Source organism: Achroia grisella, unplaced genomic scaffold (genome assembly GCF_030625045.1).
Source record: "Achroia grisella isolate CSIRO2021 unplaced genomic scaffold, CSIRO_AGI_Agris_v1 utg511, whole genome shotgun sequence".
In the NCBI taxonomy this organism is placed as follows: domain Eukaryota; kingdom Metazoa; phylum Arthropoda; class Insecta; order Lepidoptera; family Pyralidae; genus Achroia; species Achroia grisella.
The window spans coordinates 5147878-5281120 of record NW_026712905.1 but is presented as its reverse complement, the minus strand read 5'-3'; the positions used below and the strand labels follow the sequence as shown (position 1 = coordinate 5281120).

Below are 133243 nucleotides of genomic sequence, written 5' to 3'. Positions count from 1 at the left end.
TTCTTGCTTTCATGTCCTAACTATTCAATTCAATTCAATCACCATTAAATGTTGCTTGTACATAATACTTTAAATCGAGAATCATATGTTAATTTTATCTCGGTTAAATAAACTATACTAAATATATAGTCAAGCAGACGAAGACGCAGAGAAATCCTATTTGATAGAGAGATTTATAGCTGCAATCTAGACTATAATTATCAAGTGCAATATTGAGATCAGATCCAGCCGATGAACGCTATCTAGGTTATGAAGCACGTGCCATCCTGCCACGTGGATAATTGTCCATGGCAGATAAATGACTTGCAATTTTTTATTATTACAGTTCAACATTTAATTGGTGAATAAAACTGTTTTAATCGCTATCAATGTGTAATTAAGAAATTAATACTGAACTAAATATTTTACTGTTCTAGATGTGATTGTTTTACCACTTCATAATCTAACGGTAGAAAAATGAAATCCCCTAAAAGTTTATAAATGTGTATTGGTTGGGCATAAAAATGGCTTATTAGAAGGCCGTGGATTCAAAGCCGGCCCGTCAGGACTTGGGCGAAGTTGCAAATGCCAGGTGAGACCAGCAGCAACAAAACAGTTAAAAAAAATAATACGAGGCCTGTCTTCCATTGGGATAGATCTCGGTGCACATCAAATGAAGACAGGCCGCCTAATGTTGATTCTACAATGGTACACTAAATGCTCAACTCACACTTTTTGTTTTCTCTACATTTATTAACCTATTATATCCTATACATCATCAGTACATATGCACAGACATCACTTACGGGTACTTTTTATTTGGCTCTTTAGATTGCTAAAGAGGCAAATAAAAACGTACGTGGAACGACCTATATGTATAGCCTACGTATTGACGTAGGCTATACATATAGGTCGTTCCACGTACGTCCACCTGGAGGACGACACCGGTTGATATTAGTCACCGAGGTAGACTTTTTACAAAATTTACCTGTTTCCTTTATACTGTTTTGAAAAAAAAAGCATAACATCTTAGTCTCCGGAATGGCATGCAAGAGTGGTACCTCGTGCGACAAATTATTAATAGAAAAATAATAAACAACAATTTTATTTGTAAAGAATTGTCGGAAGTATCACTCTCTGCATATCCTATATATAATATATGATAAAAAAAAATATCTGTTACAAGTGGTGCGTGTTCTAAAAAAACTGGTATTTATGCACTTGTTATGTAATCGCCTATTATTCTGTTATACAGCCGCAACAGTACAAGTAGCTATACCTTATATTCAAAACAATAATGCATTGAATATGTTACGCCGTCTAGACAGATCACATTACAGCGAAGTATTGCATTTATATTTTGGATAGTCTTTTATATAATGAGATACATTATTACAATGCTCATAAATAAAAAAAGATATTCCATTTTTAAAAGAAAATAATAATTCTATTTTATCTATTAATAGGCCGTGGTAGAATCAAAATATGACTATTCAAAAGTGCTTGTAATGAGTTTATTTGAATAAAGATTATTTCTATTTCTATTTCTATTTCTATTTCTTGGGACCTCTTTCTCGCCTATTTCATTTACGACTTGCAAGTGTTGATTCGGTGTTTCGACGTAATGCAGTGAAATCACAGGGTATGAAAGCGTGGCATCATAGTCTGGATTATCCACGCATGAGAGGTATCATGGACGTCAAATGACGACGTGATATCTGTGATGTTGTTCATGTATATAGGCATGATGATCACTTACGGGCGGGTTACCAGCTTCTTTGCCATTTGATTACTTAAAAAGTACATAGTAATCGCTGGATTACATAATATTGTTCAAAATTGTTAATTTTGCAATTATAAATTGGGTGATTATTATTCCATCATTATTCACAGGATAACTAGTAAACAATTGAAGTAATTCGTAACACTGCTATAAAACCATAAAGAAATCAAATCAATCTCTCAATGCGTCTCCATTGAGAGACTGCTTTGTTAACCCAATAACCCATTATGTCAACGTGTTTGTTAGTAGAATAGGCATAATACTATTTTGTATAATTTCAGAGCATGCATTATTTATAACAACGTGCACGCACAAGGTCGATGCTATAAGTTTCATAATGCGCGCGTGCATATGAAACAAATATACAACGTGGCTGATCTGACCAGGAAATTTTATACTATAAAAACTAGCCATCCTGTACAAAATCATAAATATTTAAATAAAGTTCTTTCTTATATAATTGGAATAGCAAACAACATAAGAGCTCTCCTCATAATAAGTGGTAACTGTCAACTATATGCTTGAACAGCACTACTGACGTCGCATTATCTTATTTTAAACTACGGACATGCCGACATGCATTGCCAATCCAAAGGATTAAGACCTGATATTTTATTTCATTTACTTAAATTGAATTTTTATCAATTGTTTGTTGGACTGCATGGAATTATCTTGGTTATGGTATAATACTATTGGTTTTTGTATAAGTATTACCCGTTTTACTCTTACTACCACATTTATAAATTATAAATATTTCTTTATAAATTGTTACTAGAGATTCCAGAGATTCCACGAGATAGGCCAACATTGGTTTTCTGGAATCTTAATATAACTTTTGCTCTTAACGTCTTCTTTTTATGTAATTAGAATGGCAGTCAAGCTTATGGCCCACCTGACGTTCTATTGTATCCGTGACTACTTTTTGTACTGAAACTATTATCTTAGAATAACAAATCAAGAGGTCACGGCCATTACTTTTTGATATAAGCGACCAAAATATTATGATAAAGGTAAACATACGTTTTATTTATAGTAACAAAAGGCATCACTTTTGACCTTTATGAAAATGTGTTCGTGATATTTACGAGGAAAAAGGTCAGATGATAGTATGGACTATACTATCAGCTGTGCACATAATATTCATAATAGGTTACGTTGTCTTATGAAAGAACATTCAGACGGTTTAACATTAACTACTCGTACTATAGGTACTCGCGGTTCTACCCACATTAATTAGGGTAAAAATTGTTTATATGTTTGGAATACTTTATTGTACAGATTATGTATAAAAGGAGACAATAGACTTATAAAATAAATGGGTACAATGGCGGACTTGTTCCAAAAGAGGCACTTCTTCCAGTCAACCTTTGAGTGACTGAGAGGAATTGTGGAGTGATGGAAACAGAGACAATACGCGTTATAATATTATATATAATGTAGTATAAGTAAAGAATATATCTATTTATAAATTTAATAATTATACGTGTCATTAAAATATATGTATTTAGTACACATTACATATTAGTAACAATAATTTCGTATTAAAAAGAGTACAAAAAAAAGTGTAGATTTCCTTCCTGTTTTGAAGGTATACGCTGACGAGGCACGGGTAAGATCAGTTAGTCCATCGTTTCAAATGAACCACGATGTTTTACAGGGGTGACCACGAAGTGAACCTGATTATGGTACATTGGCAGCGGTGTGGTCACTGCTCCTAGTAAGGAGCGAGAGTAGTAACTAACAATCCCCTTCCCCCTGCGACCACGGCTAGAGAGCCTAGTCAAAACGTTTTTAGAGATACATTTTTACGATAAAATTATTGGAACTAAGATCACGTTAATTACCGATATTAATAATGTACGAGTATAATAAACTCAAAAGTCCTATTAGAGGAAATCTAACTATAACCATATTATAGAGTTGCGTTTTATTAGTCGATCAATAAAACGACATTCAGCAGTAGTGACATGAGGATAAAAATAAAAATATCGATTTTGTTATCAACCACGTGACCTATTCAATAATGTACCGCTTCGTCACACCACGTGGGCTTGTGGGACAAATATTACAGTCATCAAGTACAATATCGATGTATGCTAATATCTGTGGCAACGTGAGGCGTGATCGGACATGTGCACTTCCAAATATTTGCCACAACGTGACCTAGGGTTGTCACAAGTTAAAAATATATATATTAAAATTTATTTTCCATGTAAATCCACTACTGGACATTTATGTTAAGTCAAATCTATCGTCGGTTCGGAAAACGTCTTAAATAAAATATCATTTTAATATTACCTCCAAATAAGATATTTTATTCCTAAAGTTTGGTATATGTATTAAGTCGAATCTATTATGATTCAGAAAGAAAAGAAAACTAAAATATTTTTAAATAAAAAAGTATTATAATATTTGATATGTTTTATTTATTACGATACTCTAATTCTACCATGTATCATCATGTTGTTTTTGTTTTATTCACATACACAATTTATTGTATTATTAAAAAAATATATCTACTTTATTTTATGTGCACATAACCGCTCATATAATACATATTATAAATTTATTTTTAGTGTCGAGATCATAGTAATTATTGCCAATAAAGCGCTACAATCACGTTGTAGAGACTTGATAACTCCCAAGGTAGAGACTTTGTATTGTTGTAAAGAATTATGAATAATAACTCCATTAATTAAGCTATTGAATATTAATATAGTATGTATATATGTTTGTGTTATTTAATTTCAATTAATAATTCAAAAATATATATTTTTTGTTTTCGATTATTCAAAGCATAAAAACAAATTTAAATAATATTTATTAATTATTTCAATTTTATGCTTATATTAATACATGTATATATTAATTCTCTCTCGGGGTAGAGAGAATTAATAATAAGCAAGTGATTGTTAGTAATAATATATAATTTTAACTTATTTGTGGTAATAGCGAATTTCTTTTTAAAGAATGATTAGCGTACGTTTCGCCACCTGCAGACGCCAAATATGATATTATTCATCATCAGTCAGAAATCAGGTCAGTTAGTCCATCGTGGCAAATGTACCAGGAAGTAAGAACAGTAGATTATATAAAAAATAGAATAAACATTAGTCTGCATCTAAGACAATCACGTGGCTCTGGTAACTTGTCATCAACGCCTACGTCTGCGCGCGTGACGATGTGATCTGGTTGTTAACCTCGCATACTACACAGGCTACATAGATGTAGAAGCAATAAATTGCAACAGAGTGCAGTTGTGACGAGCGACTGGCCACATGCATAAAAACGTGCACCGACCAACGTGTCAGCCGTGACCTATCCCAACCTCGTCATTGTACACTAGGTCTGTACGGTATAAGTTGTACGATACGATAACTGCATCATAATAGATGCAAACTCGTAATAATTTAAACACAAAGACTTTTTCTTAATCTATTGTCGAAGAAAGGTGATATGTTTTTGGTGTGTAAATATACTAGGTGATACCCGCAATTTCGTTTACTTTTCATGAGATATAGATTCAAAATTATTCATTTGGGTAACATTTGATATCTTTGTCTTTTTGGTCCAACACATCACAGTTAAGAGAGGTAATAGATATCTTTGTCTTTTTGGTTTTGATAATAAATACTATTTTATTATCAAATACATGACATGGCTAGCTTATGGGATCAATCACACACATTGGATTGTTAGAACACAATAACAATCCAGGTCAGTCAGTTCATTATAACAATTTACATTGTGTAACATGATGGTTTTCAAGAATAATACGCTTTGTATAAACATCATGAAACGTAGGGATCAATCACACACATAGAATGGGCTTAGAACACATTATAAATTAAATTATAATTTTAGTATATTGTGTATATGAATATGAAAAATACAAAATTGTAATTAAAATCATGAAATGTGACACGAATAAAAATGACTAAAATTGGTGTGATGAAATTTTATAGAAAAATTATATATATATTTTTTTTTTTATTTATTTATGGAATGTCGGTAATGTAGACATAAACTTAGCTAGGCTTATAGCGTCTTGTAAATAAAATTATTAATATACATTTTACTTTATCTGTGAACATCAATTTTATTTGTATATTATTTATAATGTATATGTTTATAATATGTGTATATATTTTATATATTACCATAATTATTTATATTTCTTTTATTCTATCATACGCCACCCACCACCTTCTATCTTTTCTCCTCTACCCAAAGGATGTCTGGAAGAGATCGCTTTAGCGATAAGATCGCCTATTGTACCTATATACTCTGAATATTGTTTTTTATTATTTTTTGTTAAGGTGCAATAAAGAACAATAAATAAAAAATCAAAACATCTATTTACAATTTGTTTAACCTACTTCTATTCTTTCATTATAACTGGCCGCTTACGCAATATAGAGGCAAAGTTATGCCCAGATAGTGACGGAATAATAGAACAATGTGTCCGCATTCATTAATTTCCAGGATAAACTACAAGAGGCTAGTAGGGTAACAAGTACCGATGGCTATATCGGAAAATATCGGGAAAACTAGAAATGGAACCTATACCAGGGTTGCCAATCTTAACTCAATTAATATAAACCATATATTATCAACTAATATAACCTTGTTGATTTTGTATCAAAAGAGGAATTTTAACTAATCGGTTGTGATTTGATGTATATGTGGGATTAGCGCAGGTGAGATTTTCAGAAGAGTTTTTGAAAATTTAATAATTTATTTTTGTATTACATTCGTCTTTACATCGTCTTCCGTCTTTCTGTTCATTTAAAAATAAAACTATAATAAAAATGAAATGCGTAAATCCTCTTTCCACACATATATGAATATACTTATATTGGTACGATGCTATTATTTAAATGATTAATAAATTAACAAAATTATAGTAGACGCTTTGAAATTTTTCACAATATATTCCTACCGTCATGATTTTATAATATGTAAAGAAATAAAGAACAAAGTAATAAAGATTAGGTACTTCCTGTTTTCAATAATATATAGGTAACTGTTGCAAATAACAATGAAATAGATTAACCACTCTTGTTTGAATTGAAACACAGCTTACTGTTTTATTTGAAGGGTTTCAACGAGTTACAGGAGTGAAATTACACGCCACAGAGGCAGAACGGCGTAGTGGACCGTAATTGGCAATTAGAAATCTGCATCCCGCATGAGTGTTACCATGGGAACCTTGTTATACTGTCTGTTATATGATATGTATACGAGCAACGGTGGCGGTTTCCTATCAAACTTGGCGGTGGGCTTATTTTCAATATCAGTTATAAGTTTATAACAAAAGACAATAGATTCTATGTTCTAATACCTAGATCCGATGGTCGCGGGTTACCTATATCCCTCGCACGGCAAAAATATTTGCATTCATGACTATGCTTGTATCGGTCTGGATGTTTTCTATCTATATTATATATGTAAGACAAAAATATATCTATATATTTGTATCAATTACCTAGTACCCATAATACAAGCTTTAGCTAGCTTAACTTGGGTCCAGATGGCGCTGTGTACATTATTCTGATATTATTATTATATATCTTTGCAAATAACCTGTACCGGGAGTAATAAACCAACGGGCTGCTGAATATAAACTGAATATATTTTCATCAACTTTACCTATTTATAAATAACTAGCCGTTTCCCGCGATTTTGTCTAGTTTTCCTAAGATAAACCTAATATAAACATAGCCTATAGTTATCCGTCCTCGATACAATCCATCTTCACGGAAAATTTAATTAAAATTCATTCAGTCGTTGACAAATTAATAAACAGACACAAGCATTTATAATTTTAGTATGGATTTTAACTAATATTAGTAATACTAAATCTATCTTGTCGACTATACTTTTAGGGAATGTTTTTGCACATCAAAAACAACGTATGAATTGTAACATACATACGTAAGAACTTGTGGCGAGACAATATGACTCATACATACACATGACACGAGTCGCATATCCCTATCTATCTATAGTAGTGCAGTATATTTACACAACCTATTCACTAAACGTTATCAACGAGTCATCATGCATATAAGCCATAGACATAAGAAAAGGTAAAGGTAAATTTGCTACCTTACGTATTTTATTATTTTGGTACGATATTTAATATAATATAATATCTCAGAGGCGTTACATATGAATATGGATGGATATAATGCCAGAGGAAGACCGCAAAAGAGATGGATGGACAGTGTGAATAATGATATTACCATATCATTATTCACACTGTCCATCCATCTCTTTTGCGGTCGTAAATAGAAAGGGAGTAAATAACGAGATGACTGCGAACAGAGATGAATGGAAGAGAAAAACATATTACGCCGACCCCAAATAAATGGAATAAGGAAGAAGCAGATGATGATCTCAGGACAATTCACACACTGCCATCTAGCTAAACAGAACTTGTGTTATAGATACTGGACATCTGATATAACTACATAGATACATGTTTATGTAATTACATACTCGTAGATAATATACATAAAAATACCCAGATAATTCTTCAAGAAAGAGGTTATTCATCCTTAAAGAGCAACTCACATGTAATTCCTAGTGTAACGGAAGCGCTACGCCGTTTATTACAGTGTCAAAGAATTCAAATAAGTTACAAGGTCAATGGATTACGATTATGTAATAAGTTAATTTAACCATTATAAACAAACAAACATACAAAATATCAATTCTTTCTGCTTTATAATACATACGTGTTTGGGTACCCACTTATTAAAGATCTTCCCTGACTTCACACTACTATAGAGATTTCTATTTTACCATATCTTCTCAATTTTTTTAGATAAAAGATGGCCATTGATACTATATATAGCGCGGTGGTTAGCCTTACATACTCGTATGATGTGATGAAATGTCGCTACATAATTTATTGTTTATTGTTGTATGTACGTAGGTAGGTAGTGAATATGCCGGTGAAATAATTGTACTATTTATTGTAGGTACATTGGTAAGTTCATTGCTAATGTGCTACATGGCCTACTACCTAGAGTGACGCGTACACGACGCGGAAACGTAACGTGGAACTTACATATGTATATGTATTATGTGGAGAGGTACCAGTGGAAGAGACTCGAGTGTTGATATTACAAGTGTATCACAGATAGGTACAATGAATCTTCGCTACAAAGAAATTCGTCAAAATATAGTAAAATATAAAAAAATACTTCGATTATACCTATCTAATTCTCATTTGATCTGTATGTTTGTACTCTTTCTGTGTGCTAAATTTCATTCAAATATACGTTGTTTTCCTTCATGTATACAGATTACTTGCAGGTACCTGGGAATATAGAACGGAAACAAACTATGTAAGCTTGATATATGAATAAAGTAGGTGCTTGCATATGTAGTGTACGTATGTTAGGGCATAGGTATGATATGTATGTTTTATGAGTATGATTTACCTATAATATATGGTACCTATACCATATATTATACCATATATATGGTACCTATACCATATATTATAAGTACAAATATACGACAATATAGGTTCGGTGGTGTTAATAACTATGCCGACCTCGGTGGTATAGCGGTCTAGCACACCGCTTTACGTCCGATGGTCGCGGGTTCGATTCCTCGCACGGCACAAACATTTGTATTCATGAGTATGATTGTTTGTATCGGTCCATTCATGAGTATGATTGTTTGTATCGGTTTTCCATGTATAATATGTAATATGTAAAAAAAAATATCTATGTACTTGTATCACTTATCTAGTACCCATAACACAAGCTTTAGGTAGCTTAACGTGGGTCTAGATGGCGCTGTGTGAATTGTCCTGAGATAAAAAAAAATAACTCTTTAGTTTATATAAAGAAAATATAAATTTGAAAATTGCACATTCCTTGTCATCGTTAGAACAATAGAAAATAAAGACTGTAAATTTAGACTTCATCGTGAAATATAATTGTGATATAATATTTTACTTTCCTCTTTTATTGATGCCCTATCTACGAACCTAATTATAATTCAATATCTATTATTATATACATATTGGGTTTGCTTAATAGGTGGTCTAGCGGTTTAGCACACCGCCTTACTTCCGATGGTCGCGGGTTCGATTCCTCGTACAACATTTGTATTCATGAGTATGATTGTTTCGATCAGTCTGGGTGTTTATTATGTATAATATGTATATTAATTAAATTGAGTCTAGATGGTGCTGTATAAATTATCATGAGATTATTATTATATATACACATACCTATATATTCGAAAATATTAGGGTCGGCCAACACAACCAGATGGACTGTCAGGTTGTTTGCCACTAATACCAGTAGGTACACTAATAATACCTAAGTATCCGGATCCGGACTGATTTTCACGGGTTCGATGTCTCGCATGGTGCAAACATTTGGTTTCATGAGTGAGTGTTTGTATCGGTCTGGATAGTTTCTGTCTGTCCATATTATGTATGTATATATCAATATAAAAAAATATCTTAGTATTTATATCCGTTGTCTAACACCCACAGCACAAGGTCTACTTAGTTGCTGACCTTGGGACTAAGAATTGTCCCCCCATACAATTCACACAATTTTATTATTAAAATACTTTTAGACGAAACCTTTACGTACTCCGCGCAGAAATCAACGTAGTTACTTCTTGGTGAATTCACCAGTAACTGCCCTAACTTCATGCTCATTCTGTCACCTTTCACTGGTGATGCTGACCCACCAGCGAATACCGTCAGCGCAAGCGGGCGCACGTTTCCATAATCCTTCATCAAAAATATTACTTTTACCTTAAATTAATTGCAGTTGGTAACTCTATGTAAGGCAGACAGATAACGGGCAATTTGCCGTTTTCAACACGTGTTGGAGCATGCGAGGTGTGTCCTATGCTTCAGTGAGGTTGCCCATTTATTTCGCGATTATTTTACCAAGAATACGGTATAAATCTGTTTTTAATTGAAATCGATATTGTACTTTCATTACTATTACCAGTTAATATTATAATATGGAAATGAGTTTAGCGTTACCACTGTACCTGTAAATCTTATGGGGAAAAAAGCCTCTATTCATACTAGCTAAAAATGAAAAAATAACTATTTTTTATGTGTTTTACGTTTGAAATTGATGAACTCAAAATTACGGTGCGTTAAATAATTATTACATTTATTAATTACTAAATTACTAGCGAATACCAAGTGATCAAATAAGGTGATATATAATTACTTTAATAATGAAGGGCAAAAGTTAAATTTAAATCCCAGTTAATTAATAAATTCTTCCGTACGGCGACAAGTTATAAAACTATAATATGCCGTCGCTCCTTTTCATTTCCAGATTAAAGTTAAGCTACTGGGGCAATATTCACAACTACCCTTTTACCGTCACGTTGTCATCGCATGTCAATCCATCGTGGTATTAATTAAACTATACCCTTCTTTTATGAAGAGAAACACGTGCCTCGCAATTAGATATCAAAACTTTGTTATGAACGATGAATTAGTGTCACTTGTTAGTTGTGAATATAGTTTGAATTATAATTAGAAGTTTGGTGAGTGACGATGTAGCCATAACATCGACTTATTTCTTGTATTAGAACAATGGATTAATTTATTATTAAAATTCATTATTAACCAAATGAAAGAAATCGCCGAAAATATAGATCTAATACTAGTATTTTTCTACCAGTTTTATGAAGTAAAAGTTTTATGGCATACATACTAAACAAAATTGCGGTTTTTGTCAATGTATAATGAATCTCATTGTAGATAAAATGTGAGAACATTTCCATACGGAAATAATTCGAAACAAAGACACTAGTAGGCGTAAAACTATGCGAGGTCAATTAAAACATCATACCTGCCCATTTAACAATAACAACAATTTGTCACTTTCTTTTAAATAAAGTAAATAAATAAAGGCAAATTAAAGTTAAATAACTTAAATATATTTATTAGACGTTTCACGTGTTTGTTATCAAGGGGTAAATATTTACATCACGTATTGTAACACTATTTGCTTTATTTTAGGGTAATGAATAAATCGATATGACAACACGAGTCTGTCTCGTTTCGTAAACTCGCAGTGCGCGGCGGCGTTACGGGGTACAGTCTGCGCATTCGATTTTTAAACATATCTAACCATTCGATGACTGGTTTTTGTACAGTCGACACGCGTTAAAAGCAAAATAAACATAATTGTGATAGACGTTTGTTATATTGGTGTGTTCATTTGTTGATAACAACCTGTGTTTGTACAAAATGTGCGAAAAAAGAACAAGGAAAATTAAGAAGGGTAACTATTTGCTGTTTTATTATGTGTATTGGATGTTATGTCAAAGAAAATATCTGTTTCGTGCAAATACTGACCTATCCTAATCTGATAATGAAACATCCCTATGATCCAGAGCAATTTAGTCAGTAACATGTTCACAATTTTCATTTTCATTTAGAAATCATACCACTCTGCACGCACAGTTATCAATAACATAGTTAATATTAAATCCATACAAAAAGTTAATGATTTAATAAGAAAATTGTTAGTGTTTTAGTAAGAAGAAAAAGTTAAAATTACAATATTTTTGAAATTTCAAATAGACTAATCTCAGTAATGTTTTTCTTTTCTATGCCTAGACTTGGGTAAGTTTTACTATGTTGTAAGTTGTACATCATAATTATATTACTTATTATTATTAAGTATTGAATATCGTATACGGACTTTATATACCTACTATGCATTTCATTTATATCTACCCCGTCTATTGCATGTCAGAGATTATTAATGTGTAGAACTAGTGTATGTAGTATTATGTTGACTATGTTAAACCATCACTGTTAAACCACATTTAACCAATAAATTTTATTTCATTTCATTTCATCTCGAAATACAAAAGCCCCATCTGTAGCATGTAGGGTGTACGGGAATACCTTTTGTTTCGGGTATTTTTCAAAAGGTAGCATAAAAGCTTCATTATTTTAAATTCAGTGGAAAGCAATTTGCTTTGGGGTATTGAGTTCGTTTCTTCATTGGATCAATTGAGAAGTCTCGGTACGGAGTAATGGAAAGTGTTTGTTATACAAACTCAATTGATGGATTAATCTTACAATAATTTAGATAGTGCAAGCTTAGGTAAATATTCTATTTATTGACTACAAGTCCTTTTTGCGCCAAAATCGAAAGTAACAAATATTGAAATGGAGCCACTAAGATTATGTTATTATTATCCGTTATCTTTATTTATAAGCGTCTTGCAAATCTATTTTAAATATAACAGAGTATTGTTTTTTTTTTATTTGAAAATAATATGTGACAGAAAAGCACCTGTCAGTTCAGTAGTTATTTTGTCCTCTTCTGTTCTACTTGCATAAAACAGCTATTGAACGGTTTTGTCCCTTTCAATCGAGTTTATTAATAGTTTATTACCAACTACGCCTGATAATAAACAAGCAATGAACGGCACAACTTTATCTTAAACAATAATTCGCATCGCTCTATGTGCAGGAAAGTCGGTCGTAGGCGGAGAGTTCATCAACCCATGAATGCTTTACGTCATCTCCACTGTTTGCTCCAAGGAGAATCACACCATCATACTTACCACCGTAACTTAATATCAATGAAGATGACTTTAAGGACTACATTCAATTGTTTCATAGATTGATTTCAAGAAGTGGGTTTATGTTATAATAAATAATCCCTTGTAGACAAAATAGGTAATTAGGCATAGGTCTCTATTAATATTGCTAATCGAAAAAGAGCAAAACTAGTTATAGCTTTATTGTTTTAATTATTGAACTCCCTATAACAATAAAAGTGAAGCTTTTAAAAAATATAAAAATAAATTTTTTTCCTTAGTAACTTTAGATAAAAAAAAATACAATATTTCGGAACATTAATAATATTTGGAAATTCAATAATGTCAATAGCAAGATATGCTCACTACAAAAATATAAAATAATTTGATTTTAGTATTGACAATTGTGTGTCAAGAAAAGCATTATTGTGGGTATGATACCACATTCAAATATAGATCTACCATTACATTCATTTGATCTGTTTGTATACAAAAAGAACAGAATCCGGTTGGCCATGGACAACTAACGGATAACGAGTTTACAACAAATTCATAAAATTTAATTTTGGTCAAGGCTAGATTTATTACATGAAGACTGTACTATGTATATAACATTTTGTATATTATAATTTTTCAACTCTATGATGATAATTAATCTTATAGAATATATTAATTTATTTATATACGTACTCTTTATGCACTAGATATATTGCAGGAATCTAAATTAACAGAGTAGTACTCTGTTAATTTTGGGTACAAAGGAAAGTCTTGGCTTATGTACCTAATCTCTTCCAGATAACAAATTTACACTATAATATTCAACTGGAGTTCTACTATTCTAACTTTCGTTGCCGGGTGTTCAATAATTATTTTATTTTCAGTATGACTTCCATATACTTTTATTAAATACAACTTTTAATGTCACCTCCTAGTGAATTCATTAATTCACCACGATGGATAGGTCAGTCACACCTGACTTTGTACTCATCCTATCATTCTCCACCAGTGTCCTGCCGGCGTAGATATACAAACCTTTAGAGCAAGCGGATGGTGCCAATACCATTATCATCAATCAATCACTGTTACCAAATTTATTTAATTAATGCGGAGTCTAAATTCCGCATTAATTAAATTACATATACTATAATATACTAATAGACATTAATAATTAAAACCTTTTAATTCTTGTGACAAAAAAGGAACGTGCACCTTATGTCTACAGTGTTATTTACAAACATGACCGTGCGAACTTATTTGAGTTCAACATAGGAGACGGGACAAGCCTAACGGTGCCTACAGATTGTTATATTGATACACCTAGATCTATATACCATCACAGTCACGTGGGGTTTAGTTATGCAGATTTTTCCGCCCAGTTTTTCCGCAATTACGTAATGAAAATGGCGTAGCGGAAAAATGTGCCACGAAAATTAATAAAGGATACTCCTTACATCGCGGAAAATACTTTGCCAATACGGACAAATCTAAATACATGGATTAATATTCATGTATTTAGATTTAAACTTTAATATTTAAGTTTTTTTACATATAATATAAATAAGCATTATCCAGCACCACGGCTTCGTTTTAAGAATAATCTTGTATTATATAATTTGTAAAGTTTAAATGCATTATAGTTTTAAAATATATAATACACTTTTAGAGATAAACTACTATAAACCTTGAAGTAAACATAACAAAATCCCTTCACTTATCTTTTATCACGGCTGCTGTGAAAATGTTATATGTCGCCTTATACTAAGACCAGTTTATAATAAAAATCTTCCCAAAAACAACTTCAATAGAAATTTATACAAATAATAAAATATTTGTGTTTGTTTGTAACTTAAAATTCACAGTTTTCATTAAATGCATATGCGTAAGTACATGCATTTAATGAATAAAAAAAATCAATTCTTTCCATCCACTACCATTCGAAAGGACTAAACATATCATACCTCTTATCCTGTAATTTCAATGCCTAATCTGTACTCTACAACCAAAGTACAGCTTACAAAGCATATATAATTTATATAATAGAAGGATAGTGTAAATAGCTTTGTTAATTCATTTACAGTCTTACTCACGTTTAAATGCCTAGTGACTGATAGCATCACGCTGATGCACGTGGTATTACGTGATGTTCATATATACACGCGTCGGTTACATTTACAATCAGGTGGGCCGTCAGCTTAATTGACGGCCTCTAGGTAGTGTAGACATTTAGCACACCCCCTTATTTCCGATGGTCCTAGATTCGATTCCTTTTGTTGTTTTAGTTGCACGTTGCAAACAAACAAAATGTATATACGGATTTACAAAACTAAGTGTATTTAAGTTTTTTTATTAATGATAGTGACGGGGCATCAGTGGAGGATGATAAGTTGAACACAACCCCTTTCTTTATTTAAGTTTTTTTGGACAATTCACACAGCGCCATAATCAATGTATCTGTTGCTTAACATTAGTACCATTACAAAAATCCATTTAACTTGGGACTAGATGGCACTGTGTGAATTGTCCAGGATTATTATTATTATGCACGTTACATAACAATAATGCAATAATCTGTACTCAATTTTTTCCTCGGTGGCTCCCTCTCTATCTCTCACGTGGCGCAGACACGCGCTGATTTTGTTGGCAGCTTTTTGAACGCACGCTCTTATTTAACGTGACTACAATTACTGCATTCCATAACTATATATAAGTATATGAGATTCAGACAGAAAACAGACTCTACCGCCTAAATATAGCCTTAAATAGAAGTTCACCGACCGATCTCTTGTTTTTTTTTTTAATTGGAATATCATTCCAATTTAAATTTCGATATCAAATAAAGAGCTGACGACCGATCTGAGGGCAGAGGTGAAAACACACATGCGTTGCCATTTTGATTTCTGTACCTTGTAATTTCAATGCCTTATCCCATTCTTCATTCGAAACACATCTTTCAAAGAAGACGACTTTGTATAATAAATAAATGCAATTACAAATACCTATACCCAATTTATGATTACAATTAAAGTGGTTTATAATTTGGGACCATATTAATGTAAATTTCTAGGATGGATATTGATAATTATAATATGCTATAAAAATTGTTATTAAACACGATATACACATTGCGCAGGAGCATACGAATGGCGGTAGACATTTTAATTAAATTTATTTATGACTGACTTGATTACGTCTCACGATTACGTCATGAGCATCATCGCCTATCGTTATAGCATTTGCTCACAATACGAGTAAATGTGAAGTTTATGTAGCATACTAAAACAATACTTGTTGTACAGTAACATTAATAGAACCCCTACTACGACATTATGGTACAAGTAATTCTTTATTTTTTATTTATGACCATTATATGTCGTGGCATACTGTATGAATAAATAAAAAAGCTAATGTTATAAAGAGTAAGTTAGACTATTTTTACATGTTTTAGAATTTTTATTATTAATTCTGATATATATTGACAATTACTCGTGATTTTGTCTGCTTTTACCAAATAAAGGGTAACATCTAAATTGTTGTCAAACATTCCTTATGCCGTTTTAGGTAGGTAATAAATAGATAGCCACTTTAGAATAATTATAAAACACAACGCATAATATTGTTATAGATTTCATATTATTTTAAACACAGTCTATATCAACCTATAGTAACAAAGTTATTTATTCTATTAAAACATTGATTTCGTTGACCCGCACTCATTCAAACTAAAACATTTAAAATTTCAATACGGTAATGTATGGAATGGAACCATTTGTATAGAAAGAGCTATTCTAATAGGATTATATCATAATTTTTGACAAATTCTGAAAGATGTACAAATGAACATGTGATGAACTCATACAAAATACCGTTGCATAGTTTAGAAAAGTAAGCAGAGAAATATAAACCAAAACTGCCAATTTGCTTTGTATAATTTAAAGAGCAGATGTTAATATTCGTATTGTATCTTTCCAGGATCTCATCTGACACGTTTGCGAGAGGCCCGACGTGTAGAAAGGCTACATCGGCTACCACCTCCTCCGACCCATGATGAGAATACCACACCATGGGCACCAGCCCCTCCGTTGCCCGACAAAGCAGCCCACAACCGTGTCATTCTCGAGTTGGCATGGAGAACCATTGCGCTCATGCAAAAGAACAGATTAATACAACAAAAGATAATCGCATTACAGAGGGAAACGGCGGACTTCATCACAGCTGTTATGAGTAACCCTGAAAATCGCCGCCGCTATATCGAATACGTACGCGTGTATGGTATACCACAGGAGTTAAAATTACAAATTCAAAATGATAAAGACAGCAATGAACCTACAATAAAAACTGAACCTAAGGATTAAGAAAATGAATTTATGAATGGACTGATTGAAGTTTACTAGTGTTATGTTGATTTAACTGTTGTATTAATCAACCTACACGTACTTTTGTGTGTGCACGCTGCGTATTTGCTTACTTATATGTATTGTTGTTCAGTTACTTGCAGTGTGAATGACTTTAAGTGAGTTATATGAGATCAGATAATTAATGAATGCAAAAATAATTCTGTCAAAATATCAAAATTATGCAGCGGTATTTTTAAGTTAGGAATAAAATCGGAATATAGCCAAACAACTATGGCACGCGCACATATTACGGCGTCTCAAAAATATTGTTCTTATTTCTAATTTATTAATGAGAGTTTTTTTATTAATATTATTGCATCGTGGTATTAAATATTGTTAAAGTTGTTATTAAATTCTGTTTGGAAATATTTTTACTCGTCGAATTATAATTATTGCGCTTAGTATTTATTTAGACGTAACGTGGATTTATTACTAAAACTTCGATTCTAATATACTTCATGACATGTACGTAGAAACTAGAACTTCTACAAATCTATTTTAAATATTAAACTGTTGTGTCAATTACTATTCAAATTACGAAAAAATGTCATAACAGTTTAATAGGTAAAATGAACTTACTAGACGTTTCATGTTGTTATGAATAAAAGAGAAAAAATAATGAATGATCTCTTTTCTTTATAAAGTAGATATTATTATAATCATAAAGGTAAATATAACTTCCTCTTCGTGTCTTTTCGGGAGGCTTACGGTCTGTTTCACAAGTATTAGAATTCTTACAAATGACTTCTAACTCAGTTAAGTTAATAACTAAAACAAAATAACGTATCAGTAACCCGAAACATAATTCAAAATTTTATCTAAATATAATTTTATATATATAAAGTTAGGCATAATGTAGATAAAATTCTTAAATTCTGAAGATAGATAATGGAAACATATTTCCGATTAAGTATCACAATTAACTCTAAAGTTTTTATTTATCAAAGAATTTAATTATAATTTTTTTAAACTTCATTTACAATTAGTGCCGTGACACCATTTGTGAGTTTGTAAAATTGGGGCCTAAATTCTTTGAGAATTTTGTCATCAATTGTAAAACAGACCGTTAGAATTCTTTTATATTTGCCTGCCAGCAATAATGTTGAATGCTGTGTCTTAAACTAAAATGTTGTGGTAACTCTAGAATACCTGTTATCTTATATGTAAGCTATTCAGAGGTTGTAATGCATGAGGCTGTTATTGTTTTTAAGAATAATCGTGTCTTTTTTGTTGCAAAATTGTCTAAGTAGAAGGCATATTTTAAAGTTTGCGCTTGCAACATCACTCTCACTAACTGACTTCAAAACTAGCTATTTCTTATTAAATTGTATTTTCTGTCTGTTTCGGTGGTCGAAAGTATTTAAGCGAGAGTCGTTGCCATTTTTTTTATAATCTAACATCGTTTATTCAGTAAGTAGTTGTGATTTAAAAGGAGCATAGGAAGATAATTCAGTAAAACCTATTATGAATAAAGGAAAGGTTGAAAAAATAACTTCTAGATTCAAGATTCAACGTAAAATATTATTTAATACGTTTCACAATTATTTTTATTACAGCGGTTGTAATGTGCGATGAATCCCACATAAGTACTTAAGTCATATGAACCATTGCTATTACGATATTGGAAAGCAAGATTTTTGAGCTCCTTTGTACGAGGAAAAACATATTAAAATAAAATACGGGCGTTTTGTTTCGTTTTTACGATACAATAAACACTATTGCGAAAATTAAAAAAAATATATTGTTTGGCCAAATTTGTGATGGTCATGTAAAATTTTCGTTGTGCTGTAAAACTTCTTTAATTATTATGCTTATAATAAATAAGCTGGAATAGTTTATTCGCAAATGATGGGATTTCTGCGTTGGCCCAATATTACTTTTACTATTATAAAAGCATATTTTTTCTAAACAAAATCATACTTTGTGTGTATTATAAATGTACATAATCAAAACCGATCCTTTTACATATATTACATATATTTAACATGAATTTTAGTTACGGTAAGCGACACTGTTGAAATACTCTTAAATTATAAACTATGTGTGTTATGATTTATTAAATAAGTGACTGTCTTAATGTTATTGATCGACCTGCATGTGTGATATATGCATATATGATGTACATCAAGGAAAATAATTTGTACACTTGAGAAAATGTTATTGTGTTCGAATAAATTAGGCACGGCTTGTACCTACGTATGTTTAATTTTGATCTATATAATAGATAATAAATTCATAAATATGAAAGACATGCAATATTTTAAACCAATAGTTCACAATCACTAATTATTGTGTTTTTAGATAGTAAGTACATTTTAATTAATCTAACTTAACACATAATTAATTAAACTAATATTAAACTTATATATTTGTTTATTTTTTGTTATTTGGCATCCTGCTTCAACACACAAGTGAAAGACTACAAATATAATATGAAATCAGTTCAAAAAAAAATCGTCACCACTCTTATCCGACTGGTGTCCCGCCAGCATAAACCGCGTAAAGAGCGCAGACGGATGCACCATTACATTATCATTTATAAAAAAACATGCCCCTAGCATTAATTTTTGGATTTGTTATGGGTCTATTAAAATGACAAACTAATAATCTTTTAAGCCATGATGCTGTATGAATTCAAGTCCTTCAATACGAAAATCGTGAACTTTTTGAATGGCTAATTCTATACCGTGCAAACCACAACTAACATCAAAAATATGATGCACTAAATAATACCAATATTTGACGAATATGGGAAATAAGGGCAATAGCTGAAACAACATGGAGAAGGTCAGCGTTGGATGAGAAACTGATAAACCGAAGCAGTGAAATAGTAATAAACAAGAACAAAATTAAGCTCACTATCAGAATAAAGGCTATAAACAAAATAATAAAGACAGCTGGATACTTATTTCAAAATGGCTAGTGCTTGTTCCTAACGATAGACTTATCATTTTTAGGCTTATTAATAGTACATTATTTTTATTATAACATAGTTACATTCCATATTATAATTCGTAGTAATACTCAGTATCTACAAAGTTCGTTTAAACATTAGGTGCTAGTACTATCGGTCTGCCATCTAGTGTTGAATAGCTATACTTATTACTAAAATGATTAAGTAGGTATATATACATAGGGGGAAGCGGATTGCTAATAATATAGACTAATGTACCTAATGACCCATTGCTAGCAATGTACTATGTAAGGTTTACCTCCAAGCAGTTCCCTCTGGAAACCATCGAGAAAAATTCCAATTTAATTTGCACGATGAGCTAATCTACCCAAACAGACTGACAGGTCTCATGGTTATCTTATTAGCCTCCACTGATGGCCCAACAGAGTCGCCAGAGTCCAAATCGTTAATCCATTATCAAAATTTAAAAACTATTCCAAAAAGATACACTAGCTCATTAATAATATTATTACTATACATTTTATGTAATATTATCTGTTGTAATATTAAATACTATGTATATGTATCTGTGATAGTAACAAACATATATACATAGCATTTGTTACAAAAAGGTGAAATAAAGTCTATAGAAAATATTTTTAAGATTGTATCAAATGTTTACTCGCTATAAAAACAAAACTAACCAAAAGAAAAGTCGATTCTTGAGTTTATGAAGTCATCCAATAGGTAAATTAGCAAACACTGTTGTGAAAAAACGGTTTCCTGTTTTGACAGAAGAATTTGCAAAAAACGCTTTTTTTTCTTTTGTTTTGGCTTGGCACCTAGTGCATTTGCTGCAAAATATAGGAAGATATAGGTTAGTAAGTTGGTAATTCAGAATTCTTTCCGTCACTGTCATCAGCCCAGTCAGTGTCATGTGTCGACATATTTATTTCTGTCTGTCAACTGAAACTACTTTTCATATCTCTCTTTCGCTACAAATTTGAAATCAAAATTAAATTAAAATAGTATTTTCATCTTTTTCTACGAATTCCTTTTCAATAAATGTACTTTTAATAATCTTATCTTAGTTAAAAAAAATGAAAGCGCTAATACAACGAGTAATGAGCGCTAGTGTTACTGGTAAGTTAGTAACTTAGAACTGAAGTAATTCGAGGTATGTGTGATTGTTTTTTATTTAAAAAGTATATTTTCTATAGCATATAATATTACCAAAAATCTGTAATTGTTCTTTTTAAACAACCACACGACAAATAAAAATCTTATATTTAGAAAATAACATCTATTAGTCTAAGTGAAATAAGGAATTTACTATTATGAATCTCTTCTGTTTAATTTACTTTTTTCTAAATAAATTGAATATCTTCTATTCCGAACCAAGCAATAAATAATAATAAATTTATTTACTATAGTGCCTAAAAATAATTTGTGGATACTTTTTACCTTACTTTACATTAAGTTTAATTATAAAATAAAGTGTGCTCATTACTGTAATTGTAGATGGCATTGATGAGTCTGTTACATTGTTAGTACTCAAATCATTTATTAAATGTTCTATTTATGTAAAACATATTGAAAGGAAAATTATAACATATAGCTGTGTATCTTTCTACAATACTAATTTACATTAATTAAAAATGTTTTTTATGAAATATTTTCAGTAAATGGGCAAGTTATCAGCAGTATTGGACAGGGTATATGTGTATTAATTGGTATATCAAACAATGACACAATTAAAGATATAGAGTACATGTAAGTATATGCCTTATATATTTATTTTTAATCTAATTCATTTGGTAAACAATCTGACCTGATGGTAAACAGTAACCCCCACCTATATATATGAACAGCACTAGGAATGACATGTTATTGTGTGACACCCATGATTACCACTCATGCATTGCTATTCCAGCGGACTAAAATGTCATCCCAACTCAAATGAAACTTGAGTGAAAATAACTTTAATATTCTAAATAGTAGATTTAAATTTCAGCATAAGCAGAGGGATGACATTTTAGTCCGCTGGAATAGCAATGCATCTTACTTAACTAAAAAATAATAGAATTTATACAGATAATATTTTATTTACTTCTTATTGCCATATGCATTGACAAACAGTATGTATCCAACATGGTTTTGTATATGGATGATACTTTGGTACACCCACATGCACCAATGGTATATGCCAATACTGTCACTCAAATATTTCATATAAGAATGTCCACATATATCAGTGTCTCATCATTCATATGGTGAGGTGGAGACAACTAAATAATTTTATAAATCTGTATATGCTGGAGAGGCCATACTTAACATGTGTGGTGGACTCTATTTCTGTATTTGAGCCATTGTGTATGTAACCAGTAAAGCATGTGCATGTACATTAGTAAATATTTATATAAAAATATATTTGTGTTCCAGTATCCGCAAAATTCTAAGTATAAAAATATTTGATGATGAATCAAACAAGAGATGGAAGAAAAATGTTATGGACAAGCAATTTGAGGTGCTGTGTGTGAGTCAGTTTACCTTATACAATACTTGGAAGGTTGGTATTAAATATATATTTCATATAAAATAAGATATGAAACTTATAACAAAAGGAAACACAAAAGATGCCAATTTGTATGAAATTATCAGCATCAGTCTTCATCATCATACTTCAGCATCGAATAGCTTGTTCAAATACTGTTAAGTAAACAATATTAAAAAAAAATGTTTAGAAGGATAGGTATTTTGGTTTCAATTATAATTAATTAATTAGTTCTATTTGGTACTTATTTGGTAGTTTCACACATTTTACCTTAAAATGTAAAGTTCCAAGAATTGTTCAAGAAGCAACAAGAAATTTCTTGTTGATTCTTGTATGAGACATATTCCTCTATTATCTGGATATTCGTTATATGGGATAGTGATTAGATAATCACAAAGGATGGCCAAACAAAATCAAATGTATATATAGGTAGGTTTGTACATTTCTAATATCTTTAGGCATTCAGTTTCCTAATTAATTTTGACAACTATTAATTCTGTAAATCCAGTCCCCACTGTACTGTACTGTAATGACTTACAATAATTGACTTTGTCCAAAATCATCCACATGCCTCTGTAAGGGATTCGGTTTTAGACATGGCAGTGAAATTGTATGACCACGTGTCATACAAGAATTAATCATATATATCATAATAAGAAGAAACAATTTATCAGGAATTTAAACGCAAAGAAAGGTACTACGGACTTCATATTATGACATAACTGTTCATTGGTGTAGGTCATGAATTCCTTTTTTCAGTATGTTTGCCATTCTAGTAACAGTAGTGTAGTAGTAAATGTTAATTAATTTAAAATCTACATTACAGGGCACCAAACCAGATTTCCATAATGCTATGCCAGGAGAAAGATCGAAAGAATTCTATGAAAAGTTTCTACAAATGCTGAGAGATCAGTACATTCCCGATAAAGTTAAAGGTAATGTTTAGAATAAATGATGATGAAAGTTCTTAACAGCTAGCTTTTAGAAATAGTTGATAACAGCTAGTTGTGATGTGTTTATTTAGGGGACAGTGACTTAGTTGGAAGTCAGAGGCATTATCAAATGCCATCTTATATTTCGCTGGGCATTTACAAATGAACTGTCAAATATAAATAGACACAAAGTTATTTGAACAAGTGTAAGTCGTAAAACTAATATAATGCTAAGTACTAGGTAGTAACATCTAAATGATGACACTAATGTCTAAGATACCTGCTACATGCTTGACCTAGATTAGGCACTAATGCTTGGTCTTAAATCTCTATTTAAGTGACTGCCTGGATTATACTTACTGGCTAAGTAGGTAAACCCATAATTGTATCTTTATGTTATTATATGTAATAAGCAATATATTGTTATTACTTGCTGAGCTCTTTTTGTAAATTGCTAGCAACCTAACACCCAGAAAGTTATGTGGTAATTTAAACCTTATATTAAGCAGCATGGGCCAATAAAAGTTAGCAAAATCTTTGTGTAAGCTAAATGTTACTGAACATTTAGCTTAGATGTTTGTTATATTTTCACTCCTTATCAATTTTCTTATCATGTGGCATAAAAAATTCTGTGGCTCACTGGACAAAGTTCTCTAGAGAAAAGAGATCGAAAACATTGTGGAAGACCTTTTTTTTTACCATAAATCATTTGTCTTCTATGTTCGTTATGGCAAGTCATTACCGCCGCACATGAGCATACAGAAGGATTGCCTTTCACACACTGCACAGGGAACTGGTGAATTAAAATATTTAAATGAAGATATGAAAACTCACTCTGTTTAGTTAACAAAGGCTTAAATTGAACTAAAGTGTTTTACCACTAAAAACCATACCGTAACCCTTGAGCTATTGTTGAAGACCACGAGTCCGGCACGCCTTCCTTTAAGTTCCTATAAAATTTGGTTTATGTATAGGACTTGGAAAAAGAGAATTATTTAGGTTACTGTTTATTGTCATTAGCAAGAAGTCTCAGCTTGTTTTAATAATTACTTGTTTCATAGTCACAGTATTCTTTATTATTGGAAGAAATCGCTATTTAGCGATAAGGTCACCATTGTTGCATTTGACGGCCTTGGTGGTCTAATGGTTCAGCACACCGCTTTACTTTTGATGGTTGCGGGTTCGATTCCTCACTCGGTGCAAACATTTGTATTAATTTTCTTTCTGTGAGAACAATAGAGCTCTTTTTCATTTCATATATTATATAAATTTTTAATATAATTTTTGTAGATGGAGAATTTGGTGCCTATATGCAGGTGGCTATACAGAATGATGGACCAGTGACCTTTGAAATCGAGTCACCAGTGGCATTACCAAATAAAATAAAGGAAAATGATACAAAAGGTGAAAATGGACTTGTACTTGAAAGTCAGTCCAGTAGAGAAATAGGAGAAAATGTATAAGTTAAATACGAATGACAATAATTGTTGTATAGAAGTGTACAGTACCAATGTAATTAAATTATAATTTATAATTTAACAGACTTTTGTGTTCTTGACTATTTGCTATTAAGAAACTATCGGAATGTGTCGGTAGATAATAAATATTCAAAAAGTGCCTAGAATTACGATAATTTTATATTTTATCCTATTGTAGGCTGTTAATGAAAATGAGGTAATATAAACTATTTGTTTTCGTAATTACGTAACTATTGTATTTCTTAGTATTGTTGGTAGAAATTATTTGTAATTGTCACTGGTTCTATCCAAGGACGAGTACCCGGTATGACATATAAATATTGCATATAATTAAGCCAAATATCAGACAGACTATAGTCTAGTCCTTATTACTAAAGTATTCTTTACAATGGGGACTATTGGCACCATTAGTCAAATAACATTTACCATTAACCAAAAAATGTTTGCGGTTCCCTAGGGATATGTATCCCGAGAGATATATTCCTTCGATAAGACTGTCGTCACAGATCACGGGCAAAGTAAGGAGTTACGAGCGTACCTGGCTTTCTGCTATGGCGTCTTGGTGCAGGAATCGATGATCGACGACGATGATGATCGATGAACTGATCACACACACAACACGCGCGGCGGAAATTAGTGTATATACACCTTGAATATTGCACACTATCTATATACACCTTGACAATTCAATAGTTTATTAAATCGTAGTGATTCAATTATTATAAAACGTAATTATGTGCGAGCGGCGTTTCTCAGACACGAGCGGGAAACGAAGAAGAAGCGCCATCTTTCTTTCCATCGATGGCGCGGGCGTACTCGGCTCCTTTCGGCCCTAGATCGTGAGTATGTCTGTCCTTGTCTATTACACGAGATGTGCATTTAAACTAGTTGTGGCGCAAACATTCTCCCGGCCTTAAAGGGTTGCCTTTAAAAAAAATATACATATATATACCACTGGGAAATGAATAGCAGTATGCGGAAGATATATATAAATAAAATGAGCGGTATATTAATGCGTATAAGATTAATCATAAGCGGGAAGTTATCTGAGGTTATGTGAATACGATATATGAATGAAAGTTATATATAACTAAGCTAAATCTAAATTTTACTTATATTAAATATATAACTATTGATGCGGCAATGGGCACAAACGAACTACCGGGCGAAGGTAGCTACCCTTTGAAGTCCTAACAGTGACCACTCGCGTAGTTCCGTCTTTGGAAGGATGTACCTTTTCAACGACAGCTAATGGCCATGAAAAGGGCGGTGCGTTATCTATTACTAAAATTACAACAGTACCCTCCTTAATGGGAACTGATGGAAGATTCCATTTAGCGCGTGTCTGCAATTGATGCAGATACTCCATTCGCCACCGGCGCCAGAAAGACTGTACAATGCTATCCAGAAGGGAATGGCGTTGATTTAAATCGTGCGTGTACGTAGCTTCTGGCGCAGGAATGGATGAAAGAGGGACAGTATTTAAAAAATGAGCCGGCGTAAGAGCAGACGGCTCAGCGGGGTCACTACTTCTAGCTGTGAGTGGACGCGAATTAATAAGTGCCTCAACCTGAGAAAGCACTGTTATAAGTTCCTCATAAGAGAGAATTTGTGATCCTATCACCTTAAATAAATTATTTTTAACTATTTTTACGATGCTTTCCCAACTTCCACCGAAGTGGGGAGCAGCGGGAGGAATAAATTTCATACTAATGCGATTTTCTGAAAGTTCTAATTCTAAATGCGGGCGATATTCATCAAGAAACTTATATAAATCGCGAAGATACTTGCGAGCACCCACGAAACATGTTCCATTGTCCGTATATAAACAGTTTATCGGGCCTCGGCGAGATAAGAATCGTTTAAGTGCGGATAAGAAACTAACCGTGCTTAAATCAGTAGCAACTTCAATATGAGTAGCACGGGTTGTCAGACAAGTGAAAATACATAGCCATGCTTTGCGGCCTTTAACCCCCGACCACGAATAGGTGTGTACTGTAAGGGACCGGCATAGTCACAGCCTACATGCGTAAATGCCTTATCAACTTGAGTGACGCGGTGGCTCGGTAGATCGGCCATGAGTGGAAACGTAGGGCGCGGTTTTATTTTAAAACAAGCGTTACATTTATGAATGCGATAACGTATTAAGCGGCGAGCGGACAGGATCCAGTACTTCTGCCTGAGTAAGGACATAAGTAACTCTGGTCCTGCATGAAGATGCTTCTTATGATTAACATGATCGCGGCGCGGTAAAAGTAGAGGATACTTAGTGCAGTAATCCTCAGCGGAACTTGACAAGCGACCACCGACGCGGATGACATCGTCCTTGTCTATAAATGGTCGGAGCTTGTTTAAAGCGGAAGAACAATATTTATTATTTTTATTATTAAACTCATGTGCAAAATATACTTCTTGCACGGCGCGGATTAACCTTATTTCAACAAAATCTAAGTCTTCACTCGTAATAACGGTATTACGAGGAAGGCGTTTAATAAATTTATATATATAAACAATAGTCCGTAATAATTTAGAATATACAGAAAAGCGTTGAGATAGCGCGTAAAGTACATATAGCGTCTGGCGTGATTACCTTGAACTTAAAAGAATCATTAGAGTTATCCCAAAATAGACCTAAGATCTTGTGCGGGGTGGAATTATCGAATGATTTGTCACTGAGGGTTTTGTGTGTATCCGGGATGTGAGCAAGCACGTCGCGGGAGCTGCTCGTCCACTTTACGAGATCAAACTGTGCCATTTTAAAAAGTGCAATAAGTTCGTTGCTAATGGTAATAGCCTGTTCATCTGTCATAACAGAAGATACGATATCATCCATATATAGTGCAGACGAAGCAACAGCGGCAGCAGCAGGGAATTTATCCCCTTCATCTTCAACTAGTTGTTGAACAACGCGGAGCGCGAGAAATGGACTCGACCTCAGTCCGAAGCATACACGATTAAATTCATATTCAGTCACAGGATCATCGGTGCTGAAGCGGTACAAAATTCGCTGAAACCTACGATCGGGTTCGCGTACAACTATTTGATGAAACATTTGAAAACAGTCGGCGGAAATACAAACTTTAAAAAGACGAAAGTTAATTAAAATACTAAATAAATCACCCTGTAGGTTGGTACCACTATGCGATATATCATTTAACGAACGACCAGATGTCGTTTTACAACTGGCATCTAAAACCACGCGCAATTTAGTGGTGACCTTATCCTCTCGTAGCACTCCGTGATGTGGAATGTAGTACGAGTACGAGGGTATAAGTGAATTGTCTTGATGCGATTTAACTGGACTTAAATAGCCCTTATCAATATATGCGCGAATTACTTCGTTATAAGAAAAACGAAAATGAGGTGACGCTTCCAACTTACGTTCTAGACATAAATAACGTCTATGTGCGGCAGCGAAAGAGTCGCCTAAGGAGAACACGTCCTCTCGAAACGGCAGGGATACGATATATCTACCACTATCATCACGAGTAGTGGTGGCGCGAAAATAATGTTCACACTCGAGATCATCTGCACTCTGAGCGGGCGGCGCGGATATCTCCTCCAATTCCCAAAAACTTTGGAAGAGAGTGTCCATACGATCATGAATCACGGAACAACATGACGTTGTATATGCGGTATTTAATAATGCGGAATTAGGCGATGCGGAATTAAAAGTGGGTACGGAACCCATGATTACAAACCCTAATACGGTTTGTATCGCAGGCGGAATATTACGATGCTTGCTATGCACAATACCCGGCAATAGCAAGTGCGGGAATATAGAACTACCTATAAGTACGTCTATATTACTAGGAATGGCAAACTCGCCGACTGCCAGCGGTAGGTTTTTAATGTGTGAAAATGCGGCGGTATTGACAGGAACGGAAGGCAAACTGTCCGTAATACGGTCAACAACAAGCGCGGAAATATTAAAGCGAACATTAAAATTAAAACGAGAAAATATATTAAATTCTACTGAACCCTTAACGTTTTTTTGTGAGCCACCAATACCCTTTACCATCGTAGATGAATATTTTAATTCATTTAATAAACCTAAGCGGTCACAACATTCATCAGTAATAAAATTACTTTGGGACGCACTGTCCAATAAACATCGAACTAAGTGTTGTTTACCTAATGCGTCATACACAATAACGCGTGCAGTTGCTAGTAGCACAGTTTTGTTACAGAGCGCGCAAAGTGACAGACCACTCTGCTTGGCCACGGCCTCGCCACTGTGTGACGGGAGCGGGGGTGAGGCCATGCTACTACGGGGCGCGGGCGCATCGCGCGCGGGCAGCGAGCCCCGATCCGTAACAAAATGTAGCAAAGAATGATGGCGCTTTTGACATGCACGACACGAAGATTTTGATCTACAAACACCTGACTTATGCTTGGTACTTAAACAATTTACGCATGAATTGTTAGCTTTAATATGTTTATAACGATCGAGAGGTGACAATTTTTCGAATGCACTACATTTATAAAAATGATCATGCATATTACTATTACAAAGTGAACATTTTATAGGTGTTACACTTGAAACATAAGACTGTGGGTCCGGGTACTTAGCAGGCGGGCGGTATTTATTAGTAGGCGGGCGGTATTTATTTGACTCTGTACTGGTGGCGGGCGCGGGTTGTGTATTTTCATATATGCGGCATTGTGTTTTTATAAAATTAATAAATCCGTCAAAAATCACGTGATTTTGTTATAGAAGAGTGTAATTCGAACGCGCGTAATGTTTCTGAATCGAATTTACGTTTTGCAATATATAATAAAATGAAATCAGATAATTGTTTTATACCTAAGCCCTTTAATGACATAGCGGCGGTGACATACTTATCTATAAATAATTGAAAACTTGCGGCGGAAGGCATTTTGCCTAATTTAAGATTTAAAATCTGGTCTAAGTAATTAGAACCGAGAACGTGAATATCTTGATACTTATCAAGCAGAGACTTAAATATAATTTCATAGTTTTCGGCGCAGGGTGTAATACCTGCAAATACCGATTGTACTTTGGGTGATAACTTACCCAGTAAATAATACAGTTTTTCTGAGTTTGTAAGTGAGGAGTTGTCATGGACAGTAGATTTGTAACTAGCGTAAAATAAATTCCAATCTTGATAATTGCCGCTGAAGGAGACTAATTCCAGGGGGGAGCCTGGGCCTAGATACAGGTGCATCTATCCCACACGAATTCCCACCCGTGGGCGCAGAAGAAAGATCAGAAAATGTCTGTTTAATTGAACAAAACAAATCTTCAAATGAGTCATATACATGAAAATTAGGTACGGCAGAAGGATTCTCATCAAGCATCCTACTATTATATTCATCAAGTACATCTTGAAACTTATTACGAACGTCATCGATGGTTATACATGAACTAAGAAACATACGTCTTTTTTCTTCCGATTCCGTAGCCGACTTCGACTTATCGTAAATACTTTGTATTCGTTGAAATAAAGCATTACGTTTAGCTTCTAACATAATAAGTTGACGACTAGGTGAAAAGGTAGGCGCATCTTTATCTTTACGTGACATATCTAATGATTTAACGCAATATAACTATAGGTAATTATACAGTGACCTGTCAATAGACAGCGTAAGCGGACAGTAACGAAAATAAAAATTATATGTAGGTATGTAGCGAGAACACGGTTAAGTGTTGCGTAGATTACTATATAAAATATAATGGAATCCATTTATATTTGTATATTATAGGTGTGCGGGATGTACAAGTATATTATGTATAATATAGTTATAGGATACAATTTTAAGACTATACTATAAATGCGGATATATGAATATTTATTATCTAAAGAGATAATACAGAGGAATGCGGGATATCATATGGTATTCTATAGCGGTATATAATAAATATGTTTATAAATAATAAACTATTACACATATAGGTGCTTGGTTGCGGTATAATATAAAGAAATAACAAGGCAATCCTATATGGCTACGCGGGTATGTCTGAGAAACAAATAAGTAATATAAGACTAAATAAGCGGATTTTATATTATCAATTTTGAAAGCGGTTTCTTAATAATAATATTAAACGAAGGACCTTGCGAATAAATAGCAAAAGGGGTACGTTATTAAATGTAACTCAATTTAAAAAATAGCAAAATATCCGGTTCGCAACGGGCCAAAAAATGTTAAAGCGGTTCCCTAGGGATATGTATCCCGAGAGATATATTCCTTCGATAAGACTGTCGTCACAGATCACGGGCAAAGTAAGGAGTTACGAGCGTACCTGGCTTTCTGCTATGGCGTCTTGGTGCAGGAATCGATGATCGACGACGATGATGATCGATGAACTGATCACACACACAACACGCGCGGCGGAAATTAGTGTATATACACCTTGAATATTGCACACTATCTATATACACCTTGACAATTCAATAGTTTATTAAATCGTAGTGATTCAATTATTATAAAACGTAATTATGTGCGAGCGGCGTTTCTCAGACACGAGCGGGAAACGAAGAAGAAGCGCCATCTTTCTTTCCATCGATGGCGCGGGCGTACTCGGCTCCTTTCGGCCCTAGATCGTGAGTATGTCTGTCCTTGTCTATTACACGAGATGTGCATTTAAACTAGTTGTGGCGCAAACAGCATATAGGCAATGTACTTTCATAAATTCGACGGCTATACAGCATAGGTGTTAGGAGTAGTCTGCGTCTCCATCTTAACAGCAACAAATAACATACACAATATTCATCTTTCAATTCTCAAATTACTTTAGGATAGTAGAAACTTGTCAGTTTTCATCCGTATCAATCAATTTAGTAGTTGACCATGAAAATAAAACATATGTCAAACTTTTACATTTGTTGTACTAACTATTAAAAAATACAATTAAAACACTAGTATGCCTTCACGCTCCATAAGTCCTGCCGTTTTAGAGGATCCTTAGCACTCATTTTCATCCGGGGTGACGCTGTAAATTTCAGCTATGGTCAACAGTTTTTTGTATTACAAATAAAAGACACCAAGGAAAATAAAAATATAAAAATTAATAAAAAAAACTTTATTTTGAAATAATGGGTTATTATCTATTAACAATTTGTTACAATTAGGCCTGTGATTATGCATTTTCATGTTAGAATATTAAAAACATTTTTACAAAGATGATATGCCTAGGTTAATACTAGACGAAAACTATCTAATCATAATAACATCACTATCCGTACTCTATAAAACACTATGTTCCGATACAATGTTAACAGATAATCTACCAAGATTCAATTCCATTTTTACAATTACGTCTAAACGAGTAGAAAATAAACTAAAAAAGAAATAAACTTGTATAAAAAGACAAAATAAATGCATTTCTATAAACCCTTTATTTTTAAACTATGATAATGAAATTCAACAAACGAGATTAAAGACTTATATAGTGTTGAATATAATTTTTAATTATAATATATTATAAAATTTATCATTAAATTAATTGTATCAATTAGCCCGTGCCGCCGCATGATTACTATTTCTATACCGTGAAATATATAGACATATAATCACGTTCATATAACGCTTAGACAACCGTACTTCGAACCTATATGAATTTCACATCATCACCAATCAAGGCACTATCATTTTGGTATATTGCTGATACGTTTCCTCACTCCTAATTCTCAATATTCATGCGTTAACATATTCGTAAAAGTGTGAAAGAGTACAATTTTTCAAGTTCTTAAAAATTAAAGCTAGCATACACGAAGGACTTTTGTCATCGTGACAATTTTGACACGCAGTTTATAGCAAAACAACAATTTCTATAAATAATTTGATAAACTAATTTCCGATTGTGTATAACATGTACTTATGGCGTGCTTGTCTAATGAATAAACGAAAATATATACACATAGAAATGACAGTAGTGCCGAAATTGTCATGGCGTAAAAAGTGTTCGTGTATGGTAGCTCTTAAGTCTTACTATGCAGACCTTTGAAATATTTATAGCAAAAAAAATGGATTCTAATCCATTAATTAATATCAAAGATCCACAAGAATGATCGACTTAGATAATAACTATCGAAATATTACTATTACAAAAATATCTATAATAATAATCTATTCTAAATTATTCGAATAAACTGTTACTGGGATAGGCTAAGGAATTAATTAACAACATATACCCTTTTTTATAATGGACGTTGCTTACAGATGGTGCAATTTGCGTTACTATAATTTTAACATTGCTACTTTAATTTAGTTAACAAAATGGTAGTTGAAATAAATGCAGTCATAATAACACAAATAATACTTTATGGTGTTAAAATGTCATAGAGTACTATTGGTGTTTCGGCGATAGGATAGGCTGGTCATTCGCCGGTTCTTTCTTCAATTGTTGCTTATGGTCCGGTGAGGTGGCATGGTGGGAAGTCGAGAAAGAAGAGCGTTAGCCTACCAAAGACCTGAGGAGTATCCGCCAGGCGGCACGCGGTTGTGGTGGATGCTGCTGGAGCCATTTATTGATGTTACTGTGTTGATTTGGCCGTTCATCGACTTGTAGCCATCACCGGTGATCGGGTTGCCTTCTGGAATGTCATAATAATTGATTAGCACTTATTAATTAAGGTTTACATCGCCTAAATGAAGCATGAATGAAAACTATACTGTAGATGAGTTAAATGTAAAAAAATGATGGTTTCCTATCATACTAATTTCTATTAAAATACTAATTCTCGATGTGATTAGGTACTAAATAATGAGGAATATTTATTAAAATAATTCAGTAATAGAATATTAGTAAAGTCTGTATTGTTATCATAAGATTTTTTTGACTACGTGACACTATCCTAAGATGAAGAACCTAACAATCAAAAGAGTACTTCTAACTACTGTAGTATATAGGACATAACGTCTATCAATATATTGAAAGTATAGAATTGCGTGCCACAGTTACAGAAGATAATAATTAAACCTAAATAAACAAGAAATAAACAACAACACAAATTGAAATTACATTACAAACACCACAAGCATTTACAACAATGTTCCTTAACACCTATTAAATCTATCTCATACACTAATACGACAGTTACTCAACATTTTATAAAGCAGCAAATAATAAAATGGCAATGAGTGCTCAATTTAATAATTTGAAGGAATCGTCTTATGGTTCTTCAAATAGTAAGTGATAATATCCTACAATTAAATAGTTGCGAAAGACAAGCTTTTACATCTGATAAAAAATTCAATCAGAGCAACTAGTGCAATTAATTACAATAGCATTCCTTCGGTCTAAATTGAACACCCACCCATCTCTCTTCGGCGAACATAGTCTACATAGTACGTCTTAGGTCGAAAATCCTCTGCATGCCGATTTAGATCAAATAAGTACCCTGGGACGTATTTATGGAAAATAGGTGGGAAACCTGTTAAAGTATGTGGACCAGGAATAACTTGAGTGGGCAGCGGAGTCAGGTCCGGTATTGGACAATCGCGCTCATATTTAAATAGAGTCGGCGGTGGCTCAGTATGAGCTACGAGAAAAGGATCGATCGGTGCATCTAACGTTGGCACTGGGTCATATTTGTAATCAGGTTTTGGTCTATCACCAAGAGCTGAAGTCATGCCAACAAATGCGTAAGGAGGCAAAGGGTGATATGGTATTTTATGGTCTGAAGGTTCCAGGTAATGTTGAGCAGGAAATGGAGGCCAATGTCTATCGAGGACTGGCTGGGGAGAGAACGAATCGTCATCTATTATTGGATGGATGTATTCTGGATCATCAGTTTTGAGACCGAGTAGAGTGTAAGGATTTTTTGATATGTTGAGAGCTGGTTTCGAAGTTGAATGAACGTAATAGTTAGCAGGACGGGGTGGCCATTCTCGGGTGAAGTAACGGTGAGTGGGTTGTGGTTCGAGGGGATCGTCGAGGTACTCGAGGTTGGTGTTGGCACCTCGCAGGCCGGCGGCCGGGTGGCGACGTCGCGGCGGCGGCACCATAACTCCGTCCCCGGTTACTGGATTCCTCTTCGGTGGGGAGTACGTTGCTGACCATTTACAGAATACACGGTTTTCATTCGAACTTCTAACTAACAGAATAGTAGTTCCTATTTATCAACTTTGATAATCATAGTCTAACTTATGGAACATAATTGTAAGGTAGATTCATGTTTGGACATATTTTTATTATTATACGCTATTGTTATTAAGTCTTATAAAACTGGGTGAGAGTGTTAGTTAGATTAGTTATTTTATATTCATGCTTCAGTCTCAGTAAAGCACGTTGTTTTTACAATTTAATTTATCTTCGTGATATTTCAAGTAAAACTATAATAAATGTTAGTACACAATTGTTAGTTCTTATTAGTCTTCTTTATATGACAGGTGAAAGAAATGGATTTCAGATTTTCTTTGATAATAAGCAGTCTTCTTTGCGTGTTCAAGTGCCAAATTATGTTCGGGAAACGTAAGCGTCCAATTATAAAAGTTTATATGTTCCATGGAGATACAAAAATTGAATAAACATGTTTAATAACAATATCTATAGTTCATTTAGTAAGTACTGGACATAGACTAAAAGATTTGAACATATTTCAAATGTCTTTGGTCAAAACTCAAATCGCCGAAGCCAAAAGAAGAGAAAATAAAACTCTTTGGTCTCTGTTACATAAAAACCTAACGCTTACGTTTCCCCTAGCGTTAGCCGTGCTCGTTTCGTGCCTACATCTGAAATAAACTCACAGTGTTCCGCGAAGTCCCTCTCACCTCGACTGGGCGTCGACGAGGCGCTTCCATTGGTCAGATGCTTGGAGGGCGAATGGATAGGGCTGCCACCGTTCATCTGCGAATCCCCGAACTGGATGTTACTGCGTATGGTGTCCGTGATCATCGGAGTTACAGAATTATTCCCAGCCTGCAAGCAGTTGAAGCAGAAGTCTTCTTAAGCGGAGGCGTGCGTGTATATTAACAAAGCGTATGTGTTGACAAAAATCATTCATGAACTCAAAAGTCGCTGAAATACTTTTGGTGTGGTTTTGGATAATATACATTACGAACCTGGAAAACACACAGACAAGTACAAAAAGTCACACACACAAAATATTGTGCTATGCTGGGATCGAAGCGCCGCTATCGAAACGTGAGACAAGTCTGTTATGTTACGACTCCATATTTGTCAAAATATTCAAATTATTGTATAATGTGTCAAAATAAAAGCTTTGTGATTGTGCGTGATACAATTATAAACATTGGATGATTATTTCGTAATGATCAGCAGTGACATTTTATAAGCGCCAAGTAAGACTTCCGAGTGATAGCGCGCGCAAGCTTATTTATAATGAAATTTAAAAAACTCGTAAAATATATTGACACAATACAAACTGTGATTTAATGTACCTAATGATATGATATTTCCAATGACATCGACTTATTATTATGTAATAGACCTTAGAGACTTAGATATTTAATATTCTTATTGTATTGATCTTTAGGAGGGCAATATAATGGTTTAAATACAGGTTATAAATAGATCTTATTAATTATAACAATATTGACTTGGGGAATCTTTTATATTAATAATATATAGAAACTGAGTTCAATGGCATTATTATTATTAAAGATGACTGAATGAATAAAATCTAATTAGGTTCTAGTAAAAAAGGCCACCTTTTTTTACTAGAACCTACTAAACATATATAATAAATAAAATATATTTGAGAGTACCATATCTATACATATAAATAAAATTGAAGTGTCGGTTTGTAATATTGAAATAACCGTTTTTTACTACATGCATATGAATATAAATACGGTACATACACTAAAATAAAGAAAAATACAATTTTTGTCTGTCTGTCTGTCGGTCTGTTTGTTCCGGCTAATCTCTGAAATGGCTGGACCGATTTTGACGGGACTTTTTTTGAAAGTAGCTGATGTAACAGGGAGTAACTTAGGCCACTTTTATTTAGGAAGTACTACATAAATTAATAAATAAAATATATTGATATATTGAGAATACCATATTTTTAAATCCGTTTGCAACAATAAATAAATTTCGTCTTGGATGGCTTTAAGACCGAATTTATTTATTCTATGAGTATACAAATTTACATTGTTATTAATTATAAGCAGTATAGATATAATACATTGATGAAACATATTAAGTAGATATCAAATGATAAAATTTCAAAGTGAACCCGCCAAGTCTTCAGCGTACCTACCTTTTTTTTCAATGTTAAAATAGAAAATGTTAGGTACATTGTGCAAACATGTAGGTATCTGGGATGACCAAAATTTTGCCAGAAAAAAAATCTGCACAGGCTCATTTTTAATGGAATGTTGCACTCGCGCGCACTATGTTGGTTTACGCTGTTGGACGACCAGTAAAGAATGATAAGAGGAGCATGAGGGCAGGTCAATTACCCAATTGTGATAAATTCACCAGGGATTTATCATAATGGTATCCAAGACTTTCGTAAGTCTGTCGATCTTATTCTAAGTATAATAAACATCGAAGCGGGGAAGGGAATTAGTAACGTCAACTGATAACCCCATTGTTAGCAAAGTATCCATATCAGGTTGACCTCCACGTGGTTACCCCTGGAAAGCATCGTGATAAATTCACGATAAATTTTCCACGATGGGCTAACTGATCTGATCTCACGCTCATCTAATCATCTTCCACTGGTGGCCCGCCAGCGTAAACCGTTTGCGCAGGCGGGTGAACCATTCCATTATCAGTCATAAGTAGACATCGAAGCTTACCTGTCCGAAGAGCCTGGAGTGTGTGTCGCGGGGACGCGTGGGTGTGTCACGTACCACGCGGGGACGCACCGTGCCATTCTTCACGGGGCTACTGTCCGTCACGTCCGAGCTGAAGATCTCTGCGATGCAGCTCTTGGGGGCATTTGGCACCCTGAAAATTAAAAAAAATCAAAATTGAAGAATAACTACGCCACTTCCATTGAAACTCACATTATCAGGTTCAGTCCAGACGGGCCATACCGACGCCGTTCGATCGGCGTTTTACAAAGTGGTTGGAGCATACAGCATCGTACGTTATCATGCTTCAGCACGTTATAATTTCTCTGCCATACATACCTACATAAAGTTTAGTAACATATGTTTACATCACGTGGGTTAAAGACTGAACCTTTGACCCAACCATACCTTACTAGCTGCTGGACTGTACCTACATGTAAAGAAGAATAAGAGATACACAGATAACGTAAAACAAAGTTTACCTTTGGTAATGTAAATATACTCATAGGCATATTTTGAACCAAAAGAGAAAATTAACCTACCTAGATTAACATCCAATAATGATATGGCCGAATAAATTATTAGGTATAAATGTTAGGCACCTAATAATAATATATAAATATACACATATGGCTATTCCCCCATACTTATTTGATTAAGTAGATATTTCCAATCGGAAAAGCTTACAATCAGATACAATTTCACTTTATCAATAAGGTGGAATCGCGTTTGAAATATCAAACTACACTTCACAGTTTTCCAAATGATTCGTTGCTACCTACTATTGATTGTTGACCATTCTCCCCTACCGGAAATATGCATATAATGATGTCCATGCGTGTCCATTTATGCAGGGGCGATGTAATTCGTGTCTTATATATCGATTAATATTGTATAAATATTGAATTACTTAATGTAAGTTTCGTGTAATACGGACTTTGTATGGGGACAATAACCCCTGATTAAAACACACATTAGAATTCGGTGCTAGTTAAAACCACAAATACTTTAATTTTTTAAGGTTTGCCCGCATTTAGGAACCTATAACATATAGTCTTAATTTTTACTTTTATTTTGAATTCTCATCTCGAAATCATTCTGAACTGACGGCAGATTTGATATATCATAAGAGTCTGTGTATGAGATGATTAAAGATATTTCGAATTTGAAAAATTTTAACTATTATGCCGAAATACCTATCTGCCCGTACAAATCATTTTATGTTTTGAAGTAATGTATTAAAAGATAATTTAATTAAGATTAATTAATAATTTTCTACCATATGAAAACACTAACATCCGATTGCTGGACACGTGTCTCTTACCATAATCGCCTCTTACAACACCAAGGCATATCAAGTATTGGGTTACATGAACCCATTCAATAGATATCTACATACTTAAACTATGTAATGTACTTTATAACGTCATGATCAGTACAGTTACTATATCTACGGTACCTATACCTATTGCGGAATATAAAATAAATATCTTCCTTACAGATCACGAAATTAGTGTCAACAAACATTTACAAACTTTAAATTATTCCATCATTTTGACATCGTCACTTCATCTCATTATAGCCGACAAAGCCTAATAAGAGTATCTACGTATGGGAAAATTGTTAATAATTAAACCTTAGCAATGTCGCCCTTCCAATAGTTTCCCCTAGAAATCATCGTGGTTAACTCTTGGTGAATGCACTACAATGCGCCAACTGGGTTGATTTCATTCTTATATGTATTAGTTGCCTCCTGCATAAACCATTAGCGGATGCGGGCACAACATATTATAATTATTCACTAAAATAAATTATATTCCAATAATACTGAAAAGATGAATATTTAAAACCAGTTAGATATTTACTTATTAAAAACCAATTAGCTACTCTACAAGTAGGTACGCATCAGAATTGCTGTGAAGAATTTATAAATCCAATGAAGAAGAAACATCCGCAAAGATACAAAGTAGCCAATCCATTTGAGACAGATAAGTAATTACAAGTTGTCTGAGCTAACTCGATAATTCAGCGGCCTTCCAGATGATTCGATAATGATTTTAAAGCGCAAACATGTGGTTTCCAGGGTGTAGGTAGGCCAGTGCGGTAATTGCAATTACTGTAAACATGTCAACTAGTGCCAGTGCTACAATGCAATGGGTAATTTTATTAACACTTAGGACTGAATAAATAAAGACTAAAGTTGCATAATACATTGATTTGCTGGTATTAATGAGTAAATGGTGGCGTCAAGTATATACAACTAGGATTATCACTTAACCAATAATTTATGGGTAGCTACAATATACAGCGATTTTTATTGGTCGATAATTGATAATATAATGATGCATCCGTTTGCGCTAACGGTATAAACGCTGACGGGGTAACAGGGGAGGATGAAGTCAGGTCAGTTGACGCATCGTGTCGGATTCTACAGAAATTAAATACGACGGTCAGGGGGAATCGGTACCCTCTATAACGTAGTCTGTCCTTGTGTGGAATTCCGCTCATACCTATATAGTATTAAAATAAGGTAAAACGACTAACATGCATAATGTTAGTCGTCTAAAAACCAATCGAAATAAATTTATTAATTTTAAGAACTAGCTTGGGATTGGATCTTTATTGCGAAGGACATACACTGATCTACTCTATCACGTCTATACGTTTTAAATAGTAAGGCGATGACAAGAATCCCAAGTACATACACTGATCTACTCTATCACGTCTACATATACGTTTTAAATAGTAAGGCGATGACAAGATAAAGACTCAATTTGACACAGAAACTTCATTTATCTCTGTCTCTGTCTTGGCTACAAACGTAATATTTCTGGTATAGGACGAATGACGATATCGTCAGAATAATTGAAATGAAATATTATTTTACAGTCGTATAAACCTATATTTGCATTCACCACAATCAGTGTTGAACGTTTCACTAAAATAATTTAAAATACATGCCTTCTTAATTATGTATATGTGTACAACAATGCCATAACATTAGCTAGTAGTAGGTCCCAGCCGCAACCCAGATAAGTGAATCGATACAGCGGCACTGCGTCATCCGTCTCGGAAACAAGGAACAGCTGAGATTTTAACGAAATACCTTGTTTGATGTTAACTACCTATATATTACTAAATATTAGTAGGCGAATCATTAGTGCTTTATATCCAAGCACTAATAATTTGCCAACGCTATGTAGAGAATTGTAGAAAAAAGGGTTTAGAATTATACCTTTCAAAATAATCATGTTTTGTAATGAACATTGATTTTCTAAGAATTATATTCTGCCTAATCTCAATTATTGGAACAAATACAAGATTGAATGGCGAATTAAATTTAAATACATAAAATTTTTAAACTGATATGTACCTATATAATTTTTCATTATCTAATTTATTTAAAGCCAAACACCGTTTGGTGAATCCAAATGTACGTAACATATGTAGCGAGATGATATTGATACATATCAAAACGTAGAGAGAGATTAAATTTAATAGAATTCCGTCAGCTACAATTTTACATAGCAATCTTAATATTTGTCTGACAGATTGAATAATAGGAAACAATTACATGGTCATTCGAAATCAAATCTCTTATTTTACCCCTTGGGCGAAGCATCATGGCGTGGGCGCGAATCGAATTGCACTTAGATAAGGTTATGAAATAAAGTACATTTTCCTATAAACGAATATAATTACGTATATTTAAAACAAACCATTTGTTGGGCCGCTCCTATAATTAGTTACGGGAAGAAAGTGCGTGAGAGTAAATTGTTTAATTGTATTATCCATACCTAGCATTTGCTGCGTTCGCGCCACACGCAACACAACAAACATGGCGCCGACGGTGCATGTTGATACGAAAATAAACAGCTGTCAAACGATTGAGAAAACAGCCGGAAGACAATAAACACAACATTTTGAAAGGAAATCTTAGAGGAAGGAAGTTTTCGTTTTTAATTCTAAGTCAAGCATCTGGCGTCCATGCGGTCCATTCCCTTTGAAAGCGCACTGAAGAATAATTAAACCAATTAGTAATGTTGTTCGAGTAAATATATATCCATATAGGTAGGTATTAATTTGTAAAGAACTACTACTACTACTTTATTCATATCTTTAGTCACATTGCATGTGATATGTAATATAATTAAGAATTTACATAGAGGCGTGCAGAACATAAAATCGAAATGAAACAACAAATTAAGTTCATAGAGTGGAGGACTTTTAGTAATGGTGAATGTGATTGTGATCTCCATGTGGAAACGAAATCACGAATCGTGGTCAATTCATGATAAATTTCACGGTGTACTTACTGACTTGTTGTCTTCACCCCATCGTCTTCCAATGGTGAACCCTAGGGCAGGTGAGTGCATTATATGCATCCAATATAATAATAAAAAAATGTCAAATTATTCTCTTACGATACACAAAAAAACAGTACACATTTCTGCACAGAAAATTAGCAGTGCGGATAGGATATAAAGATTTTAGCGCTATCGATGCGCTGGTTTTGCACTACAAATGTCAAGTAATGGGAGCATGTTAATGATATCTACAGTAGGTAATAAGAGACTGCGTAACTTTATCACACATGGGTCGCCAAGAGAAAACTCATCACATTCGAAAGGCGGGTAACGATTATGCACTTTCCATGGCAGTTTCAACTTAATAGCATCAATGACTAACCGACGACAATTTAATGTTTTATATGACATACTATCTAATATATTTACAACCGAATAGCGGTATTCTTTTGTTTCATTAATGTATGTCCATAAAACAAGACAGACTATGTACACGTGTCCACAATTAGTATTAATGACAACAGAGATGAGCCGATGATTTTATCGAAGTAACTTTGTACCTGCAAAGTCGTTTGCGTATACCTCATTACCTCAGTCTGACTTATTATAGTTGTCAAACAAGTTTGTAAGCTGTTTTGGTTTGAAAGGCATATTGTCTATATTGATATGGTACTGAAATTGCTAGGATATGCGGGGTTGTAACCATAGTCCTCCTGAATAGTAACGCATGAGGAGGTTTTTGTTGTTTTTGCTGTTTATGTTCTATAACTATTAGTATTTTTATTTTTGAAGAGGAGTCCCTGGATTGGTTTAAATGTTATTCATCTTTGTAACGAACTGTAGAGCCGACAACCTGAAGCCTATAGATACACTTTTAATTTTGTTGACATATTTTAAAGAAATAATTTACAATTAGGTACAATGTAATTTATTTTAATAATAAAATGTAATGTGACTACGTTACATTTTTTGGTAAGACTTCACTTCTTCACACGTTTTCGTTTGTAATCTCTGTTATTTTTTAGACTAGCGCACACAAACGCACATACTAACGGACAATATTCTAAAAATCATTGTCTTGTTTTCAATAACGTCGATACTCTCTCAATAATTATATTTTCCATGTACCTACAGAAATCGGTTACATTTTTATTATATGTATATATTTGCGATTCTTATCCACTAATAGGTACATAGAGTGTAAATATTTCAACGTGAGTTATCTTAAACACATATAGGCACCATGTAAATGAAAATTTATGATCTATCCTGTTATCACTTCTGAACAGTTCCAAGATATCGGATCTAACTCGGCATGTGCCTTGAAACCACAGTAACAAGTTATAGTATCGATATTGCATTCATAAGTACCCAGCCCTTTTAGACAAATTACTTACATTTCTATCAGCGATAAAATTGCTGGTAGAAATTCTTAAATCTAAGAAATTTATATTTGTATTTGTTTATTCTGTATTTATACAATCTTTAGGCATATATTTATGTACTGTATCTATATGTATGTTGTATTAACTTTAATACTTTAGTTTTAGTTTTAATTACTTATTTTACTTTAGTATTTTCCTACAATTATTATTTGTACTACTGTGATCACTTCCTGTGTCACGCTGTTTTAGATTGACTGGAAGAGATCTCTTTTAGAGATAAGTCGCTAAGTCCTCCTTTGCTAACAAAATTTCTAATATGTGTTTGAAATCGTGTATTTAAAAGTGCAATAAAGAATATATACATTTATGCAATATATAAATCTGAAGTACCTTGATAAAATAATATTAATGTAATTTTGCCATCTTATATAATATAATATCTAACATGACCAGAATAACCGCATTTAATTCACCGCAAGCGTCTAAATAGCGGATATATCGTATGGAATGACACATAATAGCACCATTTCCTGTGAAGATATGTTTGAAGTAAAATGGCAATCTCCCATATGGAATGTTAGTAAATATTTTGTGTTATGTTATATTTACTTGACGCTAATTTATGTAAGATAGGTATTTAAATGTTATATTTTAGGAGACTTGATATTTAAATATAGTGAATAATTTACGAATACTACCTACGTGTGTATTTGTTACCCACAAAACATTGAATAATATAATAATAGACGCTTCTTTTATTTTTAAATTCACATTACTTTCAATATTTTATCAGAAAACCATTATTATCCAAACCGATTTAAACATTTCCAAGATAATATGAATAATTAAACAAGATCTATAAGTTTTTAGAAATTAAACAAGTGTTTCATATTTCATTTAATGTATCCGTAGGTAGTATATATACCTACGTGAAATAGGTATCAAATGTCGATTGTTCTATATAATGTTCCATATATTCAATACACCTAAATGGAAACTGTATCATAAACCAACATACTGGCATAAAACCCGAGGTTTTTAATTCAATGATATTTCCGCTTCTTTCAGCGACTTACTTTCATGTTGTAACGTAAATAATGGTAACATTACAAATGCAAAAGTATCTGACCATCTGTTTATTACCCTCTCACGACTAACTGCCTGAATATATTAATAAAATTTGTCATGAAGATAGATTACGACTTCGGACATAGACTATCTTTTATCTCAAAAAAAAGTGATCTAGCAAGTATCTTTATCTCAAAGTGAGTAAGTGAGTAAGTTGCGAGTAATTGATCATTACCAGATATGATATATAAACCTTGTAATGCGTTTTAATTAATTAATAGATGGATATCAGGCATTCACTTAACGCAAAAAAATCTTGTCTCATTGAGGGTATTGCGCCCGGTATGGAAATGACAAGATTATCAAGTCATTCCAATCAAGTTATAAAAGGCATGCGCTATAAATCTGCAACAATTTGTCCGCTATGACACTAAGAATGGAAAGTAAACTATGAATTATAATTAGGGGAGTGTTTAATAGGAATTTAAATAGATATATGTCATATATTTTCATTTACTAACTTTCAATGGCGTTTTCGTCCAAGAGATTATGTTTGCAAGGCGAAAAATAGGCTATGGCCTTCTCAATCCAAAATGCTACGTAGGTATATAACAAATGTATGGTATGGTAAAGGTTAACGGTGGCTTACCATCAGACGTATGCCAACTTGCCCTTTGCTTTGCTATTCCAGTTAAAAAAGAAAAAAACATGACGCGTGAATATATTTAAAGTACCTACAAACATTAATGCGTTAGCACACCATTTATCATTCCAGGTTATAGAAACGGACGCGTGAATAACAGCAATTTCATAATTAACAGATCTCTTCACAATGGCCTTTCGACTGCATACTGTAACACCACGTTTATAATCCGGCACCCAATAAAAACAACAAATTGGACGAAATTATACATTCTCTGTCCGGCTCTTAAATTACAAGCTTCTAATATCGTCATTTTTAGGGTTCCATGTCTATATAATACATAAAACCTTTACACGTTGTCATGTCAGGTTATAAGTTATAACGTAAGGATTTGCTTCTTTCAGTTGTTCCTTAAAACTACTGTAATTTACATGTACAATTCTGTGAAAAGTGGTAAAATATTACTAATAATTAAAATCATGACAGTTTACTTAAAGAAGTTTGTTACTCAAGGATTATTACTATACTACGCTTAATAAAAAAACACTGTTATATCCAAATTAACACTAACAGTGCATTAGAATACACAAAGCTACAATAAATTACATATTTACTAATCAAATCAAATATCTATCTATTACTAGGACATATCTTATCTCATAATCTCGGTAAACAACGTTCAAAACTATGTTCGTCACTTAACTCATACAAGCTAAAAGCTTTAATGTTTAATATTTTGTACTATTAAGTAGTACTAAGTTAACTACGGAACCTCATATATTCTTAGATGGTTCAACTTGACTTGCTGCGCAAAAACAAAGATACAATTCGAAAACTATATATTACAAAGTGATATACAAAGCAGCGAGACGCTCTCAACCGTAAATATACATTTGTTATGCTGTCTTTTGGCATGATAGGTCATTTCGTGACAACAATATATCATATTCTGCCGTTCTGCAATGTAGGTGAGTTTAAATTAGGCAAAAACAAATGATTGAAGACCACTTTCCACGGTACACTTTGTTTTTATCTTATTACATACATGATTTTACAATAATTGCATCTCTGATAATTTTGAGCTTTCTAAGAAACACTTTATATATATATATATATATATATATTGAAATACTTTGCTTATAAATTGCATTTGTATAAAAACATTTAAAGTATGTTATCCTGGTTTAGAAATAAATGTAGTGAGGTCAATTTTTATGCTTAAATTATGTAAGAATGTTATTAACAGTTCTTGACTGTAAGACATTAAAATTGATAGGTTTGCTATTTTCTATGAACCTTTTAAGATTTTTTTATGTGTGTTAAAGGTATGGTGCATCCATCCGTCTGCGCTAACAGTTTACGTTGGTTCTCTCTCTCTCTCCACTGGAGAATGATATGATGAGGATTATAGAGGATAAGATTAAGTCAAGTTAATCAGCCCAGCGTGGCCAATTTACAAGTAATTAACTGCGGTGGTTTCTGGGAGGGACCGTATCCAGGGAGGTCCAACTGATTCAACTGATTTAACAACTGACTAAGTACATTGCAATGGGGTTACTAGTTTCATTAATAACAATGCCCACTGTTTGAGAGTTACAGATGCGAGCTAAGTTGTATGGTTCGCAATTGCAATTGTTACGTAATTAGGGCCCTGATAACCAACATAAAGAACTGTGCCCCAAATACATACACAAACTTAATCGAAAAAAAGCCGAGAGACGACGGTAGTTTCGCGATCTGTCTCTAAAACATAGGATATATCTAAAGATATTGTAATAATAATACACTTCAGTGAAAATAAAACCAAACTATTTGCCAATTTCACAGACACACGAACGTACAACCCCTCTTTCATACAGACAGGCAGGTGTTAAGTAAAACCGCTGCCTGTATTCTATCCAGTCTTTGTTCCTGCAGATATTTCGCGCGTCATTCACATTTCGCACCTGGTTCAGACATTTGGTTACGAATCGCAATAAAGAGTTTTATGATATAAGCGATAAGTCTTAAAATCAAATAATACGGAAAATGTTTAGTCATTTCTTTCTTAAACAAAAGCTCTTTGTTTTAACATCAAGGCATTTGCTAATGACATATAGCTAGTAACAATGTACTTTACTGGTAAATAGTGGATAATTAATATTAGAAATTGTGGCTTAGAATTCAAAGTGAAATTATTATTGTCGTCTGGCTTAGTAACAATATAGCCAAACTAACGATTCTAGTGATTCCTTTTTTATTTAATAGAATTTAATAGACACCATGTCTTTGATTTTGTATCAATTCAAAAATAACCATAAATGATACGTTTGGAAAGAACATCGATGCTAATAGATTGTTCTGTTGCACAATTATTTTTCAAATCATCATATTATTAATTATTAATTTAAAATATATATGATATATACGCTATCGAATAAAAAAGGAATCACCAAATCTGACTACTACGCATGGTTATTCAAATTTATCCATCTAGATACATCGTGATTACCTTAATGTCCATTAGAATTTCTTTCTTTATGTTGTCAAAGTTTTTATTTCGTAAATTACAGTAAATTATAATAAATTGTACCTAAAATAACTATCTACGTACCTAACCTACACTCAGATTAGTAACATGCTACTGAAGTTCAATCACCCCTTTTACATTCCACCCCTAATATTTAGTTTGTCAGCATTTGTATTACCGAATTTCTGAGATTACCTTGAATATAATAGCACTTTGACATTAGTTTTTGTATAGATAAGTAGATAAATTAATTAAAACTTAAATGAATACAATTTTTAGAACTACAATTTAAGATTATAAATCCGAAACTGTGTATGTCTGTATTGTCTATCTGTCTGTTTGTTAATTTTTCAGTTTTTTACTATTGTATTAAAAATAGCAGCAGTTTTGAAACCTTTACTTATCATTATAATGATTCACGTTGGGAAATCTCATGAAGTTATTACGACTATATAAAAGGAAATAAAGTCGATTATACTTAAAAATAGACCTAATTAGCCGCTTGTGGACACCGTCAATTACTAATATGGATATTAAGTGGCTGTAATATGATAACTAAATATTGGGTGCAATTCTAAAATTAATTCTTTAATTATGAATCTAAAATAAACTATTTCCAAGAATGTAAGATAAAAAATGGATCACTCTAAGCACACTTTTTTTGTAATTACAATGAATACAAGCTTACATGACAATTGATGGTAAGTGGTAACCGTTAACAATATACATAAAAAGAACTAAGGACATCACGTTAATATGTGGCGCCTGTGATACCACACCTACGTTGCCATTTAGAAAACTGAGATATCATGCTTCTTATCCTGTAATTTCACAGCTTTTTCACACCTTACAACCAAAAATATCTTACAGGGACTGAGGTACCCGCAGACGACTCATCTACCAGTTTACCTAATAAATATCAGTTATATCTTGAACATATTCATAATTTTATAGAGGTGTTTTTAAATCGACCCCCATTACAGTGACACATCACAAAATAATCTCCAATGTCAATAATAATGCCCGCTTGTGAGCTTAAGTATTAGGTTCATTCGTAATATCGTATATCTAGATATACTTAGGTCTACCGACATCAGGCATGAAATGCGGTCATTAACCCGTCCGTCTGGGAGGCGTCTACGACCTTATACCATACACATAAAAATCATTCAAAATCAACATTGCTGTACATTGATTTCCTGACGCGGGTAATCGTTGTAAAAGGTTCTGAAGAAGTCGTAATGCACGTAAACATTTTCGATGCAATCGTTTTATTTCGATCTAATGATTCATAGGTGGGCGTCACTACCTAATGGGGATCAATCAATATGTTTACTCAGTGCAATATGCCGAGCAATTTTAGAAGCGTGTTTTTCGTATGATATGATAAATTCAATGTTACTGAGGTACTATATACTCATGTTATAACATAGACAGCAGCTTTACATGTACAGACAATACTACTATTACATGTTTATTACATTTATAAATCGTATCGTACGATATTAATTACATTATTGTAACAGTAACATTAATAAACACAACAGATTATATTAGATATGATTATTCTTGAAACATGGTACCATTACTATACAAACAAGAGCTTATCTTTTACTAATCTACGCATTGAATTAATACTTAAGTAGGTACCTACTCCATTTTGAATGCGAACTATATCTAAGAGTATTTGAATACCAAATACCTAGGTACTAAATGAAAAAGCATGCTTGGATAGCATTTTATGCATAGAACATATTATTCAACAATTCGTCTTTCTACTTATTTTCTTTTATTTACAAAACTGAAGCTCACATAGAGGAAAAAACACTTTAAGATTCTATCAGTCAACTAAAGGAGTCTGCTGATTAAATTATATTTATGTAATGAAAATTATTGTAATTTAATAGCATATGCTAATCGTCACTATATTAGTCCTAAACCTAAGTTATAATAATTGTGTATTATGCTTTATAATCATGATGATGTACATAGAATGGCATTTAAGAAGGGCAGAGTTTGTTATTATTTCTAGGTTTGAACTGACGACGTTAAATTTGACTCGTCATTATCAAAGATATAGGCTTTTTATTCCGTTACGCGAACTATGTCATGGAGAGAAAGTATAGATATATATATATATATATATATTTAAATTATATTTCCTAAATTAATTTCTTAAATAGTATAGTCACATTTCTAGCAAACTGTACATATATAGAATTTATTTTCCTCAACTTAACAATAAGCAAATCAATCAACGTCAATCATAAAACTAGGCCGAATGAGTCTATTAGTGGTATAATATAATAGTAGTCGATGCATGCAAGTCTTTTTTTTGCAATACCTACTGTCTGTTCCATTATTAAATTAAAACGGTATCTTATTTATGCATTGTAACAAATACGCCGACATAAAAGATTTTAGTAAGCTGTCGGACATAATGGTTTTTGCGTTTCTAACGACGTTTTCTTTTATAATTTCAGTAACTAACGTGCCGAAAGTATATTTATAAAATATTAGTTAATTAAGAGAATTAAGTAAAAATATATTTACGCCAGATCCCTTAGGGTGTAAGTATTGTAATATTAAATTAAACAAATAAGGTGTAAATATTGTTGGGTTTCATTATACAAAAAATAAATGGCACTTCAGAAGTAACCTCAATATTATGTTTACAACAATATTCTTTTATAAACTTGTAATTAATTTGGTATAAAATATGAGTACTAAAAATATTTATTAGCAAAAGAATAATAACTTAAGTATGCAGTAAGTAATTAAATATATTAAATGCGTAGCAGTATCTACACAACAATTATCTAAAAATAACATCATTTACATAATTATCTATTTATTTATCTTGTTTCCTTGTTCGATATAAGTTTTCGAGAAGAATAATTACACTGTGTACTATCTAAATCGTATACTAATTTACTTAGGTTCATAATCTAATTGTATCTATGGCAAAAAGTTTCCAATGCACAGAATAACAAATAACAGTACGGGAAATGTAAAACAAAACAAACTATATTAGGTTTTTTTATTAAAGTATTGTACTTAAATAAGTTTTATACTAAAGCCAGCATCTAAAACTGTATCCGCATCCATAACAGATTTGGATGGACAGGTAGGGTACAATATGAGTAGTGAAGGTGAATATTAATGTGTAATGGAAAGAGGCCTCTTAAAATTAAACCCTTATCAAAAGGATCTCCTCGAAGTTTCTCTTCATGTAACACGGTGAACCCGGAATCGCCGAACGTTAAGAAATCTCCCTTAAAAGTACGTCGATTTTTTCAAATCTTTAATGAAGTTATAAAAAAATTGTGTGTCTGTTGTCCATTAAAAAGAAACATTCATGCACATTAGTTATTTTATGTTTCCATTATTATATGCATTAAACTTATCCGATATTTATTTTAAAGAAACAAGTACTAAAACAAGTACAAATGAAGGCTCTCTCAATGCAAATAGCAGGCTATTTTTATTTTATCGACCTACATTAAGAACATAACGATTGTGTAGGATGTTAAATAATCACAAGCGATACGATCGAATAATCGATTTTATTCGATTGAGACTCGATTCTGACACTAATTGATTGCTGTTACATTAAACGGTCTTAATTAATTTATACGCTCATCTGTGCGTTCTGATCTTAGTGGTTCATAAAAAGAGACGGGAGTCGTAGTGTTGAAACTATAATTTAAAAGGCTTTCTATTGAATTAGCTCATGTCCAATTTAATTATACGATATTTTATCTAATGCTTCCGTTGACAAACCAAGCTCCTTGGTGTCGCAAAATCGATAGAATCGTGATAGGACAAGATTTATGACGTTATAAGTAACGTTTAAATTCGAAAGCGATAAAGAATGGATGATGTAGTGCCTCGATTAGTATATTAATTAACCCCATTTCTGTTTCTGAACTGATTAATTGATTTTTTAATTTCTGAGCAAACTTTAACATCTTGATTTATAGAGAAAGCTTGGTAGAGAAACATTTACTATTAGTTTTGTCACATTCCTATGATTCATCTGATAAGATTGATTCGTAATAACACTATCTTTAATAATGTTTTAACCGACTTCAATATAGAAGGTTCTCAATTCGATTAGTGCTTTATATACATAAAACAATTTATACTTTTTCAGTCGAATGTATTTATAATGATTAAAAACTGATTTCAAAACGCATGGCGTTTTATTATAATGAGAATTACGTATTTTATCGGTAGTAATAGTTTTATTTTTTCACATAACTTCTAAACTAATAAATTATGTAAATGTTTGAATAACATCTTTTTTCGATGCTAAAATTTACTCTATAATATTTTATGCCTGTTTATTATTTATGAATTCATCATTAATGCCCCACTTAACGACGTTCTACGACAAAACTTCCGGTAATTATTTTATACCTTATTCAATGAGAATATGGTAGCGCAATCAAGAACAGTGGTCATCGTACTGCTAAATTAAATCAACCTTTTAATTAAGCGATTCACTTAATTAAATCTTAAGTCACTTGATTCGTTTAAAAGATCTTATCTTTTAGTTACGCACCACTAAATTAGCTGGGACAGTTTATGACATGTTAAAATATTATTTGGATATTTGCGCGATTGTTACGTGTTTGCAGTAATAAAGCTCCAATTTATTTTTCTTATAATCTAGAACGGATTTCCTATGTATAATAATTGATTTAATGATAGTTTTAAGGAAATCACTACAATACTCTAAAACAGAGGTAGGTAATGCAGAGAAAGGGACAGGATATCGCAATTAAAAACTTTAAACGCCTTGTGAGAATATTCATAATTAACTTGCATTCTTATCAGATATGACATAATAAAAGCCATTCGATCTACTGGTGGTAGTGAAAAGATTTTTTTTTAATTTTTGTAAATTTTTATATTTTTCTAAAGTATAACCTTTTGTCATGTTATCATTGCCTTGCTTTTATCCTATTGTTTAGAATCGAAGCAGTATGCTTAAGTATTATATTTTGAAAACATATTATTCAATAATAGCCTACTTATATTGAAAATTATCAGCATACCAATTTAATTCCTACTTTTTGAACTTTCGCGAAAAAATTACGGAGATATAATTTATTACTGTAAATAATAAATTAAATTTCATGACACTTAATGATAAAAAACTATGGATTTTATTACAATATCTAAAAATCTTTTTAATATTTTCATCAATCATAACAGAAATAATATTAAGTACTTTTCATTATTTTTCTTTTATCTACCTCTCATTCGGTATGAAGTTTCATCCAAGAATACTGAATTTTGCATACCTTCATTCGTCAATACTGATGCATTCTTACGTGGTCACGATTTTACCGGCACGTAATTCGTATTTCTATGATTTGCACTATGATTCGCATTTATTTGTCGGTCTGTCTGTCATCGGGCCATCACCTATGGCCCCGCTTGTGGCGTGATTAACATGTTATAGGAATAGACATGTCAGCCTGTGAAATTGCGAATTGCATAGACTGACAGACACGTTCGCTATAATGTACTCATTAACCTGAAAGTTGCGTATTTACATGTCCATGTATATACTAGGTACATATGTAAAACATGTACAATAAATACATAAACATTTATTTTAAATTAAAGAATAAAAAAATATTTAAAAAGCATACATATACACCAAGTATTAAAAATAAAACTACAGAATTCTAATGCTGACAAACTAAGTAAAATATACGAGTATGTCATCTCTGCCGCTGGCTAACCAAAATCGTCAAATACATCGAAAATCTAATCCAGTAGGTATATGTTCCATTTTTACGTTAATTTAATATTGTATATTAAAAAAAATATTATGTCATAAATATACTATGTACAATAAATCAATTAATTAATAACATCTTATTAAACAACGCCTTATTGGTGAATGCAATCTTTATTAAGATAGCCTTTATGATATATCTTGCTATGTCTTTTGTAGAACAACAACTTTATTAGATGCTAATCGAAACACTAACGTGGGAACTAGTAGACAGGAGACAGCCACAGTTGGTAACAAATTGCTAACACGACACGTAATATAGCATCGTCTGGCGAATGAGTTATGTTCGACCTATGACATCAGTGCACTCAGTTTCTTGTCTTAATATTAAGAGGTAACAAAGTTCAGCGAACATAACATAAATTTGTTTGTTTTTTGTACATTGTGTAAATATTTTGACAGTCTCAGTAGTCTGGCGGTTTAGCACACTGCTTTAGTATGAAGGTTCGATACCTCCCCTATATATAATATATGTATATCTTATACATATATAAATTTCTCGTGTCACAGTTTTGTTCCCATACTCCTCGGAAACGGCTTGACCGATTCTCATGAAATTTTGTGAGCGTATTGAGTAGGTCTGAGAATTGGCCAACATCTATTTTTCATCCCCCTAAATTTTAGGGGTAGCCCACCCCTAATTTTTTTTTTTATTTTAAGGCAAAACGTTTGCCGTGACAGCTTGTTTACGTATATAAAGATATTGGTCTGTATTGGTATTTTTTTTATTATGTGTGTTTTCTATGTATTTAACATAGAAATTATACAAAACAAAAAAAAAATCCATTAATTGTCTATGTATATTCATAACACAAGCTCTACATAGCTTGGGACAAGATGGCGCTGTGTGAATTATCTAGGGTTAATAATATTATTATATAGTTGCAATAACGAGGTATACCTACTTTATATAAAATCGTCTGTACGAAATCAATCTCAGCCGTCCTATCTTGCTCAATAAGCTACGTTCTGGTTGAAGGGATATGACAATGAAATCACAGGTAGAGAAACATGACACCTTAGTTCTTCGAAATAGCAACGCTCTTACCAATACGCTGGTTTACAATTGGGTAATTATAATTAGAAAACTGAAGACTGTTTGTCTCCAACCTTGTTACTTGTGACGTAGATATTTACATCGGTAATGAATTAATAAAGAAGTAAGGAGAAAAGTTCTGCAAGAGTGAAACGGCGGGTAACACCTTATACGAACGGTTAAATTGTAGCGTTACATTGCACAAATTTACATATAATACTTTTACAGACAATCATAATGTCCATGCATTTATTCAGTTGCATGCCCATTAAAAATGCTGTTGAATTGTTTTTCTGAAACAAAATCTACTGTTAGTTGTGTATATACAATTCTAGGTTTACCTCCATACGGTTACCGCTGAAAATCAACGTAACCTCTAGTACCCTAGTAGCGTATATCGTTAGCGAAGGAGTGTGCACCATTTTCATCCATTAAAAAAATAGGTAGGTACCTAATAAGTATCCTCATAAGAAAAGTCTATTTTCGATCCCAATAGACAGTGATAGACAAGCGTCATTAACTTACTGACTTTCAAAAACTGTGAGAAAAGACGAGTGAGGTGAAAGTGCAAAATAGTTCTATGTCAGTTATAAATACCTTCTTTTAAAATGCAATCGGGTTCCAGTACCATCTTAATTTGTGCGACTGAGTAAAAATAGGGTTGCCAACATTATGAAACAATTGCATTACAAAGTTGAGAAAGAGATGGTGTTACTTGAAGTTTCACTGATGTAAACTGTAAAAAGTCGCGAGTACTTACATCGGTGTCACCCATTGCAACAATCAAACAGCTAAGCTGTTTTTTGTTAAAGGTTAAGATAAAGCATTGAAATTACCGGATAAAAAGCATGATGTCTTAGTCCTCTGATGGCAATGATAAAATCATCAATAAGATAAGATTACCACTTACTATCAGATGGGCCATCAGTTAGTCTGCTAATGAAATTACATAAAAAAGGTTGTAACAAAAAATCTATTTATTCTTTAAAATAGACTCGTTGTATTTGCAATATATGTACGAATATACTGATTAATATTCTTTGCTTTCTCTATTATACATAATAACAAGATGCTTCCGTATATTTAGTGGCAACCCTAACTAAAGGTACAATTCGTGGGCAGAATAATATTTACGAGTTCGATTGAGACCCACTACTGTGTTATCGCAAATTAAACGCCAGCTATTAATTTAGCCGCCAGCTACGTGGGAATATACCCTGTTACATATGCACCACTCCCACGCTAGTTTTCCTAAGAACTTTCTACGCACCGAAATGTTTTGGTTCACTGGCCATTCGTACATACCTGGAAAAGACAAAAAATACACATTAATATTATTGTCAGACCGTAAATACGTCAATTATACAATTATCTAAATGATATAAAGGTTGAATTGTCCTTCAATATTTACGCAAATATCATTCTACAAATAATTTAAGATGAATAAAATGTATTATGTCCCTATTACATTTACCCCTTTCTTAACAAAAACGTCAAACATCTAAAGAATTATATTTAATATATCCTAGTTATTGAACTGTTTTGTTGATTTATATGAAATATTCTCTTCTTTTGCCACAAAGTGACTATTTCAGTGTTTTGGTAACTTTCTCATTAAATAATATTGTGAGAAATTTCAATTTTTATGGGGTAATAATAATACAAGTAAGTACAAAGGTACTTATTATTACATAAAACAATGGATTATGGATGTAAATGTCAATCTTATCTTACTAATTACTATAAATGCGAAAGTTTGTGAGTATGGATAGATAGATGGATGGATGTTTATTATCCGTTTCACGCAAAAAGTACCTAACGGATTTTGATGAAACTTTACACTAATATAGCTTGTATGTCAGAATAACACGTAGGCTATAGATTTCATGCGGGCGAAACTGCGGGCATAGCTAGTAAATATATAAATGAATATCTACAATTATAAGTTGCCATAAACTGCATGTATTATAAACATGTCAAATCGCTATTGCAACTAAATAGATATATCCAGTTGCATACAATAACTAATTACCACCGTCACGGCCGCTCGCCGTCGTCTAATCAGCCCGTCGTGAGCAGTCACTGAGCAAGAAACAAGAAACGGTACCACACCGTCGCGCTCTGAAAGATATCCGGCGAAAACCGGGCAAAAACTGATGCCGATGACCGAAAACCACATCCAACTAGATGTGATGGCCGCATATAAAAACCGAAAGTTTGACATCACTAATGAACCAGTGAAACACTTGATTAAATAGCACTTTAGGTCCAGCAGTGGATATTGTTACAGATGGTCTGAATTAGGTCATTGTCTACTTTTCCAATGAAATATTATTTTAGCTAATATTAGTCAGACGGTTCTTTATTGAAAAATATAATACATATTTGTATTACCTATTCTAAGTTTAATGTTAAACCACAGATAACAATAGTTTATTTTTACATTCTCGGTATTTATTTTGAACATTGTGAAATCTATACTCTACAGAACAAAACAGGGTGGAACCCAATTACTCGCTAAGTAATCGCTTGTAAAAAAACTATAAGTATTCAGTAAATTCCGTTCTTGTGAGAATATTAGGAATTCCTATCATAATAGTGAATGACTATATAATTAGATAGATAATATAATTCGACTCAATAGTTAAGACTGTTTAGTATTACAGATCTGTCTGTCAGTGAAATCTCTTTAAAACAGAGATATTTGCGAGAGAGATATTTAATATAATCAAATTATTACAGATTAAGTAAATCTATCAAGTCAAAATTATTTTATAGATATCACAGAAATTTTCCTCGATGTACTTACTTTGTTTTCTAAAAGAATACATATATGGACTAAAATAATAAATATTTATCGCTCTTAAAATTTTCTTTTAGAAATTGTTCCAGTTAAGGTTGACACATCAGCCTATTCCCTCTTACCCATAACAGGCAAGAGAGTACACGAGATATCATTGCAGATAGACCAAATCTCACTATCGACCATTATAAAATGCAAAGGAAATCGTCGATTGTATGATACAAGACCCATTGTTTGAAAACAAGGTGGCATATTCAATCGAGGGTTTAGTCAGCAAAAAGCGTCTGCATTAAGCAACTGAGATTGTATCGAGACACATCTTATCATTCACACATCAAACAGGTTTACAGTAGAATATGCATTAAATTATATGGAATTATTTATTTATAGAATTGATAACGCTATCGGATAAAATTGCCTATAAACATACTATAAAAAGAGAATAAGTTTTTTATATTCATTAAAAATCATTGCAGACATGAATCTGATATTTTGCCAATGCTAGTTGCAGGGTAGTTGCTAGGGTAACAGAAATTATCGAAGTCTGAGAACCATAAACAATGACAATTTTTTTCCGTTGTTATAGATGTATATTATAATGTATACATATGTATGTGTTCTGATATAACAAAAGCTATATATCCAAAGATATACTATATGCTTAGAATGTACAGGACAATTTACATCCTTATCTTCAGACATTAATACCGTATTCAATGAAAGTTATTGATAATTTGAAAACTGAATACATATTACTATCGTACTTAATGTAATCATTTTAAACTTACTTGTGGTGTCTACTTTCCATTCCTTATTCCGGATTCTATAACCGTGGTGTAAAGTGGTTTAAAGAAATATTTGCATGACAATCTCTACCTAATAATACATGCAACATCTCATAGGTTTACAGTACATATATACTAATTTATGATTTAATTATTTCTGGCATTCAAAACTAAAAGAAATTAGGCACCTCATAATTTCATGTGATCTTATTTACAAAGAAATTTATATTAGTATCTAATATTTAAAAATAAAATTTGTAAAATTACTAATTATTGTTATTTTTAATACTGTAAAACAAAGATGCAAGTGTAATAAATGTCATAACAAAAATATAACCTAAATGTATTAAACGACGTGTCTGAACTGAAAACTTCAATAAAAACAAAACATTTTATTTAATCATTTTTAAAAAGAGAACTACGAAAGTACGTTTACATTTTTTTTTCTACACATTATTGTTACATCGATGATTATATTAAAACCATTACAAAATATATAATTTAAAATGGTTTTAAACGATCACAACCACGGATTTGCTTGAAGTACACACAGTTCTTACGTGTTTAAACGTTAAAATCAAAATCAATTGTAAAACTATTTATTTACAAATGTTCTGTGAATACACGTGGCATATAAAATGTTGACGTCTCGCACGATATGCATTAAACAGTGTGTGAGCCATTTCTACAGAAAACCAAAGAAAGACATCAATTCACGCAGTTCTTTTCCGTCTCCAAATAGGGAACTCATCTACCTTTAGCCGTAAAAGTAACGACAAACATTGTACTCGTAGGTACTAGTTACAAAAACAATTGGTATTAGTTAATATGAGTGGTATGAGTATCGTTACGATACTAGTTATTTTAGATACAAATAATGTGGGTTCAGTACCCACATTTTACATTGTGAATATTTGTCTGCTAAATAGTGGGTAAACGTTACGGCGACCATTTACATCATTGTTGGTTATTTCATCAAGTCATATAAGTACTTAACGAGTTTAATAAATTTCAATAGACCCTATTGAATAAAAATATAATTATAAAATAATAAGAAAACAACAGGTTGGTACAACTTATAGTATGAGAAAGAAGTATCGCGCCAAACTGCGAACGTCGGTAAGTGCAGTAACTATAGGGATTAGAAAATAACGTTACAGTCCTTCGTTACAAGCATCTACTAGTTACTCAGTACTCGGACATACAATTTGCAACAGGTTATCTAGCATGACTCCATTTTAATTTCAGACACGTACTGACATCGCATCCCGATATATACGAAACCAGAGCGAAATCATTAGCTCATGTCAAATAGAGAAAAACGATGAAAAAAGTCGCGGATGCGGCAAAGTCGTTGGCAAGATGGCAACACGAATTGCTACCCACTGTGAATAATTATAGGGTTGGCATCGCTTAAAACTTAAAACGCTCTTGTTCCACAGCTTTAAAGGGTTATAAAAAAGGGGAAATTTATCAGGTGACCAACTATTAGGGTTAATGTCCGACCGAAATTGGATTTTTCGGTCGATATTAAAACCCGTAACAGCAATTGGCCGTGTCGATTGAATTATGATTCAGCTGTAATTTTTGTTTTGTTGAAGTTATTATGCAATAAATGTACTCATATTATTTAAAAAGTAACCTATGTCTTTTCTCAGGTTCTCGACTATCTGTGTACCAATTTGGTTAAAGAGTTATGGAGAGAGAACACGACAGACAGACAGACAGTTTCTTTCGAGTTTATAATATTATTAAGGAATAAGTGTTAATCTCGACTTAAGCATTCCTACTGTCCGTCAAGGTATTAAAAACATTTTTAATATCTACAAAGAGGTGACCCTATTCATTCGCGCGGCGCCTCAAAGAGCACCCACCGCGTCGCGCCGCGTCGTGTTTGTGTAGGGTCGTCGCGTTGTCGCGCTGCGCTAGGAAGTGTCCAATTATACCCTCGTTACTATATGCTCTCAAAACCCACGTTGCCAACGTCTGAACATCCGTCTGCACACAATAAATCCGTCATCCGGTTCGATGCAATAACTGTAGTATCGCCCAATATAATGCGTCCTTGCAACTAATTTCATATTATAATGAAATATGATGTTATAATTGTGGGAAAAACTCAAAACTGTTTTTATCAGAAACTCTAACATTCTTTTTATTTCACATCTTAGTACTTATGAAAACCACTAAGTATAATAAGAAAATCTACATATAGTACCTAAATATATTCAATCAAACAATCCACACCATATGAGGAAAATAGAGAGAACCTAAATATTTGAATATTATTACCAATGATCTATGTATAATACAAAACGTCAAAGTATTAATGCTACTGTATTGAGTTAGTTCAAAAATATTCGATATCGAAATACCTTTCAATATACACATTATTTACAAAAATAAAATGAATATATAGTTATTAAAATTATTATATTATATTAATATATATATATATTAAATATAAAAATAATTCTGAAGCATGCTATACGAGTAATTATTAAATTTCATTACCAACTTACAGGCTATGTCTACCATATACACGAATATACATAACTTTTTAATATCATAATTTAATAATAAAATATTTGCGTTTAACTCATGACATTACTGAAATTCTAGTCGCTTCACGACACGCCTCGCCTGTAAACTGTCTAGATTAAACATGTATCTGCTTAGTACGAGTATATAGAACAATATTATATTGCGTAACAACACGCCTGTTTTGTCTCACACTAACCTATTTACGTAAAGACTTGTCACGCCGTACTAGATTTGTAACGCAACGCCTAGATACTTGGCTACAACTGAAAATTTATCACAATATCATGGCATTTTAACATCCGCACTGAAATAAAATTAAATGTCACTTTCAACTGATTAATGACTCCAAAAAAAGGAATATTTTTTGTTAGTGAGACAAACTTCTTAGCACTCCATGGATTCATCATGCTGTTGCTATGCCCAGGTTCGTCAATTAGTTATATTAATATAACCACAGATAACATAATATTATATAACTAACTACTATATAAAATATATATACATTTTTATATTACATACGTAGATTAAACTTAGACAATTTCGTTACGAATTATTCGTAATTGTGTTCTGTACTAGAAGTTGGCATTGAATTTTGTCTCTATTATGTCTGGGCACGCCTAATACCGATGCTCATGCAAAGGGTTTGCGGTTTTTACAGCATTTTTCAGCGGCGGTGATAACGGGGCCAGGCACGGGCCGCCTCGCGACCACGTTTTGTCAATAAGGGCCATCAAATCCGATCATGCTAACGGCTTATCAAATTCTCATGCTCAACTTAAATTAAATATTCCGAAGGCCAGTTTTTGTAGACTGTAGATAATACAAAATTGATTAACTGCCAGGCAATGAAGCTCACTTGCTAGTATTCGCGAAAACGTACGCTTATAATCTCTATATGACTTTATACGTCTCTGTAGGTACCTCTATCTTACCTATTCCAGCAAGCTAAATGAGCTTGATTTAGCTTGAGCTTGAGCTTGAGCTGGATACAGAGGCATTATATATTACATTAGCTTGTATTCACACATATTAATTTAAAAATGTAAAGCTGTAAAATTTGTATGAAAGAGCAATACGCAAGTTTCTTGCTCGCTCTTCTTGTGATGCGATAGCTTTCCAAAGGAGTGGTAGATTAAATAAATACGTATGACTATTCTAAAATGCTTATTTTTTAAGGTATAATGATTTTTCTATAATAATGTGATGTTTGTGATACCGTTTGGTGATGGTTCCTATTTGCCAATTGGTATCTGCTTATTTGCAATTGCAGTTACATAAAAAATAAAACTGAAATCACACATATACATCATATATAGATGGAAAATGTTAACATTTAATATAGACAACATTATGGAGTTGCAATATAAAAATTTAAAATTTTCTAAGACTATAGAAAACATTTTTCATTAAAAAACTTTTGAAATTCCATACGCCTACTATAATTATAGCGTAGGTTCTAATTGATGTTAACACCATAAAGTAATTTGCTTCTATAATATTGTTTATATAACACAAATAAAAAATGAGAAGTGTGAAGGAAAGTAACGAGAAAAAAATATCCACTTTTTAACCATATTTTCTTCGACTATGTAAAAACATTTTGAAAAATCACATGTTATTCTTAAATTGTATACATCTATTTAATAATAATCCTTGACAATTTAGACGACGTCATCTAGTCCCAAGCTAAGCATAGCTTGTGTTCTGGGAGGTACCCAGAACACAAGCTATGCTTAGCTTGGGACTAGATGACGTCGTCTGAATTGACTAGACAACTGATATAGAGACATAGATACTTTTTTTTTAAATACATACATAATATACATAGAAAGCACCCAGACCGGTACAAATAATCAAACTCATGAATGCAAATGTTCTTACTGTGCGAGGAATTGAACTCGGATGTGGAGGGATGTGCCAAACCGCTATACTACCGAGGCCATCATTATTTATTATAATATATAATAATAGCGTAGGTTTTAAATGTCATTATAACCATAAAATATTTTCTATTGTCATAACACTATACATAATGTACATACTTAATTATGTTTATATAACATGGGAAATAAAAAAAGAAAAGTGTTCAGAAAAATAAGATTACTCCCTGTGGCCACTTTTGCTTTCAAATTCCACAGGTTTTGTTACTTGTTATGCAAGGTGTTATGTTTATTATGGAAAGCAGTTGTAACTCGAAAATAGTGCAACAAAAAAAACGCAGTTATATCACGATTTTTGCTACAATCGAGCACGATTCACGACTCGATTATTCTATTTCGTAGTAGCTTTTCTCGTGGACGTCAAGTAAATATTATGCAACAAAATATAAATGTTTTTTTTATTATCACTGTGAATACAATGACCTATTACGTTACTTCTTTATTGTATCACTAAACATTGCAAAATTGACTTTAATAATGGTATATAACATCGTTCAATTTAGATAATAGGTACTTAATGTTCTACTCATATACCTAGACTAGAAATGTCAAACAATCTTATGACCTAAAAGTAGGACAGATAGTAAGCACTTAAAGATTCAATTTGCAGATATATGCAATTAAACATACACGAGTACATACATAAAGCTGGTTAAATGCAACATCCTGTATAATGTAAGTTTTATTGCTGTATTGCAAGTATGTATTAGTATATAATTTTAGTAACATCGTTACTGGAAGCATGTGGTTGGCAGATGGGAATCGCATGTGTCGAAAGCAAAGACATATCCTAATTTATACAAAGTAGTATAAATTAGTGAATGCGTGAACTGTTAGACGCGTGAAGTTAAAAGTAGTAGCTAAGTTTTCAGCAATTTCCAATTTTTTTGAGCGAATATTCGTTCAATTTTTGAAGAATATCTTTGTAGAACGTTCTACAAAGATATTCTTCAAAAATTGAATGAAATGGGTTAAGTCTTTATCAGGTTATGGGATCACCAAGGGAAATAGGTATTTATCATGAACATATTGAGAATTCTGAATTAAATCAATGCTCGTACCTCATTGTCATATAATTATGTTATTATACCAATACAAATTCTATAAGACGGAAGCTTACAATTTAACTGTTTTGATCTGTACATATGTATAACACGCGATACAGTTGCGAAAACCAAATTAAATTCGATGATTCTGCTTACGATAATGTTTTTGTACTTTATAACACGTTCGATTTTTTCGTGATTTAATATTTGATTGGTACATTATTATAATTTTTATATTCCATTTTAAGCTACCTTCAAGTATCTCCTATAGTATAGCAGTTCCCGAAGGTTGACTGATAGAGAATGCCTGTAGCATTAAATCCGCGTTCTGTACCATAATTAATTGGTCAATAAAATTTAAATAAATAAATTTTAGAGTGTTTTTTATTCCATAACACTATAGTATATAATGTGATTTGAAAATTACGCTAAATTAATTTTCTTGATATCTTGTACCGTAGGTAACAAAACTAAATGTATATAATTTGGGTTAACATAATTTATTACAGGTTACATGCACGTTTCTCTACGCCCCCTTGATCTTAACCACTTAGTTGTAATGTTTCGGAAATATTTATGATATTTTTATGGCCATTTAGTTTTAAAATATTTACAAATAAACGTCCGGAAATGTATTTAACAGTTACGAAACAAGACAAATACCCAGCGCCAACCGATCGGAAAAGTGATTGCGTTACGTCACGATCCATCAAATTAATAAATCAAGTAAATCTGATAAGCCCACATAGAAAGAAATTAATAACGCATAGTCGGAATTTAAAAACAAGACTACATATTATGCATAAACATAAATTATTTAAAATAAATTAAAAATTAAACTAATGTTATTTTGAAGTAGTCGTTGTTATTAAATTAATATAACCACCAGTTATATTAATTTAAGGACTCGTTTAATAATTTTTACTAATTAATTAATTTTATATTAATTGTCACAATTATAAAACATCCTTCCATAATTACCAACGAAATACAACATTTTAGAATGACAATATTCCTGACCTAACTCTATCACGAAACAGTTATGGCTCAACCAGATGCATCTGTAATATTATTTTATAAGGCCCACGGCAACCAAATTAAAATGTTAATGAGTCGGGCATCATGTCGACTGTTTATTTACAGTACCCACAGGTCACTATAATTAGATAACGTCTAAGATCGACGTCTATTTCTGATGGTGTTGACGACCCCGGTGCATGCGCGCATATGGCAGCATTATAACAACCCTACACGTTTACAAGTGATAAAAATACACGCCAGATAATGTTATTCATAACTTCCGTAACTACAAACCAGATTTGTTTGTTTAACAACTTTGCCTCTAATCGTTTTTCTATTAAAAATAGTTAGTAATAAAGTTTTGATAATATTGGAAAAGTAAATAAACAATTTGAACGTCGAGACTGTTGGATTTTGTATTATCTATTTATATATTGATCGCTGTTTTTTAAATATAAAATATATTTGTACGTACTCGTGTCTATGTCTTCTATCTTCTTATCAAATTTCATTAGGATTTGTCCAGACGTTTACTCATGAAAAGAACAATGAAGACGGGGCCATATACATTTATAATATTAGCAGAATCTATAGTACATGTTTCGGTGAACGATACATATCAATTGCAGAAACGTAAACGATTAATACAATTATCTTTCTAATATTAGAAAACATTTCGAACGTTTAACCGCGCATATCAATTAGTGAGTGAATGTTTGTTTTAGTCATTCAACATGACCATTTTACACTTATAAAGTACGTAATAAAATTATCTCGAACCATTTAATTGTCCATTACGGGGAATAAATCGTTTGATTTTATCTCCGCGTTGCTTACAAGCAACACGACCACCCATTTAAATGTAATAAAAAAAAGTAAAAAAATAACAAACTCGCATTTTTATCTGTTCCATCTGAAAGATCAGATTATATCTGCACCATTATTTAGACGAGTATTCTTTAAATAGTTACTTTCTCGATGCCAAACAAAACGTCGATTCATCAAACTAACAAAAAAGCTTTGGAATTAGACAGTAGAAAAACCCAAAAACGGCTGACAGGTAACCCGGCGCGACCCCACTAACAAACACTTTCACATCATTTACTGACAATAGTGCACAGAATTGGGCCGTTTCCTCACATCGATGGTCATTCACGAGTAGATACGATTCGTCGAGAGATGAATATTAATTTTATACCGTTAAAGCAAATTCACTACTCAATCATTCGTGGAGAGTTATGCAATACATCCATCATGGTTTCCAGTAATTCTTACACCGTGGTTATTGAGTGGATTCTGGTACCAATAAACAGGTGAAGACATTGTTAGATTTCACGCTCACCACGATCTGACCTTTCCACTATGCACTTTAATGTCACTATTTACATTCAACTCTACCTAATTCTATAGTTATGTACATTCATAATTAGAAGTGCAACGGTTATATTCTGTGTTGTTAATAAATTATTTATTTATTTATACAGTACACCGAGTAATAATAGTAAAAAAAACTATTTTACTATTTTTCAGATTATGTAAGAAAAACATTGTATAAAATTATAGAAATAATAATGGTACCTCCAATTTTTATTTGAATTTTAGTAATTATTTATTTTAATCGTATACTGAAAACTTCACACATATTAATGATTAGGGTTTTGTAAGATAATTGTTAATTATTTAGAATAAGTTTTATTAATTTGTATATCTGTGTAAGTTTAACAAAATACAAATAAAAAAGATAAACATACAACACAAATAATAAAAAACAAAAGTGTGTAGTGTAGTGTGTGTATGTAATCTATATAGGCATATATGTGTATATGTTGCAATACACATTAGTACCCGGATTATAAACCAACCTATTGTTTTGCACCTGCTAGAATTTTATCGCTTTTATTTATACTTAATTTGATAATAATGTTCTACACTTATGCTATTATTGCAATTACGATGTAGTAGAAAGCGAATTTTACATTTGTAGATGTTAGATTAAAACAATAATGCAAGCCGAGTGTACCTCTCTAACAGAGGCTGCAATTACGCCAATGGCCTGATTGAAGATAATAGATGTATGGCCACTTCGCTAATCAACGGTTACTACCAAACGCAATTTTCACACTTATTTCCACAAATTATCGGGGAAACAAGAGAAATGTGTTATCAATGTGGTCAGAAAACACCGTCAATACATACATAGATAAGATCACGTCTGTCTCTCGATGGGGTAGGCAGTGGTACGCCAAGTGCAAAAATCCATAGGAATAACTAACTGAAGCCGTCGATTAGTACTTCAAATGGTTTATGTTTTCTTTATTTTCAAGGTGATTTTTTTTTAATTGGGGCAATTTTATTTTACACAATCTTTTATCCTCTATTTCTCTCTCTTAGTATTTTATACATCTCCTAGTCTGTCTCGTACGATAAGATTCGATATATCTGAATACCATAATACACCCAAAAGGTTGAAAGGTAAGATAGCAGACAGTCACGAGTAATTTTCTTTTCCTTTAAATATTAGTATGAATGAAATATACAGAAAAAATATAGTGAATGCAAAATGTAATTACATTTAAATATAATTTATAACGAAGATTAAGTAATGTAAACGAAAACAGCACGGAGCACAAATTGGTTACAAGAAATTCTTACCTAATCAGAGTAACCGCATAAATGACTATTTCGAGATTCAACTTTGCGGTAAACACAATTCTATAAACAACAACTTGACTGCTACGACTAACTAAACTAATTGGCCAGCCTGCCCGATACTTCATTAAGAAGTTTAACGATACGTAACAAGAAGAAAGCGATTACACCAAAATGTAGTGAAAATTATAAATAAGTCTACAATCATGCACGAGCACGTGATTAATAGATAAACCAAATGTAACAAAATCGTTTTCGTTGAACTTTCCAAAGCTTGTATAGAATGTCGGTAACATTATTTACGTAATTATTTAATTTTAATTATCACCGAGATTGGAAATACTAATTTATACTGCCATTTACCTCTTCAGGTTACATTCCGCTAGATCCCTAAGGTTTAAAACAAAAGACCATATTGTTGCTGATCAACAAAAAATTGATTGCAACAAAATAGAAATTATTTTAAACAACGAATTCAGTCGCCGCGCGCCTAATAAAATATACTACTCAATTTTTTTTAAGAATATACTTTTAAAATAACAATTTAGAAAAGATTTTCTAAATGTAAAAAATGTAATATTTGAGTTATTTCAGTATTGCATTAGGTGTGCGATACGACATAATTAGGTTTGACCTGCGGCGCTGATAATGTAGCTGCTTATAGCAGCAAATTTTTTTTTAAATTTATTCAGTATTCAGTTTCAAACACACAATAATCAAATCTATTTTCATAATATTGCTATATATAGATATAAATGATAAAATTTCAATATATATACCATTTTTTGAAGCTTTGTAACAACAAATATTTCACACCTCTAAATTACAAAACAATTATTATAGTTAATTATTATTATAGTTTATAGAATAGTGGCTATAGAAATGTAACTAATGTACATTGATATTTTTTAAACTAATCAAAATCAGCAATCGTGTAACTTTCACAATCAATCAATCAATATCTTGCAAACATACCAACGTTTCAATAAAACGTCAATTTTCACACATGACGTTACCTCATTTGCATACAGTGGAACAGAGACATCCGAGTGAGCTGTCATCTATCTAAATGAAACCACTGTCGATAACACTTATCTGCTTTCTTTTCAACCGCATAATTTCAGTCTTACCTACTCACCTAACAAACTTTCAAATTAAATTGATCTTTCGCGAATGTTTCTAAAAGTGATTTCCCCGCGATCCATCATGTCATCGTTACTAATTGATGCTTGTAATCGCTTCCTATTACATCAAAATATCACTGATAATAATTCTTTCTGACCATTTTAACAATCTATTGAATTCGTGTATTTTTTATTTGTCGTTATGTATTCACAGACGATATTTTATTGTATTGTAAACTAGTTAGTAGCCCTGGCTTCGCATAAGAATGACTTCTACTTAAAGTATATAGACACTGTCAATATTTTTCAATATATTTTTTATCAAATTTTTTTTTACATTATCCATATATTTTTTTAAACTTTTAGTCATAAAAGAAGCAAATTATTTAATAAGTCATTTATTACTACTTTAATGCTCACAATACAAAAGACTAAACACCATGTGACATTTTCTACCATTGAATAATAGACAGTACAAACAATAATTAATATATATCAATATCACAATTTATTATACTATTATTAATTGACAATTACCAGTGAAATTTATAGACAGTGTTACGTTGACGACATTTTTATTGGCGAATTAATTCCTTCCTATTGTGCAATTCGCAAGGGTCCCTATTCCTTTCACCTCGTGATGCAACGTGATCAGTAGTGCATGAATCCTCCATGACAATTAGAACCTTTACTGAGAAATACTAGCATTGTATATTCCAGAAGAATACTTGTTGCATTCTAAATTCCTTTTACATATATTTTAAAATGTCGAACCACGACAATCTCTAATCGTCTGTATTTTTATGTAAGTATTATGTTATTTAGTATTAAATTTGCACAGATTTCCATTTGACTTTGTTTGTTTCTATATTCATTCTTTTATATGTAATTGTAATTCCATGATAACATGATGTAGCCGTGTCACATGATAACGTGATGTCAGTACTGTTCAGCTTTTTTGTCATACCAATTTATAAAAAGACATCATTGTATTTTGACCTATTTCTATAGGACATAACTTGTAAGTAAAGAATGAAACTATCGTCATACTAAAGTCTTGTATTTTTGTTTATTCTCATACTATTGCCATCCCTGACGTGTACACGTGTCACGTCCGCTGACCGTGTTCACGTGATAATGTATGCGACGACAATACAGACAGTTATTGTGTAGATTTATATGTATATGTATGTTTGCATTACCCAGAGAAAGTGCGAATACAACCTATAACATATAAAGCAGTTCTTTGTACTTGTCCCAGCACCCTAACTGATTGTTATTGTTATTTTTTATAGTGAATATACAAAATTACTTTAACCATACCCGTAATATCAAGATACCTGAATAACTAAATATAAGGATCGTTATAAATGAAACAATATAGGTACTGTACAAAACTAATTTGGTCTAGAAATATTAAAAATATTTATATATCAGTGTAGTTACTTGCAAAATTTATAATAATAAGTAATATAGAATTTATTTCAATAAAATACATATAGATGTCTATATAGAGATGTAAAATATAGTAAAAAGTTTGCTTAGGTTGTTTTCATTTCAATTTCAGCCAATAAGGCAGATTCTCAGCATATATATCAAAACAAGTAAAGACTAGATCATAATATATGTAAATCTATATTCGATTTATTATCTTACAATAATTATTATATTTCAATCATAAATAACAATTAAAATATAATTATCACTATTAGTACAACGTTAACTTTCATTAATTCTCAAACGCGGCCATTTCTGCTATCTATTAGAGAATCAATTTCTGGTATCCTAGGAAAGAAATTGATGTATTTACACGACATTAAGTCTCGCTGGTAAAACTGTCACAGGCCCATCAGGCCGGCGTTATCCGACGTTTATTTACCTTTCGCCAATAAATCGTTCAATTTTCTTATTAATCTAGTAACAATCAACGCTGCTTACATCGCGGGCGTGTCTCTGCACAACGATAACAATTTTAATTAACTTTTCGTTATTTATATCTTTATTAGAAGTCTGGTTAATGGTGCAACTTGATTGGCAAAAGATTAGACACAAGGGTTATCGACTTTCTGCATGATGTTATATATATTATAGTTGTATTATTTTGAGTTCCAATAAAGAAATATTATTATATTATTATTATTATTCTTTATTTTTTCTCAGCTATTGCTGGTTTTCTCCACACTTACGGGCCGAAACCAAGTAAGTGCAGAGTGTGTGTGCGCGTGTATGTATGTGTGAGTGTGTGTGTACTTATTGTGTGCCTGGTGTGACTGGTGTTATATCATTTTCATCGATTTCGAGAAATTTATTATTCGAGAAATTCGAGAAATATATTATTATTATTAGTAGTAAGCGAAATATATGTAAGTATTAATACCAAATTCACATCCAATTTTTGACTAATACCTATATGTTACAAGGCCGATACAATAAGTTTTACTGTTGAGGTCCATGTTGACTCTGACCCTACTAATTCCAACCCAAGTGATCATTTTTAACCAATTCAAAATACATCCATAAATGTTTTCCCTACAGGAAAATTATTCCTCTACAGGTATTATTCCAATGTACGTTAAACTAATTCTAAAAAGTTTAAATAGATTATATGCATATGATAATTGACTTACAAATTTAAGGAAGGATGCTTTATGAGTTTAGCTTTATTAGTCTAAATCAAGGATGTTGTGCACAAAACTGAACCAAATGTGGAACACTAACAACTGAAATAGGAACAGCTGCCAGCCCTAATGGCGACCGATCTCGATAAGGAGAGTAGTGAGCTTTCTTGGCGATATCAGTCGTCACGCTCGTTGTCAATGATCTGCTGACGAGATGGTTCACGACTAGTGTTGGTGCTTTATCATTGCCCTTAACAACTAACTATAGAAATGTAACGTACCTTGAAAAACAACCTAGAAAAGGAAAGAGCATTATGAATAGATACAATTTTAGAGAATTATTTATAATAATGTGAAAATGTGAAAAACTTGCATTGGTGGCGAATGTAAACAATTGTTACGAGGCGACATCTTTTTACCGGGAGCTCTTAATAATTTTGTACAATAGAATATTACAAAATGTGTAACAACCGTGAAAATTGTATGAGAAAAGTAACAAATAATGCTACAGTAAGCAACTACATATTACTATCTCAATCCTGCAATTTAGTGCGAATGTAAGAAATGTTACGATAGTCGTGTCGTCGTAGTATGCGCAAGCTCTAATTGGATGTCTCGTGCGATACGTCGATTGACATGAGATTACCACGTCGCCGGCTCTCGGTCCTTGCTCCGTTTTTAGATGTTTATTTTCAAACCTTCTGGAGATTTCGACGTATTTCTGTTAGTTAGGGTAGTGGTTAACATTCGCTGCCGGTACATTCTTGTGTGTTTATTTTTATCTATTAAATAATCTTTTGTATTGAAAAGCTTTACGCATACCATAGGCTTTTTAAGGCTCCACCTCCATCAAATTTTTATGTGTATATATTCCGTGTTTCAGCACCAATATGGATGAGTCTTTTTGGATAAGACAATATTCAGTCCAGTGTTGTCACCATACTAACTTTGTGACAATAAAACTTATTGTGTTAAAATAAAATTATTATTAAAGATTGTATAAACATACATACAATACAAACAATAAGACTATAAATACACGTAGGTTTATAAGAAAAACATCTAACGCTAAATTAGGACAATACAAACAATCTATTACGAATTGGTGCTCCCCATTTGTTTCGTCATTAGATTGACTGTGTAATTGGCATGTTCATTAGAAAATTGCCATATAGACGCTCACTATAGTTCCCATATTAAAAGCCAGCGCTTCGTATAATCGTCGGAAGTCGTCGAATTAAATACACGGTCTTGAGGTGTAATTACAGTGATCGAATCGAATCGTGAGATTGGATTTATGTATCGATGTCATGCGGCGCCTGACTGCGAGCCGGTCTCTTCGCGTTGAATACAGAGAAGTAGTATCGCGGTAAAATATATATTGCAGAAGTTAAAATCCTCGATATACTTATAGTATCCAGTTGACCGATACTATAGTATATGTAAATAGTGACAATGATTTCACAATGTAAGTCAGGTTTTTAGCTATGTATATATTCACAGACATTTTTAAATATAATAATAGTTATTGGATGTAAAATAAAAAAATATAGATAAATACAAGGACATTTCATTTTAAAATATAGGGTTTAATAGAAATATAAAAAATAAATATTCTCTATTACTATCTGTATTAAGAGTTGGTTTACTGATTGTCTCTTTTGCCATAGCCGCTTGTAGCAGAGAAGCCTTATTATCCATTTACGTGATAATTTTTAAATTGCACGTTGTAGTAAAGCTTATGGTATGAAACACTGGTGTTGACTTTTGAAGGATACTATGATCATTGGCGAGCAGTCTTCAATCTCTTTTCTATTATGATATAAAAGCGATCAGATTATATTTATTATTTCTAAAAGATATTAAAAATATATATTACGCTGTGCTATTCCAGTGCTTATACAAATTTAAAATTAAAATATATTATTTCAATGATTGTGATCAATGATATAATAGAAAATTTACACTTTTACTTTTATCTCATTGATCGAAAGCGATCAAATTTTAGTTATAAAATATATCCAAAATAAACACTGATTCGGCTTAAAAATTTAAACTATTACAAATGGAAGATCACGTACTCGTATATTTCAATTATTTGAATCTAAGCCTTTTTTTTTTCATAATATCTATAACAACGTTATTATTTATATTTAAATAATTATAGTAAATTGTAATTTTATTATACAAGTAAACATCCTCACAAACATAATTAGTGAAGAATATCGTTGTATATAGTACTAGCTACTCGCCCCGGCTTCGCACGCGTGTACATGTATTATATATATAAACCTTCCTCTTGAATCATTATCAATTTGAAAAAACCACTTCAAAATCCATTGCGTAGTTTGATATATTTAAGCATATATAGGGAAGGACAGACGGTGACAGCGACTTTGATGAAGATAGAGTTAATAAAAAGAGAGTCAAATTGATAGTCTTTTTAAAATCGGTTGAAACTACGATATATTTTCCATGGCAAGTGACTTTAATAAATATGTGTTTTTATAAAGTCCTATTATACTACAATCGGGTGTTGTTCAAAACTCTATAATAGTGAAGATATTAAATTATTCAATAGACTAAAACCGATAGGGGGACGAACAAAAGCCATAGATCAATGACAGACAGGTTGACGCACTGTTACGAAATACGTTACAAAATATCTGTTATATTCAACGATACTAATGTCATTGTCAATGAATACTTGGTACGTTGAACTTTGTGTTTTTAACCAGAGACCTATATATCAATCAATGCTGTTTGCCTTCATTTCGCCGGCTGTAAAGTTACGACAGAACGTTTAAATATTGGTATTTACTGAATCTTCAATTTTATATGCAACTTGTATATTTTCTAATTGTTTTCAAAAATATAGGATATTCTACCCGCGTCTTCTTCCTGCTTTATTGAAAATATGGCCTTCATGAAGACTAGTTTGGTATTTACAGGGTTGTAAATAATACGAAAAGAGCTACTTAGACCAATAACAATACCCCATTACTATTTAGTATCTAAGAATAAAATACATAGTCGCTGACATTAATATGTAAACAATCATTCAATTATTGACTTCTTTGAAGTTATAAATAATTCCCATTTGACAAAATCATATTGCCTATATTATTAAGGAATTGTTAAGAGTTGAATTAGTAATATCGGAAAGAATTTGACGTAGTATTATGTAGATAGGTAGTAGACGTCTATCATAATTTATAACCCAAACCCATGATAGGTATTTGTTAGGTTAGGTGCTTTGTTAGAGCTTAACTAATTTCTAACCAACAAAATGTGATTTATATACATGAACTAGATCGCAGTTCCCCGAATCGTACAACATGCGAGAACGTCCAAATACTGACCCAAATGTATACAGGACCCACTCAAAGCCTACATTTGATACTCATAATTAAAGGCAGCTATACTTAAAATGTTTAATACATATATATTTTTTATTTATTAGGTATGGTAAACAAGTTGGCGTCCTATCTGATGAGAAATGGTATCCATCATCTATATACATGAACAGCACTCCGGACATCACATTGTTGTCACCCGTAATATGTGAGACCCATGATACCACTCATGCATTGCTATTACAGAAGTCCATGCATCTTGGCATTGCTTTCCAAAGGTTCATGCCTCTTATACTGTAATTTCACTGCCTAATCTGACTCTACAAAAACAATTTAAAAAGCAAGCCAGCTTGGTAACTAGAATAAGTGAGTCACAATTCTCACCAAGTTAAAATAAATAATTTGCAAACAGTAACCACAACCGGTATTCAAACGCACCGATTAGACGATCATAAGAACCATTGCTGTCAAAAATCATGACAGTCCTATCAAATTAACGACGTCAACTTAATTATGGAAAGTAGTTGTGTCTGACAACATTAATCGTTATTTAACATTTAATTGCTGTGACAGTGTTGGCCGCTCAAACAGCAATGGGCGGCCGTAATCAACTGTCATTTGAATGTCATAATTTTAATTTACCGTCATGTTATACTATTCATTACTATGTTTTATTATAGGACCGGATTGCATCGAAATTAGTGACGACAATTCTTAATTGGAATTTCCGTTTCAGAAGCAAAAGAATCTGTCAATACTTTGAATTAAAATTTATATATTTTTTAACTAATATATTCATTGACATTCTGTAATATTGTTATAAGCAGCATCTAAAACACTACAATACTTTAACGTGGCTAAGAAATATTTTATTTTATTCATTAATTTTAAAGAACATTTTTGTATTATTCATTCATTACAATCCCGCTCTTATTCCATTTGGAATCAGCTTAATGTGTTTTTCTCTTCAACTCTATTCGAAATTATATCAGTATTCTTTTATTTTAGCCATGACTTCTTCCATAAGGTCCATAATCGATACTTAATACATTTACTTAAATAAAATAAAAATGTATTCGTGTACACAACACATAAAGAGAAAGGACGCTAAAGTATTGACCCAAATATTTAGCGGGACCCACTAAACTAATAAATGGTTCTATAAAAACGCCGTTATTTCGTGTAAAGGATGCAATTCATACGTGATAAATTTTATTAATAGCTTTTTATCGAGTTATTAATATTGAAAACACAAGTCTATTGTGTGCATGAAGTTTATATTCCCCGTAGGGCTTAGGTTATTTAACGGTCTCAATAAATCTATATTCAAACAATGCAAATAATTCTAAAGTGTTTCTTCCAGCTACGAAACGTGTGACGATTACGCGATTATGTAAGCTTTTCACGGTATCGTTTAAATATAAACAGATATTTACTACATAATATATATGTATCCACGTATGATTTCACCATGTGTATTTAAGAAATAAGGACATGTCAAATAAATAATAAACCCTTTACAATGACACACCATCTACGAATATTAATTTAATCACAAACTAAGCAGATTTCGTATATACTAGATAAATGATAAACATACTTAAATATATTTCTAAAAAAGTTTCAATACTACAATCACCTATACAACAAGATAAATACCTAATAAGTAGTTTTCACATAACTTAATTTCATAAAATTGTAGGTAATTGAAAACTTATTTTTTATTTCTCGATTGTAAAAGTCGAGAATATTTGTACAAAATTAATAAAGCAATACTAACTAACCGGTATACAACAAAAATAAATTAAAATTAGATAGAAAAAAGATTAAAGAGAAATTCTAAATAGAAAGTAGGGCTTTAGGACAAGGAATTTAGTTATTGCCTAGTCAAAATTCCAAAAAGTATGTATCAATATCTACATGAATAATATATGACTTTAAACCAAACACAATCGACTCATAGTGAATTTCATATCAGATGAACCGTCATATCTGTACCTTACATTTATTTATACATTCTAAATTATTCGAACACAGTGTGATAACATCTTCGTAGAGAATCAAATATCGATAATGATATCGTTTTTGAATCAATATGTAGGTGAAAACGGATGACAAATATTTTGATTATCTCGACGTCATTCGATTAAATGAGATTCGTAGATTATTGTTATACGTAATGTAACAATGACGAATAGTGCTATAGGTTTTATTCTAAACTCTACGAGTAGATATATCTAATAAATAATAAGAAGAAGAAGTTTAAAAACTACCTAAATTATGATTTACTACCTATATTAAACATAAGTAACAACAGATAAAAAAATATCCAGTTTTTATCCACAATTTTATGAATAGTAATATATTCTCTATAATATTTATAATATAATAGTAATATAATCTCAAAGTATGATATGAATCTAATAAAATTCATTCACTCCATATTTCGAACTGTGATTATGAATAAAAATATTGTTATAATACCATGAAGTGTTAATTCACATTATGCCAATTACATACACTAATTTATACTTATTTGTTGTCTGCTCTTTAATTTTAATTATACTAAATTTGATGAATTAAAAAAAATATTATTGTCTAATGTTTTGAAGAAAGATATAAGCTTATTTAATGATTTCAGAGTGAAATGAACTACACATAGTCAGGAGTACCAGTGTATATTATTATAATGGATATAACAGTCCCTCTTCCACACTATAATTTATACAACGCATTATGATTTCAGAAGCAAAGTCATATAACATGATCTGTCTGTCTGTTTGTATATTTATAGGGGTGCTCACCTACTCAATTTCTTTAGAGAAAGCTGGTTCAGTGTCCATCATAATTGACATTTGCTTTATGAAACGCCGATCGCTGCGTATGTCTGTGCAAGTCATTTTGCTCATCGGCGGTGGGCAAGGGGAGTGGATTTTAATTATGAGGTCTAGTGAACCTACTGTAACATACCATACAGAATGACATCAAAGCTGACAATCTTTATCGTTTACTTTGGTCTTCTATCCGCATCCAGTGGTGCCACAAAGAGACAAAGAAAACAATTGTGATGAAATAATCAATTAAGAGACAAATTTTAATTAGTTTATCTGTAGAGTAAAATCGATTCTTTTGTCCACATTTAGTACACATGCGATTTTTGTTGTACTATATATTTGGAATAAGTATTGTATAGAGACGTAAGTAACAATAACATCACATGAATTGCTAGTCTAAAATTGTAATAGGTTACTTACAAAATTTTGTTAATCTTAAATTGTACGAATCCGCAACTTCAACCATTCATCCACTGAGTATGCTTACCTGTAAAGAAAGGAATTATTCATTAGTTTCATAAAAATAAATACATATATCAAAAAATATCAGTATTAACAAAACAATTTTTTAATACAATTAATGACATGTTTTACCTTGGTTAAAGATGCCGACTGTAATTATAATTATATGTAATAATATAATTCACAGCTAAACTGTCATAACAACTACTTATGTCATTTCTAATACGCTTTAAAATTACAAAAAAAACTAGCTTCAATATTAACACAAAAAAAATTATGTATCTATTACTTATTATGTCTTCTAATCTATATTGTGTAATGGAGTTATTAGCAATTCTCATTTAAAACAGATTGACAATAGTTTCGCGAGTATGCCTAATCAATTTGACATTTGCAATTACAACCTAATTAGTGAGTAGTTTACCAGTATCAGACCGTTTTGTGTCGATTAATACCGTTTAACTTAATTATAACCAGAAAAATATTATTATTATCGCGTATAAGCTATATACGCAATTGCAACTGTACTATGGTTAGTATTAAAAAGAGAGCATTAGTTACATAGTAGACAATTATATTCTCTTTTTCATCTTGCATTAACATGATCTGATTAAAACAAATGATCCCAATTAGAAGCGTTGTAAAGCAAATTCAATTTGGATATGTTGCAAAGACAATGGCGATTGCCCACAAACAATGGACGGAAGAGACGCGTACTTTCATTGATTAATGCTCTACCTATATATGATTTAGATACGATATTTGCCACAGATAATCGCCTTCTTCCGCTTTGATTTTTATCAAACTTTGACGAGCACACTTCACAAACAATACACCTAAATTTGGGCTTCTCGCTTCTGCTCAACGAAGCGTATGTTTACAAAATACATCAACACATAAATACAAATTGCCTATTTTTATTTCATAACTGGCACGTTTTGAAAGCTCCCCCATTATGCAGTGGTATGGTAATTTATTTTCTAGAGGAGAATGTTCTAAATTCAAAGTTACAGCGTTATGTTCGTGGAATAAATGATAAAGCATAGACTTTTGGAATACTGAGCAACAATAAAAACCTAACATTACAATTATGCCTACAATATAATTGGGATCTTTTTAACATTATACGCTTTTGTGTAGGTAATTCAAATTCTTTAAATAGTAATTATGATAAAACAGTATAGTATGAAAAAGTATGGGTGATTAGTTTTCAGGGAATATATTTTGAATATAAAAATCAAGGGTTGTTTTATTAAAATACGTATTCACAAATTAAAATGAAACCATAATTTAAGGCAGCTTTTTATCAATTAGCCGTTGAGATGGGCTGGGGGAGTGGGCTACTGAATGTAACCCCCCGGTTGTCCATGCAAAGAATAAAAACAAAATTCATACCCCGTTTTCAAGAAGTGTCTTTCAAGACCATTCCATACAGCAATTCGCCGTAGCCTATTCAAACTAAAGGAACAATCATTTTAACAGTGAATGTAACATAATTTCGGGGTACACTTTAAAGAGAATCTCTCTAAATCCAGGTCAAAAGTTTGTACAAAGAAAGGCTACTAGACGACTGAGAACCATGCTCGTTAAACCATCATTAATAAAGTCATGAATGCCTTTTAATTATACACTTGTTTATTGTTCTTTTGTTACTGATTCGATACGTTTGAGAGTTGATTGATGACTAATTTGATGGGTGTTTTTAATGAAATTATTTAATAATTTAATGATACGGCGCTTCTAAATCGATGCGTAGTTTTTTTATAACATTCTAAGATAAAAACACTATCTTAAAATAAATTATCCCTATTACATTGAGGGTGATGCAACTCAAGTCAAGTTCAAAATGGAAAATTGAAAGCACTAAGTGGTACGGATCACCATTATACGGTCCACATATGCTTTGCACTTTACTATAAATATAATTACCAAACTTTTAAATTATATAACACTGTATATCTTCTTTCTAGTCATTAATGTAATAGTTTTACTGTAATAACAGTGCCGACATGTGATAATACAAAGGTTAACCCCAACAAAGCGTCTACAAGAAAATTATGCACTGTGGGCGGAAAATTACTTGTAAATACATAATATGTATTATACACACCTATTATATTACCAGGAAGGCGATAGAGGGACGAGTGAAGAAAGGGGTGGAGTGAGTTCATTCATACTCAAGACTCAATGGAGCCATAAAGCAAATTATAGGGTTGCAACAACCATGTACAACATTAGCACTACTTGCTTATGCAAAAATATTAAACACTCTAGAAACGCTACCATTCCATAAATATTTATATTCATCGAAACCTTTGCCAAGTTAAGATTGTTAAAAAACATCAAAACTCTCCAAAATTAAAGTACCTAGTTAACTTTATGATATCCTAACAGACTAATTTTATTACTCCAGTATTAATCCACTTACTTACTTTGAAAATTATTGCAAAGTTAACATGAATTGTCGGCCATGTTGCCAACCTTAAATATTATATATGTTTTTATTAATTGTTCTGCATGTGTATGTATGTATGTCTGAATGTATGCATACATATATTGCAATATAAAGTGTATACGTATATTTATAACAATAATGGTTGTCAATCAAAATAAAAAATAAAATTTACTTCCCTGTCTACTATCAAACATCTTAATTTAAATAATAATAAAAGCATGATTTTCTTATTCATAATAAAATCACTTGCCAAATTATAGCTTAATACCATGTCAGTTAGACACTATTTTTCATGTATAAACATGTAATTCAAAATAAAGTACTGTGCAACCATAACATCGATGAATTAACACATATTTACATGACGTCACAAGTATCAAAATAGAAATTCGTATCAACAAATTTATAAAAAAAATACATTTTCCAAACTTAGATTGTGTTTAATTATCATTAATAAAAGGGCAGGTAATATTAGTGAGCAGGCTATTAGTACGCAACCCTAATAAAGCCTTGGTCAAGACTAATAATTATGAAGTAAAATTATACCTAGTAACATTAAGATCTAATGATACTAAAACAATGTGGGCCTACCAACCGCATCGGGTAAGAGAAATCGCGATTCACATTAGGCGATCCCGTTGCACAACGAATGCAAAACTAATCTCACTCGACCATTCCAAGATTATTTCAATTGCGAACTACTCGTATAAACAGACTTGAAATGATCCTAGTTTGACCACAAAATTATGCCCTATAAAGCTACCCGGCATTGCAGTTATTGACTGGCGGAGTTATATTTACTCTATATTTTCCCCTTTTTACTCTATTTTTAGTTCACTTTCAAAGACAGAAGAATAATGATGTTGTTAGGTAACTTCAAATTATCAACAACATCAACAAATTATCTCATATTTTTCGTTGCTAGTTTGTTATATTTATGTCAATGCTTAAGCTAAACTTAGATACAGTACGTAGTAATAAAATATTTTTTCATTATGATATCAACTATTAAGAAACACTACATTTGTTTTGTTATATTGTACTGTTGCTTTTTAATCAAAACGGTTTGTTTTTTAATCATACATAGATTAAAATAATCATAGACTTATTCTGCCGTTATCTATAAATTTTATCATTTTTGTACAAATTTAAAAAATGTATATTTTTTCGCCTATACGAGATACGAGTGTAAACTCGCCCTGTTTTATTCAAGTTATTTAAATTTCCTGCATTATAGCTGGCAACACTAACCACAGCCCACGCCGACAGCTGCGGAGGCGTACAGGAATTATCCATCGGGCTTATTACGTGTTTTATTGCAATAATTTTCTATCATCGCTTCGTGTCATCAAGACCCTGACGATAACTGTAAAGCTTAGTTGCGGTTTTAATGGAAACGCTAGTGTTATGTACAAATAATAAAAGTAATACCTTATAAGCACATATCTATATAAATATTAAAGCAAGTTCGGTATATATACATATGTACCGAAATAGACTTTGAGATATTGCAGTAAATTATATGATACCTTAGCCCTCTCATAACTCTATTTAAATAATTTTGTTACTTTAATCCAAAATACGAAAGCAGTATAAAAAAAAATCAATAATTAATAAAAAAAATTTTTAGAAATCTGTCTTCTTTATGAATAAGGAAATATTTTTGTTCGATAACTATCTAGAACATATTATATAAAATCTAACTTTAATATTCAGATTACATAGTTCTAAATTAATAACATGCAACAATAAAACATTAATAGTATGCATATCATATAATTCAGATGACAGACTAATTAGAGGTAAGACCGTTAGCACTGTATATTTTACTAACAAGATTAATATTTGTAGATTGTTATCTAAGAATATCTCCCTAATTTATGATATATGAAGAAAAATAAACAGAAATGTATACCGTACTATTAATTCATAATTCCTGCATTAAAATTCAAAACACCGTACAAGCTGTGAAAAATTAGTAAGAAAACCGAACAGCGGCTGTCAATATTTGAAAGCGAGATTGAATAAATAAAGTCTCAATTGCCAATCAATGACAGAGCACAAACCAACAGACGGATTTGCCTACTCATTTCGAAATAACATCAAAATTTTTGTTGTAACTTTTTATTCGCATTTCCAAATACCTATATGAAGTGAAAGTATCGAATATCATTTCGCTGATGTAGCATATTTATATCATTCTAAGTGTATATTCATTAGCTCCACTTACTCTAAATTTACTATACAAGTGTACACTAACTGATTTCTTTGGCATCACCCATTCAGAATCATTAGTTCTATTATCCATGGGATTTTAGTGAACTGGCCGAAAATATTCGTTGCCTAGAGATTTTCTACCCCAACAGACGTACAAAACTATGAGCTCTAATCTCGCCGTTAAAACGAACTTTACTGTCAACTTGAATTACTGACTTACTCTCCGGTCATTAAACATTTTTATTCGATATAATAGAAGAATGTCTGACGATTGTCGAGTACCATTTTGCTTATTATTATAATTTCATGTTACTTGTATACAAATCAAGGATTAGAAAATTTATTTCGTCTCTATGAAGGTAATTGGTAGAAAGTGTTTAGCATTACAAGCCTGTTACATACTCTTAACGTTTTACTACATAATTTAACTAAATAAATAAAAACGCATCATATTCAATAATGTCACGGTTGATCGACTTATGAATTGTTTGTTAAACAGTGTTTTCTATAACGGTATTTATTTTATGAACAACTATGGTGCCGTAGCGATAATAATCGTTAATCAGTTTATTAGTTCTCACGTTTTCTTAATGGGTAGTCAATTGGGTTATATTTGATTATGAGTGCGTTATTAGAACCTAATAACGTTAACGACGATCAAAACTTGTTCGTTTATAACTGTTATTTATAACTTAATATGCAAGAACCGATCTGTATGTAGTAATATTAATAGTAACTAAGTGTATTGTAATAAACAGATAAATTACTTTAATAATTAAATTAAATGTCTTCATATAGAGAATACAAGTATGATATATTTATTCATTATGTTACAGAAAAACCTGATAAACTATTTTAAATATTACAGTGTTTTTTTCGTATAAAGAAAATAGTTGATTAGAAAAGGGCACACAGACTAAAAGACATTTTTATGAATAAAGAGGTGATGATTGTTTACTCAAAAACTTTGACTTCATAATTTTTTACTGAAAGTACTGAAACATGAACTAAAAAATGATAATATAGGTCTATAATATCGAATGCGCAATTGATCATAAACAATGGTTTATATTTATACCATCCCCGAAAGTTTTGCAACAATGATCGGCGGGCGCGGCACATCCTGGACCAATTTATTCTCTACGGCAACTCGAGTGCATCCAATAAATACGTCAATGTTTAATTAGAACAGACTGATATATCGAATACTTTTTATTTTCTATGTTAATGCTATTACAGCCTTAACATATAGGATTATTGCTATATGAACGTCACTATATTGAGATTACTTAACTATATGAATATATTACCAGCAGACCATAAAACTTTATATCTTAATGAAGACATTTCTGTCATCAAACGCGCAAAATTAAAAAAGTTGGATAAGTTTCTTACAAATTTTTAACTAAACAAACAACTCAAAAATTATTAATAAAACTAGTTAAGTCGCTGCGTCGTCGTTGTTAATTTATATAGGATAAATATATGTAGATAAATTTGTTATTTTTAAGTAAATTAATATTATATATATTGATATTAAATACATGTAAAACATACACATAAACATTGCATATATAAATAAATATGCAATTGTTATGTGCAATCTATAGTATAAACTCTACTTATTTTGGGTTTACATGGCGCTGTGTGATATAACCATAGGAAAAAATGTACATTCATAATTTACCGTTTCTCAAACAATAAAGTAAAATCCTCTTTTATAATAGAGAATAATAAATAAACTAATGAGTATGAAGACATACGACATTAATAACGAGCCCTTTCTGTTATGCGATACCGTAGCGGTGAAAGTCACTTTGCGTAAATCATTTTATTATTTACTTCATACTAGCGTCCCGCCCCGGTTGCGCATGAGTGGATTACAAATCTTTTAATTTCTCGGCTTGTACTATACTATAACTTACAGGTATTTAACATACAAACATTCCGTTCACTCTGTCTATTGCTGTCCGTTCCGTAGTTTAAAAGATATAATCTGACAACGGCGGCGACTTTGTTTTATACTATGTAAAGATGTAACTAAGTACCCATTATTGCGTTAAAGTAAGTTCTTATTGCTAGATATCTGTAATGCCAAAACTGCAACATACCATACCATCAGATTTTGCCATTCATCAGACATAATTATCATACCAAAAGCCACATATTAAACTGAACCACTTTCACCAAAAGATATTTTAAAACAAACATCTAAATTTTGTACTAAATAGATCAATATTAGTAAAGATTATTTTCAATTATCCACTTCATGTATTGAAAAAAATTGTTCAATTTCATGAGTATTCCGCCTGGGTTTTAAAAATCAAAATATCTTTATTCATGCAAGTCTATTACAGACTCTTATTTTATGTCAAATCAACCGTCAGCAGTTCGGTGTGCTTTCGAGCTTAGAAGAAATGAAAAGAAACTCGATTCTTATTCTTTTCAAATGATCTTGTACATGTTTACAAAAATACAGATTAAATATTACATTTAAATTTGGGAGAATAGAGTGACATCAGCATATCGGTGTATGTGAGTGTTCTAATTGATATAATTACAGACCTATAACCGGCACCGCCAGTGAATACTGTTACGTGTGACACACAGAGCGGTACTTTTTTTTGACGTCGTTTTAACAAAGCCTTTATGATTGTCAGTGGCTTACTCATAGTGATTCTAAGAAAAGACAAACAACCCAAGGAGAAAGTTGGGCAATTCAACAATTGTTAGCGATTAAACAATTATTGTAAACACAGTCGTATATTCAAAGATTGTGTTTGGCCTTAATTTAAGGTACAACAATTACGGGATCGTTTTAAAGAAAATTTGACGCGAGATTAATGGCTCTGCTCTAATGATTACAAACGTTCTTTTTGTGTGTTTTGAAAAGTAAACTGATGAATACTGTCGCCATTGCTTGTGCTATTCAGATTATTCTAGATCTCGTGGGAACTTTTTTTCTTTCTATGCTGTATATTTGTCTAATTTTATTAGAAACAAAAATGATGAGTGTCTAATAATCGCTTTTTTAAATTCTAGTTCCATAGCTATTAAATTTGTTTGCGAAATATTTAAGCAAAACAAAACAAGAAGGTAACACAACCTTAATTGAAGAGTTTAACTCTACAAGTATGCCTATCACGCGATTCTTTGGCAAATTTATACCGACTTAAAGAGTTGTTCAGCAATATTCAAATAGTTGTCATAAAATCGACGAATTTATATTTTTTATTTTTTGAAATGGCTAACTACGTTGCGAGGCAACTTATAGGACCTCAATAATACACATAACAAATGAAATACTGCACTGCCAGATTTACCAGCCAACATCGCTAATCCTGATGAACAAGGTGTTGCCTTTTGATGTATTGATTATAAATTTCTTACCCTTGACACCAAAAAATAGGAACACACGCACACTAAAAAAACAGCTTATTTACATAGCCGATCCGTAAAGTTGGGTTTTTAAAAGTCACGAAATATCAAATAATTTTAGACCATTTAAAAAGAAAGCATTAACTAGTATAGCATTAAGATCAAAAATTAATAATCAACGAACCCCTTTCAAACTATGAACAATTGACGATATCATAGTCTGAGATTAGAAATGTCCAGTTTCAGACTATAACTATATCGTCAATAGTTCATAACTTACAGCAACGCAATGACCTTCCTATGTTCCGTTTGTATAAAGATTATGTTATGAGAAATTGCTGATATATATTATATGATATCCACAGTCACCTCCTGTAAATCGTACTATTTGCCATTTATAATATATATGAAGTTATGACGTTATATGACAATATATGGAACAAGTATGAATTAAAAATATATAGCTTACCTACCATCTTACAGAATTCAGCGAGCCCACTGCTCTTTGTACGCTACGACGTTAAACACTTAATATCGAACGGGCCTTATATATGTGCTATTATTGAGTTACGATTGATTTGTCAAATGTTTAGTCACGGTTAATCATGCCCGTTAATCAAGTATGCTTTCTTCGTACCATAAACATCATATTGGATGTTCAACTTTCATTTGACGGGAAAACTTATAATATACCATTACTTATGTGTTTACGTTTCTTTGTCGAATCCATCAATCTAACTGTCACTGCCGATCTACGTGACAGATACGCACATAACTCAGCGGTGTAATATACTCGATTTATCTTTCAACAGATCATCTTTCTCGTGCTCAAGCGCACCTGTAAATTTAGACGTTGCATGCGCACGCGTCGGTCACGACCATTTGCCCGTTAGATCCCATTTATATGGCCACGATCACTTTCCCTGCCGCTTAATGCTTTTTGGATGCTTGAGAATTATATTTCGTTTATAAAACGTCCAGTTATTTTGACCACACTCAACGTTTTCAAGAAATATAACATTAATAATAGCCCAGGTCAATTCATATAGCACCATCTAGTCCAAAGATAAGCAGAGCTGTTTTATAGGGCTAAACAACTTATAGAAATTAATACAAAAATACATTTTGTTTTGTAAATACATACCTACTAATATATATATAGTCAACTACAAATATTAGACATAAAAAAATGTTTGGAATTCATTCGTGCCGTGAAACGAACCCGCTACAATCGGAAGTAAGCCAATGTGGTAAACTGCTAGACTGCCGACGCTATCTAAATAGTGCGCGAAGGTGTCAAAGAAAACTTTCAATATAATAAAATAAAATATACTACTATTCCAAAGCACTCTTGATACGCGTATCTTACGATATCTTTATTGTACTTCATAAATCATAGATGAAAGTGTTGATTTCTCAAAGAAAAAATGTATAACTACTATTAATCATAAATCTTACATGTGATAAATTTACGTGGGTCTTAAAGTAGATCGTAGATACTCAAGCAATGTAATAATAAAACACTACACTTAATAATAAAATACTTTGCCACAATTTCTAAAGCATTTTCAGTTGAGAAAAACAGTAAAATTTAGGTAGTACTTTAACTATTTAATAATAAGATAATAAGGATCATGGTTACTGTGATTACAATGTTTTTTTTTACAATAAATATAAGAACATGGGGACCACTTAACCATACTAGACAATCAGTTAGAAAATGTTGTAACAATTATTTTAGAATTCATCTCGTAGCAATCGTAGTAGCAGTGATCATAAAATTACTACGTATTTGTCTATTCTGTGAATATCTGAAAGAATTATTTGATACCTTTATTATTTCCAGATGCATAATAGAAATATGACTCTAATGCATCATAAATTTGATGTTTTTACAAAAATCCCACGATTCGTAGAGTGGCAGGAAATAACATATTCTTTTCAATGATACGTTTTATTTACCTATATTTTATTCGTTTTTAATATATACTATACCGATAAATGCTCACCTTTTTACCTTTCCCCGCTTACGACACAATAAATATTCATGAATACGTAACTATTACAAAGCGAACAAGTAATAACACGCGCACTCATTTCCATACAACAAACACATACAACGAATAAAGGCCGATACAAGTTACAATAATCAAGATTGACTGCTATGACAATAACAGTGTTAGATAACATCTAAATCATTCACAATAATTGCTTCTAAAATTGAAAAGCGTTTTGTAGCAAATTGAAACGCATTGTGCGTAAAATAAAACGATCACATTATAAAATAGAGAAAGGTGTACAATGCACATTAACCGACACAAACTTTTAAAAACTAAATATCTACATGTAAAAAATGTAAAAAAATGTCATATCATCGTCAGTTTAAGTAATCTTTCAAAGTTTTATACTGAAATCTAAGAAAGTACAAACAACATACTTGATTTGGAAATTTCACAAAATCGAATATTTTAATAACGTACAGTCTTATACGGATTCCCATATTGCATAGTTTATATTTATACAGATACTATGAAAGTGATTTCTGTTTTACATGGAATTATGTCATCACTATAAAAGGGTGTATGTATGCGTGTAGGTGAGTTAAAATGTTTTTTTTTTCGTTAAATGTCCGTCCGAAGCCGAGGCGGGCCGTTACTTTATAATATTATTTACATTTGAGATAAATAAACAGAAAACCAATAATTCAGTCAGGCGAATTAAAGGGGAAAACAAACAAAGCTGACCCTAAGTAATGGGCCAATTTTATACCTACCTACGTAATGTATACACACTAGCTGTCCCACTAAACAAACAATTTAGTGAAGCATCAAGATTAAAAGCGACACACCGCGCTCGTGTCAGCCTATTTGTAACATTTTGTTCACAATGGCTCATTAAACTGCCTCTACGGCCGGCAATGAGATCTAGTTTTACCTGCTTTCGCTGTACTTAACAGTAACACATTTCAAAGTTTTCAACAATATAAGAGACTGGTCACTACTAAATTGACAGAAACTTGGTCACCCGCTAAATTATCCTAATGTAACTCACGTTTGGTTGCTACGCCGCTGATCTCCAAAGAGATGCATTTCGGTTGTAGGCAGTAAAAATTCAGTAAGTAACATTACGGAGGTAAATAATCACAATAACACCTCTAGACCTCTACGGGTGTCATATGATGATATTATGTTTGTAATGATCTTCATGTACCTATATTGGCAATAGTTACCACTTACTGCCCAATAGCTGCAATCAGCTTGTTAACCAGGTCAGTTACAAAAATTGCTATTTTTACCAAATTTCTACCCTAAGTTGAAAGAGATACGGAACACATTCACGGAGATCATTTTAACTCTAGACGAAACTGTACACAAACCAGTAAATTAAGAAATAAAACTAATCCGCAGCGGTATCGGCCATCGACCACCTCTTAATAGAAACCACCCAGGGTTTCATCGAGCGCGGTAAATATTATCAATCAAATGATCCACATTACAGAGTACCGCTTACTTGTACCGGTTGCTTGCATAGTATTCATTAATATCTTATATTACTTCAACACAACTTTCAAAGAAAATAACTTTAAAATATGCATGTATCTAAATATAACAGGAATTAGATAATTAATTAATATTTTAATACTCAATTAAATAGACTTTAATAAATTTAATTTTTCAAGTAAAATATCAAGTTGTACAAAATATGTTATGAATATTTATCTGTAAAACTCGGGACCTACACTAGATATGTATAGTACTAGTTACAGCATTATTTTTGTTTCACTTTTAACTCTATTTATAATTACAGACAGTTATAACCGCATAAAGTTGTTTCTTAGAAGACTACATAAATAATTTTCAAACGTAATAATTTGCTGTTAACCTATTTCTTTGTGAATCTACTTAATCGTATTAAAATTTAAACCAGTTTCTTTTAAATTACGAATACTTTGTGAAAAATTCAATCATTGTCAGATAGTAACAGTAACTGTCGAGTATGGAATTATAACCGCCACACATACAAACAGGATTTAGCATGACAAGTAGTCAGGTTAAATCCTTTGTAATTTCAATCCAGTATCCGGTTTGAAGGTAGATATGGGTGTGAAATTATAGTCATTAAAAGTACTAATAATTTAAAGTTGCGACACATATCATATACAATATATACATATATATAGAATAGAATAGAATAGAAAATCATTTATTCCAATAAACTTAATTTAAGCACTTTTGAATAGTCAACATTTTTTTATATCTACCGCTTATTAGGAAAGCTGTCTCATCACAAGAAGAATAAGCAAGAAACTTGTGTGTTGCTCTTTTAAACAATCCTTGTAAGTTCACATTTTACAAGTCAAAACGTGTGAATACAAACTACCAACCAGCACTAATTTAGGCTCAAATATAAAAACACAATAAGATTAAATCAGTCGTAGTGATAAGAGCAGACCAGTCCCTACAAGCAGCACTCATTCACGAGTATGACGGATGAGCCAGCCATCACTGCGCTCGACCATATATATATGGTATATATATCTACAGATGTCACAGGATATTTTGTCATGATCGTGATCCCGTATCTGGTTAAAGGCGTTAAGATAGTTTAATTGCGGTAAATTATTCTCAAAATTCTTTTCTTATAGCCAACTTCTTTAATTTGACAGAAAGTGACTAAAATACTACTGTTAAAATAAATATATGTAACATTTTTTTTCTTTAACTAATATGGATGAAAATATATGAATACAAATGGAAAAATACTTAACCGATTATAAAAAATCATTCACCCATAAGACATAGTTACATAATTAAGAAGAAACAAATTATATTTTGTTTTGCAACAGGCTTATCAAAAATATCTTTAATTTCTAAATTTGTATTTGAAGTCTTCTTGACAATCCTTTAATTATTTAATTAATAAATATCATTAATTTACATTTTGTTACAAAAAAACTTGACAGAACAGGTGATAAAAACGATGAAAATAAAAATAATAATATTGAAACCAAGAAAACACACGCGTAATCTAAAGTCATAATAATGCATTACAAATAATTACATACAATGTATAGTTGTTAGTGCACAATTTGTACGCGTGCTGTATAACGGCTCGCGATAATCGCCAGGCGATAAAAAACGGCGGAGACGCATAACGGATCGCGATGCGCTACGGCCGTCAGCGCGAGCGCATCGCACCACCTCTAACAAACCCGCGATTGTCTTATCGAGGCTTGAGACAACAGCAAACTTCAATTAACCTCCTGATCGTTAAGTACTCGGTTAATGCAACTTATCGTATCGGGGACGGGGTGTGTTAAGTGACACGTCATCGTAAAGTCCACTTTAGTTAAGTAGTGAGCGATATGGCCTATTCTTAGTATATTACCTCGACACATTAATTCGCACTATATTAGAAAAACACACTGTACTAAATAATGACAACATAGTTTTTTAAATAAGTAGTTAACTTATACTAATAAATAGAGAGAAATTTTGATGATCATATGACCGTAAAGAAAATACGAGTTATTCGGAGAATGTGCATAATATTTTAATACATTAACAAACGAGAGCAATAAAAGAAAATTATGTAGCCGTGAGAATTGAAGCATAGCTTATTTCCTTATAATCACATACGAAAGAATTGTTCATTTATATTATTATGCACATACGTTCCATCGATGGATGCAGTAGGAACATTTCACTCTATAGAATTATATGTTAGAATATGTCCAGTAGCAAGGCAGCTTATTATACACATCGATACTAATGTTAAATACAAAAATATGTATGTCTTACTGTTTATTACCTTTTCGCAACTAAATGATTGAACGGATCATAATGAAAAATAATATGAAGATAAATTACCAAGAGGCCTAGACTCAAGAAAGCATAATAACAAAGTCACACAACAACAGAAAGTCAACAAGTAACAGCTATTTATCTTATAAAAACATATTTCTGTTGTCTTTTGGGAGCTATGTACTGGCTTGAAAGGAATTAACACCTCTGGAATGGCAATACATAAGGGCTACAGCCAACGTCATAGTGTATTTGTGTTAGTAAGTCCACGTATAGTGACGGTTACCACTTTCCGTCATGTGGGTCGTCAGCATAGTTACCATTCAAATAAAAAATATTTTTAGATTATTATTTTAATGAGCGTGGGTTTAAAAACTAAATAATTAGGTGATTAAGTTTATATTGTATCCAACTAGGATGGTAATTTAAATAATTGCGCAGTCCACTAGCTCATATTTTCCACAATTCCAGACAATGGCGATATCATTTATCATACGTGGCATGACACTTTTTTATGATTTGCAAAATATCACGATATCACAGTATTACGGTAAGAATGCCTGTTTATTTCCGGACAAATTTTGCAAAAGCACGCAATGGCCGACCTTGTAATTTTTTTGTTACAGGCAATATACGTAACTTAAATTGCTTATTTAATAATTACAGTATGACTGATTACTTAATATAAGACGATATAATATTTATTACTAATATAATCAAAATTGGACAAATCTTATTTAATATCCAAGTTTGATGACACTTTGATGAGATATTCTGAATGTAATTTTGTAATGTTTGTCATTTATCCATTGCCACAAGAGGTACAATTCTTTAAGCTGTTATTAATCCCATCAATAAATATACGACATGTAACGTAAAAGAATTCCCTAACAAAAACTAACTTATCTACCTTTTGGAGGAAAAAATAGATCACTGCAGCATATTGATTACAGCAACTATGACCGGTCACTATTATGACTAAGCGCATGATATTTACGCTCAACGTCAAATGCATACACTTATTCCTATCGTTCGATATCATACTATTTGCATGAAATATTAAAGCGACATTGGCATACTGACACGCATATTCAAAAATATAAACCAAAAATTCATAAATTGAAGTATATTCGTAGCTGTAACACTGTCTAGCTGTATTTAACTACACTCCCGTTACAAACTCTCGACCATAACGTACCGTACAATATCCATGTTGGCTTTGTCAAACTTTTTGCTGGATAACATAACATATCATGTTATACCTCGTTTACTCTACCATTTCGCTTTTTCTTGCCCACTCTTAGCTTTTATGTAAGGCACTTGGGAAAGTAGCGATCACATTATAGGTCGTAAATAATAAGGTAAGCTACTTCGACGCTGTCAATTATAATGGCTTTACCGGATTATACATACATAGTAAATTTCAGTTTTAAAAGGTACATGTCATCGTATCGGTTTAATCATCGATGGTTTATAATTTATCTCGCATGATTGTAAACTGTAGATAAATTGTGCACTGTATTGCTTACAATATAAAGTTTTAAATTTCGATACTCATTAATAGATGTAAAACCATCGAATTGTAACTGGCTATATACACAGCACAAGTTAATACCGACCGACAAAACAACATCAACAGATCGTACACAATTTTACGAGTGACAAAATCAAACACACTGTGGACTTGTCGTTACGTAAGAGCTCGTTCAAAATTTCACGGATCAGTGGAAGATGGCATACTGCGCCAACCAAACATAATGGGATAAACGCAAGCCAATGATGATTATAATAGTACAGTTCACAATATAACGGCAATTCATAATCTATTTAAAAACCCAAGACTATTCAGGACGTCCCAGGACACTACAAAAACTAAGGGATATCCTAAGAAAACAGGACGGATGCCAACTCTACTGTAAAACAAACTGTAATTTGTACTACTATCTGAGCTGAACTGATAGCCTGAAAACCGGCTTTAAAAATGACAAAGCTGCTATCCGACTTCACGGAAAGTGGAGCTGTTGTAGCCGTCATCAAGAGGTGTGAACTGATATGTTAGCATGTCAGTATAATCAGCCGGCACAAGGGCCAATTAGTGCACGGGAGTGGCAGTGCACAAGAGGTACCATTTACACATTATACGTTGTCAAGCTGATTTAATGAACCATTCAGGATTTCTATAAACCAAATAATATATTTTATGTTTAAATCGTTTATTTATATAGAACGTTTTAGCCACTAAGTGAGTAAGTGATTTTTTATTATTCCTTATACAATATCCTTACCAAATCTAAAAGCATTATATTATTTTTAAGTAGTCAGTAAAATTCTCCAGAATTATTAGTTTTACCAGTATTGAATTCATATTGTTTCTTTATTCGTCTCTCTAATAAGAAGAGAATATTAACCTACTATTAATACTATGTTCTTCAGCATTGGGTCCACTTAGGCATATGCCTCCCTAATCTGTACCCAGGCTGAACAGTTCCAAGCCTGTCGTTGCCATAGTATTCCTGCAGTAGTTACTGCACTGTTTGTTTTTTTATAACAATTACATTACAGTTTTCTGTAGACATCGTTATTGTTGTTATAATTTATGAATTCGCAACTTAAAACTCCAACGCAAAGAGAAACTTGTGCAAAACACATCATAATACCGTTAGATCAGTGAATGATAGTATTTTATTTATTGTAATTAACGATTACTTTTTCGTTTATAATTTATTGTACGTTTTATCGTTTTAATTAATTGCGACATAAAACGTCACCGTGAAGAATTAGTAAATTGTTGTTTTATGCAAGTTAATGAACATTTGAAAAGCCGATGTAAAGATTTCTATGGTTTTTGTTGTGTCGGATTATTGTTATGTTCGACAACTTTCGCGGCATTTAGTTGAGCGTCACTCGTCACTAAGTTAACATTAAGTGACTGACTTACTATTTACTTTTGGCATTCACAATTTCTCGTAAACACTAATGTTTGGTCAAATAATGTTTATGTTCGTAACATAAATAGTTTTATATGCAAATGTGTACGCATATATTTAAGAATATGTAGTATTATTAATTGTTTACACGCCTTGGCTTCCACTGGGTTCAAATACTCAAAATGATTAGAAAATAACGCAAGGTATTTTTTTTGTAAGTGGAATGTTAACCGAGCTGATGCTGACGCTCCACAAGCCTTGTCTATATACATGAACAGCACCACGGATATCACATTAGCATGTAACGCTTATAGCGTTGCCATTCCGGAAGGCTGTTATGCCTCCGTATCCTGTAATTTCACTGCCATATCTCACTCACCAACTGAAACGGTTTTGCGGCTGACTGAAATGTATGAAGTAGACGACTTTGTACAACGTCTACCTCTAGTATATTTCAGTGAAAATAGGCTATAGGAGAAAGACATACTGTGGTGTGATTAAATGTATTTTTTTTTAATTAGTTTATAACGCTTGCACCGATATTGAGAGGATACGAACAAAATTAAAAGATTGAAAATAAAACTAAGTACAAATGACAGTCTAATCGCTAATGCAATCTCTTCCAGAAAATATTTGGTATTTTATAGTGTTTCTTAGAGTCGTTACTTAAATTCAAAGAACATTGTAACTGGATGCAGGTTTTTTACTCCAAGGCGTACCAAATGACGTTACAATGTATGCTACTTAATGGTAGCAAAAACTCTCGATTGCAATGCACTAATCGATGTATCGATAAAAAGTGGTAACACACATTGCGACCACATAATTGACAACACCGCACCGTACCGTTTGACACATGTTCCTGTGCAATTAATTCCACATCAGCTAGTGTTGGCCCCGTGGTCAAAACTACATTATTATTAACTTCATTTTTAACATTTAAAGAATGGGATTCTGAGAGTCGCGAGTTCGAATAAAACATTATTGTATATCAAATTACATTTCAGACTGTCTCTCAGGTGATAGAAAAAGCCTCGATGTATTGAGAGATGGGACATTAGATCTATAGAGAACATTGAATTCAAAAATACCAAGAAATGCATGCTAAGTTCACCTCCACTTCGATTCTTGATAATGATTGAGATAAATGAGACCATATAATATAACAGTCATATTTATTTAATCTCACATGTGAATCAATGTTACTTTTGCAAAGTCTCTGAAGCATAATTGCCGCTAAGAAATGATAAACATATTGAGAAACTATTATAACTAATTTAATATATCTATAAATATAACATACTAAAAACAGGGCCCGTTTTTTACTTTGTAATCATCAAATATCATCTAGTAATAATATGTCATATACTAGCTTTTATATATCCTTAGATCAATGTATGCTTGTCCAATTTTATTTTCACAGTTTCCGGCTCTAAATTTAAGAACGTAATAAATCCCGAAACTTCAGTAATATTATAGCAATGTAATTAATAAATGTCACTTTCTGATTTAACGCTTAACCTACTCCCCTATATGAAAAACAATCCCTTTTATGATTTAAAAAACAATGAACGTTTGTTTAGCTCAGTGTTAATTTTCTTCGTGACTTATTTCGTAATTAGCGTGTACTGTACTACAGAAAATACTTCCTCTTATTAAATGCTCTGAAATATAATACGAACAAACAAACATAAAGAATGAGCAATTTTACAATGTTATTTATTTATTAACTTATAATAATGCATGGAGTCAACGTAATTTCCTTTCCTTTTAAATAAAAATTAACTTATGATAGCATTACAACATTATATAATTTTATGTCCAATCTTTGAATTCTAATAATAACAGTTTTATTATTCATTAATGAATCCCCTCTGTTTACTGTTTATTTTTATTTAACGTATCTAACGTTAAATAAAAATAATTAAAAATATTGAGAAAACGATTATCGCTGAGATATATTTTTTTTTAAGAAAAAGATTTTGTGCTGATTAGCTAGCAAGAATACAGATCTTTTGTTGCTGGAAATCTGCTAAGTTAAGAAAACAGTAAAAAAAAATTATACACTTTAATTAAAGTTCCTGCAAATCTCACAAGCGACTAACTATAAATATTACTAATCCTAATAACCTATTCTGCAAAGGGTAAAATGAAGGTCGGCGTCAAATTATGTGTAGTGAATTATACAGGACGTCGTAAAGGCATCGGTGTGCGTCTGTCTGTCCGTCTGGAGTAATCATACACTTCCTACGGATATGCTAATAGGGTTTGGTAGCACGCTAACCCTAGCCACCCCTAGCCTTCACCTGACAAGTGGATTCGGCCGTCCTCGTTTTAATTTTAGATTAGATATAACCATGCAGCATTTGGTCTAAGGCCAAGTTACAGTCTGTTATCGAGTAACCTGAATCACAAATTATCTAAAGTTTTACAAGTTAATTTTTTATGTAATTGGACCCACAGGATATCGATTCAGATATATATATCTGACTACCTATATATATGAGTCTATATGAGGTACCACTATTTATACAAAGTAATAATAATAATCTCAGGACAATTCACACAGCGCCATCTAGACCTAAGTTAAGCTAGGTAAAGCTTGTGTTATGAGTACTAGATAACTGATACAAATACATACAGATTATACATAGAAAACACCCTGACCGATACAAAAATTCATACTCATGAATACAAATGTTTGTGTCGTGCGAGGAATCGAACCCGCGACCATCGGTTGCAAAGCGGTGTGCTAGACCGCTAGACCACCGAGGTCATCAGAAAATGAAGTAGTTATTTAATCAAATTAAAAAATCAATTTACATATAATAAAAACCTATTAACACAATAATTTAAATTAATAAAATTGATAAGTATATATTTAAGAGATATTAATTGAATAATACATATATATATATTGAAACAATTTGTGTTAAGGATAATACTCATAAATGCACAATACGGAAAACTGGTTTTCAAAAATAGATGACATATCTGTAACAATACCAATATTGCCTATAAATTCAATAATTTAGATTTCTACGAATTTATATAAACCTCACTGATGTTTTATGTGAGCATCGCATTAATTTGGTGTTTGCTAAATAACATTATATTAAAACGGAATACATTAATGAAGAAGTTATTTTTAAAATATTCTTTAATTTTTATTTTATGAATATTAATTGTTCCGTCGTAAATTTATAATATGAATATCTATATATAAAGACATAATTAGTATACTACAGACGACTGAATGCAAATGATGTAATAATAACTATTTGTCAATCTAAGTAGTAAACTCTTAGTAAATCTGCACTAACATGTATCTTGATTTATCAAATGTAGTCTATTACATATCTCAGTAAGGAGAAAATGCAAAATCAACACAATATTATGCAAACTGATATTGTTTTTGGAAAAACAATCTTTCTCTTCAGGCTATTTGTGTTAACATAAAATTTTAATGTCAATCCTAATATGTACGAGAATATCGTACATATTACCAGGTATATCTTATTTTACCTGACAATCGATAATCGACACTACAGAACATCTGTATAAAAATCTGAGTAATTTGTATATTTTACGTTGCACCCTTAGACGGTCACGGCCTGGTTCCCCGTATTATGTTAAAATAAGTGTGTATTTAAAATTTATCTAGGGCACATTGCTAGCAGCCTGTTAAATATTCGTTTCGGGTGACGTTGCGTGCTTTTTGATTTTATTACGGCTCGTATTACCATTTCGCATGTTGGGCTCACAATTTTATCACCGTAACCATTTCTGTTGTCTGTTACGCTATAAATATTCGCATTATTTATGCAATTTTGAATGCTGGATTACAATTTCTATACATATTGCAAACAATCATATAAGTTAAGACATTTCAATATTTGGTATATTTTTATTTACTACGAAGGTAATTGAGCATACGACCTGCACAATAGTAAGAGACTGACGCAGCCAATTAATACAGTAACATGATAGACAGATATGTCTAATAATTACAGATTTTTTAATATCTTGTTTTAAAATAGTCAAAACATACGTTAGTACGAATATTTTCAAATAAAATTAATTAATATTCCATTAACGTATACTTTTAATCAAAAGTTACAATATTTATTAAGAGCACTCTATAACTTCTAGCTTTCAGCCCTCAACTGAAATCGTCAAAGAATATGCCGCGTGACCGCATTATCGATGGTAAAGTTCAACGTACTCCTTTCAAGTAACAAATTCCCTTTGCCAAATTTATAAAAAAAAACCATCATTATATACATCATTATGATATAAGTTAATTATATCGGAAATACATAAATTATATTATGAGATTAACTAAATAAATATGTAAAATTATTTATAAAGAGCTATTTAAAGTAGAACAAATAATAATCTGAATATATTTTCTAAAAATTAATTAAGCAGATTATGTTAATTATTTTTATGATATATGAAATAGATATATAGAGACATTCATTTTAACACAACTAGCGACACTAACAGATGCATTAATTAATTAATTTAATTTAACGGTTTATCTCCGCAGATGTGATTTACGCCTTGACCTTTCACAAAACAAAGACGTGTGATGTCTCCCGAGAACTGAAACAGCATCCGCAACTGAAAAGTTACAGCTTACCTGTTTTTTCCATGACCGATTTTGTAGAGCTCGACGTGCTTGAACTGGGCGTAGGTGGCCATTGTTGGTAGATTAGTTTTTTAAACACGAAGATTATAACACTCGAAAGCGGGCACTGCGCGGATCCGACGCGGCGGATGATCAGGTAGTGTCTACAGAACGACAACCGTCAGCTGACTGAGCGCGCGCGGGCCAGTACCCTCGCTTAAGTCGATGCTGCACCCTCCGCCCGCGCGAGAAAAGTAAACCGCGCATGCGCCAGTCGCTTCCGCTTCTCTCGTTGTTTTTTTTACAGCAACACCTGGGGTACGTTCCTGTGTCTAACACACGCTCCTGGCGTACCATATGGCAAATGTCAACATATGGGTGAAAACAGGTAACAAACTAAACGTCAGGATTAACTAAATTCGATATGCGCCGGTAGACGCTACCTAAGAAGCCAAACTGTCCATTGCTGTTCCTGCCAGCAGGATACACAAAACATTGTAGTTTTATTAGATCTCTAGTAGCCCGCCCCGTATGCGCCCGGGTGCTAAAAACTATGTGAGTTTTATATATATATTATATATACGCCTATGCGACTCTAGATTGTACTTTTCAAACAGTAAAATAATGTTTAATATAAGCCGATTAGTTTTTGAGTTTGTATATTACAAACATAGAAACAGTCCATTTTATAATATTAGTATATATTATTGCAACCATTAAAAACGTGAGAGGAATGCCATAATACTATGATAAAATACAATCTTATGTAAAATTATGATGTCGCCGGAGAAACAAGATAAGTGCCATCGCTGCAGCTAAGAATAAGCTAAGAATCGCCTACCATATCAATTGATGCACTTAGCTGTAAATAACAGGAATATTTATTGATATAAAAAACGTTGTTAGAACGTTCCTAAGATTCTTTCGACGTGGAAGCTTGCAATAATTATAATTGAACCTATGTACACAAAAACTTGACTAACAAACTGACGCACGCAATATTAACTACTTACCATTACAATATACCTATAATACAAAATATTATATAATATTAACGTTTAGAACCTAGACAGTCACTTTGCCACGCACGGCCTCTATTCCGTATTTTGGTAATAAATATTGTATTTCTAATGTAGCGTTTCTAGTTTCAATTATAGTTTTGAAATATCTAAACTTTTTTTTATGAAAAAGTAATTCAAAATAGAGAGAATATAAAAGAATTGTTCATAAAAATAGTTTTCCGGGAATGCGTTATTTAAATAACATTTCATATATTTCTTTATACTTTATTGCACCAATATAGAATAATAAAACTAAGTATATATACTAATACACTACTTTGTACCTATATATATAAATAATATACTACTTTGTTTTGTCTGTAGATTGCCTATTAATTTTATTGAACCTCTCGAATTTGAACTTGAATTGAATTAAAATCGTAAGGACTTTCTTTAGATTTTGTTCACTTTTTTAAAATAAACTATATAAGATGGACATCCATCCTCATAACACAATCTACCTTCAAATCTTATAATCCGTTCAGCCGTTTAGACAGAAACACCTTTGCATTTAAAATATTATAATACTATGGTTGATACTCCCTAATATCATTAATGGGTTTAAAAAAAAAAAATCTTACACACACCAATATAAAGTGCAATTTCTATATATTATTGAATCATAATTAACACTGACAACCGGTGTCATAGAAACTTGCAACGCATCGCTGCAATAATATTACAACAGCATAACGGCGTCGCTGAATTTAGCGCTGCGACACCGCACCGCACCGCTTTTATGTTTGTAGACCCATATAGTATGTCCACTCAAGCGATTAACCGTAAACATCCGCTAATGTTAGCCAGCAACCATCCATCTGCACAACGACTAATGTCAAACACGAGAGAGCTTCCCTATTTCAACACTAACCCATTACATAAAGCAGTTTCTAGAACGCCGAATTGCATTCCAATGTTGCTTGTCGACATTCAGCTTTATTTCGTTAAAAGTAAAAAATATTGGAATGGGATTTTTTTATTTAACTGGAACTGCTAACAAGGAGTCCAACTGGAAAGTGGCAGCCATCGTCTATAGGTATAAACAATAGTACCATTGACATGACACAATTTGCAATGCTCAAGAATAGCATAGGTTATAATATATATATATAATTATATATATATTATATCTTAGGTCTCAAAAATAGCAACATGTGGGGTATAATTAATTATGTTGCTATTCTTGGGACCTAAGATATCATGTCACTATGCCCTATAATTTCACTGCTATGACACCAAAATTCAAACTGCAATACAGCTTACAAAAAATACTACTTGGCTACATACAAAAATGAGGCAGAGGTATGCAAGTGACTCTACAAAGTTTCGCGCGGCATTTCTCTCTTGTATTTCGTTTTCCATTGGTCATTTGATATGGACATTTATTTCACCTCTCTGTATAGACTAGACAAGATTACTGGGTAAGCCGGTATCTAGGTCAGAAAAGTTCCAGGAACCAATGATAGATGTGCATTCTCATGGGGCAATTCATGACCAAATCGAATATTACCGATATGCAATTTAAATACCTATCTGAACTTTCCCATGAACAACGCCAAATTAAAACTCAAAATGTATTTTTATTATCATTGAGCGTAGAGTTCTGTAAAAAGAGGCATTAATTTGGAATGAGGAAAGAGCAAATTGCATTTACATATATCTGAAACGCCCTATCGTTATCTGTTACTTTCACTAGCTTTACACTTAACATTATGCCTGGTTTCACACGTTTGAAACCTTTCATGTTAACGTTGTGTCTGTAATTAATGTTGACGGTTGATCTTTGTCTATTGTGTGTTAGGTTTATAATACTAGATACTGCCATTCCTAATGCCACATATAAATTCAAAACGATAATAGGGGATAAGGCAGATTATTTTTATATAGCGATGATGTAGAAGCAAGTTCATAAATATAAATATATATGCCAGTTGATAGAGATCACTCTAGGCACGCAGAAGCATGTTCTAAGCTATTTTCAAATTTTGCAATGACCTATAAAATATAAACAAACAAACTCGGAAACGATATAACCAATTATTTGCACGTAATTTGGTCTAACTCAAAAAGTAGCATAATTTGTTATTTTGATAAGTACCTAGCTGAAGTAACCATACTTCAGTTCTCGAAATTTACTAAACATTATTAATATATGTATATAGTAAAATACCTATAAAAATACCTTATATAATAATTATCTTAATCATCATCATTGTTTTCATCTTGTCTTTACCCATTATTTGTGGTTAGCGCAGCATGTCGTCTTCTTCCACTTATCACGATCAACCGTCATATCTGAAGTTATAATAATTTCATTTTATAATTTTTTTTCGTTTGTCCTCTCCATTTACTTTCATATTAAGTATATAAGAAACATGCCTTACCTCCTAAATTAAGAAAATGTGTTATAAAATAAGATTGGTAAGATATTGACCACTTTAAAGGGTTACACACAACTATATTGTTACCCGCTGACAGTGTATCTCCATAAAATTGAATTTGTGTTCCCTATTACGACACCTTATCACTGCAATTTCTCCCAAGCAACCGAAGGACTAGTTAAATATATACTATGGAAATTTGTGCAACAAAGTTTACATGAAATATTATAAACAAAATCTTAAATAAATATCTATGAACACTTTTGTGTCTATAAAAGATTTTTTATTAGAAACTACTTTACGAAAGCATATTTTGTACAATGTCGTACCGCATAGGTACCTGTGTCTCACCTATTTTAACTACCAAACAAATATGGCTGCTAGGTAACACATATTATTTTGATTTCAAAACCAAATATAACGGTTTATAAAAGACATAGTTCTTAGCAAACAAAAAAATACAACCTAAATGAGAACCTTTTATAAGTAGACTAAAAAAGTTTGTAGTTTGCATTGACTAATGGAAGGTGAGCTGTGACTAGCTGTGATTTACCGATATTTGGTTTTTAAAATTTAGTTTCATCTTGCACTATTTTATAACTACATACGTACGGGCGAGGCGAGACCCTGTAACGGATACGTACTCAACTTGAAGAAGACTGTCGGATGTAGTAGAAAAAATTTTTGCGAAAGACAAAAACATGGTCAGTACATTAAATTCCCGTAAATAGTATCCTATTTTTGTTTCCTGTCACGTAACAATTTTATTTGCCTGCACCATTACACTATACGGGTAAATTAATGCAATAATTAACAAACATATAAATGGGTTGTCCATTAGTTATAATAAACATATCTAATAATAAAATTAATACTGTTGATTTTCGTATAGGTATTTATAATTACATAAATATATTGTATTAACCATTTTAGTGATGTTTCCAACAGGCAAAATAAGACACAAAATCTAAATATTTCACCTAGTTAATGACCTCGACAGTACGTTTAAAACACTGACTCATCATCAAATCAGGTCATATCAGTGCTGTACAGTACGAGTTTTTACTATTTTGACTACTAGAATATTTTGACTATTAGAAATTATTATGACTGAGATGCCGGATATCGGATAAGAAGCTCTTGGTCTAATTATATTTTCAAATCAGACTAACTGTGCTCGCGGTTATATCCATGTAAAATTTATAGCCTATGTGTTATTTTGATATATATGCAATATTATTATAAAGTTTCATTAAATTCCATTCAGTACTGTTTGCGTGAAAGAGTAACAAATATCCATCCATCCATCCATCTATACTCACAAACTGCCGTGTTTATTAGTAATTATATTAAGATAAGTACACTTCGCTTCTTGGTTCTGGTATTGCAATCCTTCATAGTCCCCGGTCAGATAAATGTATCCTTGATTGCCTATCATCGTTACTTATCTCCAGTAATCCTTACTAATCCTGACTAGACCGACAGTATTATAAATGTGAAAGTAGATCAGTTTTTTGCAGTATCAATGGGCCTAATCTTAGCAGAGCTTGTAGTATGAGTACATACATTACAGACATACCCATGTGTAACAGCTGTGACCTGAATTCGTACACGTTTTTTTTTGTCTACATGTTTGTACCTAAAACAATATAACATAAATGGAATAAAACAAAACCAATTTCAGTAAAACCCGTTGGTACTAACCGCGATCAAATCGATTAAGCCGTTTCTGAGATTAGCGAACACAAACCCACAGAAAAGTTTTCAGTTCTGTTAAGTTCGATGTAATACTCCAAGTAGTAGTCTATCAAGTTATTTGCTGTGAATGTAGCTTTCCAATTAGAAAAGAGTTAAAAAAATCCTGATTATTCCATAACAAATTAAAGTTTCAGTTAATTTATTTCTTTATTACAATTTTATAAAATCGCATGAAACAAAAACTATAATTGTCTAGGAACTACTATTAGAATACGTTATTGAGTTAGGTGTTATTTTCGGAACTCCATTTCATTAATTAACGAATTTATATTATTTTGTTTAATTCGCTACTATTTATAGGCATGTGTTAGACCACAGAGAGCAAGTGATCACTGCTACTAGAAGCGTTACAACCTTAAATTTTATATGGTAGCTATTGTTACAACGTAGTATACGTTGTAATGCATCTAGTAGTAGTGGATAGTCCTCCGGTACCATTAGGTGTGAGACCACCCATATGGTGGTCTCACACCTAATGGTACCGGAATTAAATCAAGGCGTTAATTAGACAATCAGAAAATTAATCAGACAACAAGAATTTACTTACAACAAAACATATTATTAAACGGTACTAGTGGGGTTTCTTTCCAATTCTTCTCAACGAAAGTAGCTGGCCCAAATTAGCGCTAGTGATAAAAAATACGATGTGCATAAGAGACCTTTAGGGGAGGCCTTTGTTCAGCAGTGGACTTCTTTCGGACTGAGATGATGATGAAGAGGCCTACATAGAGCTCCTAAATGAATATATATTTTGAATGAATGGAACTTAAAATTTCATTAGACAATGAAATTGTATAATAAAAAAATATTTCCTCTTCATAATATTAGCGTAGTTATTATATTTATCACTATACAGTGTGATGATAACTGGTATACTCGTCAAGATATTAATTACCCCGCGAACTTATACCGGTGGGCGTCAGCCTATGTCGGCGTCGGCTATCTCTTTAATGCAGTAATTACACATGCAGCTATCAAAGTCAAGTATACTTTCCGACTTCCTTCTCCCATGCACGAGGAAAGTGCACCCAATATCATGAGATTCGATTCAATTATAAAATACTAGCTGTTGACCGCGACTTCACTTTTTTTTTCGAACTATTCTAATATTATTGTCCGCAGCTGGACTTTACAACTTCGCCGGACGACATCGTCACTACGACTTTAATCTGAGGGCACTGCTAAGGATTTGAATCGCGACTTCCTCTGTTTCTATAGATATAAAAGTTGGCCTTAGTCATACAATCTATGTTTAAGTCTTTGTTTATGATCCGTTCAGCCACTTTTATTTCATGACCATTCTACAGATAAATTTTTAAATTATTGAAATCCAATACATTGATTGAAATTGTAATATTCAAGATCATAAATTTCCAATCTAATTATTTAATTAATAAACAAAACATCATATTAAATAGGCTTCAATAAGTTCTCACATTTTTATTTTTTGTATAAAAAATACAGACAAATTACTAGAAAATCGAATATTTTGCATAATAGGAATTTCATAATGTTGTATAACATTCACATTGTCTTTATTATTTTAAAACTTTATAGACTGGCTTAATCCGTGAGACGGCGCGGCGCGCGGCGCGGCGGTAGGTTTGGTCCCTATCAGGTTGAATTTAAATACTCTCGGAAATATGGGCATATCAAGTGTTACTTTCACCACAACAGTGACAATTGACAACGCTTCTGACAACCCCAGCTGGGATTACAGTATTAAGCATATTCATTTATTTTTATTTATAGTTGGTTACGGCAATGTGTATGTAATATTCTGATAATATTCCCATTAATGTTTAAAAACAATTACAAAAAAACACCATCTATATATACATTAAGAAACTTGTACACAGAAAACATTAATAAATAATATATCCTTTTGATATTTTATTAATATATCATATTTTTGGTTCGCTTAGTTTTAATGTCAATAACTCAGCAAAGTATTAAAAACATATCTTGTAAAAAAATTGTTGATATAGATCCAATTCTATTTACCTTTCATAATCATATCCGTAGTTATAAGCCCCGATCAGCCATCAACCCCTCTCACTTTGCCCAATCCAAAATATGTAAAATACACGATTATTATTATGTTCATATTATATTGTATATACGTGGACAGTACCGCGGGAAATGGCTTTACTACCCGTATCCCGCGGCACTGTCCACCCATTTTCGCATAAAAACTATCCTATGTGTTAAATCTAGGATATAACTTGTGTGCCTTTGATTCGAATTCGTTTACTAGTTTTTGCGCGAAAAAGCAACAAACATGATAGAATATCCATTCATCCTCACACACTTTCCCATTTATAATATTAGGATGCTTTATGCCGCTAATTCAAGTCACAGTACATTTCTAGTACTGCAATGTAGGCCGTCACATTTGTGTACGTGCTCTTGCAACTTGTGTCACCATTTATTAAAGGCTATAGCCACAGAATATATAATACTGCTGTCTGTGTAGACAAAAACAATAATTATAGCATCAATATTTTAGGGTTGCTCTCTGGAATCTAGCACAGCTAAAAAGTTAAAGTCAAATCCACACTTATAAAATTTGCGTGACTTTTCCGAAATTAAAAATCCACACTAGACATTTTAAGCCTCAGGAACAATGAAGTATTTGGGAAGGGAGAAAAGTATTGTTAGTAAGCAGAATCAGTTACCCCATTGTTGGCTCTGTACAAGGTTAATCTCTACGCAGACCCTCCTTAGAAACCATCGTGATTAATTCTTGATAAAATACCCAATTGACAGTTTATTTTCATATTATCATCAGACACTGAAGCTAGCATACTCGTATATCATCACTACAGGTGTTGTGATGGTACATTCATTACCACTAGTAAAAAAGTCAATGTAGGATACCATAAACGTAGTAGACAAGACCAGAGACACTGTAGGCATATTTTATATCATTGTGTGATTCATAGTGATAGCTCACAAATATATATATGTATATATATATATACATACACATTAAAAAGTTTCTCTATCCCAAATTTTTAAACGTAAATTTTGGTGACATTAGTGTTGACCATTAAAATTTTTCCCACGCGCACTGTAGGCCCGACGTACACTGCGCAACGTTATCGCAGACGCGTGCTCACGACCCCTAATCTCCGCCACAAGTCTACACTGACAAGTGTCCATTATAGCCATTAGAGTACACTACTAACTCATGTCATTTAAATTTTTTGTTAGTACACATCTGACTATAGAAATTGTCAACATATCTCAATTTCCAAACAACTATAATTTAGAAGGTTTAATTCTGCATGGGTTTTGATAGTTCTTTTAATAATTAAACTTCTCTTTTTCTCTTTTGTCTTTTTTCTTGTTTATGAATGAAGTTTAATTGTGAAACAAAATATTAAATTATTCAATGTTATTTTCTGTATTTAAATGGTAAGACAACTTTTACGTGTTGCAGATTTTAACATTGATACTGCTGATTGTAACGTGGACCGTGTGAGATTTTTTTGAATAAAAGTAGTAATATATTAAATCTCAACGAAGATGTGAGTAGAAACCAAATTTTAATCCATGTCATAATCCTGTAATTATTCTAAAAAAGATGTGCCCCATATCATCATACAACAGATATTTAGTCCTTAATAAGATGGAGTTGGTTATTCGAAGAAAACCTTCAAAATTAACCTATGCAACAATTACCCTTATTACCTTACAAATGAGCTGTGTATAAAATCACTCCACATTTTCATAGAAACATTATTTTGTTCTACTGACGCGTATCTTCAGCTGTAAAGCCTTGTTAGTCAGTCAAAATCATATTGGCCATTTTTCCACTTATGCAAGATTTTTTTTTATCAGTACTATCCAAATCAGCTAGCTAGTTCAGTTAAGAAGAACTGGCAACTTTTGGTTATAGACTGGTTATCAGTCTTTTACAATCGTTTTTAGAATACAAGATGTGTGCCCTCTCACTCCTAACCGTGCTGTCAATCGCTGTCTACTTGACGTAGTTGCATTTCGTTCCCATGACAGGATCCGCCAGCAAACTGACATCTTAAAAGGAGTTCCATTTTTAAACGCAAGAGAAACAATGGCGATATTTGAATAGGACTCTCACTCGAATTCAATCGACAATGAAGAGTTTCTTTTTGTAACGACATTATATGTAGCTGCACGATGGGAAATCTAAGCAGCAACCTGACAGTGTATTTTAGGACCAGGGTTGTCAAACGTACGAGGAACCTCGGTAGTGCTGTTACGAGATTTTTGGTTATCGGTACGAGGTATGAGGACATCATTATATCTTTCTATAACATTATACGAGATTTTGAACTTAAGAATAAATAATTGTATACAGTATAGCATAAATCCAAAATTACTATTAAGATATTTATTACTAATGTAAGATTGTATTGTCACCCTCTCTCTATCCCTTCCTTTTTCAATGTTCAGTTTATCTGTTCGAGTCAAAAAGTTTCGAAGTTGGCAACCCTGCTTAGGACTTAATTATTAAGACAGTATAATAGAGGGAGCGATTAGAACGGCTGGTCTATCTATTGAAGTGTCCTGGCTTGTTGGTGATGAAGACAATATAGCTTTAATTAGAGAAAGAATTAATGTTTTATTAAAATTACTATAACCTGGCAGGCTTAGTTGAGATTACCATTCAAAGGTGAAATAGATATCATGTTACTGTAATACTGCTGGCAGATAAGGACAGTAACTTTATGTTAGGTACATATTACAGTACACTAGCAGTTTACTAGCTGACTCGCCCCGCAAATCCATTATCTTCAGTTTGTTTACTCAAAAATTTCAGGTAGTCCTTTCTTTGTTCCATTTTTTACTATACATATGCTATGCCTATTATAAGAATTGTGTACAAAATGTCATATTTATAATCCCAGTCCCATAACCTGTGCGTTAATAGATAATTATATAGTCCATACTAAGTATATATAAATAACGATTTCTTTAAATTAGTATATTTTGTTCCTTTGTTACGCGATATATCATTGCTATTTCAGAGGGAATTTGGATGATTTTTTGCAATAGCAATAGCATTTCATGGTAATCTTAAATTAATAAAGCTTTCACATGCATTTTCGTTTAGATAATAATAATTTCCGTCAACTTGTGGTATATTATATACCTACGGTTATATAAATGAAGTGAAGCGAATAATCAATAAAAACAGTTCGCACGAAATGAGATCAATTTAAAATATGACCAGGTGAAAGGTAATTATAAAGGTATGGAGGTATCGAGAAACAGATAATAACCTATTAAATTGTTTATTACAAGTTTATATCATCAAACGACGACGCCATATTGTTTTATTATAAATTAACGCTGAACGATTCATTTGAGGCTTAAATATTCGAAAGCTAATTGCAAATACGAAGATATCAAGTTTTAAATATAATTTCAATTTATTTTATAATAGCCGTGTTACATTTTGCATTCGTTTGTGTGAATAAAGTTCGATTAAATGACCCACTTCGCTATATTGATCTTTTAATTGGCAAGTCATAAAGCCATCTTTTGGCAATAATATTTCTACTAATAAAAATGCCAATCGTAATATAAATCATAAAGACAATTAGTTATTAACTATGAGAACGTGTACAACTGTACAATGAACCCACCAAATTATGTTTTTGAGATCCGATATATTTCGTTGATGACCATTTATAAACTTGTTACGCTTTTCATTATAATTTAGTACTAATCTTCTGTACCCGTTTACCGACTTTATCCGAGTTTAAGTAATTTTTGAATGATTTTTCAAATAAATTAGCTGGTTCCAGAAATTACAAATCCTAGAATTCGTAATCTCTACCTTTCTATGATGCCTGATTGGAAGAAAAGCAGTGTGTTATACCATTAGATAACCAAGACTGTCAAAACTATTTGATTATTATAAGATATATAGTATGATAGAAAATAAATGCATATCGGATAAACTAAATGTGAGGACTACTCTAAATACCATATCGTCGCATATCTAATTACCATATTGTATACAAACGATTTTATTTCATATTTAATTTTATTTGACTTTAAATTATGCTTAACGCAAAGACAAATCCAGTGTAAGTATTACGGCCCCGGGAGATAGAAGATAGTTAATGTAAAACACACACCTCGCTGTCAAGTACTATTTATTTGACATTTAACGCGTTGGTCTACTCATTCGGTACCAAATCGTCTTTAAATAGACATCGTATTTTATATATATCCGAAAGTATGTGGAATAGAATAAATAAAAAGCAAGAAGGGGATCGTAGCTCGTTACCATCCCAGACTCCCAGTAGTGGAAACCATACGATGCTGTTAAATATGTACTTTGTTGCTTGTTAATAGAGCAAGCCTCAATGAGTCCATAATTTAATATAAAGCGACATTTTATACAAAGTCATCTATATGTGGGTACTCCTATCTTACCTATCTCTGGCGCTGAATATCTTGCTTTGTACCTACTTAAAGGATGTTATGTGAGTAAAATTACTGGTGTAACAACTTAGCCCTAAGGAATGGCAACACATAAGAAGTTCCAACGTATTATATTAAGCCCGTGGTATGGCTTTTTGTCATTATTAGCAATCGAGATGAAAATTGTAAATAAAATGGCTATGAATATTCCCTAATATCCCCTAATATCCCTATCATAGTATCCCCTATAGCATTATCTAATGCCTAAAAAGTAGGGCTTGTATAATGTATACGCTAGGTAGGTGATGGAATACTATTTAAGTATTATAGTAGGGATAATACAATAAGCTTAAATAATACTTAAATACCTTTTCACCACAATCGAAAGTTCATAATTCAATTTGTAGTAAGTGAAATCCTTATTGAAGTTGTCGTTTCTAAGGTAGGACAAATCGCCACTAAACCACAAACGACGTTAGTTATGTGCGGAAAAATTGTGGTAACCATCTTCTGATGTGGTCGTGGCTTTATATGAAATTACACAATTAAATTGTTTGAATTTGAAAGCTATAGATATTATAGGCGACATACTACAGGAATATGCATGCGTTGTCTGCATATTCTAAATACAAACAAGAAATTATCAATATAATAATAACACTGGACAATTCCCACAGCGCTATGTAGTCCTCGTCTAACAAATAACTCATAAAATACTTAATATATATATTTTTTCAAACTCATACGTAGTAGAAATCGTCCAAACAAATACGAACGATCCTTCTCATTAGTACAAATGTTTATACCCTACGAGGAATCAAACCTACGACCATCCGAAGTAAGAGGGTGTGCTAAACTTTAGACCGCCGAAGCCATTAATAAATAAGATAATTAAAAAAAATATCTTCTTATTCCAAACTAAGTAGAGCTGGTAACATGACATGGTAGCCTACTTTAACTGCTTTGTATTATCCGGTATCCAAACTCACGACTATAAAAAAATTCGTGAATTAAACCCTACAGCTTACTGTATGTCGGTACTTATACCAAGGTCGTCTAGTATCAATTACCTACATTGCAATAAAAATATTGATAATACTACATATTTAAACAATATTGAAGTTGATTAAAAACTAAACATACAAGAAACAAAATTGGCAGCCACTTAAAATGTGATTAAATGATGCTTTATTGTAAGATCATAATGTATGTATAATGACATGCAAAAGCAAACATGTAAACAAAAAAGACATGTAGTTAAAATATATATGTATCTGATACGCCTTGTCTTCATCCCATTAATTAGGGTCAGCCCAGTATATAAACTTCTTCTACTTATCTTAGCTTATTCTCTTATGCACATTATCTTTCACATAAAGCATCCATTTTTGATGGTCCTCCTCTTCTTTTATACCCATCGTCCATCATACAAAGAATTATACTTTTCTTATCCGATTAACATGCCCATACTAAGACAATCACGTAACTGTTAAAATATATTATCAAATATAAGTCTCACATCAAAATTTAAATTCGGAAAATTAAGACCGGATTTAACATTTTGCGACCAAAACGTAGAATTTTTAAATGATTGCCGGACTACAAACGAAAAGAAATAGGCAATAGTTATTTCTTTCACGGATAAAGACATTATAACGGGTATTTTTTAATCTTGCAAATTTTGCATTACCATTACATTATCAATTAATTCTTCGTTTCTAAATTGTATATAATATAATTACTGTATACCTTGGACACATTCCTATATAGGTATATTATATACTGTCACGTATTCAAATGAAGTTAGCATAGAATTAACATGGTCGTTTTATGTATATAATTCCTTAAATTATTTATATCTACTAACATATGTTATATTATAGTTTATACACTATGTTATGTGACTGTGATATAGAAAATCACGCAATGATATTAATTCTGACATAATTTATTCTTCATCTTTTCATTATTGATAGTCAGTTAACACGAGCAGAAATCTTTGGAAAGTGATATAAGTAATTATTATATTCAATTTCGAGAAATTAATTTACAGTCAATAAATATTGTGAATTATGTTTGTAATATACAGAAAATTGGTCCCCACGATTTCGTCAGATTTTTTAGATTAAAGAAAGCTAGCCTAAGATCGCCGTAAGGAATCCTTGTGGTATAATTTCATGTCAAATGGCATTAAGATCAGCCGTTCATTCGTGAAATGGTAACAAATCGATAGATAGGCCGACAGACACTCTTTTTTTTATAATATTACTGTGGATTGTAGACTAGAAAAATCAGCTCTACAAAAATACTATAATTACATAGTTCCAGAGCCCTCATTAAATACGAGATACTATTTATGAAATTGACAAAAGCTATAAATCTTTGAAACGTTAATTATCTGTGCAATTACAAGGGCGTATCGCGAAAACGGGCAGTAGCGCGTGCGCATTGCTCTTATACGCCTTTTATAAAGTCGCATCCACACTGTATGGCCTTATGAAAATATTAAAGAACACCAAAATCTTTTACATTAATGTTATGTAACATATGCTGCAAATCACAAACAATAAAAAATAACTTTTAGAAATTACTCCTCCCAAACTTTTGTAGTTTTTTCCCCACTTAATATTTTTAAACCGACTTTGAAAAGTACGAAGTATCAACTTATGTATATATCTTTTATGTGAGGAATTCATTTGAGTAATTTCAATTAAATTTACAGGATTCACTCTCGTATTCGCCTATCAAAATAAGTAATGAAATTTGATGGGAAAAAATATAAAGAAGTAGAATAAAATAATTTAAAATATTGTACTATGTTGTATTTTTATTAGTTTGCGTAAACTTATTTGTCTGTACTCTTAAAGTCATTTATTCAGTATAACTCTAGTTTATAATTGGTATAAGTAAAAGAACTACTGATATGTACAAGGTTTTAATCCACGTAATTGCATTGAAAATACATGCGAGTCTGAAATTACAGTATTACAAAGTAAATGTAGGTTTAAGAGATCAGGTTTATAGAGATTCTATAGAGAGTTTTGAGCTCAGGATAATAAATTTATAGCACGCCATCGGTGAAAGTAGAAATATCTTTTTACCAATCAAACTAATATTTTTTATACCACTTTGGTGCCTATGGACGCCTGAAACACTAGGGTTGTCCCGTGCGCGTTGCCGACCCTAGATAATTAATCCTAAATAATTCACACAGCCCCATCTAATTCTAAGCAATGCCTGTACTTATAGCACAATATTAAAAACAAAACAACTAAAAGAACAAGGCAACTGTTAAGTCCTGGATAGCCAATACCCAAAACTAGTAGACTGTATTAATAGATATAATATAAAAACTGTTCTGAAATACAGATAGATGCACATTAAAGTTGGGATGATTTAGTAAGTGTCGGTGCCGGTCGGACATGAAGTGCCGGTGTCGGTGACCGGCACCGGCACTTCTTGTCCGCAATTGCCGATGCGCAGCACCGCCCGCGCAGCCGGCGCCGCGCCGGGGCGGTGCGGGGACAACATCTAAACTAAATAACTAACACTAAACACTAAACAAAACAACTAAAAGAAATACTCCAATGTATATTTTGTGTAATGTTTTTTATTATCATAATGTCCGACTAAGTAGTGCTATTTATGTCTAAGCTTACCTATTTCCCATAACAGTTGTAATTACCAATTATTACTAATCTGCATAAAAACTTAAGGACATTATTTTGATTTTGACAATATTTTTGATCCCTGGATATTATTGTGATATCAAATGGCTATATGCTATTTGATATTAAACCAAGCTACGCAGCTACATCAAGAACAAGGCTATGAAATCTATAAAGGTTTATTTTAACTCTGATCTGACCTGTTTGAAAGTTTAGGTAAATAAGGGGCTCAATTAAACAAAATCTATGGCTTTATTTTTTTATGTAATTGAAATGCCAATAATTCTGACGACTCATATTGTAGTAACCGACGACTATAATAGGAATCACGTTAATATGTCTCGCCAGTAATATCGCTCCTGCATTGCTACTCCATATAGAGCTACTCTAATTTTACTTCTCATCCTTCACCTGAAACACAGCAAGCTAATTGGTTACTGAAATAGGCGAGACTGAGTTATTCATGTAAACGACTTATTACAAAGTCTATCTAAGTAAATGTATAATACTATAGATGTTTACTCGCCGTTGCTTTAAAAATACACAAATTCAAAGTAAGAATAAAAACACTAGTTTAAGACAAAAGTGTAATAGGATTGCAATTATCATAATCTGCAATAATATGTATACAGGTAAAAAGCCTTATACTTAATTTTTTCGGACTACTCTAAAACTCTCTCGCTGCCCTTTACAGCTTCACCGGACGGTACGGAGCGATTGCAGATGGCACTCCAAACCCGCGGAAGAAGTTATGGAGCGACTGAAAGCGAACTCCCGCCTAACGGATACAATATCATACTTAACAAACTGCTACAGCTTACAAGAAACTTAACAACGAAACAGACCATGTTTTAGCAATTCAACAGCGCCATCAACTATATAACAATTAAATTTACAAGAAAATTAAACAATAGATAATATCATACAAATGACAACTAATATAAGTCTTGCAATTCTAAACGCAATGTTGAAATATTTGCACCGAGCATTTATTAGGAACACCGTACACCGGCGCAGGTTGAATGTAATGGCGACCTATAAACGCGTTGTAAATTAACGTTGATAAACAGAGGCGATACAAATTAACAACAATAATCGAGCTAAACAAGGGACCGCAATAACTGCGGAAAGTGTTCGTAATGTACACTCGGTAACATAAGTAATGATGATAGGATTATGTTTTATGCACATATTTTTTAACACGAGCTGAATTTTATTTAGAAAAATCTGAGATCCTCACTATAATTTCACGTTGCGATAATGGCATATACTCGTTCTATTTAATTTAAATAACATTTTGAACTATCTGAATACATTTCACATAGAAAACAAATACAAAATAAATTTATAACAACAATAGACAAATTTAGCACTATTTTAGCAGCCTTTTTTTATTATTATTTTATGACTAAAATAAAGAAATAGTAATGCATAAACTCATTAATATTACCTTATTAGTTAATTTTTATTGTATTAATTAAATGTTGAATTTGAAACTTATAATAAATTTGTACAATTATGAAGCTCCCTGTACAGACTGTGGCGACCAGTTAAGATAGCGCGTCCCTAGTGGAACCACAACGAATGGAGTGAACACACGCGATACCAACTGCAGACACAAACCTCATAGTTTACATAGCATATTGTCCATATTCTATGTCCTTGTTGGATCTTGAAATATGAAATAATCTTAATAAAAAACTATACTACAAAGCCTGAAAGAGGAAAAATAATTTAAATCAGATTAATATTATTTAGATCAGAGAGAAAATGTAGAATAATTAGTTCAGTCAATGTTCATAGTATATAAGACAAAAGGGTAATCTGTCATAAAAAAATATTATTTTTCTTTTATTATTTTACATTGACAAGCGCTGCTAGAATGCATATCGCCTGCCATTGAACCAAGGAGGTTCTTAACAGTATTGACCCATTGATGACACAACAAGTGAATAGACTATGTTAGGGTTATATTAAAAATGTATAAAAAAGAAGACGCAATGTTAATAAATTTTTTTTTATTTATTGCCATTTTTATTAATTCAATACAAAATTATGGAACGATAGTCGTAGTAGTAGTTACCCACCCAAACATAAAACAGAGCAGATAATTACAATAGCCTTTACAATGTCTTCTCTACTTATCCTCCTCCTATAGACATTCAACAAAGATTATATCATTTGTATAACAATCATTCAGAGATTTCTTATCCTATATATCCTTTCAATTTTCATATTTATTTTAATGATTCTAATTTTTTTATGTAATTAGAATGGCAAACATCCCAATAGATCGAGAGATAGCTGATCGTAAGTAGCAACATTGTAATAAATAGCTGCACGAAAATTACTTTATGTGCGACATGACATATCCAGTCATTCATTCATCTAAACTTCAACAGAATCACAGCTTACAAAGCAGGCCAGGATGGCTGAAGAAGACGTACCCAAATTTACGACTTTAATCAAATTCAATCTCGGAGTCTATTACTGGATGATTATATGAAACAGCGTTATCTAGCAGTCATACCTACTAGAGAACGAGGTAAAATTATTATCTACATTCAAACCTGTTTGTTCATGTCTACAAAATATCAAGACATATGGTAGTCCTAGCGATGAGTCAACAAATCCCACTCATTAGCAGTTGAAAGTACCGCGAAAACATAATATTCACGCACGTTACGTAGGTAACTATTATATGTTCACTCACCCTCCCAATAAATTACAAACAGGGCAGAGGTCAATTGCTTTAGCTTGTAGCCGAATGGTCCTTACAGACAAAATACATTTTGTATTGATTTATACTTATAATAAATATCTCTACCGATATTTTTTGCTATTATGGTGTTTAGTTTGTATTTTCACCCAGTATGATTAAAAAAGAAGCTTATACTCACGATATAGACGGAAATATCTAGGAAATATCATGTACCATTCCATATACCCTTATTAAAATATCTATGTTCCATCTTTTTTTCTTATAGATGATATTGGTATGGTGCACCCGGCTGCGCTAACGGTTTACGCTAGCGGGGCAGTAATGGAGGATGATCAGGTCAGTTTGCACATCGTGGTAAATTCACCATTAATTTACCAGGATTGTTTCCAGGGGGAACCACGTGGAGGACAATCTGACATGGTACATTGCTAGCAATAGGGTTATTAGTCCACATTACTAACACACATTACATAAAAATCCCCTACCTCTATATTCCATCATACTAGTGTACTATATTAGTGATTCCATATTTTATTTAAACTCATTTATTTTAAAGACTATTCATGGCATTATGAAACTTAATAATAAACAATACGGTATATTTTATAATACCTCACCCAACCTGTACTCTAATCATCATACACAAGCTGCAATTAGATAAGTGGATACTTTCAGTTTCAACATTACTTATTTAACAACCAACGCACAAAACGTGCCATAGAAATAAAAAGTTTTAATGCAGATGACATGACAACAGAATAAAAAAAATCAACAATAGGGGCAGAGTGTTTACAGTCTATTTAACCTCTTGGCCGGAGCGCGCCAAAAAGAAAGTTACATGCTGCGTTAAACACGGGAAATTCACCCAAATTACAGTTTAGTAGCGTTTTACTCTAATTGTGCGGATTCATCAAAAATATCGCATTGAGGACGCGCGACCGCCATGACACCGGCCCACAATGACAGTGGTTCGAGCGGGAAAAGTGCTAAGTCTAGATAAACTGCGCCGGACAAATTAGGATGCTCCGTTGTTACAACTACATTTCTATACTATTATATTAGCCGTTTTCAAACCACTAAGAACCGTCATCTTCACTTTATTTTACAGACTAATAAAACAATTACTTTAAGTTAATTAAAATTCATAAATAAAATTCAAAATCATATTTATTTATTAAAAAAATAGTTAAATTTTAAATGTACTTTATTTATATATATTAGTTCATGTAATTGTTTATTAGAGACAGTTATGTTAGAGAAACAATAAAGAGCTTATCATTTCATTTTCATTTTCAATAATAATAAGCAACATACCATATAGATCATGTCTCTCTGGAATAATGAAGCTACGAAACAGAGTGCTTCTATTTATAGTATATTTCTGTTTATACCATACATTTAAAACCACATTAATAGTAGTTACAATTAGATATTTCAACAAAATTAAATAAACGAAAACTTAACTGTACTTTAAAAGTAAGAGTTGCAACCTCTTTTGTCGTACAGCAAATAGCAGGCTAACGGTTCGTGAAATCCCCGAAATGACAGGTAATGACAGCGACGGGACAAAAAAATAGTATAATTTCAAATTGCCCACTGCTATCGCTAATGACTTTCGTGATCTATTGTTAAGCGTTTAAACATACTTATCAGTAATTTAGGTTCCCTACATTGGCAACACAAATTTTTGTGTGACTGGAAAGTAGCTATAAATGGCCACCGTCGCGTCTATATATGAACAGCACAACGTACATCACGTCATCATATGACGCCTCTGGCTACTGTTAAGATGTCATACTTCCGTACCGTGTAATTTCATTGCCATATTATATCACCACAAAGTGCGGCTAAAATAGACACAGATATGACAAGATCACAAGAAGGAAACAGAGATTCAAACCCACGCAGCCGACTTTGAACAATCTACTCGATTTTTGTATCGACGCTATACCTTCACAGAACTGAAAAAATTCAAAATTATTGTACCGGTCAAGGATCGGCGAAGGTGGACAACGAGGAGGAATCCACGCCGCAACCATCTGAAAAGCGGTGTGCTACACCTCTAGACCACCGAGGTCGTGGATATGTTCACTTTTCTCTTATTTCCGTATTTCCTTCGTTTCTTTATATCTGTATTTCCTTCAAAGAATCAGATATATAAATTGACGCACATTGTTTAATCATTTTACTTATGTCCAGTAATTTAGAACTCACGACCTTATGTATATGAGTCGGGATAGAAAACCACTAAGCCACGATGCTCAAATTATTTCTTACTCCTATTAAATATAAATTACTCACCACATAATCATCCGAGTGGGAGTATCATCGCAAAAATAAATCAATATCTCGACGTTCGATTCCTACTTTCGCGTACGATTGGACGCAGTGACAGGCGTGGAAACTAATGCCATAATTAGTATTTATTAGTTCATTATATAACAAATTAAAATGTACGAAATAAATACGAAAGTTCTAATCCCGAAGTCTCAATACGGAACAAAGAAGCGCAAACTTTCTCCGCACAGTTCATTAATCAAACAGAATTAATCTAAATAAAAAAATGAGGGCTTGATTGCTCTTTATTTAAACAATAATAATTATTTATAAAGCCGTGTAATGGGATTATTACGGATCTGAACAACGTGGCGCGATGCGAATTTGAAACTGACTTGCGAATATTTAAATTAAGACTGTAATCCCGAATTATAAATTAGGAACGACAAGATAAGGAAAACTAAATCTAGTCTTTATGCAAAGTTATCTGCCTCTATCTCAAGTTCTTAACTATATTCTATCAAGTAGAAACAGCCGCAAATATCGACTTCATATCATATTGGATATTCATAACTTTGTGAATTCAAATATATATATCAATAAAATATACATATATGTATCATATTTAACGGATTATAATTGAATGCTGAATGATATTGGAATGTTTCACCCGCCTGCTAACGGTTTACGCTGGCGGGGCACTAGTGAAGGATGATAAGTTGAGCATGAGGTCAGGTTAGTTAGCCCATCGTGAAAAATTCACTAGTAATTAATCACGATGGTTTCCTGAGGGAACCGCGTGGAGGTCGACCTGACATGATACATCGCAAGCAATGGGGGTTACTAGTTCCTATTATTAACAATGCCTTACTCCCTACTGCCTATATCAGTCTGTCTGATCCACGTAGACATAGTATATAATTATACTACTATAGTAGTAGTATATAAAATGTATCTTTCGAATACTGAAAATATTAGAAGGGAGGAGATTGTTAGTAATAGGATGTGTACGATTTTTAGTTATGTACAGTATAAGGTCGACCTCTACGCGGTCCCTCTGGAAACCTTTGTGGTTAATTAGCAAAATTAAATCGTACTGTATCACTATTCTGATTAACTAACTAAATTCTTATCTTCATCTTATCATCCTTTCCTGGTGCGTCGCCAGAGTAATCCTTTAACCCAGGTGAGTGCATCATTCAATCATCATCCACAAAAAACCACTTACAGAAATTCTCACATCAGTCAGCAGTGGTTCTGGAATATACTATCCTCATAACAATAGTCGTTCTCTCTTTGTAATATTAAGACAGAGATAGATGCGTATCTACTGTGTTTTAAATCATTGTCAGGTAATGAACATGCTATTAAACATTAATTTTAATAAAATGTACACCAACAACAATGTTAAATGGTTGTAACAATACTAATAATATTATAATGATCTTATAATACTAATAATGATCTTATCATTAAAGTAACGTATCTTAATTAAGATTTGTGGTTTTAATTCTGTACCGTCATTACTCTGTAAAATATTAAAAACTAGCTACACATGTATTATATATATATATATATATATAAACCTTTCTCTAGAATCACTCTATCTAATAAAAAAACCGCTTCAAAATCTGTTGCGTAGTTTTGAAGATACATGGGGAACAGACAACGACAGCGACTTTATTTTATACTATGTAATGATGATAAAGTAATATTATAAATGAAATATGTATTTATCTGTTCTTTTATTACATAAATCAACATAATGAAATTAAACACGAATTTAACGTAAAAGCCTAACAAACAAACAAGTATAGTAGATAAAAGATATGTCTATTATTGTCTACATTAATCCATGTCGTTCAATCTATCTTCACGCTAAATCTCATTAGGATCCGTTCAGCCGTTTAGTCAAAAAAAACAAATAGACCTATCAAGTTTCAAAATATCTTAATGTAAATAAAATGATATATTCTACTGTCAATTCGGAATGCTATCGAGCTAAGATGAAAAAAAAAGTTATATTTTATAACATTAGTATATATACCTAAACTTATTTGTTTTTAAATAGCAAATAGTGTCAGTCCTTGTGATATATTCATAAAAAAAAATTACTTACATCTGTTTAATCGTGACAAATTAACAAACAGACAAACATACTTTCGCTTTTAAAATATTAGTACGGACTTATTTTCCTTCCACAAGAATTCCTTAATTAATGAATAGAAAGTATTTGGTAGCAGTATAAACCACGTAACTGTCTTTCATTATCAAAAATTACATCCGCGTTCGAGAGGAATGTAAGATAAAATTCTAATAACAGTATCTAATACGTCCAGACTACAATCGAGGACAGACGCACAAACATCTGAGCCGGACAGTTCACCAAACAGTAGGTACACATCGCTTTAAAAAACTCACATTGCTAATAGAAACAGAAACCATAAAAATATACAAATATTTTTTATGCAATTAGAATGCAAGCTGACAATCACCTAATAGACACCTAATTAATGATAAGTGGAAGCCGTTGCCTATATACATGAACACCACTACAGATAAGTTATTATTTAATATACAGTGACACGGCCCAAGCATTGCCATTCTGGAGGAACAAAAATTATGATCTAATTCTTAATCTTTTGTCCTGTAATTTATCTTATCTTTCGGCATCTGAAATAGGTGGGATAGGTAGCCGGTTAATCTCACATGCTCAATAATAGTTTATAGTAATTTTAAGATCTGTTCGATTGTGTATAATAAGCTAAGTCATTAGGATAATTTTTTTTGTTGTCAAATAGAAAACAAAAAATAACTATTTCCTCCCTTTTCCAATCTATATTTATAATAATATTATTTTTTAAGAATATAAGTTGAGTTTACGTTGCGTACTGTTTTAATAATTAATTCAAAATTTAAGTAATATATGGCGTAGTATTAATATTGTTGTTTGATTGTCATCAACCAGTGTCTGCAGATGGAAGGGGATTGTTAGTAATGTGGATTAATAACCCCATTGCGAGCAATGTACTTGTCAGGTTGACCTCCATCTAGTTCCCCCAGGAAACGATCATGATAAACTCCTGATGAATTTGCCACGATTAGCTAACTAACCTGATATCATACCCATCTTATCCACTGGAGCTCCTCCAACACTGATGGCTCCCCTAGCACCTTTGCAACATAACCCGTTGACCATATGCACTATTTCATTATCAACCATTAATAATACATTCGAGGGCACAACTAGTTTAAGTACCGTCATGTACTTAGGTGTACGTACCTATTATTACAAAACTAAGTAATAATTATGGCGAAAGGTGAGAGCAATATTATGCAATGCATCCAAAGCACTCCCGTTTAAATGGGTTTAATAAACAATACCTACTTTCGAGAGAAAACGAGGCGCGATGTGAAATATAATGGGTGTAAATTATTATTGAATAAGGCTCTATGCACACACACGTAACGCCAATAAATAAACTACTTATTATATGCATATAAAGTATAAACTCATATGAGTTCTACACACACCCATGCACCACCTTTTTCTCTCTGTGTGTGAGAGAATGACTTTTACTTGATAAGACACTTTCTTATAAAGTCTGAGTTTTTGTATAAGGACCTCTGTCTGACCTATATCAGCCTTGAAGTGACTTGCATTGTAAGCTCTGTTTCATTTGAAGGGTGGGTATGATATCTTAGTCCCCAGAATAGCAACCCATGACAGGTACCACGGCGACGTTATGTCGATGGTACTGTTTATGTACATATATGACGGTCTTATAGATCTAGCGGTTTAGCACATCGCTTAACATCCGTAAGTTACGGGTTTGATCCCTCTCACGGTACAAACATTTGTATTCATGATGACTATGATTGTTTATGTCGGTCTGGGTATTTTCTATGTATATTATGTATGTATTAAAAAAAGATATCTAAGTATTTATATCATTTATCTAGTACCCATAACACAAGCTCTGCTTACCTTGGAACTAGATGGCGTTGTCTGAATTGTTCAGGGGTATTATTATTATATAGGAGTGGACTGACGTCAGGTATGCCATTTCCAGCGACGTCATTGTTAAATGACTTCGAAATATGGAACTAATACCTATAATAATATAAATATAATATAAAAAAAATCAAAACAGTACATTCCAGTATTCCATCAAATATGATTTAACGTTAGTGTTCTTGTTTGCAATTTTCAACAGTAAAATTCATGACAAACATTTGGAACCACAGAAAGAAGTTTGAGCCGTAGACGCAAACAAACACAATATATTAACAAACATCCTATAAAAATGTTACATACGTAATATATAATAACAATAATGAAATCCTGGTATTAATATGCAAAAACACATCAATCTCTTGCTACTTTTAACAACTGTACAAGAATGAATTATCGGGCATTAATTGTTCGGAACATGACCATCGGGTCAGAGATTTATGGGCGCGTGCGCAGGTTCCTGAAAGTCGGCGTTGCCCTACTACACAGCTCATTTAACGTACACGCATAATGAGAACAAATTGTATAGATGCATTCTTCTTACGACTACTATTATACTAAGACGTATAATAGACACAAAAATATATCAATGAATTTAATTATTCTCAAGAGTGTTGCATTAATTACAATAAAGACGGTACGTAAAGCAGCTATTGCATTTAGAAAAACAGTCGTGAAAATATGTATGTAAAACATGATAAACTTTCTTTATATAAGAAGCAATAAATCTGTCAGTGACATTCTTTACGAAGTATTTGTTTAAGAGAGAAACCTAATGTATCTTTCTGAAAATAACATTAAAGATAATTAATTGAATAAAAACACTCTTAGAACTACAGGAGTACTTAGAGATAACATAACGCTCAAATTAACTCACCGAGAATCGCCTCGGTTAGAGAATCATAAAAAGGGAAGAAGTAAAAAGTATTATTATATAAATACGTGAAACAAAAAGTTAGCACGTGCAATTTTCGTAAAAAAGAGTACTTTTTACAAAAATTGGGCAGACGTAGATGTATGAAATTTCGGGTGCGAAATTTCAGTTCAATTATAGTTTACATAGAGAAAGAGTGAAGAACGCTAATATTTTTCAAAAATTAAGTATAAAACATACATGACAATAATAAAAAACATTACACGCGCTACCATATCACTTGACAGACACAAGCGTAGAAGTAGTATTTGACAATAGACATTAATAACTCATAATTTAAATAATTATGGTCGAATTTCGACCATCCGGCGATCACTAGTCCACATAATTTTGTATAGCCATATGTACCTCACAGATTAAATAGAGTATATATATAATATTACAGATAGCAATTAGAATAGATTAAACTCCTGCTGAAATATATAATGTAAGGGTATTCCTACTTCACCTAATTAGTACCTAGACAGTGTTAACAGGTTGTTGCAGATTCAACTCCTTTTGTGGAGTACCTACTAATGAGATTTAAACACGAACATCAATTTACGGAAGTGATTGTTAATAGCTTTATTAGATATTCCAATTTATGTTAACTTGAAGTAGGAAAATCAATTTGCATTGGGATGGTATGAAAATACTAATGTTCAGAATAAATTAGTTATGTATTTGCGTTATGTCAATATCTTTTTTTCTTTGCTACTAAGCCGCTAACTAGGTTACCAAATAGATGAAATGAAAATATTAAAATACTATTTGAACTGGGGTTACTGATGTCTCCCACGGTTATGGCGATACATTGCATAAAGGTAGAGAGAGAGAGATACAGTTTACAACTACCACAGAGTCCTAGTGATTTGGTATACTACTTTATACTATGTGCCTTTGCTACCATAAATAGCCATTACGATTGAAACCAATATATAGAATGAATACATGATAATAATATTAAAAAAATACAAGAGTAACGTTTGTAAATAAAACATTTATTATCACTAAAGACCTAGTAACTTCATAATACAAACAAATTGGTATTTTATATGCATAACGAAAGTTATAGATAATAAAGAAAAAGTGCAATTTGTTATTGGCCGCTATAATTGCTCATGACACCCATAACAGAACGCGCGCGTACTTCGAGAAGCAATTTATATAATTTTCTATTCGTTCGATCTACAATAAGATACCATTCAAAGTGAACGGCTGCATGGAAGCACGCCTAATGCCTATGCATTACTTTTTTTTACGATCACCGACAAAGGAAAAAATAGTGGCTAGTGAATAGTTGGCATAACTCGTTGCGTAACTCATCTCTGTTCATCATAACAGCTGCTCGGGCGCCGTGCGAACACTTCATGTCGAACAAAATGTTTTATCTGATTTTTAATATAAATAATGGACCTTCATTGGCCGAGTGCAAATTCTCTCACGATGTACAGTCGCTGATAAATTCCTCACAAAAAATAAATTCTTTTTTTTCACCTAATAATAATTTTGCATATATAATTTTCGAAGGCGCTTACTCGTTACATTATATGCCTAACTATTATGTATTTAAAGAATATGATGATGTATTGTTTGTTTTTTAAAAATTCGTCAAACGAAACTACATGCATAAATATATTTATTCAAATATTGAATTGATATTAAAAAAAGAAAGTATTGAATTTTACTTATGTGAATACATTATGTCTAAAACTATTTTAGCAAGTATTTAATATTTACAATAACTACACCTGCTAATTACCTGCTCCTTGATAACCAACCCCTTGCTAAAATTCTTGTAGTTTCAAAATAAATATTAATATAAAAAATTAGTTCACGGATTATACAAGGAGATAAGGTACAATCTCAACGGATATCCAATAGCTACTACTAGTAAATTACAAAGTCGTGAATTAATTCATTAAACTCGATACCAGATGCATATCTCGTAAAAGGTCGCTCAATAAAATTAAGGAGGCTAGGAGATACCTATATAGTTTCACCATTCCACTGATCACTGAAGTTTAGAAAGCCTATGATAAACCCGATAATCTTGTGTGCGTGTCACTCATTGTTTGTCAAAACTGTCAATGAGTTTAGTTATTCTATTGTCTAATTCTCAACAAGTTACTCCGCTTTATGATTGTCACAAACAACAAACGGACGGTCATAATATTTGTATAATTGTGTGGTCAACAGAACTTAACTACGACTGATGTTTCAAACGATAACTAAGACCAAAATTTGCATAAAAAAAGAAAAGTTTTACGCTAAGAAAACTCATTGACTATGTGGTTTGTTGTTTTCTTCAAATTTGCATAAGACTAATATTTATTGTTTTTAAAAAATAATGAAACTCATATTATCGTATTAAGCAGAAATAATTTTGGTATTACTTTCAGACTAATATCCAAATAATTTATATATAAATAGGTAAACAATAGGTCAATATACAGTTTTTCTTTACATAGAACCTATATCCTTTAGGTTTTACTAATATTCTAACACCCTATCTCTATATTACATGAAGGATGTTGAAAGTTCAGTATAGTAACGTAATTATATTAAAAGTTACTTTCTTTATGAATGAAAAAACGTGTCCGTATTAAATTTAACGAATCACAGATAAGCACAAACGAGTGATGTTTCGCAGTCAATCTAACCTTTATTATAAGACTTTCTGATGCTCTCGATACATCCAGTCTGTTTTCATTTGCGTTATCGAAACTTCTCGAGAACTCATCTCGTATCCCTTCATCATGACATAACGCGTTGCAGGAGATCTACTATTGTACTACGTGGTGCAATTTCGACTCCATTCATCTTGAAATTACCATGCGTTTTCTGTTATGCAACATTCAATTTGTCGATTGTTGGTACCGTAAAACAAATTTAAATGTAGTTATCAGTTATCAATCATTAAATGACCTCTTGTAATCCAATATTAAATAAATCATTGCCACGGACTAAAACAATTACATACATCATTTTTACATAACAATTACACAAAACTCGGACAAAAGTTTTCATCATCGTCGTTCACAGGAATAAGTTAAGAATGAAAATAGTACAGTTAAACATTGCTAACTAATACCTACGAGTATCTAATACCTACAGTATTAGGTACTCTTTACAATAAATCACGGAATTATTCATTTAATTGATTCATTGTATTTTATAAAATATTAAGTTATACCTATTTAAACGTGTATTAAATAAAATAATAAATAGATACTTTCATATAACATAAATCTAAAAGCTGAAAATATACCAAAATAAGTCTAAAGACAAAAATTCAAAAAATCGAAATAATACAGTGACAATGTTCTCAATGACTATCAAGTGTTTTCCAGTATTAATGACAAAGGTGAGCTTCACTTGATGTTTATAAAATACTATGAAAGCTAGTAGACAGATTTGTCCATTCGTATAATCATTGTTTACACCACCGTTCTGGTTGTGCTTGTTCCGAAATATCTTGATAAATAAATATACCATTTATATAACGTGCACAAATAAAAAGCAATCGAGACACCAATGAACTCAACATTTAATAGTAATTGGTAAATGTTTCGGCTACCTCTTCCAATAAGTTGGGTCATAACTTTATATCACCCATAAACAATCGATTGATTTCAACACATCACAGCTACAAATTGTGATTATTACAGTCATCACGCGCTGCAATATCTGCAAGTCAGGAATGTATGGAGCAAGAAATACCAAGCGAAATACAGCTTTGGTATTGCCGATGATAATGTACTGATACGTATAAATTGCTTGCCAGTTAATTACAGTTTAGTGAGATCTATAGACATTTCTGCTTTCGTCAGATACTCATGCATTTATTGCATTTTACAAGCAGCCTTTAGCTTTGTTAGAATGTTTTCAATTCTTTTATATTCCATATTAACTGTTCTTAACTCCATTTAGTATAGCCTCATTATTTCTGTACCTACGTTTTATTTACCCTTATGAAAAATACTTAGGACACAAAACTAACTTCATAACACATTAGCTTTAGCTATTATAACACAAATAAACCACAAAGACTCACGTCACAGAGTGCGTAAAAATAATGTTTTTTTATTCCATAAATATGGAATTGTTTACTCGCCTCCACAGATGTTTTGAATGATGAAGCTAACTCATGGCGAATTTACCCTAACGTTTTCTAGGAGGAATAGGTGGAGGTAGACCTGATGACTTTACTGTTAACTCATAAAAATAGGGCCACTATTCCCTATTACTAATATTTCTCTTCGTCTCAAATTTATAGACTATATTCCGTCTATATTCAATTGATTAAATTCAAGTTGCTTCATTACCATTTATTTGTCTTACTGTATTGAATATTAAAAAGGTGCTACATTTTTAATCCACATATGTATTTAAAGATTAATGGCCTCCATTTGTTGTTTATGCAGTCTTGTAACACAATAATATTGTTAGTTACAACAACAAAGTTTGTTTGCAAAAGGGCAGTAGTGCACTAGGTTAACAATAAGATAAAACATTATTTTACTATCCCCAATTAAATTAATATTTCAAATTCAATGAACACTTTTAAAACTAACGATCGGTTATACAACATATTATTATTATTTTCATTAGTTACGCCCATATAAAATACATAAATAATAAACTTAATATCAATAAAAAATTGTAGTACAGCAATATTTTAATATCGCAAAAAGCTGGACATAAATTAACTTTTCGAAAACCATTATGCGGGTTGTTGTATTGATTTTTATCTAAATGGATTAAGTGAAAACATAGCCCAAAGAGAATCGGATCGTTATCTTGATGATCGTTCTTCTTTGCAAAATAATGCTTAGCTTAGTTTGGCGTTTGCATTTCATTGTAACATCGTTATAAACCTCGCATTAGGTACTATGTACATTAAATGACTAGGTGAATGTAAGGCTTCGTATAAATTAATACGAAAAGTGCATTTGTGTGCTGAATTGATTAATATTCATAAAACTATTGTTAAAAGTAATTAAAATCTAAAAATCTTTAGAAACTTTTACATTTAAGATGGCTGGCTAACAAGCTAAAATTACAGAATGAAGAGATGATATCTTAGAACTCTAGGAATAGCAACGCATGTGTTACTATCGCGGGTGTCTCATCATAATGTGATTTCCATAGTGCTGTTCATATTATTACATATATATCAGGATTACCGTTTACTAACAGGTGGCCCGTTAGTTTGTTTGCCATTCAAATTACATAAAAAAAATATAGCTATGTACTTTTGGAATAGACATCTCATACAATGTAAATATCACATATTTCTACCGTTTCCTGATTATAAATTAATATTTGAAACTAAGTAGGCTATTAATAAGATTAAGGTACTAATTCTGATATTAAATCTTTTGGAAAATACCTCAACCCACTTACTTTTCATCCTTTAAATATACTGGACTTCCGTTTCCAAAGAACCGCTACGTAGTAGGACAACAAATATATTTCATAGTGTCAACTTACCCGTCATGATATATCAATACGCATCAGACACAATACATGTCTACATTCCTACATGAAATCGAAAGTGACAAAATGACTTATCGTCACATGTATACTAACATTATACAGAGAGAGAGCGAATTTTGTGATTTGTGTGGTGAGTATTCTCCGGAACTAATGCATCTATTGTTTATGCCACGTGGACTTATTTATAATATATATGTGTGTATATAGTAAACAAGTCTTTTCTTTTCTTTAAGATGATGTTATATATTTTATAACACTATATTAAAAATACCAGATTAATAATTACCAGAATAATTAGAATAATCCATACCAGAATAATCAAAAGCGAAGATATCTTACAATGTACAGAAATATACTAATGCGTTGAGAATCTTCACCGTCTGGAAATAAATAGTAACCGTAATGTATGTAACTAGATACATTAATTATTGCATAAAAACAAACGCATTCATATAATACCTGACTGGATAACGAGACTAATTTTCAATGGGAATTGTAAATGTTGAGCAAAAAAATATCTAAGGAAACATCATAGATGTTGTTTCACCTGTGTCAACAGCGATAACGTGTAAATTAATTGTGTTGTATATTTTTACGTACTAATTGAAGCTGAATTTAATATTTCATTAACGTTTGTCAGTACTAACTTCAAACTACGGGTATAGTTCACTTGTGTTTTGGAAAGTTTAAAAAAATGAAAATCAATTTAATTACGTTATGCGTTATTGTTATAAACATACATATCACTAAAACTGCAAGAATATTGTGTTTGTTTCCAGCTCCTTTCTACAGTCATCAGACTGTATTCAAGATATTAACAGAAGAACTTGTCAAATATGGACATAATCTTGTCATAATGACACCTTCCGGGAAGGCGAAATCTTCGGAAAATATCACAATAATTGACGTTCAAGATGTCTCTAATAGAATATTTAAAGAAAAGTTTTCTAAAGCACACAATCAAATTAAAAAGCGAAATGCATTTTCGATAGACCAGCCGGCTTTTATAGATTCTATACAAAGAGTCACTTTTGAAGTGACAAATGCACAATTCAGTGAACCAGAAATGCGAGCACTTATAGAAGACAAAACACATTACTTTGATTTATTATTAATAGAAGACTGTATTCGCATGGCATTCTCTATTAATGCTAGATTTAATACATCTCTCATGACAGTTAGTTCCATGAATAGTATCGCCAAACATTTTCAAACAGTGGGAGCGGAAACGAATGTTCTATTCTTTCCAGATCGAAATGGAATAAAAGGATGGGATTCAAACTTGTCACCTTGGAACAAAATGTACCTTATTTACACCTTTTTAACTATTGAACAAATAATATCGAAGTGGGAGAAAATGTATAACGTCTTCATTAGAAAACACTTCCCCGAAAGTACTCTAAGTTTTCAAAAAATCGGACAAAATGTTGAATCATTATTTCTTAATATGCACCACATTTGGGATAACAATCGTCCAGTAACGCCGGCAGTAGTCTATATGGGAGCAATACAGTTAAAAAGGAGCGACACATTATCTGACGTAAGAAATAACTTGAAATCATCCATGTAATAAATAATTTCCATACAAAACTTTACAACATTCAAAATCATCTGAAGACCAAAGTCGAATTTAGATATTATAAAGTCCCATCTAATCTTAAAGGCTCTCAATGTTGCAATTTTAATATTTTTGATAAATTTGATATTGGTTTGACCGAGTATTACGTCAATATATAATGAATGCATTAACATAATTATAAAGCACATTTTTTTAATATAGGCTCTCAAAAAGTATCTAGATGATTTACAACGTGGTGTGATTTATATGAGTTTGGGCTCAAAGATTAAGTCGTCTGATTTACCGTCGAATCTTGTAAACATTATTACTAACGTCTTTGCTTCACTATCATATGATATTATATGGAAATGGGACACAGAAGAATTACCAAATAAGCCTCCAAATGTTTTTCTTCAAAAATGGTTACCGCAAAATGCTCTGTTACGTGAGTACATAGATATGCATTATTTTTATTATTAAAGAAGCATAAATCAATAGCATTTTAATTTATTTATTCCCTTTGTTCGCATTTTCATTGTTATGTTCATATTTGTCTTTTGCAGTTTATGTTCTTTATGTAAAAAAAACTAAAAATTACAAGTATCATCTCGAATTTCCACGCCTTCCTAAAAATATTATTTAAAGCTTAGAACCTCAGACTTTTAAAATCAATTAACTAGTGAGCGGTTATTATTTTTTAACGGCGTAAATACATTTCTTTTAAACAATCATTTCTAGGTAATTTTGAATAATTACTATTATAATATAAAAGTCTTAACTTTATATCTTTCTATTCTGTTTCAGAACATCCATCAGTCAAATTATTTATAACCCAAGCAGGACTGCAATCATCAGAAGAGGCTATAGATGCAGGCGTACCACTTATTGGTCTACCTATCTTCGCAGACCAATTTGTAAACGCTGCAAAATACAAACAGCTTGGTATTGGTGTTCAGTTGGATATCGATAAGTTGAATGAAAATATCTTTAAAAATACCATAATGGAAGTATTGGAAGAGCGCAGGTAAATCTGTAAAATAATGTACATAACACTAATATCGTCTCAAGTAGCAGATACGTAACTATAACTTTCGCATGTTTTATACACTGTTCATATTCAATTATATAAACTAATAAATGTCAAATCATGAATACTACAGTAATGCAAAAACTTTCGTAAAGTTTAATGAAAAGTTGTTCGAAAGCTATCTAAGTATCATCTTTAATTTTAAATAATGTAGTCAGAATGGCAAATAAACTGACAACCCAACTAAAGATTATTTTTTAA

General features: G+C 32.1%; 3 protein-coding genes across 4 annotated transcripts; 2 read left to right on the top strand and 1 right to left on the bottom strand.

The window, feature by feature from the left end:
* Positions 1–11850: 11850 nt before the first annotated feature.
* On the top strand, positions 11851–19426 carry LOC131846647 (uncharacterized). The gene is made up of 2 exons (XM_059196004.1): positions 11851–12060; positions 17306–19426. Exons 1-2 carry the CDS (start codon positions 12027–12029, stop codon positions 17686–17688), a joined length of 417 nt encoding a protein of 138 aa, XP_059051987.1. The 5' UTR covers positions 11851–12026; the 3' UTR covers positions 17689–19426.
* Positions 19427–21561: 2135 nt separating this feature from the next.
* On the top strand, positions 21562–32519 carry LOC131846643 (D-aminoacyl-tRNA deacylase 1). The gene is made up of 6 exons (XM_059196000.1): positions 21562–21766; positions 22306–22396; positions 23066–23192; positions 24004–24112; positions 25400–25997; positions 32218–32519. Exons 1-5 carry the CDS (start codon positions 21724–21726, stop codon positions 25570–25572), a joined length of 543 nt encoding a protein of 180 aa, XP_059051983.1. The 5' UTR covers positions 21562–21723; the 3' UTR covers positions 25573–25997; positions 32218–32519.
* Positions 32520–32617: 98 nt separating this feature from the next.
* Positions 32618–99886, bottom strand: LOC131846642 (microtubule-associated protein Jupiter). Of its 2 annotated transcripts, XM_059195997.1 has the most exons (5): positions 99690–99886; positions 38323–38473; positions 36301–36472; positions 35514–35606; positions 32618–34145 (listed from the first exon to the last, which is right to left on the bottom strand). In XM_059195997.1, the coding sequence occupies exons 1-5, from the start codon at positions 99749–99751 to the stop codon at positions 34012–34014; spliced, it is 612 nt and encodes a 203-aa protein (XP_059051980.1). In that variant the 5' UTR covers positions 99752–99886; the 3' UTR covers positions 32618–34011. The 2 variants fall into 2 exon arrangements, with proteins under 2 accessions (XP_059051980.1, XP_059051981.1); XM_059195998.1 differs by lacking the exon at positions 35514–35606 and having other exon boundaries at positions 36325–36472; positions 99690–99885.
* Between the last annotated feature and the right edge of the window lie 33357 nt (positions 99887–133243).

Excerpts from the sequence above, each read along its gene's own strand:
- LOC131846647 (XM_059196004.1), top strand. The coding sequence starts at position 12,027 with ATGTGCGAAAAAAGAACAAGGAAAATTAAGAAGG. Across the intron at positions 12,061-17,305 it reads AACAAGGAAAATTAAGAAGG|GATCTCATCTGACACGTTTG; the intron begins GTAACTATTTGC and ends GTATCTTTCCAG.
- LOC131846643 (XM_059196000.1), top strand. The coding sequence starts at position 21,724 with ATGAAAGCGCTAATACAACGAGTAATGAGCGCTAGTGTTACTG. Across the intron at positions 21,767-22,305 it reads AATGAGCGCTAGTGTTACTG|TAAATGGGCAAGTTATCAGC; the intron begins GTAAGTTAGTAA and ends AAATATTTTCAG. Across the intron at positions 24,113-25,399 it reads CATTCCCGATAAAGTTAAAG|ATGGAGAATTTGGTGCCTAT; the intron begins GTAATGTTTAGA and ends TAATTTTTGTAG.
- LOC131846642 (XM_059195997.1), bottom strand. The coding sequence starts at position 99,751 with ATGGCCACCTACGCCCAGTTCAAGCACGTCGAGCTCTACAAAATCGGT. Across the intron at positions 35,607-36,300 it reads GAGGGACTTCGCGGAACACT|CAACGTACTCCCCACCGAAG; the intron begins GTGAGTTTATTT and ends GTAAATGGTCAG. Across the intron at positions 34,146-35,513 it reads CCCGGCCGCCGGCCTGCGAG|AAGGCAACCCGATCACCGGT; the intron begins GTGCCAACACCA and ends ATGACATTCCAG.